We start from the raw sequence: 121,896 nt of genomic DNA on the forward strand, positions 1-121,896 counted from the left end.
GTTCAAAAGAACATCGTGGACTTTTTTCAGTAAGAAGTAGTTGCCAATAAAGTTATTCTTCATCTTCATTAGCAACTTTAACTTCTTCTTGGTTATTACGAATTCTGGATGATACGAATATATTTGCAGGCTCCCTTCGAATTTGTATCGTAGAGATTCTACAGTATTTGGAAAAGCCCTGAATGCTAATTTATTCAATTCTGTTTATGGTAGTTCTGGCGCAGGAAAGTTTTAGATGAATCCTTTCTGTGAAGAGTACATATTGCGCCAGCCAACTTGCACCTGATTTTTGTAGGTACTACAAAATACAGGTTGAGGCATGCCGCAGGGTTTTGTTTGCCCCCTGATCTCTGAAGCCATGTTATCTTGCATCATCCCCTGCAAGTCCAAACAGTGGTATTCTTTTTCCTGTCTTTGTATGAAAAACTCATTTTGCTTGCATTTTGTTAGTGTCAGATCTGGCCAGATTCAGCTCCTAAATTTCATCTGCACCCTCCAAAAATTTTTTACATAGTTTAAAATTATTTTAATTTTTCTCTAATGCTCCAAGGCATCGTATAAAGCAGTGGTTCTTAGAGATGGATGTTTTGGAGACCTCTTGTGGACTAGTGAAAGTTATGAGTCCTCTTTTGGTAGTGAAAAGGGAGGGGGGTCTGAAATTAACACATGCAGTTCAGAAAAATTTATAGACATGATTGGTGTAGGTTCATTATGACACCTTGGCAGTGCAAACAAAGTAAAATGGCTCACAAAGAAGCGCAGACTGAAACTCTGGTTTATTCGTAGAAGAAATATATATAATAAAACACGAGAGGAAAGAGGGTTTCACGAGGAAGAGTCATTCGAAATCAGCTGCTGTCCAGAAATGCAACCATGCAATCTAAAAGCGCTATAGAGTGCGAAATGACTCAAACATTACGACCATCTCCCCGATGGTAACCCTAATAAGATGCGAAGCAGCAGTGATGTGCACAGCGTTGACCCGGTTAAAACGAGCGTCGACGCGGGTGCTGGAAGAATGGTTTGAAGCAAAACCCAGTGTAGCATCTACTCGAGTAAGCGTTTGTTTGAAACGCAAAAACATGGCAGGTGGTAGATTGGGTTTCACGTAAGTTTTATTGCAGATAAATGAGCGGAAAGAGTGTTTCCACTTGACATGCGGTCGAGCGTTGCAGGTGGTGGAGAGGGCGAAGCGAGAGGTGTTGCGAGCGGGCGGAGTAGCCTGCAGCTGTGTGCGTTGTGGTGAGCATGCTACGGGTGAGGGAGAGTGATATCTATATGCAGCTGCAGCCTGAGCTACCGTATAAACTGGACTATAGGTCAAGTGGGAATATAGGTCGACATCCCAAGTTCAGGTTACCGAAAATGAAAAAAAGGAAAACAACCCAAAACTGCCAAACAAAGTTTAATTGCAAATTGGGTGCACCGCACCCCCGATCGTCTGAGCTTCCCTCAACCACTATCACAACTGTTCCTATTCATCAGACGAAGCAACACTGTCTTCTGAAGACGAGAGTTTGTAGCTGGCCGCCTCCCACAGTGCGTTGTCTCCCGTGCCGTACAGCGAGTTGCTGAGGGAAAATTTCTTAAAAGCATTTTCCACCATGGAATCTGGCAAGGAACACCAGACTGAAAGCACCCAGCCACAAACAGTCGCAACCGGAGGCCTCTGTAGGCAGCCTGTCGGTGTCTTTGGGTTGTCGCTGGACATCCTCTTTTGGTACTCCAGCCACACTCGTTCCATGAACGGCTTGTTTAGCACAACCTCGAGCAGTCGGAGGGTGGACGTCATACCACCTGGTATCATGGCGAGGTCAGTTTTTCTATCGCCCAGTGCGCGCTTCACAGCGTCGGTTAATGACCACAAAACGCATCTATCACCAGCATGCTGCAAAGACGGAGCAGTGCACCTGGACGACGGTTCCAGACTACTCTATCCATTCGAGCATCATGGCCTCGTTTATGCATCCCTGTTAACGCGAACGACAACACCGGGTGGGAACACTTTCTTCAACATTGTCTTGCATTTGAAAATGATGAAGAGCGGAAGCTTTCTACCATCTGCCATGCATTTCTGCATGACGGTGAAGCGGGAGTGCTCGTTGCCAGTGGACAACAGCTTCATATCCTTGGCGCCACGCTGCAGGATCATGGTCGATGAAAGCATGTCAAACCACACGGGGGTCTCATCAGCACTGTCAATTTGCCCCATCATGTAGTTGTTTTGATCCTGAAGTCTGTTCACGAAGCCCTGAAAGTTTATAAGCTTGTCCTTGAACTCGTCTGGAAACTTCTGACAGATGGATGTGCGCCACTGGAAAGAAAATTCTTTGCGTCTCATGCATCGACGCACCCAAGAGTTTGGTGCACAAAACTCTTCTCTAGTGAGCCCAGCTTCTCGAGCGAGTTACACAGCTTTCTTGCGAATGGTATCCACGGTCTTTGGCCGCGAGCATGCGTGAACTTCCCACACAAAGTTCCCAAGCCTACCCTCCAGCTGTGGATGAACCGCATTTCGCCCACCAAATTACATTTTCCGAGGATCGCGCATCTGCAGCTTTCCTTTTTGCACCCTTCAATAGCGCAGGCTTTTTTCCGATACATTAAAGTGGCGCTGAGCAGCCGTATTCGGATTTGCTTCTGCAAACTCAACAACCTCTAGTTTAAACGCAGCTGAGTACTGCTTTTTCGTACCGCTACTCATATTTAGTGAACGAAAAAAGATAATAAAAATGAAACCCAATGTCAAGCAGAGGGAAAACTTGGGACAGATCGGAGGCAAATCACGAACGCAAAAAAAAAAAAAAAATCAGACAAGAGACAAGGCGAAACTCTTCAAGGTGGACGATAGGGCGAGTTGGTGATTCATGATCGACGTATGTAACTGCGCGGTAGTAAACACGGACGACAAGAAGATACAAGGACAAGCGCAGACTATCAACTGAAGGTTTATTTTTCACAAACCACATATATATGACTGAAACAGAAACAGAAAACACGAAAATCAACAAAAACTGATGACTTAGCACTTAACAATCGACAAAACGTGAACGTTTGACAAAAGCAGATTCAAGGACCATGTGCGCCACTTGCCAGATACCGTAGCTCTTTATCTAAAAGAGCTAACGACGGTTTGCTGACGCAGTGTTCTGGTTCCCGTGCCATTTTTTCCGCTTCGACGATCATACGGGTATGATCGTCTTTGTGCCTGAACATTACGACCGTGCTTTCGAACTGCGCAAGGCAGCCACACCTACTGATGTGCTGAGCTAAAAAACCCTCATTGCCAGTGCGCACATTGCGTGCGTGCTCGCGCAGGCGCTCATTTAGGCATCTCCCAGTCTGCCCGATGTAACACGCACCACAAGATAGCGGAATTCTATATACTACATTCATGTCACATCTGACAAACTGGGTTTTATGCCTGACAATGCAAGCTTGTTTGGGCCTATTGTTTACACATGTCATTTTGGCTAGCTGAGAGAGCTTGTAAGGTGCCGAAAAAACGACCTTTACGCCCATGCGCTGACCGAGCTTTTTTATCTTGTGAGATAGCTGGTGCTTGTAAGGGATTACCGCGACTTTGTCACGTTTGCTTTTGTCTCTGTCATTAGTGCTCTCTCTGCTTCTGGGCTTTTTCTTCTTTTTTATTGTTTCTGCCACAGAAATGAGAAGCGAATCCGGGTAGCCAGCTTCTTTCAGACGCTCAACTTGATTTTGGAAGCTTGTTTCCATCATATGGAAACATGATCTGTCCAGGGCATTAGTGAAGCAGGTGTTCACTATGCCTCTCTTAACCAATTTGCTATGAGCTGATTTAAAAGGCAAAAGCGGTTTCATAGCGCGAGGCTCATACATCCAGCATGCGTGATTCACGCTGAACAAAAGTCTCATGTCTAGGAAGCGAATCGAGTTGTTCACTGGGAGTTCATGGGTCAGTACGAGTGGACTCAAGCAGTCACTAAAAACTTCAATTACATCAGATGACAACCCCATTACTCTAGCAGATTCACACTTAAAAACCACCAGGTAGTCGTCGACGAACCTGAAAATTCTCACAACTTCCTGGCAACTCAGCCGCTCTTTCAAGTTCCTGTCGAACTTCGCAAGCAACAAATCACTCAGAATCGGTGCAATCGAAGATCCTATTGAAACGCCATTATTTTGATAAACATCACCGTTCCATTCTACAAAGGTAGAGGTCAGATAGGTAGCTAGCAGGTCAAGAAAACTGCTAACACTGACACCAGCTGCATTCTGGAACGTTACGTGGCCCATTATATCAACACATTCTTCTATGCATGAATACAAAGCGTCACGAGGGAGAGAATAATATAAATCTTTGATATCTATGGAAAAAGCACTCAAAGTGTAGTTAGAATACTCTTTGAAGAATTCAGTGACCTCCCTTGAATTCCTGACTAGAAAGGGATCATTAATCTCTAAAAGTTTCAACTTTTTCTGCAAAAACATCCCTAAGGCGTTTTGCCAAGAACCCTTCTCTGTAACAATGACACGAAATGGCACGTCGGCTTTGTGTGTCTTTGCCGAAAAAAACATCTCTAGGGCCAACTTCTCACTTTTTTCTATCTTTTTTGCTATTTCAGACAGGTTAAGCTGCGTGCACAGTTTTTTCGCCTTAGATTTGACTTTAACCAGGTCGATACCACTGCACTTTTGGAAGACGGATGTGACCGCACTTACAGCTTTCTTCAGGTACAAGTCTTTGTTGAGGACCGCGAAGCCTCCCTCCTTGTCCGAAGGCACCACGCACAGTTCGTTGTCTCGTAGATGTGAAATTGTCCTGCTTAAAGGAAGACTACTTGCGCACGGCTTAACTTGCTGCAGCACATCAACTCCTTCAGACACGCACCTGTTACAGTCTTCTTGTGGAGCAAGGCTTGAAACACGTCTCACTATGGCCAGAAGATCCGGTGCGGTGTACTTCTTGTCTACGGCATACTTGGGGCCTAAGCTCAACGTCCGCCGCACGAAGTCTGGAAGAACTACGTCACCACACGTGTGCACAACACCTTTGAAGCGCTGCTTCGCCGCGATTCCAGAGCGTAGCCTCCTGAGTTCACCTGCCCACAGTGTGTCTGTGGTATGCTCGATGCATGCTGTGAACTCTTTCATTCTTCGTCTTTTGATACTGGGACTGACCTCCTGTTGAAGCTGAAGTTGCAGGGCTTCTCTATACAGGCGGGCCTGTCTATTCCACTCTGATCTGAGAATCTTACAAATCCGGAGACCATGGCTGCTGGAGGGGTTGACGCCACCGAATAATCCTTTCACGTCTGAAGGCAGCTGCTTCTGTCGAATGTGGAACGCGAAAGCACGGGCACGGCAGGTAGCCAGTGCGACGAGGGTGATGAGTATAGACGGAAGAAGGGTTAGGGACGAAACACTGCCCGAAGAACTAGAAATGTAACTAATCAAGGTGGACGATTGGGCGAGTTGGTGATTCATGATCGACGTATGTAACTGCGCGGTAGTAAACACGGACGACAAGAAGATACAAGGACAAGCGCAGACTATCAACTGAAGGTTTATTTTTCACAAACCACATATATATGACTGAAACAGAAACAGAAAACACGAAAATCAACAAAAACTGATGACTTAGCACTTAACAATCGACAAAACGTGAACGTTTGACAAAAGCAGATTCAAGGACCATGTGCGCCACTTGCCAGATACCGTAGCTCTTTATCTAAAAGAGCTAACGACGGTTTGCTGACGCAGTGTTCTGGTTCCCGTGCCATTTTTTCCGCTTCGACGATCATACGGGTATGATCGTCTTTGTGCCTGAACATTACGACCGTGCTTTCGAACTGCGCAAGGCAGCCACACCTACTGATGTGCTGAGCTAAAAAACCCTCATTGCCAGTGCGCACATTGCGTGCGTGCTCGCGCAGGCGCTCATTTAGGCATCTCCCAGCAAACCGTCGTTAGCTCTTTTAGATAAAGAGCTACGGTATCTGGCAAGTGGCGCACATGGTCCTTGAATCTGCTTTTGTCAAACGTTCACGTTTTGTCGATTGTTAAGTGCTAAGTCATCAGTTTTTGTTGATTTTCGTGTTTTCTGTTTCTGTTTCAGTCATATATATGTGGTTTGTGAAAAATAAACCTTCAGTTGATAGTCTGCGCTTGTCCTTGTATCTTCTTGTCGTCCGTGTTTACTACCGCGCAGTTACATACGTCGATCATGAATCACCAACTCGCCCAATCGTCCACCTTGATTAGTTACATTTCTAGTTCTTCGGGCAGTGTTTCGTCCCTAACCCTTCTTCCGTCTATACTCATCACCCTCGTCGCACTGGCTACCTGCCGTGCCCGTGCTTTCGCGTTCCACATTCGACAGAAGCAGCTGCCTTCAGACGTGAAAGGATTATTCGGTGGCGTCAACCCCTCCAGCAGCCATGGTCTCCGGATTTGTAAGATTCTCAGATCAGAGTGGAATAGACAGGCCCGCCTGTATAGAGAAGCCCTGCAACTTCAGCTTCAACAGGAGGTCAGTCCCAGTATCAAAAGACGAAGAATGAAAGAGTTCACAGCATGCATCGAGCATACCACAGACACACTGTGGGCAGGTGAACTCAGGAGGCTACGCTCTGGAATCGCGGCGAAGCAGCGCTTCAAAGGTGTTGTGCACACGTGTGGTGACGTAGTTCTTCCAGACTTCGTGCGGCGGACGTTGAGCTTAGGCCCCAAGTATGCCGTAGACAAGAAGTACACCGCACCGGATCTTCTGGCCATAGTGAGACGTGTTTCAAGCCTTGCTCCACAAGAAGACTGTAACAGGTGCGTGTCTGAAGGAGTTGATGTGCTGCAGCAAGTTAAGCCGTGCGCAAGTAGTCTTCCTTTAAGCAGGACAATTTCACATCTACGAGACAACGAACTGTGCGTGGTGCCTTCGGACAAGGAGGGAGGCTTCGCGGTCCTCAACAAAGACTTGTACCTGAAGAAAGCTGTAAGTGCGGTCACATCCGTCTTCCAAAAGTGCAGTGGTATCGACCTGGTTAAAGTCAAATCTAAGGCGAAAAAACTGTGCACGCAGCTTAACCTGTCTGAAATAGCAAAAAAGATAGAAAAAAGTGAGAAGTTGGCCCTAGAGATGTTTTTTTCGGCAAAGACACACAAAGCCGACGTGCCATTTCGTGTCATTGTTACAGAGAAGGGTTCTTGGCAAAACGCCTTAGGGATGTTTTTGCAGAAAAAGTTGAAACTTTTAGAGATTAATGATCCCTTTCTAGTCAGGAATTCAAGGGAGGTCACTGAATTCTTCAAAGAGTATTCTAACTACACTTTGAGTGCTTTTTCCATAGATATCAAAGATTTATATTATTCTCTCCCTCGTGACGCTTTGTATTCATGCATAGAAGAATGTGTTGATATAATGGGCCACGTAACGTTCCAGAATGCAGCTGGTGTCAGTGTTAGCAGTTTTCTTGACCTGCTAGCTACCTATCTGACCTCTACCTTTGTAGAATGGAACGGTGATGTTTATCAAAATAATGGCGTTTCAATAGGATCTTCGATTGCACCGATTCTGAGTGATTTGTTGCTTGCGAAGTTCGACAGGAACTTGAAAGAGCGGCTGAGTTGCCAGGAAGTTGTGAGAATTTTCAGGTTCGTCGACGACTACCTGGTGGTTTTTAAGTGTGAATCTGCTAGAGTAATGGGGTTGTCATCTGATGTAATTGAAGTTTTTAGTGACTGCTTGAGTCCACTCGTACTGACCCATGAACTCCCAGTGAACAACTCGATTCGCTTCCTAGACATGAGACTTTTGTTCAGCGTGAATCACGCATGCTGGATGTATGAGCCTCGCGCTATGAAACCGCTTTTGCCTTTTAAATCAGCTCATAGCAAATTGGTTAAGAGAGGCATAGTGAACACCTGCTTCACTAATGCCCTGGACAGATCATGTTTCCATATGATGGAAACAAGCTTCCAAAATCAAGTTGAGCGTCTGAAAGAAGCTGGCTACCCGGATTCGCTTCTCATTTCTGTGGCAGAAACAATAAAAAAGAAGAAAAAGCCCAGAAGCAGAGAGAGCACTAATGACAGAGACAAAAGCAAACGTGACAAAGTCGCGGTAATCCCTTACAAGCACCAGCTATCTCACAAGATAAAAAAGCTCGGTCAGCGCATGGGCGTAAAGGTCGTTTTTTCGGCACCTTACAAGCTCTCTCAGCTAGCCAAAATGACATGTGTAAACAATAGGCCCAAACAAGCTTGCATTGTCAGGCATAAAACCCAGTTTGTCAGATGTGACATGAATGTAGTATATAGAATTCCGCTATCTTGTGGTGCGTGTTACATCGGGCAGACTGGGAGATGCCTAAATGAGCGCCTGCGCGAGCACGCACGCAATGTGCGCACTGGCAATGAGGGTTTTTTAGCTCAGCACATCAGTAGGTGTGGCTGCCTTGCGCAGTTCGAAAGCACGGTCGTAATGTTCAGGCACAAAGACGATCATACCCGTATGATCGTCGAAGCGGAAAAAATGGCACGGGAACCAGAACACTGCGTCAGCAAACCGTCGTTAGCTCTTTTAGATAAAGAGCTACGGTATCTGGCAAGTGGCGCACATGGTCCTTGAATCTGCTTTTGTCAAACGTTCACGTTTTGTCGATTGTTAAGTGCTAAGTCATCAGTTTTTGTTGATTTTCGTGTTTTCTGTTTCTGTTTCAGTCATATATATGTGGTTTGTGAAAAATAAACCTTCAGTTGATAGTCTGCGCTTGTCCTTGTATCTTCTTGTCGTCCGTGTTTACTACCGCGCAGTTACATACGGCGAAACTCTTATTAGATTTGGATGCAGATATAGCCGTGTCCGGCTTCTCATGCACATTCCAGCCACATGTTGCCAAACAGTAGCGCACTGTCGGCTAGACACCCCTATAAATCAGACGAGGGGCAACTTTAGCTCGTTCTTTTAGTAGAAATATCGACTTATATTCCGGCTTATATGGTACTTGCCACCGTGCCAACACCTGTGACGAGGGGCACGCGTTGCTGCGTCTTCATAAGGATACCCATACATACGGTGTTACACACGATTCGAAGATCTGCTTTGAATCTAAAAAGGGGGCTTCAGCAATGTCTCTAATATTCGTGCCATGATGGGCGTACGAAACAGGTGTGTGTGGAAATTCGGTGCGCAAACACACATTCCGCAATGGGCAGACAAGTGCAAACCTGGTGCGCGTTGTAGTGCTTTCTCAAGCGCTTATTCAGGCAGCATCCAGTCTGCCCCATATATACCCTGCTGCAAGACAATTGTGGCATGCATGAAACATTCATTCGCCGCCGAAAATTGCAGCAGTTGCAAAGTAGACTTGTGATGTCAATCATTTTACTAACTGTCGAGCAAATGTTGTTTATTGCATAACATTGTCTTGCAACAGCGTATTACAGCGAAAGCTGTTAGATCACAACTCGGGTCTCTCGCAGCGCCGCCTCCGCCGGTGTCCATAACCTTTGTCGCAGGAAATAAGAAAACCCTAGTACCAATGACACAGTGGGACTCGAACCCAGGTCTGCTGGGTGCCAGCCCAGTAGTCTACCACTGAGCTACGCCGGTGTTAGTGACTTGTTGGTAAACTTGCCTTAGGCAGGCTTGATGTCGGCAAAGTAACGCGGTAATACGACTTAAAAAGCGTTTTAAAACAGGGAAAGAAATACCAACCGTTGCACAACGCGAGTAGCGTAACGAGTGGGCCGTCCAACGCTCCAACCCATTACAAAAGCTTGTTCTCTTTCTACTATTAACTGTGGCACGCACCCACTTCAGGCATAATTCCTCATCGTCGTCAGCTGCTGCATGAACAATCGGCACAAAATTCCTGGCAAGTGTTTTGCGGATACCACGCTTCTGAGAATGATGAAAAATAGCATAGGGAATGCCGGCCTACCAACCTAAAATTTTTATTATTAATGCTGTAGTGGGTATCAAGCTTGTGTGCTTGCAGCAGTTACCCAATGAGTGTTTAGAAGGCACTCTGAAAGGCTGCTCTTCTAGCTTTGGCTGTAACTGCTGCACCTTCCACACAGGCCTGGTGTTTTTATATTAGGCAGGCTGGATGCCACCTGAGCATGCACTTGCGAAAACAAAAATATTTAGTTTGCTCGATGCTCCGGGAAGAAAGGGAATGTGTGATTCTATTTCATGACATTTTTTTGTTAGCGTTAGCAGATTGTGAATTCCTAGAAGTGTGTGTTGATGTGTTTTGGAAATCTTTGTTGCAGCCGTAAGATGCAGAAGCTTCATCTCAGATATGAGACGCTGCAGAACGAGTCACTTGGGCCAACAATGCAGCATGAGGTTAGTGGCTGTTTCTTCATCCTTGCGTGTGCACGAATGAATCTTCTTAACAGTGTGAGATGTCAAGGGAAACTCTTAAGAAATTTGAAGAGTGCGAAGCTTGGTGAAATGATGCTTTTGTGATGAAGCATTAGCAATTCATTTTAATTAAAGTAAATGTACTTTTAATCATGGAGCAACAGCGCCCCTTGTGTTATGCTTTTCACTCTTGCTCACCAACCGTCTGCTTATCAATGGGGCCATTGATCAGTAGCGAAAAGCATAAAGGGCATCGAAGGCATTGCTCTGCGATAGCACCCCAGGAATTGACCTTGTTAGGAAATCTTGCCTGTTACACATGAGACAAAACTTTTATTTCAATCCTGAAATTAGCCTTTCCCAAATTATTCGAACGTGTGTCTGAGTCCGATAGGACTAACTACAATGGTTCTTCCAATACATCCAGTGTTAAGCACCCCATAGACACAACGCTGCAGCTTTTTGAGCGGCGAGTTGCTGTCACCATTGGTTTTAAATGCGTGTTAGATGGCTAGCTATGTTTGAATTATGAGGTGTTTGCTCATTTCAGGATCAGATGTTTTTGTTAAAATAGAGTTAACTAAAAACATCTCATAGACTGTTGTTGAAATAGCAAAATTGTACATTTATACTTTTTTTGCAATAAAGGCTGCCGATGGGCAATCACGACTCCCAAGAACACACGAGCCAAATACTATAGTGCAGCACGCGGCCTGGAACTGACCATTTGTTCTCAGTCAGCGAGAAATCGTTTTTTTTCTCGACAGATGATGCTACAGGATCAAAAATCATTCGCAGGTCAATTGTCTGACATTGGCTGACTTGAGCATGGCATGCTTGGTTGTTACTGGGACAGCTACAGGAGGCTGCGACTTGTTTACCTTTGTGTGTACGATCACACTGGAAGGTCGTGCATTTGAGGAACAATAAGGTGCTCAAGGTCACGAGGCACGCTTGAAGTGTTTTCTTCCCTTGTGCCATCCCTCCCTGCTTAGCTTCTTACACTTTCGTCGGGACGACAGAAGAGAGAATTAATTTACAGGGTGCGACAAATCCTTGTAACTCCGCTTATTTATACTGGACAGATCCTAAAACATTTGTGGCGGTGAATTCAAGAGGCTATAAGCTCCTCTGGTGAATCCATTCCATGGCTACTTGGAAAACTGTTGCAGGTCCCCTTAAGGTCAAAAGTGTTCAAGTTGTCGGTGCTGTGCTTGCATTTTTCTTACTGCCTGCTCGCTATAGCCTCATTGTACCTAGTCTTTCGTTGTCGCATTTACAACCTCTCGAGTGTTTTGATATGTTGTATATCCTACCACGTCGTCGAATGCAGCACACCACTCATTAATGAGTTGTGCTCTTGCGCAGGTGAACAAGAAGTCAAGGAGCAGCAGCAACTCTGAGGAAAAGGTGCAGGTGGGCGAAGAGGAGGAAGAAGAAAAGGAAAATGAGGAGCCCGAGGAAGCAGCCCCCGAGATGCTCCCTCGGAGATCTCCACCCGCTTGCATAGAGCTCGAAGAGGAGCTACACGCACTTTCCATTGAGCCGAGGCCCAAGCAGGCACCCTCAGTTGACCACAAGGTCAAGAGGCCAGGTGCGTCTCATTTCAGGGGCCGAAAGTCCTCCTGAGAACATATGCAAATGTGCACGTGCACACACACACCACAAAAAAAGGAAAAATAATGGCTACACCACTATAGTTCCGCAATGGTTTCTATACTTGTTAGCAGGTTGAGCCCTTTGTTTTTGAGTTGCACATCTCTATGGAGAGTTGCATAATTGTAGTCTTAGAGATCAAGGTACATAGCCCGTAGTGCATAGGCAAGCTTGAATTGAGGGTGTCGAATATCTTTGTGGGTGGGCAGTTTTCATGTAAATAGTAGAGGTGCGCGAATATGCAAACTTTCGAATATTTTTCTAATACCGTATTTACTCGATTTTACCGCGCCCTCGATTGTAACGCGCACCGGATTTCTACGACGAAAAAAAAAAAGGTAAGACATCAATTGCAACGTGCACCCATTTTTCTCGCCGGCCCGCACGATCACACCACTCGAAGAAACGACTCCTTTCGGGAGCGTCTTCCATTTAACTATGAGGTACGGGCGAAGCTTGTGCCCATCTGAGGTGTAACAGAGCATTGCCGTCACTGTAGTTTTACCATGGACCGATGTCGGCACGCGAACTTGCTTCGCCCCCTTCTTCTCGACGGGTGTGGTGCCAGGCATGTCGAAGTAAAGAGGCGTCTGATCGCCATTCCCGATTTGCCCAAGCACGTAGCCGTTGTTGTGCCGCAAGTTTAGGACGAACCTGTGAAAACTGTGAAGCTGTTCATCGTACTCCTCCGCAAAACTTCTCGCGTATGCCTTTTCACCTTCGGAGGGAAAAGCCTTTCCTCTTCATAAAGCTCGTTAGCCAGCACCTGCTCTCTTTAAACTGGCTCCGCATTAGACCTTTTTCTAAGGCTAATTGCATAGCCCGCACTTGGAGCAGTTCTGTCGTTACAGGCCGCTGTTCCGCTCGCTGCTCAAGCACATACTCGCCGAGCACCTCTTCAATTTGCGGAAACCAACCCTGCTGTGGTCCACTGAAGCCTTTGCGTGAAGCTTTGCTGTCGACAATTTTCCGCTTTTGTTTCCGCCAGTCCTGCAAGCACGTTTCGGGAACTCCGAATGACCGCGATGCGGCCCGATTTCCGTCCGTTCCTGCACACGCAATGACTTTTCTTTTAAAAGCGACATCGAGGTGCACTCGAGTTTTTGGAGTCGGCCCTTCCATGCCGTCGATGCTAATGCACTACAAGGTGACTAACTGCTCAGCACACGTACGAAGTGCCGCACATGAGAAACACATAGGCAGAAATGGCCGACGCGCCATGCCGACGCACGTAGGGGGTGGCCATTTTGGAAATGCCAATGGCAATAGAATGACCGTATTCATTTTTTTTTCGTACTCGATTCTAACGCGCATGCGATTTAGGAACTCGCTTAACCGGAAAAAAGGTGGGCGTTAGATTTGAATGATTATGGTAGTGTTTGCTATTGGATTCAATTCGCACTGTAATTTTACTATTCAAACTACTCGAACTTCTCAGACAAATACAATCAACGTCAGATTGGCGGTGGCCCTTTCAGATTATTTTATATGCTTAAGCCCATCGCACTTTCGCACGCTGGCAAAGCTGCCTTTTAGATTCTGCTTTAATTGCAAATGTATCAACTTAAAATTAAGATATTTGAGATACACTGTGCCATTACAATGGCCTCTTCATATTTTTATATACTTCACCGCATGACATTTTGCTATTGTGGCAAAGCAATTTTCAGAGCTCGGTTATGGCTGTAAGCGGATCAACTCCCGAAAGCGCTGGATTGAATCTGTGTGTTCGAAGTGTGGGCTTTGATTAATGTAGTTTTGGGCCAGAATAACAAAACTTTATTTGCGAAAAAGACTTTGTTGCCACTAAAACGGGCAACGCCGCGTGGTCGGGCCTCTATTCCAAGGCACCGCTGGCTCTCGCCGTCCTTTCAGCCCTCCTGACTAGCCTCCGTTGGTCCTCAAGGACCGGGCTGGACAGCATTGCCTCCCACATCTCTCTGCTGTTGTCCCCTTTCTGTTCTTCGGTGTGTGCCATACATTCCCACGTGATGCGGTAGAGCAGCGGTGTGTTTCCATACCACGTGCATATGTCTCTGTATGCTGTGGGGTGGTATGCATGCAATCTGTGGATGTTGTTGGTGTAACGTCGCAGAATCCATGGCCGGAAGGTTCATGTGTGGAAAATCTGACAGTCGGACGATGACTTTCGGCATCCAAACTTACGTTTTTATACATTAACGTCTATAAGGCATGAGAAACTCTGATTTTGAAGAGAGCATGCCCTTGTTCGCCAAATAATTTGGGCTTCCACGAAAGTTCTAAGAGGAGGATAGGCTGAGGAAATAACATCGTTGCCTTTCACTTGTAAAATGTTGTTGGAAACACTTTGGTTGCACAAAATTGTGTACATAAGTGCAATTCGGCCTCTGCATTGCCTTATTCTTGATAACACAACTATGAAACACCACCCCGCCAGCACTTTAACCTAGAAGCATTTGAAAAATATTCGACAGCTATTCATAAAATATGTTGATTTGCACTCAAATTTAATATTTCAATTTGCCTTGCGCCAAAATTTTTGCTATTTGCTCCACTGCTGTAAATAGGGTCTGTCCCTTAGCTCTACAAGAGGGGGTTCCAGGCTTTCTCGTGTTGTGGCTCAACATACGGATGGGACTTTGTGCTGAGCTACTTCGTGCAGTGAGCGGGGTAGGGCAACTTCAAAGAACTGTGTCCTCGTGGCTGCTTTTCAGGCATACTTTGGTATGCAGTTGTAGCAATTCGTTAGGCCTAATGCTCTTTAAAGCTTCCTGTTGCACGTATAGGAATATGAGCTGGACTTCTTCATTGAGCGTTGCTTCTGTCGGATTTTGCTTTTGTATAAACCTTTTTCACAAGCTGCCCCTGGGGCGCCACCATAGTCCTCTCTAGGCTGCGCTTAGTAGGCGCGACTCCACAAAACTCACACTGCCGAGGCAGCGTTGTCTGGCTTTGCCCAACATAGAAATTTTTTTTTTCGTCTCCTGTGAAAAGATCTGTAGGCATAACAAGAATGGCGTTCAATTTGTGCCGAGAATTCCGCTCATTTGCGCGACACAAGTGGCGCGAACCAGGGATTAATATTTGCTTTGCAAAACGCTCCATACATACATGTTCACGTGCATCTAGTTTAGTAGACTGCACTAATGTGGTTGTGATGACTAAGCACAAACTCTCCAAATGTGCCTGAATAGTTGCTGTCAAACATGTACACCTTGACACACAAGGCAGAATGAACGCTGGAAAATTTGATCTTGTAGCCGTTCTCTAAAATTTCTTTCAGCAGAGCGGCCTCAGGTGCCGGAGTTCTACGACCTCTACTGGCGCATGGAGCAGGCTGCCGCTTCCTCGGATGTCGAGTCCATGTGGTCCAGCCGTGGAGGATCCCCGACCAAGAGCAAGGTCATCTGCCATGCTTTCGATGGGCTAGCGAGAGGGGGGGCCTACCTTTGTGCTGTTTCACATTTGAGGGAAATGGGAAAACTTGTTCATTTTTCACCTTAGCTCATGCCAAGCTATAGGCACTTTTTTTCTCTCGACGAGCTTACTTTGAGCTGTGCGGAGTTATCATTGCAACTCTGCACAGGTAAACTGTCTACAACTCCGCTAAACAAGGCATAGAAACTTCTTGTGACATTTTTACTTACTTGGCCCTCTCAAAGTCCTTGTCTAAAATTGATCCATTATGGCACCATTACTTTGTGGTAAACATATGCTACGTTACTAATAGGCCAAGAAATGTAATTTATGCTATCTACATTATTAGCAACTACTACCATATGTTGAAGATTATAAGTAGTTTTTTTTTTCATAAAATGGCCTTCCAAAGTTCGGGAGTGTACCTATAATCGGAGGTGACCTGAATGCAGAATCATTAAGTTGACTTTTCTGAGGGGTCCCACGAACGGTTGTCGTCTGTTTATGTAGAATGGTTCAAGAAGTGCAGAAGGCACATGCACTAATGCCTCTATTGACCGCCACAAAAGCTAAAGCAAAAAGTTTTGTGAAATCAAAAAATCTGCATGCCTTCACATTCGTGTAAAAATTTGCTGTCTGGGTTTCTGCTGGCTTCCCAAATCTCACCGCAGGGCAAAGCATGGCCCTGCATGTTTAGACACTGGTGTTTTTAGGGAAGTGTCGTTCACCACAATTGTTTGTCTTGTTGGAAAGAAGCCAGGAGAATCTCATCCTTTTTGCTTATAGCAGCATCATCACCAAAATGCCTGTGACATGTTCTGTGTATTACTCGTGGTAGCTTCAGCACAAAGTTTGGCACTTGCAGAATATTTTTCTGTAGGGACCCTTCTCTTCTTCTGTTCAGGCTTTCAGGGCTCTTTCAATCCTAAAAGTCTTACTGAGACTAACACTGCAGTTGCCCACTGTATTCGTTCAAGTTTTTTTTTTTTTGCCTCTAAATTTTAATGCCTACAAAACTGAAGCTGTTCTCTTCTTGTGTGTCGTGTATGAAATTCAAGAATCTAATGTAATTTTTTTTTTTGCTTCAGACGGAACTGCAGATTGCAAAAATAGTAATGATGTTAAAGAAGAAGAAGCCGGACTATTCAGAGTGAGTTTTATTTTCATATTGCTATTTTTCTATGCTAATCTTATTGCTCATAATGTTGGGCACCACTTTGGAGGTCGAGCCCTAGGAGAAGAAAGACAAAAGAAAACTCATGCAATAGGCATGTGATGGCATTTGGCCAATCGCAGCACCGGGTGTCAAAGGAAAGCGCAGGAGAGGATAGGAGCAATTTACAATAGATGTTTTCATTCAGGGGCTTTTTCTTCTAGCCGAGGGGTTCTCGAGCATGTTAATCCCAGGGATCCCCCCTCTCGCCCCCACAGCTTTCATGCATTTTTCATTTGGCTAACGCTACCTTCACATGCAAAAAATTCAAAATCAATGGTATATAAAAAATTTGCTCTGACTTGCAATTGAAGTCTCTTGCCTTGAACCAACAAATCGATGTGAGGCTCAATAACGGTCTGGCCCAGTCACATGTGAACTGCCAGATTCAGCAGATTCCTGTGCTCATTTGTCATGTAGGCTAATGTAGAGAATGCCTGTCAGTGTGCTCCCATTTGGAAAATGCATGAAAACTGCATAGCTTTCAGAGGTACTAATGAACAATTTAAATTCATAGGTGAGCGAGATGGGCAAAATAAAGGGAATGTCCAATATATTTATTCAAAGATCCTATTGCAATGTGCACAATTCACAGGGGTGATCTAACAGTTTCAATTGTGCCATTTTGCTACAATTCCCTATCCCTGCACCTTGCTGCGCACATTCAAGTACAGCTTGCGCCTACTGCGCCTGAGTTTACTGGTTTACCTGTTTACATTGGACCGTTTCTGGCCTAAAAAGATTGGTCGTAACAAACGCAACTAGCGCCTTTCCATAATGCCGCCGATGTCCTCTACTTGCTCCATTCCAGCAATGTGCTTTTTGTCATATTCAGCGTAACTGAAGTATCGGTGCCGCCGTGTCTTTCTGTTCGTGAAAGTTTATCGTGCCATTGGTAGCCTGTCTTGTTTGTTACGGAACCCGCGATATCGCGTAACGTCTTTTTATTATTTTTTCTCCTCGTTCACGAGTTAACTTCGCATACCTTAACTTAGCTACTGTGGCCAATTGGCTGCAGATATCGGCACTGCTTGCTATGAACGGCCTATTCAAGCAAATTGGCCGTAAAACATTTTGTTCGATATTTCGCGAAGAAGTTGATGCCTCTTAATTGCGCTAGTTAACGTTCTTTGGTATGCCTATCGTAAAGTTAAGCCTAAATATCTACGTAGAACGCATCTAGTGCAATGTGGTGCTACTACATGTTTATCGCACATATGCGAGCGCTCGTCGCACGTCTCTATAAAGAAATCAACTGAACAGGATGCCTAGCCAGTGCAAATATAAATTGAGTGGTGAGATCAGTCACTAATAAAGAAGTGCTTTGACACATCTGCAACGACGTTAGAACAATCCGTGTTGTCGCCATATGACAAAAAAAAGTCTGTTCACCACAAGGGTGAAGCAGTGAATGTGATAGCAACAAATTGCAATGTTATAGAAATGAGGTTGGCAGCTCACTCTTTGGGAACCGATATTACGCAACTGTACTTACAAAACTCTGGTTTAAGAGTATGGCCGCTCCAGGAACACTCTTTGACATTATTTTCGCGTTTACGGCTGCAGAGATGGTCAGAGTATGTTCTCACTTGCAATGATAGTTTTCTTTGCTTTCATTCTTTGACATGGGTGCTAAAAACCTAATTAATGGCTGCTCTCTGGATGTCGGCCTTGTCTAAACTTCAGCATCATTTGTTGGCCCTGTCCAAATAACAGCAGCATTTGTCGGCCTTGTCTAAATAGCAGCGCACTAATAAGAACATTCTCCGAATATATATGAATGTTTTGCATCAAATGATCCTAAATTTTGTTTTGTCTGCTCCAGATTTGCTCCAATACACAGTTCCTCCTGCTCCAAATCTGCTCCAAAACACTTTTTTTTGCTTTAAAAATTGCTCGAAATTATAAACTGGCTGGATCACTGCTGAATGCATGATGTTCTAGTATGACGAGCATATGTTGTTGCAAATGACTGCTGCATGTCTACTGCCTTATCTTTGGCACCCATCTTCAAACAGGAGAAGTGGCATTGGGTATATACAAAATATCGGATATTCTTGTGCAATAATTTGACCACTTGGCTCGTTTTCGGAGTCTGGCTCACTACAAGCTGCTAGTGAGCATTATTGCGTAGCTTGCGCGTTCATTTTGTACTTCGAGACGTGCTCATTCACATGTGAGTGTGAGTAATAGCAGTTTTTTAAATCGTCTATCACACCTCGGTCCGCCATCCAAGTTACTTGATGAGCACGTAACCAGGGAATTTATCAGTGGCTCGCAGAACTCTGAAGAGGGACTTGTTAAACCCCTAGGAAACTGCTTTCAGAAACCGTGTAATAGTAGTATACAACTTCATTGTAAAAGGAAAACCAAGTTTGTTGTAATATGTAGACTTCATGTTGAAAGCATTTTTGGACACATTGCTGATGCCGGGTTGAAAGCAGATCTCGACCTTCAAGTCAGCCTAGTGGATGCGCCAGTGATACTGTGGAAGTGCTGCGAAAACGCTCTTGCTACAGTACAAAGAGTACTCGGTGAGAGAGAAAGAAGTGCTGGCAAAAGTTGGCTGTCTACAGTACAAAGAGCACTCGGTAAGAGAGAAAGTAGTGTCTGTAAAGTTGGCTGTCCAAGCCCTACTAAGTTATGTCGTGAAGTTCTCAGCAACACAATTAATAGAGGAGAAAAACTACTTGGCTTTCACTTTTGTGTACTCTTGGGGGGGGGGGGGTGCATTAGCGACAGTGTAAATCTGTATCGTTGACACTGTTGTGTGTCGCGACATTTGTCTACCACTTCTGCTGATAACTATGCAGATGTACTGTATTTACTCGCATGATTTGTGCACCCCTAATATTTTGTCATGTTTACGGGGGAAAAAAATATTTACTCGCACATTTTGCGCTCCCCAACCCGCCCGAGTCAACTCACCGGCACGTGCACGAAGGGGCCTTGGATCTTTGGATTCTTTAGGTAGGCAAGCCGTTGAGGTGAGCGCAGCCAAATAGGCTGCGAGTGCGAAGTCCCTCATTCCGAGGCGTTCCCCCGAACTAGGTTTCCTAGAATGCCGTGCACGAACTCTCAAACCTGTTGACGGGTAGCCAGAACTGCTTGAGCGTTTGCCCCCTTTCTCTCCATCTCTACCACCGTGATAATGCACGCTTGCATCACGACAAGGGCAACTATGGCACCGGAGGCGTGCGAGCGCCAGTTCGGCCTGCTGTGCCAACTGTTCCCCTGGCTCTCTGTGTCCGCTCTGCAACGCGTGTTTGGTTGATTTTGGAAGTTTAGGTTTCGCCATCCATCCTTCGTATTTTTGCTGTTCTCTTGTGATGGGCTACAGTAATAATGTATACAGTAAAATTCAAGCTCGCTGTTGTGAAGTTGGCCAAAGAAAACCACAATCGTGCCACCGCCAAGCACTCCAGCATGAAGTTCTTCGACGTGTGTCGACTGGCGGGATCGGTATGGGAGAAAGCGAAAGAGTGCGCACTTGCTAATGCAGGTTTCGTGGTGCTGAAGAAGGCCTTCTCAATTATGTGCGAACGCTCTGGTTCATCGGTATCGCCGTGTCGTGGGACCTAGTTTCTCCCAGCTTTGTCGAGAAAAAGCTTCCATAAAATAGGAAATTCGAACACGCTGGCCGAAACGGAGGCCAACGCGCTTTGGGATGGCAGTGACAGCGGCCGCGACGATGATTCTCAATCGGACCTCTCGATCAGTGATTCCGACTACACAGCGCGTGACCTAATCTGACTGGCTTTTAGTTTTTCGTAAGAGCTATAATCGTTTTAATGCTTGAATGCAAATGAACTTGCTTCTCCAATGTTCTACAAGATGTGAAATTACCTGCTCCAAAGTACTTCAAGATGGAGCTTTTGGCTGCTTTAAAGTTCTTCTGAAGAAAAATTTTGCTGCTACAGAAATTGCTCCAAATCTAGAGTCCTCCATAGCACCACCGGTCACATAGCGATTCTGTGGTTGTGGCATCCTTTTTCCAAGAACGAAGCTATTAGGGCTAGGTGACTTCCTTACGATCAGGGTCAGCTGTGTGTAAATATAGATAAAGATTACTCCAATTTCTCAAGCAAAGTAAATTCCTAGCCCTGGGGAGGAAATACCAACTCCGCTGTTGTATCAGTCGGTTTTTGTATACTAAAAACTTACTCGGATCTGAATCCAAAGCTAATGCTTCATGTCTGCTCTGCTTCGAAAAATCAGTTTTCCATAAAATTAGTCAGCCCTATGTTGCTTCATGCTATGTCTACTCTGTGGAAGTGGCATGGATCGGAGACTTAAACGTCCCAGTGTTTTTTGAAGGCTTGGTGGGAGGTGTCCTGCTTAGTTTGTCGAGAGTTGTCTGTGCACGCCTAGTCGGTGAAATAAGGGTACCGAAACTAATTATGACCTGTGGGTGCAGGCAAGAGCTACGCAGGCACGTGGACTGCGTGCGCCAGTCCCAGGGCGGATTCTCGCGAATGACCTTCAACCACATCGTGGCACTTGTGCTCGGCCACATGCAAAACAACATGCAGTAAGTACTGACAATAAAGCATTGCAGCATGCTTGGTATTGCCAGGGGGGGCTTGATGGTGCGCAACCCCTCGTTTCATCACAAGGTGTTGTGTAGTGAGGGTGCCGGCAGGATGCATGTAGTACCACTGGAAGTACACAGCTGAGGAGATGGAGGTAGTGCAAATGCTGCACGCCCATATGTAAGCAGGAGCAGCTTTTCCCGCGTGCAAATGCTGCACGCCCATATGTAAGCAGGAGCAGCTTTTCCCCGTTCCCCCGCCGTAACCCCAAGCGGTTCTAATGGAGAAGTAGATGTGTTATAATGTAGGTTCCTTTTTCTTTAATGCGACCAGTTTGATTACTAGTAGTTAATTGCAGTCAGACGCTTTGATGTCATTGAGATAATGTCGAAATGTCCCATTCGTGGCGTGGATAGTGTTGTGCATTTACCTTAGTTTTTGCATACGCAGAGCACTGTTGTTGACAATAACATTTTACTTCTACAACGTTGATCTTTCACTCCGAAGTAAACATTATTTCAGTGCCCCTTTAGGGGACATAAGTGAAATAGGGAATCTGTTGAGCGTTCTCAGAGTACCATTTACCACTCTAATGTAGTTACTTTGCCATCCTAGCTTGGTCAATGCAGGAGAAAATCTAGGTCTGAATCTCGCTTTCAAATTTTGTGCACGATGACACACATTTCCAAGTTTTATTGTACTTAGGCTACATTGGCTCAAAGAAATTCCCCAAACATTGTAAATTAATTCTTTTGCCTCCTAAAGGAACGATGTGTTTATTTTTACTGATTAGAAACTATAAAGAACCCAATATACATCAAAATGTGTTGTCACTAGCCTTGTGAGAATAGCCGGCTTTAGAAGAGTTAGTGGTTTGGGCCTGTTTGTGAAGCCTACTTGATGAAATGAAGCACCTGAATGGGACAACAAAAGGCATTTCGTCCCATGTGTGTCCTTTTGTAGTGCTGTGAGAATTGAGCCTTCTTTTATGAAGTTTTGAAGTGAATTCAAAGCCAATACTAGTGTTGTTAAAAAAGTCTAATCATTTCGAATCGAATTCAAATATATATTGCATATTATAAATGGGCATATTTGTAACTAATCTGCTCAATGTTTAAAGAAAAATTAAAAGAAGGCCTGTGCAAATGCCTTTTTTTTTTTTGGCTTCAATGGAAGTGAATTGATGTAAGAGCAATATCTTCACTTAATGTTGAAGTGGGGCTTCACTGCAGGGTGGATTTCCCATGGATAAGTGTTCTCGTGGCTTCTACGTTGCGCTTCTTTGTTGCGGCAAAACCACCTTTATGGGGGCAATATTAATGAGAACAAAGACACATATTTATATGAAAAAAAATTCTAATACTTGTCTAACGAGGAAAATGAGCCCTTAAATTTCCACTTCTTTCCTTCATCTTTACAGGGGGTTACATGCAAACGAATATTCAAATCCACATACAGCCGAACCCGGGTATATCGAACTCGCCAAGAAATGTTTATTAGTTCGATAAATGGCATAATTCGATATAGGCCCGGTTTAGGTTCTGACACAAAGGCACATAACAAAGTAGAAGAAAAGTACTTTATTAATATGGTGGCTTACTTGCGTGCCCTACTGTGGAACAAAATAGTCCCGGATTTTTTTCTGTGTCAACGACTTCGCTGCCTGCGACAGCACGCACGACTCCACGTTGTCCAACGAGTCGGAGCAGCTGAGGCCGCAACCTTCCACATTCAAGCAGTAGCGCCGGGCCAACTCAAGTGCACTAATCACTTTGGAGGATGTAGGCAATGGGCCGTCGTCGATTTCTATATTGCTGTCGCTTTGGCTCGTGGTCGGTCCGACGTCTGCAATGTAATCCTCATCCTGTAATTGGCCCATGATGGGGAGATCATCGTCCGCACCGACGAACTCGTCGAATGTCGATCTGTCGACAGTGCCCGGGAACTTTGCCAGCTCATTCCAAACTTCGGTGGAAACACCTGCCGTTTTGTTCAGTGCTGTCAGAATTTGGGGTGTCATCACCAGGCATGCGGAAGCCGGCATGCCTAAAGCAGTTCTGGATCATCTTCTTCTTGACATCTGCCCACGATCTACTCAACATAGAAATAGCTCTGAGCAAGTCGATCTTAAGCTCCCTGCCGAAAAGAAGGTTCTGCAGCAGCCTCTCCACCAGGCGCTTCCGATAGCCGGCTTTCATTGCACGTGTAATGCTTTGATTCAGTGGTTGCAGTAGAGACGTAGTGTTCGGGGGCAAAAAACGCAGCTCGATGTTGCTGAAGGTCGTACAGCAGTGGTGCGATGAACAATTGTCCACGAGCAGGCACACCTTGCGATTTTCGCCTTCCAAATCCTCATTCCACGACGATAGCCATCTGCTGAAAAGCTCCCCGGTCATCCACGCTTTTGAGTTTGCTCGGTAGGTAACTGGAAGCGACAGCACATTTCGAAAACACCGCGGTGGCGTGCTTTTCCCAATAACCATAGGTTGAAGCTTTTTCTATCCGTCTAAATTAGCTGCCAACAGCACGGACACACAAGCTTTCTTTGCCTTGCCGCCGCTTGTCTTGTCGCCACGAGACGCAAGTGTCTTGTTTGGCAACATTTGCCAAAATAGAGCGGTTTCATCTGCATTGAAGATATCGTGGGCTCTATATCTTGCTGCGATATCTCGCCAGTTTTCCTCAAGCCATTTTTCTACGCTGTCCAGGTCCGCCGCTCTGCTTTCACCGGTAACAGCTTTGCCAACGATGTCGTGCCGTTCTTTGAACCGCTGAAGCCAGCCTGAACCGCCTTGGAAATCATTCCTGCCAAGCAGAAAAGCAAGGTCCTTGACTTTCTGCTCGATCATAGGGCCGTACACCGGGATGTTTCGCGACCGAACGTCCACAAACCACTTGTAAACAGCCTCTTCAACATCTTCGTACACAGCAGCGCGCACACGTCGCGGGCGCCACGGGCACCTGGCTTTTTGTCTGACTTGGCCCTGATGTCTGCCTTGTTCTTCAGGATAGTAGTACTCAAGGTGCTCCTTGGAATTTTGTACGCGCCGGCAACGTCGGACTTCTTTTCTCTGCGCTCAACCCGATTGATGATTTCGAGTTTCACGGCAAACGGCAAATTTTGCCTCTTTGCGCAAACCACGATGACAGCGCGCCAATACAGTTCACAGAGCACCAACAGGAAACACCACAAACGACGCTGAATCGGCAGCAGCAGGCACACAAGCATAAAAACAGAAAAAATGGCGCTCACTTCTACCGCCTCCGCCCCTCTGAGAAAGCACGACGGCCTCTTATTGGCTGCGAGTAGGCCAGGATCATTTTTTGGAGGGGGGTGTTCGCCCGCGTACAACCGGGTCTAACCAACTTTTTCTAGGGTCGCGCCGGCAGTTTTCTCCGCCACTGCGAGGGAAAGCCAACTTGCGAGGACATTTTTGAGGCACATGGAGTTTGATATATCAGTTGTCGTTGCTATTTTCGTTCGATAAAACAGTAACTTTTGCTATATATTCTCAATGTAAACTTACCGTGTTTAGGAATTGTTCGATATACGGGATAATTTGATATAAACGGGTTCGATATAGTCGGGCTCGACTGTATAACTAATCCGGAAGTAACAAATATTAGTTATAACGAAGTAAAAGAACACTCTTGCAATAGTGTTAGAACATACCTTTATAATGAATATTCGGATATAACGAACTTATTTTCGTGTAGTATACGATTCTGTTATAAAAAGGTTTAAGTGTGTACACTTGGATAGACGCTTTCATGGCTTTGCACCCCATCACTGCAGTGAAACAACTTTTACAGGGGATTACATGCGGGATAATATACAGGTGAGGTCACATATAACTGCCTCACTTAAAATGAACTTTCGCTCAAGTTCAACTATACCCACTTGACCGTAAAAATATGCAATATTTCAATGGCACAAAATCGCACTTACACAACGAACGTCTCTGAGCGTCCCCGATGGGTTACAGCGAACGGAGTCTGCACTCCGGCGACTTCACAGGAAACTACTTTGGACCATCGATAAGCCATCGGCGAGGTGCCCGTAGATTCTCATTGTTAAACGCCGACCCTGCCTCCGCACCTCTTTAGTTGTTTCTCTCCACGAACATTTTTTTGTTAGGCACCCCTCAGTCCTTAGTTGCCCCACTACTATGAGCCTATGAGCACCCCACATCGCCAGACGAGGCTCGTGTTTTCACGTTACTATCAATCTTTTGAAGACCGGTTGGTCAACTAGTCTCCCCTCAGTTTTTGATCACTGGTTTTCGCGTTGGCGCCGTTAGCCTGGAGTGACCAGGCCATTTGCCAACATCGTCGGCCACTGACTGCACCCGATCGTCTACGTCTTGACTGGATTGGTGTCGTATTGTTCCAGTGCAAGCGCGTACGCTACCCCATCTACTCTGATAATTCTCGGTTCATTCCAAGTTTAGGACTTGTTCTCGCTCACTTCGCATTCTGCTCAGCAAGCCCTTTGCATGCGTGTGGAAGTGTAAAAATGGCTTTTACACGGTACGAATCGCGTCGGTAAGGCCGCACAAGCCCATCGGCACCACCAAAAGATTCTTTTACTTCTCCCAAATTTTTGCACTCGCCCAAATTTTTCTGCACGTGAGTTGGACATTTCGCCTACCTTTCGAGGCAGCTACCCAACTTGCCTTTTTCCTGCGTGTTTTGGTTTTCAAGGTCGCCTTCCCGCCGTATTCTCCCCTTTCTCCCCGCTGTCGCAACTCTTCGACCTTCTCTCTCGGGTCTGCTTCTCTCTGCTTATCGCAACTACTTCACCCGTCTCCACTGCTCCGTGACGTCAACCACGCTGGCTCGAATTCAGAAGTTTCGTTTTTTGACTAGAGCAGTTCCACGCATTCTGGCTTGTGTGTTGCGTGTGCGCGTCCTACTCGCTTTTGGTGTGCGTGTGTGGTCAGGATGGCGGATGGGAGGCCTTCCGCGCTATTTCATACCGCTCAACAAAACGTCGAAAGTGTGACCGCTTGGCTTGGGCGTAATGCGCGTGTTAGGTACCGCGATGTGAAGCGCTTGCTCATAGCTGTTAACTATCTGGCAGCCAACTTGCCGTTTCGGGCATGCTGGTATTCAGCCGTGAAGATGGTGAAAGCTTTGGGAGTGTCAGTGGTGGCTACATGTGTGCGAAACTGTTTTCGCGGTGCTGACTTTGTCAACGTCAGGCCCGATGCCAGCCCGAAGCTTCCAAATAGGACCAGTCCGGCGCCGATTTTTAGCGGTGCATTGTCGACTTCGACATGGGAGAGCGGGCGGGACATCTGTTCGACAATTTCATTATGGCCGATGATGCTGACACCGCAGAACCGTGCGTGGATGAGGACATTGTGAATAAAGTGCATTGCAAGAGCGATCTGCAGGACTTGGATGGAAATGGTGACGAAACTTTGGAGCAAGTGCCCACAAGCGTGCTTGTACCAATCGGCTACATTAATAGCCTCAGGCAGCTTGCATACGCCACAGGCTCGGCAAAAAGCAGGATGCTGCTCAAATAAACTCGAGGCCATCCTTATTGCCTCTGCTCTTTGAATCACATGGGTCGCGGACTTTTTGGGGAAAGAAATTGTGTGTTCACTGGCAACTTTTCTTTAAATCTTTGTTTTTATGCATTTACAACTGTAAATGCTGGTGCTAACAGGACCTGACCCAGTAACAAACTATGGTCTAGCGTAGGTGGAACCTTTCTAAAAGTCGTTCATTTTTACCACAGGACACTGGTTTCTTGTGAAAGAATACTTGCATTGTAAAGGGGTAAAAGAACATAAAGGGGGAACCGGACACAGTAAATTTTGTCTAATAGATGCATGCATGTGTGATATAAAAGTTCCAGTGTGGTGGCAGACGTTAAATACTACTGCAAAGTACTTTAGAAGCAATTAAGGGGAGAAGCGGGTCTCTGAGACCGTAAGTTTTTTTTAAAATGCTGTATTTGGATTTTTCCACTATCACTGCATAATCTCACCAATTTCCACGCGTCCTAGACTGGTAATTTAGCCATTAGAGTAGTTTATGCAACGTTAGTGAGTTGAATTTTTGGCGATGGACGCGTGAAAAAACGGGCTTTTTTAGCGCCGTGGTGTTGCTGTTTTACGCTTGCTACAGCAGCTGTCTTGGTCGCATTCGAAAAAGCCGCCCTTTTTCCTTCATATCCCGCCACGCTTGTTTTCGTCCACTCAGTATCCGCGTAAAAACAAAATGAATCCATATAAAAAAAAGCCCCGTCACGTGAGCCTATTGGTGTGGTGAGCACACAGGACTAAATCGCGCCTTCCGAATCGTCGGGCTCTCGAGCTATCTGCTGCGTGTGGCAGCTGACTGCACGCAGCAGACAGCTCGGGGGTGTATGTCACTTTGTACTCGTCGGCTTCCTGAACTCGCGTGAGCTAGCGAGAAATTAGAACAAGCATCTCTGTATAGTCTCTACGTTCGACAGTATACTGGTATGGCGCTGAACGGGCTTGACGAAGCCGCCGGGACAGTGCGGTAGGCCTACGCTCTCGGCTGCGTTTTCCCGAGCTGTCTGCTGCGTGCGTCAGTAGAGCGCACGTGAAGCGGCGAGTCTATCTTGCTCACATGTCTTTGTTCTCGTCGGCTTCCTGAAACCGCGTGAGCTAGCGAGAAATTGGAGCAAGCGTTTCTCAAGTCTGCACATTCAGACACTCCGCCGAACCAGCTTGACGAAGCGTGCCGCAGACACCGGGCGAGTGCGTTAGGCAGGCCTACGCTCTCGGCCACCTTTTGAACCTGGCTTGAACCTTTCATCATGCCGAAGCCGTATCGCAAGTTCGCACCGCTCACAAGTTTGGATAAAAGCGCAAGAAATCTACGGCAAAAAGAGATGATGGCGTAGGTATATTTGATGCGCAGCTAGTACAGGATGGCGCGGCAACGGAACACGATCCGTTGGATGAAAAACCGACATCTCCGCCTGTTTCTCTGGCTGCCTCGGACGACGTCGGCGCTAGGCAGCGCATAAGGAAAGCCACAACCTTTTTGACGAGGGCCGATTGTGGGCAACAGCAGAAAGTGAGTGCTGATAAGATGAGCACCTTATCAGCAACTTCGGCAAGTGAACGCTCGCGACAGAGCGCGAGGACTCAGACCCGTCTGCGGCTACCTGCAGGATCGTTGATTTATCCGCGATAAACAAGCTTCTTGAAAAAACGGCTAAATGCTGGACATGCAGTGGGACCATTTTTATTGAAAAAGGTGAGCATGAATATGGACTTGTGATGAAGCTGATTTCAGAGTGCCGCAATTGTGGACTTGACAGTGAGTGGAGCTCTGGGAGGGTACCCAGTCGTGCTAAATGCGCTGCATTCGAGGTCAATATCCGCGTGTCTCATGCCGTGCAAAGCACAGGGAATAGCCAGGCAGCCCTAAACGACATCTTCTCTGTAATTGGAATTTCTCACAGGGGACTTCACCACAAAAGCTAACAGAGCCATTTGAAAAATAAACTGAATCCTGTGTCAACAAGAGCTGCAGACAAGGTCCTCTCTGATTGCGCCATGTCAGTGAAATCATACTAAGATCTGTGCTTTGGCAACCCAGGTAATGTGGCAATCTGTTATGATGGTGCATGGATAACCAGTGGCCACCTGTCACACATTGGTGTGGGTGTTGTTATAGAGCTGTTTTCTGGCCAAGTTTTAGACTATGTTGTCCTGTCAAATTTTTGAGCCGGCTGCAAGCGCGCAGAAAAATACAGTGAAGATCGGGCCACGTGGGAGTGGAGGCAGCAGTCACTCTCTTTGAGCGCTCAATTTCCCATCACGGCTTGCGGTACACAGTGATGGCGTGTGATGGGGACAGTAGATCATTTCATGCTGTTGAAGACTCCACAGTTTATGGTTTCATACAGGTTCAAAAGTTGCAGCGATGGCGTAGTGGATAGAGCATCCGCCTCGCATGCAAAAGGTCCGTGGTTCAAATCCCGGTGCCGCGCAATTCCCAACTGAAAAAAAAAATCCGCGTGGTGATGGAACTGCATTAAGAAGACTGGGGTGCGGCCTCACCGGTAACCACCGCCGGGAACGCACTCCCTCACCAGAAAAGGTTTGACCACCCTGGTGCAGCATCTGGCCACTACTTCCCACATGCATACGTCAAATGACTCACGGCCCTCGGTCCCCAGCAGCTGTGAAGCAACTGACCACGGCGGCGGTCAGATCTGCAACGCAGCGAAGGGTGCTAAGAATCTCTGGATCCAAACAGGCCGCCATTGGAACCTGAACTTGGCAACGTTTAACGCTAGAACCTTATCTAGTGAGGGAACTCTAGCTGTACTACTCGAGGAGCTAGAGGGTGTTAAATGGGATATAATAGGGCTCAGTGAGGTTAGGAGGACAGATGAGGTTTATACGGTGCTACAGAATGAGCACGTCCTTTGCTATAGGGGCTTGGCTGACAGAAGACAACTGGGAGCGGGGCTCCTAATTCACTGAAATATAGCTGGCAACATAGAGGAATACTATAGCTATAAGGAAAGGGTGGTAGGTATCATAATTAAACTGAATAAAAGATACAAGATGAAGGAGGTACTGGCTTACACGCCTACATCCAGCCATGATGACGCTTCAGTTGAAAGCTTCTATGAAGACGTGGAATTGGCAATGAGTAAGGTAAAAACACAGTATACCATACTGATGGGACACTTTAATGCAAAGTTAGGGAAGAAGCAGGCTGGAGACCAGGCAGTAGGAGACTATGGCATCGGTACTAAAAATACCAGAGAAGAGCTAGTAGTAGAATTCCCAGAACGCAATAATTTACGGATTTTGAATACCTTCTACCGAAAACGAGGAAACTGTAAGTGGACATGGAGGAGCTCTAATGGCGAAAATAAGAACGAAATAGACTTTCTACTGAGTGCACACCTAGGCATCGTGCAGGATGTGGAAGTGGTTGGCAAGGTACGATGCAGTGACCATAGAATGGTACGGTCTCGAATTCGCCTAGACTTGAAGAAGGAACTACAGAAACTGATACGCAAGAATCCAATCAATGAGCTAGCACTAAGAGGGAAAGTACAGGAATTCAGTCTCGCTTCAGAACAGGTACTTTGCTCTTAGTGAGGAAACCAACCATAGCGTAGATACAATGAATGATAATCTGATGAATATCATTATGGAGTGTGCAGTGGAAGTTGGAGGCAGGGTAGTTAGACAAGACACTGGCAAGCTTTGCCAGGAAACGAAGAATCTCATTAAGAAACGTCAAATCATGAAAGTCTCAAGTACAGCAGGTAAAATAGAACTGGCAGAGCTTTCAAAGTTGATTAATAGGTGTAAGGTATGCGATGTGAGAAGGTATAACTAGGAGAGAATTGAACACGCTCTGAAAAACGGAAGAACCGTCAAAGCAGTGAAGAGGAAACTTGGGATAGGCAAAAATCGAATGTATGCACTAAGGAACAAAGAAGGCAAAATAGCTGCCAATATGGATAGAATAGTAAAAATAGCGGAGGAGTTTTGCAGAGATCTGTACACTAGCCGGGATAACCATGACTTTAATACTATAAGAACTAGCAGTAACCCATATGACACCCCATCAGTAATGATAAAAGAAGTCAGATAAGCTTTGGAGAGCATGCAAAGAGGCAAAGCTGCTGGTGATGGTCAGGTAACATCAGATCTGCTGAAAGATGGAGGACAGATTGTGTTAGAAAAGCTAGCTACCCTGTTTACGAGATGTCTCTAGATGGGAAGAGTACCAGAGTATTGGAAGAACGCATTTATATGAGGCGTCTCTCGTAATCCTATGGTGGTTTTGGGACGTTAAACCCCACAAATCAATCAAATCTATCGACAAGGACTTAAAGAATTAGAGGCCGATCAGCTTGCTCTCTGTAGTATACAAGCTGTTTACAAAGGTAATTGCTAACAGAGTATGGAAAACATTAGAATTCAATCAACCAAAGGACCAAGCAGGATTTCGAACAGGCTACTCAACAATCGACCATATTCATACTATCAATCAGGTAATAGAGAAATGCTCAGAATATAGCCAACCACTATACATAGCCTTCATAGATTACGAGAAGGCGTTTCATTCAGTAGAAATCTCAGCCGTCATGCAGACACTGCGGAATCAGGGCGTCGATGAAGTATATATATACATCCTGGAAAATATCTACAGGGGATCAACTGCTACCATAGTGCTTCATAAAGAAAGCAACAGATTACCAATCAAGAAGGGTGTAAGGCAGGGAGACACGATCTCCCCAATGCTATTTACCGCGTGCTTACAGGATGTTTTCGGAAGCCTAGAATGGGAACAGTTAGGGATAAGAGTTAATGGAGAGTACCTTAGTAACCTGCGCTTTGCCGATGACATTGCATTGCTGAGTAACTCAGGGGACGAATTGCAACTCATGATTACGGAGTTAGACAAGGAGAGCAGAAAGGTGGGTCTTAAAATTAATTTGCAGAAAACGAAAGTAATGTACAACAACCTCGGAAAAGAGCAGCGCTTCGAGATAGGTAATAGTGCAATTGAAGTTGTAAAAAACTATGTCTACTTAGGGCAGGTAATAACCGCGGAGCCAAACCACGAGATTGAAGTAACTAAAAGAATAACAATGGGGTGGAGCACATTTGGCAACCACTCTCAAAATATGACAGGTAGATTGCCACTATCCCTCAAGAGGAAGGTATATAACAGCTGTATCTTGCCGGTACTTAGCTACGGAGAGAAACCTGGCAACTTACAAAGAGGGTTCAGCTTAAGTTGAGGACGACACAGTGAGCAAAGAAAAATGGTAGGTCTAACCTTAAGAGACAAGAAGAGAGCAGAGTGGATTAGGGAACAAACAGGGGTTAAGGATATCATAGTTGAAATCAAGAAGAGGAAATGGACATGGACCGGGCATGTAGCGCGTAGACAGGATAACCGCTGGTCATTAAGGGTAACTGACTGGATTCCCAGAGAAGGCAAGCGGGTTAGGGGGAGACAGAAGGTTAGGTGGGCAGATGAGATTAAGATGTTTGTGGGTATAAATTGGCAGCAGCAAGCACAGGACGGGGTTAACTGGCGGAACATGGCAGAGGTCTTTGTCCTGCAGTGGATGTAGTCAGGCTGATGATGATGATGATGACAGGTTCAAAAAGAGGACTGTATAAACCATGTCCAAAAACTAATGGGTACTGCACTACGCAGTCTTTTTCAAAAGCATAAAGGTTATGGTGAAACACCAAGTGGAGGAGGCTACTTGACAAATGATGTCATAGAGAGATTGTCCAGATACTATGGCTGGGCTCTGAAGTACAATGTTGGTGACGTAAATGCAATGCACCGGGCAGCCATGGCCACATATTATCATGCGACATCGACTGATGAAAGGTCCAACCACACCTTGTGCCCAAGTGGCAGTGACTCACGGTGCAAGCAGAATGCTGCTGCTACAAGGGGAGAACCGCTGCCAAGGCACACCTACAACTTTCCACAAAATGTCCATGATGCACTACTTCCAGTCTACGAGTGACGTAATGACAAAGAGCTGCTAAAACGCTGCCAAAGAGGCAAGACACAAAGTGCAAACGAGGCACTCCATTCTGTCATATGGTCTCTAATGCCTAGAGAGAAGCATGCTTCACTCATAGCTGTTGAGACTGCAGTTGCTGAGGCCGTGATGCACCTCAATTCAGGAATGAGAGAAGCCTCCACACGTATCCTCAAAGAACTTCAGCTAGAGCAAAACTCCATGAGCGAGCAATGGGCAGAAGAGAAGGATTCTCGTCGGATCATGAGTGCCGAGCGAAAGCGTTCAGCATCTTCCAGGTTCCTGCAACAAGCCAAGCAGCGGCAACGACAAAAGTGTGACAGACTACTGCCCTGGTGCTTTCTGAGGCCTTTATATGAAAATAGAAGCATTTTTATTTCTGTAGAATTTATTGAAAATACAGAGCTTTGTTTTTGCCATTTTCTCAGTTTGTTTTTTGGCCGCCTTTCATTCTTCTGACAAGCGCTTCTCAGCTTTGGTACACTGTAATTTGATAATTTTTGTCTTGATGAGAAGCTGCATGCTTAGTGAGTGCAAGAATGGGCCATATGCAACTATAGGACACCATAAATTTTAAAAAAAATGAAATACAAAAATTATCATTTCCTAATATTTGAAGGATGAACTTCTGAACCTCATAACTTTTGTTGTAGGAAAGCTAGAGCATGAAACTTGCTTTTTGCACTCTTTGATGATTGTAGAATGCAATGACATTTAATTAATCAAGATCTATCCAGCCAATTAACTGAAAAGGTGATCAAAAGATCTTTCAATTAATGACTAATTAAAACCAAAATGGTAAGAGCTACATAAAAACTGAGTTCATATTTGACATCTGCACATGTAAATACAGCATCTCGTAAGTTTTCATCACCCTAGCTTAAATATTAAGATGCCTGATGGCTAAGTGCCTCTTCCCCCTTAATAAACAACTTACCAATATGCTTTTGCAACGTAGAGGCATAGAAATAACATACTAACTTGGCTTGATCGCTTTGTTTTCAGTTCTGGCTGACAGCAATATTTTTCGTGACCCATGAGATTCATATCAAGATTCAACCATATGTCAAAACAAGTGTATTATATGTTCACTAAAAAGGCTGTTTGAACGAGTGTTACAGAAAGTTTTTAAAAAACTTTCAGATGAGCACAGAAGATTCTGCCCGTGGAGACAGCATCTCCTTGAAAGTACTGCAGCTCCAGCAAGGACACTGCACGTGGTCATGCCTTCTTTTTCTTCTTCTTTTCAACATTGTTTTCAGTCTACTTTCAATTGTTTTTCTGCTTGCTTTAGTTTGTTTATCGTGATTTACAGAAGACTGTATATAAGGGCATGCATGCTTTCTGTACAAAGTTTTTAGATTTTTTTTTTCCAAGAGAGCGAGCACTAGTCCATTGTGTTGGGCTCCACCAGGCTCGAAAATGTGCCGTATGTGAGGTCGGTTGGGGCTGTCTGATCTCTGGGCACATCTAAGAAGAAGTGTGCCAAGTTTGTGCTTTCCTGTGCCAAATGCCATCTTGGCTTCTTGGTTTCTCTACGGTGTCACTTACGAAGCTATCTTGCCGGTGACTGTGATATAAACTGGTCTCCCAACTATTTTTCTTTGCACCATGCGATCCTTTGCCAGGTGCTGTGCACGTGGCAAAGTAGTAATACGTTCAAAATGGTTGCGCTTCACCCGACCTGGCCTTGCCGCAGACGTGCGTGCAGGTTTCGGTCATTATTGCTCAAGAACAAAATAAAAGATTTTTGTAAGATTTTCTTCTGCTCGACATTTTTGAGCACTTTTTTGTATGTTTATGTCTCAAAAATAAGGCATGAATAAAGCTCAGTTTATGAAGGCTTATGGAAGGTAAACAATGCTTTCGGTCTTTGTGAAGAATAGTAGAATGCTTTGTTGGGCATGCTGGTTCGTTGAGGAAAAGATTGGAGCACAAGAACCGATGAGACGGAAGAGAGAAAACTGCTGCACTCGTGTAGTCTCATCTCATCTTGTGTCTCGTCCATTTCTGCGCTTCTCGTACACCATGTGCCTTTTTTGCCTTACAGATAACTAGCTCGAGGTGTGTGAAACGCAACTGTGCCGCGAGTAACGTAATTTCTACATTGGCGTTAGGGGCTCCCCGCAATGCCATGGATGTTATAGATGAACGTTGACTTGCTTTGAAATAGTGCCTTGTGGACTTTCTCCTCTACATTTGTTGCTAGTTTTCAGTGTTCATAATAAAGATTGCGACATGTTGCCTTTACATGGCTGCTCCCAATGTGCACTGCAACTTATTCGTGTTCGCAAAGCTACGTCTGGCTGCTGTCCAGCTAAGCTTTGAGAAAAGCTTCTCTTACGTGAGCGTTGCACATCTCAACATGCGAATGCAAGTAGCTACTCAATATGGAAGTCCCGTATCTAACTAGTGATAGTTTTAAAATGTCCCTTTTGATGTCTTGGAGTCCGAATGGTAATGGGTGCAAGCTCTGCTCCAAGATCTTGCAATCCTATCAAGGTTGAAGCATCATAGGGTCCCGGCTTGTCCATTGTGTGTTGTCCGTTCTCGTGGTGAAGAGTGATGCTGATAACAATGCAAGGTACCTGCTATGCATCATGGTGTCTGTGATTCTGATGAGCTTGTCTGTTGTGCGTCTGTACCCACTATATGCCAAGGCGAACAAGCACGTTCCAGAGCACCCCTTCTTTCTGCTGTAGTTGAAAACAATTGTGAACGCGCTTTTGCCCACGAAAGGCGATGCTAACGAAGATCGCAAGCTAGCGCGTTGGCGACAAACGCGCTAGCTTGCGATCTTCGTCAGCGTTTGAGAAGCAGCGGCGGCCCCGACGAGACAACTAGCGCGTGGTCGCTCATTCACATGCGCTAGTGGGCAACGTCACCGGTGATTTATGGTAAGAACGGTCCCAAGTGCTATGCCCGCTTGTCATGACTCGCTTTGTGGAGATACGTGGATTTTTTTGTAAAGCATTGTTGAAACATGCATTTCAGTGACAAATGCGTGATAGCATAAATCCAGTGTATCTAGGCTTTACATGAAATGTCCGAAAGAATTGTGGGAACTGGCAGGTCCGATCACTTATTCGGCAAGGGCTTACTCTAAAATAGTTTTGGAAGGGCTTCTGAAATTGTGTCCAAAAACTGTTGGGAACAGAACTCTATCGGTAATTGTGAAAAAATTCTACCCTAAATTTTGTTAAGGGGGAGGAGGGAGATGCGGAGGAAGCTTTTGAAGGCTAATGAAGGGCAGTCTTACGGAAATTCCAACTGGCATTTCACTTTATTGCAACATATGCATGTACTGTTGCATGGAAATACTTAGTACAATAGCTGCAGTTTTCATGCACATAAGGACTATCTGGTCTATTTGCTCTTTCTCTTAGCCCAACGCTCCCACTCCTTGCTGCTCTCATTGGAGCCTTGTAGCCTTAAGACTGAATGTTCTGTTCAAATTTGCATCCTACTTGTGTTCCGATTCTGGTCACATCCACTTTTTCTGCTGCAGACATCTCCATTTACAGTTGTTAATTAGAACTAGGTCAGTCTTTCCACTTGATTATTTGCAATATAGGCACAAGGCAGACAATATCAGTTTTTAGTACCATGACTACACTGAAAACTTCACGGCTGCTGTTTGCACGTCTCATAGCAGTTTATTCAAGATTTGAAGTTCCGAGAGTCGATATAGGAAATACTTCAACCACTCCTCAGCTCGAGAGTGCTTTTGCTGATATGGCAAACTCTCCAAGTTGCGTAAGTAAGACTAGAGATTCAGTACTTGAGTATGTATATATGAACACCAACTTTTGAAAGCAAACTTCTCCGTGCAAGTTGCTCATGAGAAAAACTCGACGGCTCTTGACACTTGACTTGTGGTGCCCCTTCTGTTTAATATCTGTATGAGAATACTGAATATTTGTAAAACACTAATAGGTCATGGGATTTTTGTGAAGATCAGAAATAGGTAGTTGTTAATGACATTTTGGGCAATGTTAATAATTTTAAAGCATTTATTTGAAGTTCATAGAATAAAATTCATATTAAATAGCTTTAGAGTAACAAAGAATTGTTCTCGAAGTTGATACTGAACAATGTCCACATCTCTTATCAATAGAAGTATGGCATATTGCACATTGTCGGGCATTCTTTCTGAAAGCACAAATGTCGCACACTGCATCTATAAGCTTTTTCTTTTTTTGTCGGTGAATGTCAGATTGCGGAAAGTGCTTAAAATTTTGTGAATGTTTCCTTCTCTGAGGTATATAAGCTGCACTCTTGTGGTTAATACCGTCATATGTCAGCTGAGACTAGATATTAATTTTTCCTCCAGTCATTATGCTTGATTGTACACAGCTGACATTTTAAATATATGCTCAAACATCGTGCTATTGTAACCAGATGTAACCAAATATCTGTTGTAACGAAATAAATGAAAAATAGTGTTGCAATAGGTATAGTGTTAAAAATAAACCTTGAGAGTGAATTTTTGAATACTATAACACTTATTTTTATGTAAGGTGCAAGTTTGTTATAATGAGGTTTGAGTGTACAAGATTTGTTTGTGAAAATATTCTGCCAATTATAACTTATATGAAAAATGAATTGAATAGTATGACATTTTTTTTACACAGCTTTGAATGTTGGTGCACCACAACTCTTAAGACAGCGGTGCATGAATACGCAAGTAAATGTGCCAGTAGGTTATAATTAATCATTAGGGAAATGCCAGTTGTGGGTAAAGGCATGTTTCGGTCAACGAAAAGATGTGGCACTGGAACTTGAAGCATAAGCATCCGTGCATTTTACTTTAGAGAATACAGTGTCAAGTATGCAAATGTAGGCACACCTCATTCAAAGAAAATGTACCAGTAGAACCTCATGCATACGTGTGTGCCTCTGTTTTTTGAGAATATATTGCTAGCTAATTGAAAAAGATTTTGGCAGTTGGGAGGCCCCTGTTCACATGTGGCACCCGAATATCTTGGATACTGAAATTAAAAACACAAGGTTAACACTCTTTGCTGGAACCTTTTTACCGGGTGCTGCTGACAAGGTATTGCAGCTTCATTTTTGGGCAACCTATTTCACGAGCACAATTTGGAGTCTAAGTTGTTGCTTATCGAAAGCTGCTCTGATTATCGGTGTTGGTCATTTTCTCGGGCAAAATATAAAGTATATGCAATATATGGTGTCTTAATTCTAACTGAGGTTCATACCCTTATGCAGATGCCGACACCTGTAGTACAATTAAACCAGTTGATGCAAGTTACCTGTTTTTCAGTTTTTCCCAGTATTTAGTACGCAGTGCTGCTACAGTGCCCCATAACAAACAATAGAGACTGCTTCATTTGGCGAGTCGAGCTAATTCACAGTCTGTAACCCTGAGGGTTTGACCACTCAACCCTATTAAGTTTCCTATAATGGTGATTTGAACTGCACGACTCCAGCTGGAATGATTAGTTTGCTTATTTTTATGTGCGGACACAATTATCAGACTGTAGGTCTCACCATTGTGGAGAGCTTTTTAAAGTTTTATTGAACAAACATAATGAAGCCATCCAAACAAGCATACTGACACACTGCCGGGATTCCTCGCTCAAGCAGTGTAATATGCCAATTTACTGAGTGCACATCAGGTGGTCTTATATTTGGCAAGGTTCCTTTTGGCGTTGCATAAATCTGTTGCCAGGCTTTTGGATGGTTGTTGCCAGACTGCCTCTAAATTTGGCTGAAAAGTTTTTTCCTGTAGTTGTGGCTTCTCCTTAAGAGTTTAGTGCTATCCGCGGTGCATTTCTTGGCTGAAAATTTTTTTTCTATAGTTGTGGCTTCTCTGGAAGAGTTTGGTGCTATCCGTGGTGCATTTCGCGAGTGCATGAGCGACGCTGGCCGTTTTAATTAACCGAATGAACCGCGCCCAACTGGTAGGTGTTCAGTGCCGCGCCTAGCAGAAGTCGAGCGCGGCGCTGCTGCGCAATTAAGAGGCCCAAATCTGAGCACACGGGCCTACAACATTTCCGCCTCCACCGGAAATGCAGCCGCCGCAGCCGGGATTCGAGCCCGCGACCTGCGAGTCAGCAGCGGAGTACCTTAGCCACTAGACCACCGCGGCAGGGCGGGGAAGTTTTTCTTCACCACAGTAATAACTCAATTATATTGTTACGAGGGAATGAAAATGTTACCAGGAAATGTTTTAATGAAATAAAATCCTTCCTAAATTTCTGCTGCGACCATTATCCTTGAATGTTCTTAAATGGTACCAGGAAATGTTTTAATGAAGTAAAATCCTTCCTAAATTTCTGCTGCGACCATTATACTTGAATGTTCTCTGTGGTGCGGGCTGCCTATGAGACTCTTTCGCGCCTTGTACTGGAGCATTGCAAAGCGGGCTACAATACAATTTACGAAAGCATTTTGTACTTGCTTTGTTATGGATGGGAAAAAGCAATCGTTTTATGGACCAGTCCGAGCATTTGCTGCTTAAAGAAAATTGTTTTCTTTCACCAAAAATTTAATATCGTCATCGCTGCTTTATCGAAGCTGGTGTGAGCCAATGATTGTGACGAATATTTTATGAGCGAAGCTCCTTAAGGCATGGGCTGTGCGTCCCCTGTATGTAGCCACCTCTCGTTCAGTTCTAAGTATTACGCTAGCCACCGCCTGATCTAAAGGGTACAGCCATATCCGTCCGTCCATCCATCCATCCGTCCGTCCGTCCATCCATCCATCCGTCCATTTGTCCGTCCGTCCATCCGTCCGTCCGTCCGTCCGTACATCCGTCCGTTCGTCCGTCCAAAAGATGCAAGATGTTATAAACTAGACGGCGGTACGTGTAGTTGATTATGAAAGATGCGAGGTGTTATAAAATAGGAATGATGCCACATATGGCGCGTGTCATCGTTCGATATAGTGCGGCGACGTACGCTAGGGGGAGCGTTGCAAGAAAATCGAGTGGGCAAAATGTACGGAGGATTCATGGTTTTCCAGGTTTACCTCCGGAGCTTCGCCCACTTATCATCATTCACTTCGTGGATATGGCGGCATTTTTAAATGCTTTATCTCTGCCGTGTACTAGAAGCGCCACAAAAATGTTTGCACTTTAGTCTCTGATAAATCTAATCAGGCTTGCTTACAGTAACTAGGAGCGATGGCAGCAGTTTGCAAAGTGGCGAAGAATAAAGCAGTGAACTCGAGTTCAGTGGGAAGCTCAGCTTCTAAACTTACCCCACAGCTTGACCCACCGTACCAGGGAGAAAGTGAAAGACCGCGGTTGTTTTGTTTTTTTTGCACGATGAAGGACTAATTAAGAACCGGGCAAGTTAGTTTTCATTCAACTTGAATTGTCTTTGGCAGCTCGCAATACAACTCTGACAGAAAAGAACACACGCACAGCGCTGCTTAGTTCTCTCTCTCTCAGCAAGGAAAAGCTTAGAGAGATGTACACGCGCACATACACTCCAAAGAGTTTTCCGGTGTAACCACGCAGTTGCCACAAAAAGGGCTCTTTGCTCCTGCAAAAGACAAAATGTGCGCAAAAGATTGCACACGGAATCGCAAGGAGGGGCACATTCTCCTTGTGGAGTAAAATACGTAGCCTTTCTTTGAGGTAACTGCATGAATGTTCGTGCCGTGTGCAAATAACTCATTACTGCCTACATTTTCGTTTCGCCTCCATTGAAAATGCCACCATCAGAAAGCTTATATATATAGTGTGTGTGTGTGTGTCGCTAGACGCAGCGGGAGACGTGGCCTGACTCATACGCCATGTTTAATCCACCTCTGCTACCATGGCTTCACACGTCACACGATGCCCCCCCCCCCCAAAAGAAGCATAAGTTACAAACAACAAACAAGAAAAAGTAAACAAGGAGAGGTTGAAAAGTCACAAATTTCCAAATGCACAATTATTTCATGGCCCAGTGGTGTTCCGTAAACTCGCAAAACTTCAGAAAACAGTGCAGCAGTCCGGTTAGTGGGGGAGTTCTGGTGGGCGAGACTGGCTGTGGCGTTCTGGAGAAGGTAATCGTGTCCTGAAATACTGCACTGACCATGACACGACTTGAGCAGCTGCGAAGAACGAACAAAGTTGGAAGACCTTGTAGCATTTGAAGGTCAAATGTGGTAGGCGCCGAATTCTCTGTCGTACTATCGGTATTCTGTGTCGTGGCTGAGACAGAATCAGTGCTTCCAGCCTGCGTGTACAAGAACCGAAGTTCAATGAATTATGTCTATGTTGGTGCGTAGTACAAATAATAACGTTCGGTCTCTTCTGTATAGTTCTGTGTGGCGTTGGATTCGTTGATCGTATCGTGGGCGATGTTCAGATATCTGACTCCGTCTTGATCTCTGCCGGAGAAAACTTGTGTGATGTTTGTTTTCGGGAAAATGTCTTGAATCTGATGCGTTCTTTCTCTCGAGGGAGACCTTGAATTTGTCAATGCTTCACTTGAGTCTCTTGTAGACGCCTTTGCTTTAATTCTTGAGTGTTCTTTCTAAGATATTTCCGTTCGCCGTCATGTTTGTTGGTGTAGCCCTTGGAGAGACTGTTTGGGCTTGCGTTTGCTGGCATTGATGGTGTTGCTACGGAAAGAGGTGAGATGGCAGCACTCTTTGACCATGGCACTGATTTTCTGGGCAACTGCATGCATCCAGTAAACAGATGGTAGTATGTGGACTGGTATGCGACATTTCGGGTGATGAAGATTGTGCGCTAGAATTTACTGGATGATCTTTGGAGGCTCTTGTGACGCCCTTTCTAATGGACGCTTCTAGCTCTCGGCAACGGGTGCGATTTGATGCTTCAGAGCCTCCTGTGTTGTTAAGACTTTCAGGTGTCCGTGCACTGGATGGTGACACCGCAGCAGTCGTGGTTTCGTCATATTTCAGTCAGAAATGTTTGTCTTTCTGTGTAACTAACGAGTTAAGCTGTTCTGACGCATGCATCTGCACAGAAGGGCCAGAGCCTGGCTGAGTATCTTCTGAGTTCCTCGCCTCTATATCAACCGTAGTGAGCATGTGAGATGCGCTGTGAGCAACTGAATAGCCAAGCAACAGAAAAGCAGGATATTGTGTATGTACCCGAGACGGAGAGTACAGTGCACAGGTTGGCTCTGTAACGCTAGTGATACGGTGATGTGATGACGTAAAGGTTGGTTTTCGATCGAGCAGTTGCAAAACGCGGTGCGTTGGAGGGTACTCTCTTCCTGCAAACAGATCTGACTGCCTTTGCTTTAATTGGTCTTGTTTCAAAGGCAGATTCATTCTTGGTGTCCCAATGCGTGAGCAGCTCTTATGACTGTGGCGACCGAGTGCAATTGTTTCCAGATGGTTGGCAATGAGAAAGTCTTCATCATAGTCACGAAAAAGGGCGATCATCTCTTCTTTGATCTTTTGCCATGATTCGCCGTTATCGAATATGTGCGTCAAGTAAAACTTTAAAGCCTCACACGGGATGTAGTCAGTGAAGTTGGTGATCATCTCCCATTCTGACCATGATGCAGCGGCACCGTGGAGCTCGAATAGGCTGAACCAGTCCTGTACGGGTCCGTCGTCCGCTGATCCGGTGTACTTGGGGATGTCAAGGTCACCTGATGGTTCCGTCATTTGTCATAGTGCTGGTCGCTGTGTACTGCTAGGAGATGATTCGGTAGTCAATGTATGGTCAGGGCATCTTGTGGGGAACTGCGTCGATGATGGGCGATTGGTAAAGGGGCTGGCAGGTCTTCATCCTGTCGACTCGTGTGATTCTAGATGCGGGAGACATGGCCTGGCTCATACGCTTGGTCGGTTGGCTGGTTGGTCCCAAGAGGAATGGCTCAACCCACCATGGGGGATCGGCCATGAGTCGTGCGGCAGTGGGATACAAAATAAATAAAATACAGTAAAATATAGGAAATATACTAAAGACGAAAATAAGTAATTAATGTGTACTTATGAGATCAGCATGGTAGCCGGTTTGATTCTTTTATGTAGTTATATATGGCTCCATATATGTCCCTGTTGCAATGCCCTAGTTCTGAAGCCCCTGGGGAGAGTAGTACCGTTTCAGACAGCTCAAGCCCGTGTTTTTGGAAAGCTGGTATTAGAATTTTTTTTCTTAAATTTTGATACCTGCGGCATTTTGTGAAAAAGTGCTCTATAGTTTCTCTTTGTGTACAATAGTGACAATGAGGGGACGGAACAAAACCAGGTCTGTATAAATAAAAGTTTAAAGGTAGAATCCTGCATCGCAATTTAGTGAATGTCACTTCGAATTGTCTTGTTGCATACCAAGCGCTGTACCACTAAAACTCAAGGTGCTGAAAATCTGCGCCATTTAGAACAGAAAAATTTGTGTGTTCCTGGCGTATACAGAAATTCCGAAATCGCGTGATTGTATATAAACAGCTGGGTCTTAAAATATTCAGGATGGGGCCCTGAATTAATTCTGCCACCAGAGTTTCCGCCACTTCATTTAGTATTAGTCCAGGGCTCATACCCCATGTTTATTCCGTTCTGACTTCTTCCTCATCCACCTCTACTACTATGGCATCATACATCATATATATACGACGTACGATGTATATCGTCTAAGTATCTTCCGTAGTAGAAAGGTTTCAAGGTGCGTCCCTCAATGAATGGGATTTCAAATGAAGCCATGAAGGTGCTCGCAAAGTTTGGGGCTATTTTTGTGCCCATTGCAGTGCCACTAACCTAAAGGAAGTGCTTGCCATTGAACTCAAAATGGTTATAGTTTAGTACAAGTTCAAGAAGTGTGAACAGTACCTCACCACTTACACCAGTTGATGAGTCAGATTTTACATAAAACTTACTTGGGAAGAGAGGAAACACAACTTAGCGGTTGTCTTAATTTTATTACCAACAGTTTTGACAGGTGGACCAGTCTTCGACAGGGTTTGCAAACAATTGCGACGCTATGCGAACATGCCGCATCAACATGGTGGTGCAAGAAGGAAACGGGAGAGAGCGACAAATTCGTGGTGTTTTACAGTGGTGACATGCTGTGCCAAACAGTTTCTTCTTCGTCTCATTCACTGAAGCAAACCAAACAGAACTAAAGAAGAAAGAAAAGGAAAAAATAGAACAAAAGAAAAAATAGAAAAAAAGAAGAAAAAGGGAAAAAAGAAACGGGGTAGGAGGAGAAAGAGGGGGATAGGGCGGCTTCCGCGATGGTCTTTGAAGGTCACGGAGGGGCACTGTGGGTGAGCTTGGATGGCAGGCAATTACCTGTAGCAAGACGAGGCACTCCGGCAGGGAGAGTGCCTGATTGGGCCCCTTCTGTGGCCAGTTAGAAAAGGGAAAGGGGAAACACGTGTTTCGTTTTCCCTGAAACTATACTGACACATTCCATATGTTGGGGGAGTGGGGGCAGATTGCGGGGCAAAGATGGTGAAAGCACAAAAGGCGGTTTGGAAAACAAAGCGGACATCTCGGGCGGTAAGGTACACATTGTGAATATGACTGCCTGCTTGTCTGCAGCCCTTTTGTACCACTCCCCGAAGCGCTTATGGTTGAAATCGGCTGGTGCTGGTTGGGCTCTCCCACTTAAGGCAAACACGAGTTAAACAGAATGGCAAAGAAAATATAAAGAAAGGCGAACAGTGAAGATGAAACAAATAATAACAAACATAATGAAATATATATATATATGTATGTATATATATATATATATATATATATGTATGTATATATATATATATATATATATATATATATATATATATATATATATATATATATATATATATATATATATATATATATATATATACACACCAATGGGCCAGTTAGTCATCGTGAAGGTATGGGATATGGCACAACAGGAGCGTTGTCAACAAGGACAAATATATTTATTTCCCAACAGTTTTGGGAGGGGTCCTCCCTTCATCAGGGGATGAGTTATACTAACATGAACTTCGAAACCTCGTTGCTGCCGCGTCCCTCTCGCCTTGGAAGATGTTTGCGAGAGTGAGAGAGAACTTAAAAAGAAAAAAGAAAGGAAAAAAAGGGAAAAAAAGAGAAGAAAAAAACGAAATGAATAAAAGAAAGAAAAAAGAAAAAACAGAAAGCAAAAAAAGAGGAAGAACCACTGTCAACACTGAGAACAAAACCACATGTGTTGGCAGTGGTTCTTCCTCTTTCTTTACTTTCTTTTTTTTTCCTTTTATTCTTTTCGTCTTTTTTCTTCTCTCTTTCTTTTTTTTCTTTCTTTTTTTAGTTCTCTCTCACTCTCGCAAACATCTTCCAAGGCGAGAGGGACGCAGCGGCAACGAAGTTAGGAAGTTCATGTTAGTATAACTCATCCCCTGATGAAGGGAGGACCCCTCCCGAAACTGTTGGGAAATAAATATATTTATCCTTGTTGACAACGCTCCCGTTGTGCCATATTATATATATATATATATATATATATATATATATATATATATATATATATATATATATATATATATATATATATATATATATATATATATATATATATATATATATATATTGTTATGGTTGAGATAAAGGATATGCGGATTTATTTACAGGGTGAAGATGAAGTTCGGCAGTGACGGTAAAGATGGAGTAGTGCGACTGTTCTCACAACAAATCCGTGCAGGGCGGGGCCTCGCCGCGATGACGTAGCCACCGTTTCCTTTTTTTTTCTCTCTGTCTCTCTCTCTTTCCGTTTGACGGCGCGGTACGCGGTCGACGCGGTCGCTGGATTCGCTTGCAGGATTTCAAGCTGGACGGTTGTGCCCTCGCGATCTCCTACGCCAGCGTAGCTCCCGCCGACTGGTTCGCCTCCGCGGTCTCCTGAGGCCGTGCAGCTCTTGCATTGTGGCGTCCCGCCCTTGGACTGCTTCGACCGGATCCCCACTTTCCTATCTCCTTCTTTTTTCCATCGCTTGCCTGTCTACTTCTCCGTCTATTTTCCTTCAATTCTTTTTGTCCCTCCTTCTCCCCACCCCTATAAGGCACTGCGCCGTGTCGCCTGAAGGCAGACAGAAATTAGGTGCCTTTTTCCTCTTTCTTCTAACCACTACCACCACCACCGGTTGCTGTGGTGGCGTGCACTCCACGTGAGCGAGAAGCGTGCACTGTCTTGTTAAGTGGCCGGAAAATCGGAACGCAACAATGAGCGAGCCTCCTGACCGACAGAAGGTGATCGAAAAGTACCTCCAAGGATTACGTCATGACGACGGCTACTCTCATGGCTACCTGAAGTCAGACGAAGAGCTAAAGCTTTTTGAGAGGTCCCTGGCTGCCGTCAACGAGAGGTATGCTGTGCGGACATCAAGAGACCTGAGCAAGTCGTCTAAATGTGAGGATGTCTTGATTGCTTCTTAATGTATTGATCTGCGTGTAGATCTTGCATTGAAGCACGCAGTAGTAATTTAAACCAGCTAGGGACACGGCAGGACAGGTTTCTTCTCAGTTGCGGTTATTGGTTTTCGCCTTTTTGAAGTTAGGGTTAGGTATCATTGTTTTCGTTACCAGTTCACAGTTCCCCTGGAACCGATTCATTTCGGTGTGAGTGAAGTATTGTTCGGATTACCGGGACATGACCCGATCTTCAGAGATTCTATAAACGTTATTGGAGCTGTAATTGGCGCCTTGTCTGTGTCTGCGTGTTTCTTTGGTTCCCGTTTCTTAGCGCCCCAAATTATTCAGTTGTATCTGAACTGTATTTTTTCGGCTTTAGTCATGATTAGCACCGCGCTAGCAAGCTAATTGTGACACGGCCGTGCGTGCCATCCGTGGTCCTCCAGGAAGTGTGAATTAGACGTCTAGAGCAAGGCGGGCCTGATGTTGAACGCTGTATATGAGAAGCTGAAGGGTCAGGGTCGAGATTTTTTGCCCAATTATATTAAAATCCCAAGGCCCAACCAAACTGTAACGTGTTGTGCTGCTTGTAAGTTGTAACTTAAAAACCGCATAAGAAGTCTGGGTAATTATTAATAATAATAATGATAATTATATTTATTATTCTGGTTGACGAAAGCCAGAATTTCTTGCCAGAGGCAGTGCACCTTAAAGCTTTTTTGCTGCCATTACACAAAAACTAAAACGAGATTTGATATTGCACTCTGCCATGCATAAAACTAGGTGCCTTCATTAAATCATCTTTATTGTTTATTTTCAGCCAATGTCGTCTTCTCCACGATGCACTGCGGATCTCGAATCTCTCTGGACAATGTGCCGTTTCGAGTTGTCAAGGAAACCGTCAAATTGTGCATATATGGAACGGAGTACTACAAGAAAACTTGGGAGAAAAAAAAAGAACGGGTATGTTACATGGTGATGCACTTCCAAAAGTTTAATCTCATGCACATATCCAGCAGTCTTCCAGTTCTAAGATTATGTGTAGGCAGTGTAAAGAAGATTTACTTTAGGTTACTACAAGTTTACACGAGAAATAAATATTGTTAACTTCATTTACAGAGTTCAAGTACCACTGACTGGCAGAAAGAGGTGTACGAGAAGAAGCGGGTAAACCTCCAAGGCACAAAGAAGAAGGGGTGCGGAGCAACAATGAATTTGAAGTGGATTGAGTTGTACCCAGATTTTCAGGTATGTAATGTGCAATGACAAGTAAAAAATAATTCCAGATTAATTCCTGGGGACCTTTATCATGTCATTTATGATTGTGCAATCCGACACAACACAGTTGGTTGAAGATCATTATGGTTTCAAGCAGCGCAACAAGATGAGGGCAAAATCAAGATGAGACAGAAGACAGCGCTCTATATTTCCACCATTGCCAGTATGTATACACGTGGGAAATAGCAAGATAAACAGAGTGTGAAAGATAAAATGAGCACAACGCATACAGTCTTGGCATCTAAGCCAAGACTGTATGTGTTTTGTGCTTTGAACTCTTATTTTGCTATTTTCCACATGTATACATACTGGCAATAGTGGAAATATACTTCCAGCTATTAGTTCAGCGCTGTCTTGTGTCTCATCTTGACTTTGCCCTCATCTTGTCGCAATGTTTGAAACCATAAAATATGATCTGTGTACTTAACAGTGCCTGCTTTCTAGGTGGATGTGCCCCAGCCATGCGGCAAGACAAGAGAGGGTCGTCTGAAAGCCGACAAGGCCAAGGAGCTGCAGGAGGCACTTGAGGCAGAGCAGCAGACTGTGGCCAAAGAGACGTGGGTATATGTTAGGATTGCCGACTGCAGTTCCCATCAAAATCATGGTTTCGAGGACATGGAAGCTTTCAGCCAAAACATGGACAAGAGCGTTGCTGAGCGAATTCAGATGTTGGCAAGAGAAGGCATTACTTCTGTATCAGATGTGAAAAAGTGCCTTCACTATTATGTGCATGGCGTACTTTTTGCGAACAAGGAGAAGCCTGATAGCAGCTGCAGGGCCTTTTTTCCAACACATCGTGACATCAGCAACCAGATCCAAGCTGTGCTTAAAAAAGACCGCTTCAGCACAGTTGATCAAGAGAATGCTAGAATCCTAATTGAAAAGATCAGGGGTGAGCAACCCGAATCCTCCGTTGTCTATCGGCCGTATGCAGCACGCAGCTTCGTGGGTAGCAGCGACTCAGACAACGTGGAAGAGGGCGTTGCCAGCGAGTGTGAAGACACGTTGCTGTTTTGCTTTCAAACAAAATTCATGAGGAGCATGCTTAAAAAGTACAAAGGCTCAGTAGTTTTCCTGGACGCAACGCACAAGACGAGTGACTACGCCCTACCACTTTTCTTGCTTGTCGGGAAAACACCGTCGGGATACACACCAGCTGGTGTGTTTATCATACAGTTCGAGACGGCCCACTGTATCGCTGAGGCTTTAGAGGTTTTCAAGCAGTGGTGTGACAACTGGTCCCCACAATACTGGATGGCGGATTATAGCAAGGCAGAAATAAGTGCCATCAAGCAAGTGTTTCCAGAGAGTGAAATCTCCATCTGTGACATGCATAGACTACAGGCATGGCAGAGGTGGCTGCGCAGAAAGGAAAACAACATATCCGATCCAGATGAGGCCCTGAGACTCATGAAACACATAGCCAGTGCTTCAAATCAGCATGACTTTGACAAGGCGGTTGAAGTCCTTGTTGACTCTGAGTATTGGAAAAACGAAAGATTCTGCAGTTACTTCGAAGAAGTGTGGTTGTCGGTAAAGGAGCCGTGGGTCATGTCCTACAGGCTGGAGTTTGACGTTGTGTTGACCACAAATGACGGCATTGAGGCCCAAAACCGCGTGTTGTAGGCACAGTACGTGAAAAGTTCCAGCGGGAAACGGTCGTTAATATCCCTGATCATGACTGTCGTCCATGGCTACCTTCCCGACAAAGAAGCGAAATTCCATGAGGCAGCAAGGAGGCAGTCATCAGCGTACAGACAGTACAGTGAAAATGTTCCTGCATACCTGCACAACCGGCCTCATGGTTTCGTTAAGCATATGCTGAGACGGGTCGTTAACGCAGAGGAATACACCCCCACAGACATGGAAGAGCTCCCCGTTGAAGGTGTGTTTACGGTTAATTCTGAAAGAAGTGATGATGATCTGTACACTGTCGACTTCACCAAGCCATTGTGTACCTGCCCTAATTTCAGGAAGCACAAGTACCCATGCAAGCACTTTTGTGTTGTTTTTAAGTACAGCGACCGGTGGGGCTTTTCCTCTTTTCCGCAGAGTTACTCAATTGACCGCAAATTACTCTTGGAAGCTGTCCAGAATCCGAAACAAGTTCAGAGATTCCCCTTGTCAATCAGCCCAGCCCTTCTGAAGTGTCTTCACAGGATCTTGGTACAGCAGCATCAGAGTCAGACATTCCCTTTGTCAATGAGACCAGCTTTTGTGAAGTGCCTTTACAGCCTGGGGTTGCTATGCTTCCTGGGACAGCAGCCCCCTCAGTGTCGGAGCTACACAAAAGTATAACCGAGGAACTGGAAAAATGCAGTTCCCTCCTTTACCGCTGTCATGACGTTCATACACTGGTGGAGGCTAGGGGCTTATTGCAAGCCACCTTCCGTAAGCTGGCTGAATCTGTGCCACAGAGTTCTGGCCTTCACATTCGGGGCTCACCGACAAAAGGATGCTCGTCTCTGAAGCCTCTTTTGAAAAGAAGACGCCTATAGTGTGCTGTCACTCTGCCATTGACTGGAGCTTTGGCTGCTAGGAAAGGATCGGGGGAAACGGTAGAGATGGACCACTCGGTGATTTTTTTTTCATTCTTTTTAAAAAAATTGCAATTGTTGCAAAACTCAATTTATTTTACCATTCATAACTTTGGCCTAAACACAGTGTTCGGACATCTTTGTGAATAATTTTTAGAATGTTTAGAGCTTTTAAGATTAATATGGAATGTTTTATACTAGACTTCATTATAGTCATGCAATTGTGACATTGGCAACGACTGTGTATGTGTATAAATGCAGCCGTAATTTTTTGTGTTGATGCTACCCTCAATTCAGAGAGTGTGTGAAAGTATGTTTTTAGGCTTCTGCTTTCGATCTATGTGTATAAAACTGTTTGTAAAGTTGCATTCTTTCTGTACTTGCTACGAACGTGCTTGCATTTATACTTTGCTTTTGACATTTTAATATAGTACCTGTTGTATGTGAAAGCATGTTAGTACATTTTTTGGGGGGGTCATTTCAAGATGTATTCATAGTGTGCTTGTAATATCCATAGACTGTAAATAAACCAAATGTGAGAGAATGCGTAATGTGTACAAAAAGTTTACTGTGAAAATGTGAATTATGGTTACCTACACAGCAGAGCAATTTAATCAAGACTGCTGCAACAGCTGTGACCGGTTGATGTAGAGGCTGGGCAAACAAACTGGCCTTTTTTTTTTTAAGGCAACTATGGAAACTACGCCCTCAGTGAAACGCTTTAGGTATACATATTGATACTGCAAAGGAAAGTTTGACATCCACCTAAATGTGGATGTCAAACTTTCCTTTGCAGAATCTTACTCCACCTTGGGGGTTTCCCCTAAATCTGGTCCATATTGATACTACTGACTTGGGCGAGCTGCTTAATTATTCAATCTGAAAACTTTTTAAATGGCACCATATGGGAATGGGGATATAAAAAGGGGTTGCATAAGAAACACAAATGCACAAGAAAATATTACCGGAAGGTGATCGTCTCAACTTAGCATTTATCAGCTAGTATTTTTGAACTAAAGTCTTTCACATGTACATTTAGTATCGTGAAACTAGAAATAGTCCACGTAGAGCTGCCTAGTTTTTGCCCGTCATGTATCCAAAACATGCAACCCAACGTATGGTGCATACTACATAGCCTTTCTATGCAAAGGAAAGAAGCCTCATGAACCCTCTTCTTTGTGCCTTGGAGGTTTGTTCACTTTTTCCGTACACTCCTTCGGCCAATCAGTGGTACTTGCATGCTGTAAATGAAATAAAGAATATTTATTTCTGGTGTTTTTGCATGTTAACAGACACACAGGTCGGCTTTGATAGGTGCAAAAAAAAAAAACAAGCCCATGTTTTTATAGTTCACACCAAGGATGTAGCCATGATTTTCTTTCGCTCGCAACTACTGATGGGGGGAAGGCATGGCCTTCAGGTTTTTATGCCCTCAGGTTTTTATGCCTGCGGTACACCACGTGAGGAGGCTCCACGAAAATTGAAGTTAGTCGTTTGTTTTGCCTGATTATGTTGAAATGTCCGGAAAATACGCTGTTGATTCGTGGCACTTAAGAACAAGTTAGTACAAGGTTCGTTTGGGAAGTCGTTTTAGATTCTCTGTTTGGCCCCTTAATTACATCATTCCGGTTCACGTTGCGAACACGTAGTATGACATTGTCAATACTGTCATTGGGATAATTTTGTTTCAATAAAGAATGCTTTAAGCGTTCTGCATGTCTGTCAAATTCCTGCATATCGGTGCATATTCTTCGGTACCGGTAGGCCTAAGAATATGGAATTCCCGTTTTGCAATGCTTTGGATGGCTGCTGTTGAAATAAAGGTACATTTGAAAGTCTGCATGTTGGCTTTTTGTAAAGGTTTCTTGACAAGTGGTCATTTTTTTACCGTGACAGTGACGTCCAAGAAGTTAATGCTAGTTTTGGAAATTTTGTGCGTGAATTTAATTGACGGGTGGAACTTGTTAAAATCCTCTATGAAGCGGAAAATCCTTCCTTCATCGTGGTTCCATATCATAAAAATATCCTCTAAGTATCTTCTGTTGTAGAAGGGTTTCAAGGTGTGTCCCTCAATGAATTGGACTTCAAATGAAGCCATGAAGGTGCTGGCAAAGTTTAGGGCCATTTTTGTGCCCATTGCAGTGCCACTAACCTGAATGAAGTGCTTGCCATAGAACTCAAAATGGTTATAACTTAATACAAGTTCAAGAAGTGTAAACAGTACCTCGCCACTTACACCAGTTGATGAGTCAGAATTTACATATTGTTATGCGGGGAGCGACATTCCAGGGCTGCTTAAAATTACAATGGTGGTGAGTCTGCTGGGCCCCCCCGACCTGAAAACCCTTTTCACCTGACTAACAGGAGGGACCTTTGCAGCCTGTGCTTCCGCCTCCTCCTTTGGGTGGTGCACCGAACAATGGGCCTCGCATCTGGACTTGTGCCAAGAGCACGCTTTCTACATTCCTAGGCCAGCGACCACGCCTTGGTGCATTGTGTTCGGGGCTTGCAAGGAGCTAGCTGAGCCAGCGGTGCCCTATTTCTCTTCCCTGTGCCACCGGGTATGCATGTCCTTGCACTTTTCTAGAAACTGGTTTGGCGCACTAGTCTGCAGAGGGTCGGAGTGGAGGAGGACAATCCTAAAGGAGGGGCATGAACTGACTTGTCTTCCCTCGCAGTGAATCCTGGGAAGTATAAAAACGCGAGCGCAAAGACGCTCGGGGGTGCTTCATCTGTTCCATGCTGTTCTACGCTACTCTCAACATGTAAATATTGTACATAAACGATTTCTTCCCATCTACGCCGGTTCCTCGACTCATCTTCTGCGGCACTCGGGTGGCTCCAGCCGGGACCATGCTACCCAAGGTCGCCACAGTCACGGACGTGGCGTCATATATATATATATATATATATATATATATATATATATATATATATATATATATATATATATATATATATATATATATATATATATATATATATATATATATATATATATATATATATATATATATATAACGCCGGACGAGCGACATAGAGTGAACTCAATGAACGGCGGCGAGGCGCTCGCCATGTGACGTACGCACTTGCTCGTGTTTCACAGTGATGGTGTTGCCATACGTTTTTTTTTTGTTTTAGTGCTCTCTCTCTTTTTTTACAATTGTTTGGTTTGTTACACTGTCAGTAGTCGTAAGCTTGGCCGAAAACAGCTGTGGATGTAAAAAAAAAAAAGCGATTGATATGTGGGGTTTAACGTTCCAAAACCACCATATGATTATGAGAGACGCCGTAGTGGAGGGCTCCGGAAATTTCGGCCACCTGGGGTTATTTAACGTGCACCCAAATCTGAGTACACGAGCCCACAACATTTCCGCCTCCATCGGAAATGCAGCCGCCGCAGCCGCGATTCGAACCCGTGACCTGCGGGTGAGCAGCCGAGTACCTTAGCCACTAGGCCACCGCGACGAAGCGATGTAAAAAAAAGTATTAAATGCAACAGTATGCGGGAAGGGTGTGGGCCATTGCTTTAGAGACGTTGCTCTGCGGCTGTAGCATTTGTTAATTGCCTTTGTTTGACTTCACAGCTATTTAGAGCGTTTTTCCACTTGTCGATCACGCGCAGGTTGCGATTGATCGTATCTGACCATACTCATATAATTATTTTCGATCGCTTGTACGACGTTTCTTGCGCAACGTGGACCGTACCGTTTTTATGACACCTTCGCAAGTACCTGGCACATGCTTAATACACTGTGGCTAATATGCAGATCTGCAGCTGATCACCGCTCTGAAAACCAGCCAGGAGGCAACTACTTGTCAAGAGTTTCAGTTTCACAAAAATGAAACCGAAACTGTCCACGCGCTTGCTGTGACATCTAGAGAGTTATGGCTCACCTGGCGAGGGCGAACCAGTGAAGTGACAGCTTGGCTTAACGGCTGAACCGGCTGACGTTCTGTGGCTGAACGGTAGTGTATAGGTGTTCTGTGGCTGAACTGGCTTAACTCTACAGAAGGCAACAGAAGGTGTGTGAACACTTTAAACTATAGTTCCTTACCATGGCACAGTGACGCCTTTGCTAGTCGCTGACATATTGAAATAAAACGGCGTCGGCAAAGAAGAAGGAGAAGCGCTTCGAGCATCCTTCGGTGCTTACGATCTGGGCTTCAGCCACGAGAACGTTTTCTACGCAGTTTGCAAGTACCTTAATGAAAGTAAAAGAATTAAGCTTTTAATTGCGTGATTATTATTCGTGCAAAAAAATTCCAACGAACACAAGAGCATTGTTTAACCATGTTGATTCTTATTCAAGGTAATGAATATTTGTCTTATCTGAACGAGTGACAAGCAACTATTGCACTACTTTCATTCTGCCTAGGGTGTCTTTTCTTTCTTTTTTCTGGTGGGTGGTTTCGATATTTAAAAAATCTTACTTAATTAAGTCATCAATTCTTGGCCGATCCCCCTGAGTGGGTACGAGCCATGTCTGTGGAATCATCATCATCATCACGCGTATCACGGCTTGCCGCTTTGCGTCGTCTGATTGGCCGGTGGTTGCAAGTGAAGATAGCACGTGGATCGTGAGCGCGAGTCTGAGCCTGCATGAGCCTCGTTCGGCATTCGCATCTGGAACGTCTACGCGGCTGTCTTACGCAATCGTCCAGAAGCTTGCAGTACTGTTCCATCGGAGCCCGACCGAGTTCAGGTGAGCTCTTCCTTATTTTTGTTGGGTAACCGTGGAGTGCGGTTGTTGTTCTTCTCTTTGGCGCTTCGCGCCAACCCGCGTGTTCGGGCTAGTCGGAGTCCACGCCGGCTGCGTACGTCTCCGTCGGCCGTCTCCTTCTTCTGGTTCGTCGGGACCAGCCAGCCCCAACACAGCAATGGCGACGAGGACGTGTAAGAAACCATTTGTCTTTTTCTTGCTTCTAACGGACCTACCTGCTAACCCTAGACGCTCTTTGTTCCCAGCAAGATGGCTACTGCGTGCTGCGTTGCTTCATTCCTTCTTCATTCAGCTACGCCGCCTTTGTCGTCTTCTTCAACAGTGTACTGGCGTCATTTCCTTCTCGTCTGCACCTCTCCATTCTTCTTGCTTGAAATGGCGTCTCCTATTCCACCTCCCCAATTTCTTCATTCGCCCGGAGACCCGCCCCTTCCGTGGGCGGACTGGAAATTGGTGTTTCAGGCTTACGCAGACGCGGCCGGGGAGGACGCCAGCAAGCCCGAGCGTCGCAAGGCCCTGCTGCTCAACGCGTTGGGCCCTGCCGGGTTAAAGCTCTTCTATACTTTGGACGCCACCAACGCGTCGCCGACGCCAGCGTCCGACGATGCCTTCAAGAATGCTGTTGCTCTTTTCGATGAGCATTTTAAAGATGTCTCGTGTGATTATCTCGCACGCGTAAAATTCCAAAAAAGGCGACAATTGCCTGGCGAGCCAGTCGCCGAGTTCATTGCTTCTCTTCGAACGCTCGCCGCGTCGTGCGGCTTCGGCGCGCTCGAGGACGATATGATCCGCCATCAGCTTTTCACCGGGGTAGCCTCGCGAAACGTCCGCTGCCGCATGCTTCGAAATGGCTCCTCGATTTTATTATCCGAAGACCTCTCGATTGCGCGAGAGGACGAGCTTATTCGCTTCCAGTTGGATCAATTCGCTCGTCATTCAGTGCAGCAACTTGCTGTTGCGGGGGGCCTAGGCGGCGGCTCTTTGTTTCACGGGACGCGTCAACATGGCGGCTTTTCATCTTCGTCTCGGCGCAGCGGCCAACATGGACGCCCGCCTGCACAGTCCTTCCGTGGCGGCCAACATGGCGGCCTTTCTGCGTCGCGGGGGCGAGGAAGCCGGCAATATGGCGACCCCATTCCGCCAAATTCTGGTTTTCAGGAACAGCACCGAGCTCCTAACTCGCGTTTGCAATTTTCTTCTCCAAGCGCAACCGCGCATTGCTTTCGTTGCTGATCGGCTCGGCATTTAGCCAATTTTGCGCAGTGTCCCGCGAGAAACCGCACTTGTCTTGCGTGCGGAAAAATCGGACATTTTCAGTCCGTATGCAATTCCCGTCCAGCAAATTTTCCTGAACCAGTTTCTCCGTCCGCTCCTTCGAGCACTGCACAGACCAATACGGTCACTGTTTTAAATGTGAATGGCCTCCACACTACGTCCGAGCCCAGCATCGTAGCTTCAGTGGGCCATGTGCCCTTGTCATTTCTCGTGGACACTGGTGCCTCGGTCTCTTTAATCAGTGCCGCTGACTTTCATAGTCATTTTTCCAACATTCGGCTTTTGCCTTAACACGTCGTTCTACAAACATATTCCAAGGAAACGATTGATAATTTAGGTCATTTTACAGCTCAGGTCTCCTATCGCAGTCGCACTACTTCCATTACTTTTTATGTAACTGCCAATGGCAGCTCCCTTTTGGGACGTGATGCCATCAGGGCTTTGTCCATCAACATCGTCGGTGCGTCTATGACGTGTGCTCAAGTCGACGTCGACAAAGCAGAAGAAGGCGGCCGACGGAGACGTACGCGGCCGGCGGGGACTCCGACAAGCCCGAACTCGCGGGTTGGCGCGAAGCGCCGAAGAGAAGAACAACAACCGCACTCCACGGTTACCCAACACACACTCCTTTTATTTTACAGTCGCCTTGAAATCCTAGATTAAGGTCCCTAGATGAAACAAGTTTCCAAGGTAGCGACATCTTTCCCTTTCCTCTTCGCCTATGTTCCTGAAGCACCCCCTAGAAGGTTTAAAACTTTCATCCAAAAGCGAATGTTTTGGTTCCGTTGCTACGGTGAATAGAAGTAAATGAAACAAAATGGAACGAAATAAGAGGTAGAATAAACAGTTACCTTTATGAACATAAACGGCACAACACAGGAGCAAGCGGGATGTGCGTTACTCAACCAGCAATGTTGTGCAGTTCTATTCTTTACACCACTAGCCATTGCGTCTCGCGTAGTACATTTTAGTTCCACGGCCGCGGTATTTCGTCCAGTTCTAACTAAAGCCCCTATATTTTGAAAGTAGCGACACTCTCCTCCCTCCGGCCGCTTTCCTCCTCGGATTTCGCTCTCGCACCAGCCGGCGCGCTGCACACGGCACGCTTTGCCGCCCACCGCGCTCGAGACGCTGTGGCAGGGTCAATGGGATCGCTTGTTGCTTCGGCGTTTTTACGTATTATTATTAGAACTTTCGCATGCAGATGCCACGATGGCTATGCAAAGGTCAGACGATTGTGATGGACAGGTGTTAACCTCTTAACGAAGAAGTGGCGACGAGAAAAGCGGCGACAAACACAGAACCCTGTTATTGTATTACCAGGTACTTTGCCACTCCGTTTGTGGCGTTTGGTTTTTTCGCTTTAGCTAACATTTTATATATTGTACCATGCTTTATGTTTTATGAAGTTTATGTTTCTGTACCCACTCCCCTCTGTAATGCCCATTCGCTTGTGACGATATTATTTATGAAAACGAATAAATACACGTTGATCAGAGCACTCTACGAAAACTCTTTATTTGTATTTCATATTTAATATAATTAGGACATCATGATGCACCCAGAAAATACTGGACACACATTTTTGGAAGACATGTTCACGAGAATGAAAGGCGCGTACATTACATTTTTTTACATGCATTTCAAGAAGACAATCAGAAAAGAACACGAGCAAGAAAGAACATATATTACTAACAAATTATACAGATTATGCACCAAATAACTTCGCACTCTCAACGAACCTCGGCAACAGCCGCCCGCATGCCAACGCTTTTACTACCGCATTTGCTACTGCAACAATGAAGTCATGCACTGAATGACACTCGCGTGCATTTATCCGCGCAAATAACTTCGGATAATATTGGCTACACTAATTCAAAACGCCAAGATAACGCATATCGATTGTAAATTATCAGTAGAGGTTATTGTCATTCCTGAGATCGCTCACCTTGGTGCAAGTGTGTGCGAATTTCGCATCTTTTGGCGGGAGGTTTTCGTTGCTTCGGAGCCGGCCGGTGCGGAAACAAAGTTGGAACGGCGTTTGGTTTCAACTTCTTTTTTCCATACTTCTGCAGTATCAATGGTTCGAACTGATCTTCAGTAAAATGGAGCTGCAAAACAATAATACGATTATTTGAAACTGTGGTATCCCGAACACTTCTCAGGTATTGGTTTTGACCCATTCCGATTTGCAAAAAAGAAAAAAAAAAGCTGAATGATAGCCTCAATGTCCTCCTGTTGTGATTTAGAAGTTCATATTTGCACATGAGCTCTAACCGGTACCTCACGAATGGGCAACCCAGGTAAATATACAAAATAGAAATTTAAATACTGCAATATTGAAAAATTACGTGTTGCTGGACATGACTAACATATTACAGTAAGCGGCTTTTTGTTTACTATAAAAAAACTTCTTTACAGCATGTCTAAAACAAAATACAGCTGTGCAGCAATTTTTAAAGACACGTGGAAAAAATTCTACCGAAATTAGACCATTAGAGAGGGGAAAATAAATGTATATATTTTTAAGAAAGGTATCTTAAATCCGCATTAAAGTTTCAATCGATGCAGAGGCGCGCATTTTGCTGTACCTCACCTTGCGGTGTCCCGACCCGCTTCTCCGCAAAAAAAAAAAAAAAAAAAGAGAGAAGCCTGGTTTCGCAAAAATTAGAAATAGCTGTGAATGTGAAAGAGCGAATTCACCACATTCTATGAACTCCTCGTGCCGGCGGGGAAATCCCAAAAATTATAGTTTACCTCACACAAAGAAGTCCTTCTGGTAGGCGCAAAGTCTTTTCTTCCGATATTGTGCAGCCACTGCTTCTGGCGCTGGACATCTCTTTTTCCCCACGGAATGTTGAACAGCGAGAATCCTTTTTCGCTTCTGCTGTTACATTGATAGGCGCAGCAGAACGGCATTGCGATGATAAAAACAAGCGCGAAGAAGCACGTGCGCGCTGAAAGTCGCCGTGGCGACAGGGCGGCAAATGGCGACCAGCGGAAAAAAAAAAGAAAAAGGCAAACAAGTTTGGCCCCCGCTCGACGAGGGGCGGAGACGTCATGGTGACGTTCCGCTCCCCGCAGCCAATTAGGGCCCGCGGAAGCCCTGTCGTCTCCCCTCCTGAGAGAGTGTGCGAGGAGGGAAGTGGCGGGTAAGGGAAACGGCGGCAAAGATCCAAGAAAGTCGCTACTTTCCAAAATATAGGGGCTTTAGTTCTAACTAGTCCACTTCTCCGATTGTTTTGTTCGTGCGGTGACACAGTGAACGTGCTTCTTGCTGGATCCTGTAAGTGGCCACAGGGCGTGACGTTGTGACGATTGATTACAACCGGCTTGTGCACACGCAAGAAAAAAAAAAAAACTACGACCAGGCTGGTACGAACACTCGTCCAGCAGCACTGCGATGACGTTTTTTTTTTTTTTAAATGTGCCCATTTGGACAATCGTGATGCCAAGTGATTCTGATGCGGTGCTGGGAACTTCCTGAAAAAGTGAGAGTTCTACTGATGAGGTGTCTCGAAGCAGCGCGTTTCGGCTCAAGCGGGAACTGGTCAAGAGTGAAATGTTTCTGAAGGTGCGTTGATTACAACCTACAGCTGCTCTGTATACGTGCATACCCACATGTATTTGTATCAACTGGCATGCACTAGACACGCATTAGACGCGCGCCTGGCGTTTCAATAAAAACCGACAAGTGAACTCGCTTCGCAGATCCGCGTCGACATACGTTGACGGAGTTGCACGAAAGCATTCGCGTGAAATGGTTCATAGTTGCACTTCATGGTGCGCTTCATCTCGGAAAGCACGAGGTAAGTTGAAGAGAGCGAAACCATTTTCTGTTGTTTACGGCAACGCAGCATTGCTGAAAAACGCAGATGTTGCATTGAACGAGCATGGCGAAACAATCTTGGTCGACTTAGCGCACACCGAAACGCTCCTCCTCTTCAGTTTATGTTCTGGCTACGATTTTGTCTTTGGTCACGGCGAGAATCCGGCTGGAGCCATATGCGCATGCGTACTCGTTTTGAACCTTTTGCATAATAATAAATAACACCACCAGCCATTTGCAAGATCACGTGCAAGTAATGCACCAATTACAGAGGCGGATGGCAGAGAAAAAGAGGAGTAATCAAGAGAGTGAGGAGGACGGCTCGAGAATAATGAGTGACGCTACCTTGGAAACTTGTTTCATCTAGGGACCTTATCCTAGATGCCAGAGCGGCGCCCCCTGGCATCCTCACATGTCATTCCGAAACCGAAAACCAATAACACAACAATCTCATTTACGGCTTACAGTTATTCGCCTAGGGAAGCGGTTCACCCTTCCGAGACGCAATGAGGCGAGACTCGCATAGGCGGCGTATTCAAAAACTAAAGAAAAGTGTCTTGGCTGTACTGCCGGAAACGGGAGTGCCCTGGACGTGGCCCTTTTGTTAAATACTGCTATTTACTCATTAAGAACATCTCATAGCTGTCGCGTAACTTCTTCAGAGGTGCAGTTTAGTGTTTTCACCGTATTATTCCGTAATGCCGTGTTTTTTAATGGCGAATGCAGGACGGAGATGTTCGCCACGAAACGTGATCGAAGAAAAAAACACAAGGCCACGTTTTCCTTTGGATCGTCAAGCGGTGCTTCTGCTAACTTGCCTTCGTAAGTGTAGCCCTTGAAGGACGTTTCGCATTTTCTTTCAACCCCGGCAAGGTTCCTTTTGGCGTTGCATAAGTGGTTGCCACACCGGGGGGGGGGGGGGGGGGGGTCAGTGTTGCCAGACTGCCGCTAAAATTTACTGCAAATTTTTTTTGTAGTTGTGGCTTTTCCGTGAGAATTCGGTGCCATCCGCGGTGCATTTCGCGAACGAACGACGCTGGCCGTTTTAATTAACGGAATGAAGCGCGCCTAGCAGTAGTCGAGCGTGGCGCTGCTGCACAATTAGGAGGCCAATTTAATTAACGGAATGAACCGCGCCTAGCAGAAGTCGAGGCGCGTTCTTTTGCTGTGTGTGCAGCTGTGCGATTAGGATATCGCGTCTCAGTATTAGGGATGACGGGGAAAACTGAATAGAGTCGCAGGAGGTAATGCGCTGCCCCCACCTCCCCCCTTACTTTTTTTTTACTAACCGCGGGGTACTAATTGCACGGCTCATTCCGGTTCATTCCGTTAATTAAAACGAATTCTGTAGTGCGCGGTTCATTCCGTTAATTAAACCGGAAATAAAACGGCCTCTTAATTGCACGACAGCACCACGCTCGACTTCTGCTAGGCTCGGTTCATTCCGTTAATTAAAACGGCCAGCGTCGCTCATGAACTCGCGAAATGCACTGCGAAATGGCACCAAACTCTAACAAAAAGCCACAACTACAAGAAAAGTGTTTTAGCCAAATTTAGCGGCAGTTTGACAACAACCACTTCAAAGTCTGGCAACTGACATACAACGCCACGGAGGAAGGAAACCTTTTCTCTCCTCCGTGTGCAACGCCAAAAGGAACCTTGCCTCAACCCTCCGTGCCTCATCCCACGGAAGAAAGAAAGGTAAGGAGAGGGCATGCCCTTGCCTCAACCCCTTTCGTATTGTGCCGTCGCAACAATACGCTTATTTACACTGCCATATTCGACATGCAATGTTACCGCTTGTCAGTACCGTTTCGTTCCTTTATATCTTTGATAAGTCACCCGATGCAGATAGTAGGCGTAGTTTAGGTTTGTTTCACGCGCCCCCCTCTCGTGGTGACCGCATTTTCGGTGGATGACAAAATGCTTGAGGCCAGTGTGCTTTTAGGTGCACGTCAAAAGAACCCCAGGTGGTCGAAGTCCTGAACCCATCACTACGACGTCGGTCATAATAGTATCGCGTTTCTGGACGTAAAATTCTAACAATTATCAACATTTATTAGGTTAACCGAACTGTGTTGCTATATCGAGTGCCGCAGTGCTTCGGTTGAATTACGCCAGACAAATGCCAGGGGCGGTGTTGGCGAGGGGAATGGGTTCGCGCCTGCCCCCCCCTCCCCAACTTTTCTGGCCTTCTAAGAGCGAGCACGTTCGAAACACGCTCATAAGTTCCGCGCTTCTCTGCACCTCTGAAAGGAATCGCTTGTGTTTCGTTCTACGCCGTCTCTTTAACATGTGCACAAAATGGGGAAAATCATGTATGCACATGTTGTAATTGATTTCTACATGTTGACATTCTCATTATTTTTGGACAAAGAGTAATATTAAGAGCTCTTTGGAACTGTCAATCAAGCGAAAGAAAGTGTAGGTGTTGTTAGTGGTAGTAATGAGATGCATGAAAGAAATTAGTGGACAAAAGAAAAATTTCCTGCTGGCAGGGATAAACCTGCAACTTTTGAATGCTGCGTCTAATGCTCTGCCAATTGAGCTACAGCGGTGGTTGGCCTCTCATACATTTTATTGAGTTTATCTGAATTAAAATGCTGGAGTGTTGGCCCCGCGGCGGTGGTCTAATGGTTAAGTACTCGGCTGCTGACCCGCAGGTCGCGGGATCGAATCCCGGCTGCGGCGGCTGCATTTCCGATGGAGGCGGAAATGTTGTAGGCCCATGTGCTCAGATTTGGGTGCACATTAAAGAACCCCAGGTGGTCGAAATTTCCGGATCCCTCCACTACGGCGTCTCTCATAATCGTGGTGCTTTCGGGACGTTAAACCCCACATACCAATCAACTACGTCTGCGACTACTACAGGCTAGAACATGCTGCACAAGCTTCTGCGGCGTGGTGGGTACATAACGCTCAGAGTATGTGGCAAGTTTTCAAACTACAGGCTTTGCTTTTTGACTTGCTTTCCTACCTTGTTCAGCATGTCTTGCCACTCTGCAATAAGACCCTTGCTTTGCACTGTTTGAAGATTTGCTTTGCTTTTGCTTTGCAGCAACATGGAGGCAAACCTACCAGAACTCTTTGCAATACTTAGGATGAAGTGAGTATAAAAAGCGTAGTATTTTAAGAAAACATGTACATAGCACTAGCACTGATGATGTCGTGAATTAACTGCCGAGAAATTGTACTTCACTAAATTCATTAGCTTGCAGAGATTGCTTTGCAGGCTGCTAGCCTAGTTAGGAGCCTTAAAATAGCACCTAATGTAACATTCTGTGGACATGGTTATCATTGCTGAGGTAGGTTGAGCTGCCTCAGAAATATGGTATATTTTATATATCTGAGGTGATGCTTAGATGTGTTTGTAGATGCCCTTCTGATTTGTCACTTGTGGAGAGTGATTGTGTTTTTTTTTCTCCCTTAGTGTTGTTATGAAAAGTCCTTGTGCCGACATTGCTCACCTCTCCTTCGAATGTAAAATTTTGCATCACTTCCACGTTGCCCGTGCTATCTTCCATCCGCTGCGGTTTTATTATCTGTACATTTTTAAGGCCTTTGCTAACGTGAACGGTGGAGGCTTGAAAACAAGACACGTGCGACATCTTGGTGTTGCTCATAGTTTGACAAGTTTCCCTCGATTAAAGAAAAAACAACTTTTTTTTTTAAAGACTGCTTATGAATTGTTCAAAATTATGCAAGGATTGGTTGATACATAGCAGTATTTTGATTGGCCCACCTTAGTGTTCGACAATAGTATGACAGATTGAGGTAACATTTGCACTGTTTCAGCGCATACCAAAGAAGTTCTCGACAAACTAAGACATAAACTGGCCTAGCACACCAGGTCTTTTGGCCAACTGGGTGTTTTGTGCAAGTGGACGTGTCCTCATGTGCTTTTGTGTTGAATCATATGTATCCTTTTCATGGCATCTTCAAGAGATCTTTTTTTGTTAATGAAAACTTGCCATTGTGCAGACAACAAGCTCTTAGTGACACTGAGGCCAACGGCTGCATGACTGGGTGGTCTGCTCACAAGCACTCACTGTGAGTATCCCGGTACTTTTTTTGCTTCTTTTATGCAGTGAAATTTAGTTTGGCTGCCAGGTCATAACTGCATCACACTACGTCTTTGTGATATGTTTACACATGAATTTTGGTTTCTAGCACATGAGGGAAAGTTGGTACCCTTACAAAATGTTGATGCTTTAAATGTACAAATGTATAAATGTACAAATGTATAAATGTAAATGGAAAAAATCGTGGAAAAAATGAATTACGGCAAAATATGTTGTTGACAATGTGGTGTATGTATTAGTGTCGCGCGGAACGGAATACGTTGGCCAAACAATATACGCCTACAGGAACACTGATAGAATGGGCAGAGCGGCAACTCTAAATTCTTGAGCGCGAATTGTAAGGGGTTTGGTTGCCTGCCTGCCTACAATTGGAGGTAATTTAGACAAGCGATAATTGGCTCACCAGAAATCGTAGAGGTGGCGCACATTGCTTGCTTCGGAGAAACGTGCATCGGCGTGCTTTCCATTGCTTGCACGAAAAAGACGTCATCTTTTCCAGGGGTATGCTCTCGCGATATAGTCTTTTCTTTTGTTTTAATTTTGTAACTTGTAAGTTATCATGCACGGTTGTAGACGTGTGTTGTTAAGAGCTGTGCAATCTTTCGCTACATATGTCTTTTTCTGAATAACAATCGGTAGTGAAGTTGGCGCTTGTGCATGTCAGCACTCTTTTCGTGCATCTGAGTCTTTTCCCACGCTGGGGAAATTTTTGTTGACGAATTACGGGAACATGAATGGGCTGTACTGACCTTATAGTTTGGCTCATGCTTGCCATAAACAGGTCAATGCGTAATCTAAGCAGTGTGCAGGATGTATTAATAGAGAAAAACATCACGAACTTCGCGAAAATGTTAAATTACGACAGTCTAACATTGCTGCCCGTCATGTGCTAAATGCAGTTGTCCTCTGCCAGGCTTTGATACAATAGTTGCTTATAGTTCGAGGGATGATCAGCAGCATCGAAGTGGCGTTTCAAAGGTAGACCAGTGGTTTTATTTGGGTGGTTATCTGCAGAAAGGGCGAGCTTCCGATGTTACCTGCAAGGATGCCTAGTACGCCCTACAGTCATTGGTCATCGCCGGACAGCACCTCAGTTTTGGACAGGTTAGCCACTTGTTAGTTTCTTGCTCGGCTGTTCTCAAACTTGTGCTGCCCTACAGGTAATTGCAACCTCCTTTATGGATGTTCATACCAAACACACGTTAAATAGCCGCAATAGCAGTGTCCTAAGTTGAGTTTACTTGGCAATAAAAATGTTGCCCTTTTTTTTTTTGCAAGCTGTGTGCAAATGAACAGGTGCCATTAGATTTACGTTATTGCTGTGCAGTGCCCTTGTGTTTGGTATGAAGTCTGCTATAGGCACCATTTCGTTCAAGCATACATGTGCGAATGCTGTATTCAAGCCACAAAACCTGTCTAGAGCATATTTGAGGATAATAAAATATCTTGACTATAGGTCAGCCATCAATTTAAAGTTGATAGGTTAAATACTAGACTATTTGTGGAAACAAAACTTATTGTGTTAAGGAAGCATTTTTTTTTCTGCAAGCATTGTGCATTTGCAAAGGGTTTTTGGCGTCGTGATCATCCCCAGGAGTCGTGTTTGGTCATGGGACGGTCATTGTGCATAAAATCAAATAACTGAGATTTTGAAGCACACGTGATCATTACCATTTACTATTGGCCTAGTTAAGCTATTGAACAATTATTGAATTTATGAAAAAATTTCGCTGTAATACTTCTATTTGGCTTTCCTTTACCCTGGTCGCATCAGCCATGCGAATATACCAGCATAGAAAAAACATGTCGTTAGATTACTGTGACTGCAGTAGCACAACTTTCAATTACTTGAGAATAAAAACATTGTTTCTTTGGTAACATGTTTGCGAATTGGCAGGTTGTGTTAGATTTAGGCTGTTTTGTAGATGCCTTGTATTTCATGTTCCTTTTATACACACATACTTTTGCCTAAGTATAACAAGCAATATCTGACAAGTAATGTGTAATTATGACAGCAGCAAAAGAACACTCTTTTCCCCTCTTGCTAACAATTATTACAAATGTGTGTGTTTGAACATTCCTGTGTGTTGGGTAATTAGTTAAGAATTTTCATAAGGTGGGTCCTGGGTTCTTCGAATTGTAGGAAGGATTATGAACTGAACATCCTAGGAGATCGCGAGAATGGAACCACTTCTATTTGGTGAGTACACGCTTATGTCGCAGTTAACTTAATGCAAGTTGAATAGATTGTTGTTGCACCACGCAAGCCTATTCGCTGAGAAAATTGATGTTTTTAGGTGAACCAGTAGGGCTGTTGGCGCTTTCCTTCTTTGCAATAGTAGTGATGCTTTTTTTCTTCTTTGCCTGGTGTGATGCATAGTTTCCTTAATATACACTAGAGGGAACTCTGGCGCTAGTGTCTATGAGGGCTGTAACGCACGGTGCTTCAGCGAGCATGGGTATGATGATTAGTGCAGGGATTTGTCTAATCTTTGTACTTCTGCCTCTGTGTATGCGACTTCGAGCTGTTTTCTTACGGAACAAAAAATCGGAAAATGTTCAGCAGTTGCCCTTCACCACGTTATTTCTTTAGGCTCACCATTTCAAATCGGCTCATGAAATTCAAAAGGGTTCGTTCTTCAGTTCGAAGCACAACCGGTATACTGCAATAAACGAAGCCACAAGTGCGATTTGCCACACGCAGGTCTGAAGGCTAGGCAAATCTGTGTACTACCCATCATTTTCATGTTTGCTGAACGATTGCAGCACCAGAGTTCCCTCTCATTAATTTTAAGAAACTTCATGATGTGATGAGAGAGACGACAGTTTTCTGAGCACTAGGCCACAGTTAATTTCAGTTGAATCAGCATCATTTTTTTCATGCATAAGGGAAAACATATAAACCAAAGCTAAGGTACACATCGATCTGCAGCTCTATGCCGCAACGTTACGATGTTGCTCAACAATTCAACCTAGAAATTTGCGCTAGTTATTTGCAACTGTAACTTGTAATATTGCACAAGGAAGAGACAAGGAAGCATAACGAAAAATGAAAACTGGACATGGGAATCTTTTATTTTTTTTCAAATCTCTGCCTTGCGAGATTGTCGCTTCATGCTCGTTAAGATGTACAAGTTCACTAACTCGTTTCTTAGGGAAGCTCATTTTATAAGTGCAGCTTTTCACCTAATTTATTGTGTCATGATTGGTTTAATTGTGAAGTCACAGTAAATGCCATTTTAAAGTTTTCTCTTTTGCTTGCGATTCATGCACTGAAGCCCTGTTAAACCGATAGTTTCTATTTGTGCACAGCCAAACAAAATAATGGTCAGAGCAGGGATTTTAAAATATATGTGTAGTTGAAAAATATTTGATAGTTTATACTATTGTTGCTTGTCCTCCGTATATTTTCAATAAATATGGCGCATTGATAATCCTTTAGAGGAGTGCAGTCCTTAATGGAAGCCCAGCAGAAATGAAATGAACGAAACTAAACATATTAGCCAAGCGTGGCTATTTCCACGCAGGAGTAAGTCCGGGAGCATAGATTTCATACTCACTGCTACTCTGATCTTTTCAAATTTGGCATAAATCTCTCATTTTTGTCAACTATGTCGTTTTCATATAGCAATTGGCATAGTTACTTGACCAATTTTTGAGAAAGTGAACTTGCATTTGTTCTTTTTTTAATATGCTGCCAAGAGTGTGCTTGCCTATGTGGCAACTCCCCCTCATTGTAGTTTTCTGTAGCTGCCCTCAACTGGTGGTACAAATTTGAGCTAATGCATTGTTTTTAAAAGGAAAGCTAGAACACGAACTCTGCCTATATGAACAGCAGCCTACAAGCTTAATGTGAAATATTTTTTGTACTAAATATCGCCTCAAACACTTGTTGAAAAAGGTATTAAAAATCTTTTCTTGAAATTTCTTCTTTTCTGTTTTTGCAGTGTGGATCAAATACGAGAACCCCTGCCTCTAACTGACGATGATGCCGCTGATATCGTAAGGTGAGCTGGTCAGTCTCATTCATACTCTTTAAATGTGTGCTTCGTTCTAATTTTTATTAAGATTAGCTGTGTGCAATAGTGGTGAAATTACATATAGCACAATTGAAAACTGGTCGAGTTGGTTCAGATTCATCGCTTAAAAATGCATGTAATGACTGTCACAGAAGCTAGTCTCTTGTTAGTCTTTTTGTGAATTTTCGAGCAACTCATTGTGGTGAATGAGTAGCTTTTCTAACTTTCATCTGCATGATCTGCTTCTCTTAGCACCATGGTAAAATTTGCTTGCGCCACTTTTTAAAATGCGTTTGTCATTTTTTTTAGTGACTTGCAAACCACCCATTGCTAGTGCTTGGTATATTTGAAATATTAATAGGTAGTTGTTGAATAGACTGGACACATCGGATACAAATGTGCTGGCAAGATCCAGTACAACCTCGTTACAACGAAATTGGAGGGTTGCCACGATTTTCTTGGATAACCAATATTTTGTTATAGCTGCAGCTGGCATTTACTGCAAATGTTATGCTTTGTAATTGCCCAAAACGAATAGTGGGCGAAATAGCGTCTCGCCCCAAAGTGGTACGCAGCATATCCCTGCAAGGTGGTACGCAACAAAATAACCGCGTTTCACAAATAAAAAAGAAAATTCTTGCACCTATTTATTGCATTTCAAAATACACTGCTGGCATTTTAAACAGACTTCAGAACAGCAGTGCGCGTGCAATGCTCTCTTCTTCAGAAACTGTGCACGCTGCCAGCTTTGTAAGCATTGCTGGAGTATGTGGGGTGGGAGTTTTGCACTGCTGAATTCAGTATAGTCGCGTTGTGCATTTTTTCAAAGGTGCATTGTGCGCTGTCGTTACATCAGCTCAAATTTTTATTTCCTAGCGAAATTTCTTCCTCATATCCCATAACAGGCAAATGTTACCTCGTTGAAACAAGGTATTGAATACATTGGTTTCTGTGTGAACTTTCAAGGGGAATAACATTTCGCTCATTATATCCATTATTTTGCTACAGTCCGTGTTATTATAACGAGGTTTAACTGTAGTTCGGTGTATCGGAATTCATTGATTTTTCTTTCTAAGGCCATGGCAAGGAGGGCGCCGGTTGGAAGGTACTACAATCACTGTGGCAGTTACGCCAAACTGCACCATGAAGTTGAACCTGCTGGAGTGCATAATTTGTGCGAACGTGCTCCAAAGAGCCCTTTTAAGCTATGGATCCCAAACATAGAAATTGTCAGCTTTTAAAACCTTTGCTGTTTGGTTCACTGAAAAGTTGCTGTGGGATGTCCATGTCAATAATGTATGCTTAGCTGCGTCGTGCTTCATTGCTCTTTTACACTGTAATAATCATGTCCTTTCTGCCAAAAATCAAACTGTTGCTTATCAAATCTGTTTTTGTCACAGGTTGATAATAGCCAGCTTGTATGAGGCACTACTACGCTCGCAAGTTTATAAAGGGTATATCTTCAGCAAAAGAAAGTGCAAGGCAGAATCCCCGCATGCTTTGCAAAATGTGTTGTGGACTGCAAGAATTTAAAAATTTGTCTCCTTGTACTCTTGCTCGCAGACCATGGCACTCTGTCGCCTTGGTCTGCCCGCGGCTACACAGACGGACCTCCTCTTTCCTGCGTGGCACCACTCTTCAAGGTGGTTCTTCGCTTCCTTGGGGACACACGTCCTCAGTCATGGACACCTTTTCTCTTCTTCTTTCTTGTCCATATATTTAATACCCTCACCCTGCCCCTACAGACGCTGAGCTGTGCTCCAATTTAGGGCTGCAGAAGTTGCATCTTTTCCTTTCCTCAACCTCTCTCGCTTAATAACACCACGTGCACAAGTGAAGCTGCACTATGTGACAGCTAAGGCATATCTACTGCACAGAAAACTTCGCAGAACTGCCACACATTATTAAATGCATTACGTGAAGTTCAGCAATTGTATGTATTACTAGCCGCCGTCACAAAAGGTTGTCTCACACGTTTCACACACAAATGTTATCGTTTACTCAGCATAAATGGGCTAAATAAAACAAAGAATGCCTTCAAACATCAATGGTAGTGGGCTATGCTTCCAGGCTTACGCAGGTTGACTGCATAAATCTCCGTTTGGAAACACCATCGCATGCCCATGCTCTGTTGCATCGAAAATATGATTGACTCCATATAATTTCTTTTCTTTTGAGGCCCCAAAACAATCCCCCACTGCCGTTTATTATCTATGTCCCCTTCACGCGGATGTCCTCGCATACAACGCGAGCATAGCAGATGCACAGAATATTCATAACATGCTAGCGAAAGCCTAAGTGACCACTTGCGACGCTGGCGACACATTGGTGCAGTGGAATGTTGCACCAGGTAGGCTGCACGTTTCTCGTATAACACCTATGCAAGGAGTGGCGTTGGGATCAGCTTAGTGTGAAAGTGACCAAGACCTTTGCAGCTTTTTGGGTCTGTGGATGGTCTCTGCACTGTCTGATGTAAGGTGCGATTTCTAATTTGCCTGCTTTCCCATTCTTCTGTACCATAATAGCTTTGCATATCAACTATCGTTACTGCTTTGTGCAGCCACCTGCGAGCAGTCTTGCTGGAGAATGGCCCATCCCAGGAGGAGGACCTGCTGAAAGCACTGCAACCTGAGCAAGCTCGCCGGGTTTTGGCTGCGTACAACACTTTGACAGACTTCTTGGACGGGCACCCAGGATTCAAACGCAAGGATGAGGACCTACTTTCGTTCATCTACTATGTAGACCCTGACGACGATGATGAGGGCGATGATGATTGCTACTACACCTCCCCCACGGCCGATCTTTGCAACGGACTCAGCACACTGGCAGTCGGTGCCAAGGTGCAGTTAGAAGTTGCTTGATATCATGCTTCTGAAGTTGTCCGAATTCCAGTCTGATATTTCAAGGGGAGCTTCCTGTGCATGCCACACCTGTACTTACACTGTAGAGTAAACCCTCGTTACAGCGAAGTGGCTTTATTTAAATGATCGCTTTTATCGAAGTGTCAGGCAGTCCTGGCCCCAATATGTGTATTTTAGACCTGATTACTCTGAGCATGTCGATAGCTTGCTCTGCTTGGAGCAAAGTAACAAGTTGCGAATCTGCATTCAGTGCCGCGAGCAAGCCACCGCCGCCGAGCCGAGTGGCCTTCCTTGCGCTGAGCGAGCGATGTTTGTGCTAGCGTCGCCAGGCTAAAGCACACCAGTGCCGACTGATGCAAATGGCGCGAGTTCCAGCGGCGTGGATTCAACCCTCCCTCTCTACACCCTACCTGGGAATGGAGGCGCTCGCCAACATGCTAGCTGAAGAGTGCCTCGATGACTCAAAGGCGGACAAGTGTATCGAGGCACTCTAGCTGGCTGCTTACCACTACGTTGCTGGTAGCGCCTAAGCGGTTGTTTCACGTGACCAGCACGGAGGCTTGGCGTGCTCCCTGGCCACTGGTTTATTTCCATCGGTGTTAGGAAGACGTACATGGGCGTGTTTAGTGCGAGGTCTGTGTGAACCTGTGATGTTGTGCGTGCGCATTGTGCGGGTGTAGTGATCGAGTGAAAATGGCACTGCTGATGCCTGCACGGATGTGTCTTACATTGGAGTGGAAAGTACAACTGATACGGGAGGCGGAAGGAGGAGGTCGGAAGAAGTCTGGAATCTTGAGACAATTCAGAATACCACCATCAATATTATCAACGGTATTAAAGAATAAGAATGTCATGCTGGAGGGCTTCGAGAAGAGTTTCTCAGCCAAACAGAAGCGAAACGTTATTCTATGTATCCTGAAGTAAAAGAGTGCTTCTCGAATGGCTGAAGAACGCTAGAAGTACGAACCTTCCTTTGAATGGGCCTGCGTTGACTACAAAAGCCGAAGCCCTAGCCGTCTAAATGGGCAAGCAAGATTTGAAGTCCAGCAAGGGCTGGCTTGACCATTTAATGAAACGGCACAGAGTGCCTTCAAAGTTTGTTGTTGGGGAAAGTGAAGCCGTGGGCAGCGTCGTGGTAGACAGATGGCGCAAGCATCAGCTGAGCGCCCTACTTTAGCAGTATGAAGATGGAAACATTTACAACTTGAATGAGGCGGCATTCTTTTACAAACTGTTGCCGAAGTTCATGTACATTACATCATGCGGAACCTCATCAGGATGTAAACAAAGCAAAGGACGCATTACAGTGTTGTTCGGTGCTAATGCAACGGGGAGGACAAGCTCCCTTTGCTGATACGGGGGAAGGTGGCAAAGTCCTGGTCGACTAGCCGGCCGAAGTAGTAGACTTGCTTCGAGGCCCTTAGAGGAAGATGAGCCACTAGACCAACAGCCTCACGAAATACCAACAGTAGCACAAACGCAGGAAAGCCTCCGTCTGTTGCAAAATAGAGTGGAGTGGGCTAGCGGCCAACAAATAATTTGCCTGAACAAACTAGAGGAGGCATTTACGGTGCAACCTTGCAGTTGTCGGTTTTCCTTGTTCCTATGTCTTTACACCTTTACAGTGTACTGTAATACTTTAAAGAATATGCTTGAGATTACGTTTAGGTGCACATTAAAGAACCCAGTGTGATCAAAATTTCTAAAGCACTCCAGTACGAATTTTATCGTAATCATATTGTGGTTTTGGAATGTTAACCCTAATAATTGTCATTGCTTCAGATTTCGATCATCAAAAGAAAAAGCTTGTTTACTGAAAATGCATAGTTTCTTGTTGGGTTTGCCAGTCTCTTCGAAATGCATTCAGAAACTCTATACTCAGTTTCATCTGTCCCTAGCGCAGAAGAGCAAATTCAACATAATCCTCGAGTGCACGTTGCTGAGAAGAGAGATGTAGTGCCCATGCGGGGTGCCCATTGTTTGTCCTTATGACCTTTACAAGCAAAATCGCAGGATTTTTACTTTTCTGCGTGTTGTAGCTGTGATTTGTACGGTGATTTTGCCACATTTTCTGTATGAAACTATTTTAGTGGCTTTATAAAATTGAAGAAACAGTTCCCACTTGCTTGTGTTGTTACATGCAAGGGATGAAAAAAGTAACTGTTTTGCCTTGTATGTATCAACTTTCTATTTATAAAGTACAAACAGAACCAATACTGTCTTACTTTTATGTTTAGGCTGTGCAGCCACAGTGCTGCAGCAAACTAAGTCTTGTGTTTTGATCAGTCCGTGTTGGTAGAATAGGATAGGTGGACAAATGAGCGCTGTAATGGCATCACCGAACCGAATGAATCAAGCATTCTTTCTGAAGTTATTTTTCATATTACCCGACACTGTATCTTCTGAAAGTCCCCTCACGTTTTAAAGCACCTGCCGCGCTGGTTTAGTGGTTGCTGTTCTCACTGGCTGACCCGTAGGTGTTTGGGACCAAATACGGCTGCAGCGGCTGCATGTTTATTAGAGAAAATGCTTGAGGCCCGTGTGCTTAAATTTAGATGCATGTAAAGAACCCCAGGTGGTTGAAATTTTCAGAGCCCTACACTATTGGCATCTCTCGTAGTCGTGGCTGGGGAATGTTAAACCCCATCAGTTATCAAGTTTCTGAGTGAAGCTTTATTGACTGACTTGTGTAGCTTATGACAGTGATGTCAGAAAAATCCTGCTCAATTACGCAGCTAGTGTGCACCAAAATTTGATCAAATTAAATTTTCTTTACAAGGATTGGGTTCAAAACCTGGGTCCCCATGACCCAAAAAAAGTGCCTTGACTATTTGGCTACCACCCATGCTTGCTCATTGTGTACTCTAAAGCACAATAATGCATTTCGAACTATACAAAAAATAATTGGGGAGCAGTAATTTGCTATGGTGCTTCATTGAATTTCCCTAAGAGAGCACCTAAACAATGTCTTAAATTTTTTCAAACATTTAGGGTAACCACTCGCGAAGATTATCGTCACGATCTATGCCGCACGTGGCAATGGTGCCCGCCACAGATTCCAGGAAACAGCCCCCCCCCCCCCCACCTCTTCTGTAGGTCTTTCTGACCTCCGTTTGGCATCGAGAAGTTGAATCTGTGATGCGTAGCGCAAGTCATGCTGCGATTGGTCATGCACAAACCTACGTATTCTGGTTAGTCTGCACGCACCTGCCCGCACTCTGAAAGCCCGCCCTCAACCTGGCACCCCGATCATACAATACTCCCATGCAAAGCACCTGAACCTGAAATTAGTCATTGAAATTAGCGCTGCATAAAGGTTGCTCACCGAACTGGGTGTATAAAGGTGCTCAATGAACCTGACAATTTACAGGGTCCTGCAAGCAAAGGTGTGACCCTTGATGTCTGTGTACTAGGGTGGTACCATGATGAAATAGGCAAAGTTTTAGTCTCCAAGACCAGTGTTTGTCGCTTATAGCTGTTACGTTGGCCTATCTGACGTGCTTCCTTGCCATGCTTCCACATTGCCATTGTTTCATGCCATCATTGTAACCCACTGTGCCACTAACAAGAAGACTTTTTAAAGTCCACATGCACTGTTTTTTCTTGCAACAAAATTTTGCTACTGCCGTCTTAAAATTTTGGTCGTTCCGGAAAAATGGTCCTCTCCACTTTGCCCGGTAATTTTTTATTCGCTGAAGGGGCGGCTCTCAATTTTACGGTATTCGTTTACTGGACCTTTAGTTCCATAGTCGTGTCGCTAGTTTCCAGTTGGGAAACTTCAAATTGCTAGCAAACGTTGGCACATATTCTGACATTAGTGCTTGGGGAAACTTCATTATTAATGTGCTTAGTACTTACATTAGAAAGGAAAAAGTATGTATGGTTGCTGGAAACACCTGGCATGACTCGCACAAATGAATGGCAGGCGTGCGCAGTTCAGGAGGTGGTGCTTGTATATTTGTTCTTAAATAGGTGCAACGAACAGTCTGGTATGGTTGTCATTAATAATCTTAATAAATGTCCCATCATTTGAACACTTGTGCAACAGGAGCAGCAGTAAAAGCTTGATCATCTGCTTCACAGAATGCTGCTGGGTACCAGAGTGACTCCCAGGTGGTTAGCGACAGTGGTGCTCAGAGTGTGCGTACCAGCTCGCCCTGCAGCACTTCGTACCTGTCTGCCATTGAAGGAGAGGATGAGGAGGAAAACGATGAGAAGGGAAAGAAACCTGGCTGCAAAGATGACAGTACCCAAACGCCCTTGCCGCCGCATCGCCAGTCACTAGGCACACAGGCGGTACAGCCAACACACAATGCAGAGTCCCAGACTGAAGGATCAGAGCTTGACCAGGTGGGTGGCTTGGGCTGGCAAGAGTATTGCACAGATTGCGGGCTGGAATGGATGCAGGGTCTTTTAGAGAACTGAACATTGAAAGTGATGACTTCTATTAATCCAATATTTTTTTCAAAATTACTTTTGGAAAAGCAGTCTCCACAGAATTATCGTATTTATATGCGTAATCCTCGCACTCGCATAATTCTCGCACCCCATACATCGCCCGAGAAAAATACGATTTTTTTCCCCTCGAGTAATTATCGCACCCCCGAAAACTCCCGCAATAATGTCGTCTGCTCGTTCCAGCCACTGATGTTGATAGCGCGTGCTATCTGGCGCCATCTCTTAAGGATCAAGCCTACTATTGCATGGAGATTCAATCCAAGCCAAGCCGAAGTGGCCAGTGTGCATTGCCAACGTTACCAGGCAGGATCTTGTAACTAGATCCTGCCAGGGAGGATGTAGTAACGTTGCGCGTTGCGGCGTGTTTTGTATGTTGTGTCGGCAATCTTGTCACGTTATGGGGCGATGCTGAAGCCACACGGCTGCTTCAAGTTGCAAGGGATAGATCATGCGCTAAACAACGGCAACAGGGCCGCCGGTAGGCCCTTCGGAGCCTACGAGTGTTGTGTTCGCTACTGGTGACGGCAGCTGAAAGCCACCAAGACGCGTTGGGCCTGCTGCGTGCCTAAAACTTGGATTGATGGTAAACTTTATTTCTTCAGAAGGAAACTGCGGACGATTCTGTTAAATAGCCATCAGCCCAATACTGACGTCCTACGATTACCTTTTGAGGGCTCCTGTTGAGCGCCGACCGCTACGCCCGCAACGCCTACAAGCTTCGCGTGTGGTATTCTAATTCTCGACTATTTGCTTTCACTTTTTGTGTCTCAAATAAATCTTGCCTTGTGTTGAACCTCTGCTTTTATTGTTGAGGTAAGCTCTAATTGGAACTTCTTAAAGGTTGCTGTAAGTTGCTGGCTTGAGAAACCTGATTTGCGGCCACTTCGTTTTCTTTTTCGCTCTCTGCGTTTTTGTCGAAAGTTTTCCGCGCGTAATTCTCGTACCCCCCAACTTTGCATCAGTTTTCTGGCAAAAAAAGTGCGAGGATTATGCGAGTAAATACGGTAGTTTAGACTTCATTGGATGTCGGGAATTACGGGAGTGTAGGTTTGTCGACGTTCCTTGTAAGTTGTGGAACTGTATCTGATGTGCGGTTTTTGTAATTTGGCCTCGATTCGTTCTGCAATAGTTTATGGCTTCGGCAATGCCGGCAGTCGTTTCTGCAAAACATGTCTTAAAGGGGTTTTTAAGCAGGCTGTAAAAGTTCCGTGGAAATAATGTGAGTGAACAGACTTTTAGATTATTAAAAAAAATAGACATTTTGTACGGGTGCTAGAGAACTAGTGTGTACATTTCTAGGATGGGAATGACATCCATTTTTTTCATGGAACCGTGCGAATTAGTGTAGTACGCAATCTGCAGCAGGTTCAGAAATGAGGTTATAGACCCTTGCGCTATTTACAAACACAGGTCCTGGATGCCTCCTGAGTTTTGTAATGTAGTAGCAATTGCAAGAAACAAAAGCTTCAGCAAATAACTGATTTTTACAGCTTTTTTTCCTGTGACTGGCCAAATATTTTAAATTTTATTCCTAGCTACACACATTATGAATTAGTCATTGACTTTAAGTGCCTTCTTTTTTCCTGAAAGGAGAAAGTTTTTCTTATCCAGTACAACGTGAAAATGCAACCTTTCTGCTTCAGTTCGCAGAATGATAATTGAAGTGACTGGAAGTCGCTTGAGAAGCAGCAACATGTGCTGCTGCCATTGCAGCCTTGAAACTGAGCAAAAAGATGATTAAACATTTTGCTTGCCCTTGAGTCTCTTGTTATGGCAACGTTCTTGTCGTGGTTAGAGCTGCATTTTCTTGATTTTCAGATTACTGAGCTGGAGCTACAGCTGAGAAAACGAGACACCAAAATTTTTGAACTCCAGGAGAGGCTGGCATGTATCCAGGAAGAGCACGTGTAAGTTTTTGGGGTCTTGGCCAGGCCTGAAACAAGGCGCAGCAGTTCAATTATGAGGTTCAGGTAGTGGGAGGCTCCGGAAATATCAACCATCTGGGATTCTTTAACATGCATCTAAAGCTTAGTACCAGGGCGTCTAGTATTTGGCCTTCATTGAAATGCAACCGCTATTGTTGCCATTGGCGAGTGGGTACAAATGCATAGTGAAAATAAAAAGCACGAAAATGATGAGGACGAAACAGAATAGCGCTCTCTCCCGCTTTTGCTATTTCCTTGTTGTTTTTGTTTTTTACTACAACCTCCATTGTCTGAATCAAACCCACGGCCGAGCTCAGTAATCGCTGTAACACCGCAGTTGGACTTCACAATGGAAGCATAATTCCAGTTTGTTTAGGCTGAACGTGTTGTTGAATCTCAAATGATACGATTACTGTTGATGCGAATTTCGTGATATGAATTTTAAGGTTGCTTTGGATGTAGGCCCGTGTGCTCAGATTTGGGTGCACGTTAAAGAACCCCAGGTGGTCGAAATTTCCGGAGCCCTCCACTACGGCATCTCTCATAATCAAATAGTGGTTTCGGGACGTTAAACCCCACAAATCAATCAAGGTTGCTTTGGATGGACTATATTATATCAGGGGTGGATCCAGCCACCCATTTTAGCGGGGGCGGTCGCTTGAATTAACACAGGAAAGGGGGAGGGGGGCGTGGTTATTACTTTTTGTTTCTACTAGCACAAAAACCCTGTAATGGCATAAATACTGTTAATATGTGTTCACAGTGTTGTCCCACTCATTTGTTTTAACTGGTGATAGCAGGTGGATGGCAAGCACTGAAGAGATGGGGAGGGGGTGTTGACAGGCTATGGGGGGGGGGGGGGGGGGCGATCGCCCCTACAGCCCCCTTTGGATCTGCCACTGCATTATATAAAACACAGTTTTGAGACCAGTTATCGGGCCACGCAATACCAGATTGCCTTTTTGTGTCACATCGTTGGCTACACCGGCTGCTCTAGCTCCCAAACCAAGTGACGTAAACAACCAGCCACAAATTAAACATCGCGGCAAAGGCGTCGGCAGTGGATCGCGTCAGGGCTATTGCGAACTACCTGTGCTGCACGTCAAAGCTTATGGCCTTGACAAAGACACATTCATTGAGAGCCTTGTTTTGATTGCGATCGCTGAGAACACCGAAAAAGAAGGTGCAGCAGTAGCGAATCTGCATGCCCCAACGTGTCTCACTTTTGCACTGCCAACTGAATCCATCACCGCCACTGCGTCCGCTTGTTTCGTTTCTGCTGCCGTATCTTTCGAAACCACGTTTATAAAGGTGTAAACAGTTCCTTTCAAAGCTTTCCATGCATAACTAGAACTCTGTACGAACTTTAATGCTCAGAAACTGGTCCAAATGGAATGAATTCTCAAGCAGCAATGGTGGCATGTACGAGGGGCAGAACAAATTTGAGCATTTTCGACTTGCGCTGATATGATTTTCCGGCTGCTGTGGCGTTTTCGCTTGAATTATCCAGTGCGAAATCTCCAGGACTGATTTTTTTTTGGTCGACTTTGCGGCAAGGTTAATAGTCTTAAGCGGCAAAGCGAGTGAATTTATAGTGAGCTTGGCCGCTTTCGCTCTCTTTGATGTCAAGTGTGAACACGCTGCGCCAGCAGCATGAGTGAGGGAACCGCAGCACATTATTGAGAGACAGGGAAGGCGAGGAAGTTCACAAGAACATTCGTGGGCTTTATTTCAGTAAGAAGTAGTTGCCAATAAAGTTATTGTTCATCTTCATTATCAACTTTAACTTCTTCTTGGTTCATACGAATTCTGGATGATACGAATATTTTGCAGGCTCCCTTCGAATTTGTATCATAGAGATTCTACAGTATTTGGAAAAGCCCTAAATGCTAATTTATTCAGTTCTGTTTATGGTAGTTCTGGTGCAGGAAAGTTTTTAGACAAATCCTTTCTGTGAAGAGTACATATTGCACCAGCCAACTTGCACCTGATTTTTCTAGGTACTACAGGTTGAGGCATGCCGCAGGTGTTTGTTTGCCCCGTCATCTCTGAAGCCATATTATCTTGCATCATCCCCTGCAAGTCCAAACAGTGGTGTTCTTTTTCCCGTCTTTCTATGAAAAACTCATTTTGCTTGCATTTTGTTACGTTCGTGTCAGATATGGCCAGATTCAGCTCTTAAATTTCATCTGCACCCTCCAGAAAATTTTTTTTACATAGTCTAAAATTATGTTTTAATTTGCCTATAATGCTCCAAGGCATCGTATAAAGCAGTGGTTCTTAGAGATGGATGTTTTGGAGACCTCTTGTGGACTAGTGAAAGTTATGAGTCCTCTGCTGGTAGTGAAAAGGGAGGGGGGGGGGGGGTCTGAAATTAACACATGCAGTTCAGAAAAATTGATAGACATTATCGGTGTAGGTTCATTATGACAACTTGGCAGTGCAAACAAAGTAAAATGGTTCACAAACAAGCGCAGACTGAAACTCTGGTTTATTTGTAGAAGAAATATATATATAATAAAACACGAGAGGAAAGAGGGTTACATGAGGAAGAGTCATTTGAAATCAGCTGCTGTCCAGAAATGCAAGCATGCAATCTAAAAGCGCTATAGAGTGCGAAATGACTCAAAAATCAGTGTTTTATAAAAAAAAAATTACGATCGTCTCCCCAAAAGTAACCCTAATAAGATGCGAAGCAGCAGCACAGCGTTGACCCGGTTAAAACGAGCATCGACGCGGGTGCTGGAAGAATGGTTTGAAGCAAAACCCAGTGTAGTGTCTACTCGAGTAAGCGTTTGTTTGAAATGCAAAGACATGGCAGGTGGTAGGTTGGGTTTCATGCAAGTTTCATTGCAGATAAATGAGCGGAAAGAGTGTTTCCACTTGACATGCGTTCGAGCGTTGCAGGTGGTGGAGAGGGCGAAGCGAGAGGTGTTGCGAGCGGGTGGAGTAGCCTGCAGCTGTGCGCGTTTTGGTGAGCATGCTACGGGTGAGGGAGAGTGATGTCTATATGCAGCGGCAACCTGAGCTACCGTATAAACTGGACTATAGGTCGAGTGGGAATATAGGTCGACACCCCAAGTTCAGGTTACCCAAAATGAAAAAAAGGAAAACAACCCAAAATGGCCAAACGAGGTTTATTTGCGAATTGGGCGCACCGCACCCCCGATCATCGGAGCTCCCCTCAACCACTATCACAACTGTTCCTATTCATCAGACGAAGCACCACTGTCTTCTGAAGACGAGAGTTTGTAGCTGGCCGCCTCCTACAGTGTGTTGTCTTCCGTGCCGTACAGCGAGTTGCTGACGGAAAATTTCTTAAACGCATTTTCCACCATGGAATCTGGCAAGGAACACCAGACGGAAAGCACCCAGCCACAAACAGTTTCAAGCGGAGGCCTCTGTAGGTAGCCTGTCGGTGTCTTTAGGTTGTCGCTGGACATCCAGTTTTGGTACTCCAGCCACACTCGTTCCTTGAACGGCTCGTTTAGCACAACCTCGAGCAGTTGGAGGGTGTAAGTCATACCACTTGGTATCATGGCGAGGTCAGTTTTTCTATCGCCCAGTGCGCGCTTCACAGTGTCTGTTAATGACCACAAAACGCATCTATCACCAGCATGCTGCAAAGACGGAGCAGTGCACCTGGCCGACGATTCCAGACTACTCTATCCATTCGAGCATCATGGCCTCGTCCATGTATCCCCGTTAACGCAAACGACAACACAGGGAGGGAACACGTTCTTCAACATTGTCTTGCGTTTGAAAATGATGAAGAGCGGAAGCTTTCTACCATCTGCCATGCATTTTTGCATGACGGTGAAGCGCGAGTGCTCGTTGCCAGTGGACAACAGCTTCATATCCTTGGCGCCACACTGCAGGATCATGGTTGACGAAAGCATGTCAAACCACACGGGGGTCTCATAAGCACTGTCAATCTGCCCCATCACGTAGTTTATAAGCTTGTCCTTGAACTCGTCTGGAAACTTCTGACAGATGGATGTGCGCCACCGGAAAGAAAATTCTTTGTGTCTCATGCATCGGCGCACCCGAGAGTTTGGTGCACGAAATTCTTCTCTAGTGAGCCCAGCTTCTCGAGCGAGTTACACAGCTTTCTTGCGAATGGTATCCACGGTCTTTTTTGGCAGCGAGCTCGCGTGAACTTCCCACACAAAGTTCCCTAGCCTATCCTCCAGCTGTGGATGAACCGCACTTCGCCCAGCAAATTACATTTTCCGAGGATCGCACATCTGCAGCTTTCCTTTCTGCACCCTCTAATAGCGCAGGCTTTTTTCTGATACACCAAAGTGGCGCTGAGCAGCCATATTCTGATTTGCTTCTGCAAACTCGAGAACCTCTAATTTAAAACGCAGCTGAGTACTGTCTTTTCGTATCGCTACTCATATTTAGTGAATGAAAAAAAAGATACTATAAATGAAACCCAATGTCAAGCTGAGGAAAACTTAGGACAGATCAGAGGCAAATCACGAACGCAAAAAAAAAAACAGACAAGAGAGAAGGAAAAAACAACTTATTAGATTTGGATGCGGATATAGCAGTTTCCAGCTTCTCATGCACATGCAAGCCACATGTTGCGAGACAGTATCGCACTGTCAATTAGACACCCCTATAAATCAGACGAAGAGCAACGTTAGCTCGTTCTTTTATTGAAAATATCGACTTATATTCCGGTTTATACGGTACTTGGCACCGTGCCAACACCTGTGACGAGGGGCACGTGTTGCTGCGCGTACATAAGGATGCGCATACATACGGTGTTACACACGAGTCGAAGAGCTGCTTCGAATCTAAAAATGGGTTTCAGCAATGTCTCTAATATTCGTGCCATGATGGGCATACGAAACAGGTGTGTGTGGAAATTCTGGTGCGCAAACACACATTCCGCAATGGGCAGACGAATGCAAACCTGGTGCGCGTTGTAGTGCTTCCTCAAGCGCTTATTCAGGCAGCATGCAGTCTGCCCGATATATACCCTGCTGCAAGACAATGACATGCATGAAACATTCATTCGCCGCCGAAAATTGCAGCAGTTGCAAAGTAGAGTTGTGATATCAATCATTTTACTAACTGTCGAGCAAATGTTGTTTATTGCATACCATTGCCTTGCAACAGCGTATTACAGCGAAAGCTGTAAGATCACAACTCGGGTTTCTCGCTGCGCCGCCTCCGCCGGTGTCCATAACCTTTGTCGCAGGAAATAAGAAAACCCTAGTACCAATGACCCAGTGGGATTTGAACCCGGGTCTGCTGGGTGCCAGCCCAGTAGTTTACCACTGAGCTACACCGGTGTTAGTGACTTGTTGGTAAACTTGCCTTAGGCAGGCTTGATGTCGGCAAAGCAACGCGGTAATACGACTTAAAAAGCGTTTTAAAACAGAGAAAGAACTACCAGTCGTTGCACAACACGAGTAGCGTAACGAGTGGGCCGTCCAATGCTCCAACCCATTACAAAAGCTTGTTCTTGTTATTATTAACTGTGGTGCACACCTACTTCAGGCATAATTCCTCATCATCGTCAGCTGCTGCATGAACAATTGGCACAAAATTCCTGGCAAATGTTTAGCGGATACCACGCTTTTGAGAATGACAAAAAATAGCATAGGGAATGCCGGCCTACTAACCTAAAATTTTTATTATTAATGCTGTCACCCAATGAGTGTGTGAAAGGCGCTCTGAAAGGCTGCTCTTCTAGCCTTCGCTGTGACTGTGCTGCACCTTCCGCACAGGCCTAATGTTTTTATATTAGGCAGGCTGGATGCCACCTGAGCATGCACTTGCGAAAACAAAAACATTTAGTTCGCTTGATGCTGCGGGAAGAAAGGGAATGTGTGATTCTATTTCGTGACATTTTTTTGTTAGCGTTAGCAGATTGTGAATTCCTAGAAGTAGGTGTTGATGTGTTTTGGAACTCTTTGTTGCAGCCGTAAGATGCAGAAGCTTCGTCTCAGATATGAGACGCTGCAGAACGAGTCACTTGGGCCAACAATGCAGCATGAGGTTAGTGGCTGTTTCTTCATCCTTGCGTGTGTACCAATGAATCTTCTTAACAGTGTGAGATGTCAAGGGAAACTCTTAAAAAATTTGAAGAGTGCGGAGCTTGGTGAAATGATGCTTTTGTGATGAAGCATTAGCAATTCATTTTAATTAAAGTAAATGTACTTTTAATCATGGAGCAACAGTGCCTCTTGTGTTATGCTTTTCACTCTTGCTCACCAACTGTCTGCTTATCAATGGGGCCATTGATCAGGAGCGAAAAGCATAAAAGGAATCGAAGGCATTGCTCTGCGATAGCACCCCAGGTCAGTTTGACCTTGGTAGGAAATCTTGCCTGTTACACATGAGACAAAACTTTTATTTCAATCCTGAAATTAGCCTTTCCCAAATTATTCGAACGTGTGTCTGAGTCCGATAGGACTGACTACAATGGTTCTTCCAATACATCTAGGGCTAAGCACCCCATAGACACAACGCTGCAGCTTTTTGATCGGCGGGTTGCTGTCACCATTGGTTTTAAATGCGTGTTAGATGGCTAGCTATGTTTGAATTATGAGGTGTTTGCTCATTTCAGGATCAGATGTGTTTGTTGAAATAGAGTTAACTAAAAACATCTCATGGACTGTTGTTGAAATAGCAAAATTGTTCATCTATACTTTTTTTGCAATAAAGGCTGCCGATGGGCAATCACGACTCCCAAGAACACACGAGCCAAATACTATAGTGCAGCATGCGGCCTGGAACTGACCATTTGTTCTCAGTCAGCGAGAAATCGCTTTTTCTCTCCACAGATGATGCTACAGGCTCAAAAATCATTCGCAGGTCAATTGTCTGACATTGGCTGACTTGAGCATGGCATGCTTGGTTGTTACTGGGACAGCTACAGGAGGCTGCGACTTGTTTACCTGTGTGTGTACGATCACACTGGAAGGTCATGCATTTGAGGAACAATAAGGTGCTCAAGGTCACGAGGCGCGCTTGAAGTGTTTTCTTCCCCCGTGCTATCCCTCCCTGCTTAGCTTCCTACACTTTCGTCGGGACGACAGAAGAGAGAATTAATTTGCCGGGTGCGACAAATCCTTGTAACTCCGCTTACACTGGACAGATCCTAAAATATTTGTGGCGGTGAATTCGTGAGGCTATAAGCTCCTCTGGTGAATCCATTCCATGGCTACTTGGAAAACTGTTGCAGGTCCCCTTAAGGTTAAGAGTGTTCAAGTTGTCAGTGCTGTGCTTGCATTTTTCTTGCTGCCTGCTCGCTATAGCCTCATTGTACCTAGTCTTTCGTTATCGCATTTGGAACCTCTCGAGTGTTTTGATATGTTGTATTTCCTACCACGTCGTCAAATGCAGCACATCAGTCATTGATGGTTGTGCTCTTGTGCAGGTGAACCAGAAGTCAAGGAGCAGCAGCAGCTCTAAGGAAAAGGTGCAGGTGGGTGAAGAGGAGGAAGAGGAAAAAGGAAATGAGGAGCCCGAGGAAGCAGCCCCCGAGATTGGCCAGGCCGAAGACGAAAGAGAGCAAGACCGGCCACACCAACAGCCAGCCCCTATGCTCCCTCGGAGATCTCCACCCGCTTGCATAGAGCTCGAAGAGGAGCTACACGCACTTTCCATTGAGCCGAGGCCCAAGCAGGCACCCTCAGTTGACCACAAGGTCAAGAGGCCAGGTGCGTCTCATTTCAGGGGCCGAAAGTCCTCCTGAGAACATATGCAAATGTGCACATGCACTCACACACCACAAAAAAAAGGAAAAATAATGGCTACACCACTACAGTTAGGCAATCGTTTCTATACTTGTTTGCAGGTTGAGCCCTTTGTTTTTGAGTTGCACATCTCTATGGCGAGTTGCATAATTGTAGTTTTAGAGATCAAGGTACATAGCCCATAGTGCATAGGCAAGCTTGAATTGAGGGTGTCGGATATCTTTGTGGGTGGCCAGTTTTTATGTAGATAATAGGAGTGCGTGAATATGCAAACTTTCGAATATTTTTCTAATAGTGTTTGCTATTTGATTCAATTCACACTGTAATTACTCAAACTTCTCAGACAAATACAATCAACGTCAGATTGGCAGTGGCCCTTTCAGATTATTTTATATGCTTAAGACCATTTCACTTTCGCACGGTGGCAAAGCTGCCTTTTAGATTTTGCTTTAATTGCAAATGTACAGTCAAACCTCAATATATCGAACACGGATATATCGAATTATTGCCTATATCGAACGGTTCCTATATCATGCGGGTAATCGCATGCATTATTGATTTTTTATTTCGAACAAAGTTTGACATATAATGGATATATCGAACTCGGCCACCCCAAACCGCCTGCGCTCCATTGACAGGCGGCGAGCTTTCCCGCAGCTCTCGAAAGTAGCGGTAGAGCGGCGGGCGTCTACGAATGCTGCACACATCGATGGCACCGAGAGCGCCACTTTAACGTAACGGCGTACGCGTGCCGCAGCCTTGCGGTAGAGGTTCTTAAATGAAGAAAGAGAAGAGAAAAGCGCGGAGCTGTTATAGTCTTTCAATACGAAGGCACCGACACAGCTTCGCGCGGGGAAAAAGGGAGTGGGAGGTAAAGATTGAGGAGGAAAGTATAGGAGGGAAAGGACGCAGACGACTGTCTTGGACACGGCCAACACCACCTAGACTATTGACAAGGCCCCTCCAGGGAGAGCGTGACGTGATGCTACGTTGCCCACCTGCACCCCGGCCGTCGTCACCACTCGTTCTCGTTATATCTGCTGTGGGCACTTATTGAAAGCCGGTGTTTCTATTTTTGTTCTTTTTTTTGTTCCTGCACGGTCTGCATTTGTTTACGCCTGCATTTACACTTTAGTGATCAATCTGTAATAGTCAGAAATGCATTTGTAGAAGTGGTTTTATTAGGACGAAAGGCTAAAATCATCCTACCTCATTTCTTGTTCAAGGTTTTGATTTTTCTGTCAGCTGCCTTTTTTTGTGCGGTGCTTTGGATGGTGTCATTTCGAAGTCTACAAAAGTTGTTCAGAGCGACATTTGTTGCAACACGCACTACATGCCGCACGATAGTCTCAGAGGTATGGCCATTTTCACTAGTCTCTTGCTCAACATCTCCTAGCAGTGATGTGGTAATGGAGCTTACAATGCCTCGTTGGTTGTTCGACGCGAGGAACGCCTTTGCATTTTCTCCCTTGGTGAGCTTTTCGACAACAAGCGTTGTCACCAGCACCATGTGCACAGTACATGGCTGCGGAAACTTTAAGCTTCCTCTTGACAAGTTGTCAATCATTGTGTTACCTTCCACTTCTATGTGCCTGCTCTCCAGGACGAGCACGCTGCTGCAAAATGCGCATGACAGCTTCTTCAGAGCTGAATGAGCACAATATCCAGCGATATAAGCAACGACCTCCATGTCATGCTTTGGGTTGGAAATTTCATCATTTGAGATGTGAACAGAGTAGTTATGTTGCGATACTTCTGTGTCACTTTCGCTGCTGATGTCTGGCTGTGGAAGCATCAGCAGCTTTTGCAGACGAATTTTCTTTTCAGACTCCAGAAGCTGCCTCACGGAAACATGATATTGTGCACCAGCAAGCTGACGGTAGCGACCGAAGCGATCTTCAAGAGTGTCAGTTTGAAATTTTCCCAGCAAGACATACTTGAACTTCTGTCCTTCTAAACAGTACCGTGACAGCTCAACAAGGGAGTAGCAAGTGAGTCTCAACGCAGAATGTGTTTCCCTTGTCAAGCAGCCACGGCTCATGTTGACGCTGCTCCAAGCATCCAGCCAGTCTACCATGCCACTAAGGAAAACCAGCTGTTGATCCACCGTAGAATTCACTGGATTTTGAAGGGTGTCGTTCAGTCGGCGACCTTTCGAAGGGGTCTTCACGTTGACGATTTTCCACCACGTCGATATGATGTTTATGAAGAGAGCTGTTGAACTGGCACATGTGGTTTCAAGGGCATCGCCACGCGTCTCAAGTGCATTTGATACAAACGGATTAATGACATTTAACACCAACTTTACATTTTGTCTCTCCATAGGTGTTGGATTGATTGCCTTGGAATTTAGCTTGTAGCCAAGCTTGAGAAACGATGTCTGCTCCAGTGCATACAGCTGCCGTACGGCTTCAAATGATGCTGCTTTCATTCTGGGCGGCCCGTCGGGCAATATTCCTGACAGGCTCACTTCAGGAAAGTAAAAGCATATTCCTTCGTTTTCTTGATTCATCCAGTTGTTCCTGATGCATTTCAGTATGTGCACAGGGTCTACGACATATAACAGAGGCCGATTGTTGTCGGCTGGATGAGGATATACAATGCTTACTTCCTGTTTCTCTGAGAAAAACGAGATCATTTTCCGGTCGAGGGAATTGTTGTCGGTAATTACAGCACTGACCCTGAGGCCCATAGATTCCACTTCTAAATTTACTTTCTTGCAGAACTCGTGTAGAATTTCGGCAGTCATTTTAGCAACAGGAAGAATGTGAAGCACAGCTTTGTTTGATGACAAGAGCGACTGAAGCATGAAAACATGAGCAGTTGTGGCTGCCTCTTGAGAATTGGCTGCAGATCCAACTATGCTGCCCCCTTTATAATCGAAGTATGGCTTGATATGAATTTCATCAACCATTAGCGTCACCGTCTTTTCGTGCGGCTGCATGCACTTCACTCTTTCTCGAATGTAGGAGAGGAAGTTCGGTTCGTTTTGCTCCTTCAGGGGATCGCCTCCATACTTGGAACAAACGCGGCACAGGGTTGAAGGATGGGGTAAAGTCAACGTCGACGCTGATCTGGCAAAGTTATAGGCGTGCGGAGATATGGAGTGCAGGATGCTAGAAAACACTAATGTTTCAGCACTGTAGCGACGAATGCGGGCAGCGAGTGCGAGAGCTATTTGCTCATTTAGCAAACGAAACAAAGCACTGTATTCTTCGGTCGTGTCACTGTCTTGCGACAGTTCATTCAATAAGGAGCCGATATGCTGCAACACTGACGCTGTTTTCGACGGACTTGCAATTTCAGGCGTCTCAGTCATGTGGTTTTCCAGCTGCTGGAGCAGTGAGGACAACGTCCGGATGTAGCGCACTGCGTCTGGAACTGCGCCTCCGCAAGGTAATGAAACCAGCTTGATCATACCTGCTGAGACTGCAAGTGAGAGAGATCAGCAAGCACAGTGACAGAAAACCTCACGTGCGGTGAACGATTATTTTCAATGCGGAGAAACATCACACAACGATCGTTGGCCTTGATGGTCCAGAAATCATTACTGCATACAGCAGAAAGCTTGCCTCTTAAGTGTTCGAAAGAGGACTCAGCATTTCTCTCCTCTTCGCTTTTTTTTGCGCATATAGAGTCCTTAATCGCTTTGCTCAAGGCCTCGTCTTCCATTCGAGCTCGTTTCGAGACAAGAGATTCTCGACGATTGCGATTCGTGCTCAGGTAGGACAGACAGTTCGGAAACACCGATGGTATAGCATCTGACACTAGGCGCACCCTCTCGCTGTCGACTGTCAATGTCCGTCCCGACGCTGCGTCGAAATGTGACAGCTTTGTGATGAAGTCAGCCTCGAGGAAGTGGAGTTCACAGATCTGCGCCAAGCATAACAGTGACTTCATTACTTTCATACGAAACGGGCTAATGGAAACTTTGACACGAGCCTCAGTATTTCTGTTCTATTTTACCGCACTGCCCTACCTGAAGCGCGACAAAACTACCATCACCACTCATGATAGTCGCTCCGTTCAACAGTAACAGAGCCAGAACGCCAGTTATGCGATAGAGCCGGTAAGACAACAAACTTCAGCAGTTTCTCACCTTGGAGTGTATGCTTGGTGTGAAATCCTTTCGCGGAATGGCTTTTATCCAAGACTTCTTCCGAGCTTCATCCTTGGGGAATGCGAAAACACGCACTTCGGGACCACTGTCATAATTGCCGCGACATTCAGGAACACAACAACGTCCCATGTCGCACTGATCGATGTGTAATCACATACTCACAAATACAACACCAATAAAATAGGACACGTGGGAACAGACGAAGACTCAGAGCAGTGCGGTGCAGCACCAAGACTAACGCAGTCTAACCAGCGAAGCAGGTAGCGATGAAAGGCAAACCTGTCGTGGCTTGTCCGCCGTTCGGGGTAAAAAAGTGCGCGGGGTGACCAACACCACCACCTGAGCGAAGCGTCCTCGGCCACTGGACAGTCGGTGGTATGCCCGGTATGCCCGGTGTTGCGAAGCGCGCCTCCGACGACGTTACGAAGGGCGCCTCGAAATCTCACCGCTGCAACCACTGTTTCGAAAGACGGCGACACCAACACTGTCCCGAAGGCGCCACTGCTTCGAATTCCACCGGGAAGGTCACCAGCCGTTTGGTAGCGTAGGTTTTTCAGCTCGCGACTGCTTCTGCGCAGAGCTGATAGACGAGCGGACGAGACGACGGTGAGTTAAACAAGGTTTATGTACAGCATATATACAGAGGCGTTACAAATTCGGCACTGGGGCTGACAGAGACGCGAAGAGCCGAGCTCTTTTCTCTAACACATAGGTCTGCTCTCAAATGGGTCTGCTAACACATAGCTCAACTCTCTATCACATAGCTCTCTTCTGTGACACACAGCTCAACTCTCTATCACATAGCTCTCTTCTCTGACACACAGCTCAACTCTCTATCACATAGCTCTCTTCTCTGACACACATGTCTGCGCTCCAACGGGTCTGCTCTCCAACAGGGCTGCTGCTAACACATAGCTCAACTGCGACACACATGTCTGCTCTCACATAGGACTGCTGCTCGCGACGCGCCGCAGGGCTTCTTTTATATGCGCCGGGTGGATTCTTTGAATAACAAAATGTCCAACCAGAAGCGCCGCTGGTCATGAGGTCAGACTCCTCCAATGGGGTCGCCGCTGGGCCGCGTCATTCTTTCTCACCGAATCTGGAGAGGCTGCGCTGCAGGTGGCTGCACCCAAGGACGAGTGACGTCGCCGCGCATTGCGTCAGACCCGCCAGACAGGAAGGCGCCGGTTGTTTACTCGACGGGCTCGCGGGCTGAGGTGACTCACTGCACGTGCGCGCCAGAAAGGCACCGTCGCGTGATGACGCCGTTGAGTTGTTGATCGCGTCAGGCGGGCTCGCGTGCTGGCCTTGACACAGATTTCCTTTTTCCGAGGCATGGACGTTCGCTGCGAACTTGCAGGCATAACACCGGGGAGGGGTTGCGGCTGCCACTCAGGATCCGGCGAAGGACGACTCTTGCGACGCGTCTCACGAACAAGTAGAAGATGCGTTTAATTTACATATTTGCAAGAGAAGTACATTGCAACGAGAGCGTACAGACGCGCCTTTCCATCACAAGGGCCCAGAGCGCACTCGAGACGAGCGGGCCAGCGAAGTCCAGAAAGAGAGGACAGCGCAATCCCAACACGCTCCTTTTATAGCCGTCCGTGCACGCGCTAGACGCCGACTGTGTGTCCCAGCGACGCTGATGTGCATTTCCTGCGGCGCACACAGACGCCTCCCGCGTTCCTGCAGGACGCGGACAGCGTTTGACCGTTACGCCAATGAGCGTTCCTTGCAAGCCACCTCCTTACTGTGCCGGTCATAACATCGGACAACTAGCGTGACGTATGCCGTCTGGAAAGAGGGGTATGAACGGGCCTTGTGAATAGTCTAGGTGGTGTTGACACGGCCCACGCTGCCGCCGGGAAAGGGAAAGCAGTCAGGCGAGCCGGCATAGGCGTGCCACCCGGACTCCTGCCGCAGCCTTGCAGTCGTTGCAGTGTCTATGGTGTCAACGGCACACTGCGCACTTGTTGCAAGCTCCTCCCCCGTAGCATCGGCAGGCATCGGTCGTTGTGCTCGCAGTGTTCGTGAGTTCGGAGTTAGGCCTGTGCGCCACAGGCCTAACTCCGAACGGCGGAGCTCACGGATGCGGAGTTTGTCGCCGAAGCTACTGCTGAGCAGCCAAATGAAGACTCTGCCGAGGTGGATCCCGCAAGCGCTGATGGTGCCCCGCTCCCGACATCAGCTGAGGTCGTAGCTGCCTCGGCCCTTGTGCGCCGCCACTGAGGCGCGATTGAAGGCACCGGCCTATCACTTATGGATCGCCTGGACTATATTGAGGACGCAGTCGTCAAACACGCCATGGCCAACAAAAAGCAGGCTACTCTTTTTCAATATTTTAAACCAACACAATAAATACTATGTTTGAATCTTCAAGTGAGTATTTACTGCACCACGCTCGAACGGTTTGTTGGTTGTTTTCAGCAAGCTGTTGACGCATTTTTTTCGTGATTTTTTTATATCGAATTCTGGATATATCGAACTATTTCGCGATCGCCGCGCCGTTCGATATATCGAGGTTTGACTGTATTAACTTAAAAAAAAAAAAATGCTGGTTCCGACATTTGAGATACACTGTGCCATTACTATGGCCTCTTCATATTTTTATATACTTCGCCGCATTACACTTTGGTACTGTGGCAAAGCAGTTTTCAGGGCTCAATTATGACTGTAAGCAAATCAACTCCCGAAAGCGCTGGATTGAACCTGTGTGTTCGAAGTGTTGGCTTTGATTAATGTAGTTTTTGGCCAGAATAACAAATCTTTATTTGCGAAAAAGACTTCGTTGCCACTAAAACGGGGCAACGCCGCGTGGTTGGGCCTCTATTCCAAGGCACTGCTGGCTCTCGCCATCCTTTCAGCCCTCCTGACCAGCCTCCGCTGGTCCTCAAGGGCCCGGCTGCACAGCATGGCCTCCCACATCTCTCTGCTGTTGTCCCCTTTCTGTTCTTCGGTGTGTGCCGTACATTCCCACGTGATGCGGTAGAGCACCGGTGTGCTTCCATACCACGGGCATATGTCTCTGTATGCTGTGGGGTGGTATGCATGCAATCTGTGGATGTTGTTGGTGTAACGTCGCAGAATCCTTGGCCGGAAGGTTCTTGTGTGGAAAATCTGAAAAAAGTCGGAGGATGACTTTCGGGATCCAAACTTCTTATGTTTTTATACATTAATGTCTATAAGGCATGAGAAACTCCGATTTTGAAGGGAGCATGCCCTTGTTCGCCAAATAATTTGGGCTTCCACGAAAGTTCTAACAGGAGGATAGGCTGAGGAAATAACATCATTGCCTTTCACTTGTAAAATGTTGTTGGAAACACTTTGGTTGCACAAAATTGTGTACATAAGTACAATTCGGCCTCTGCATTGACTTATTCTTGATAACACAACTATGAAACACCACCCCGCCAGCGCTTTAACCTAGAAGCATTTAAAAAATATTCGACAGCTGTTCATAAAATATGTTGATTTGCACTCAAATTTAATATTTCAATTTGCCTTGTGCCGACATTTTTGCTATTCGCTCAACTGCTGTAAATAGGGTCTGTCCCTTAGTTCTACAAGAAGGGGTTCCAGGCTTTCTCGTGTTGTGGCTCAATATAGGGCTGGGACTTTGCGCTGAGCTGCTTCGTGCAGTGAGCGGGGTAGGCCAACTTCAAAGAACTGTGTCCTCGTGGCTGCTTTTCAGGCATACTTTGGTATGCAGTTGTAGCGACTCGTTAGGCCTAATGCTCTTTAAAGCTTCCTGTTGCACGTATAGGAATATGAGCTGGACTTCTTCATTGAGCGTTGCTTCTGCCGGATTTTGCTTTTGTATAAACCTTTTTCACAAGCTGCCCCCGGGGCGCCACCATAGTCCTCTCTAGGCTGCGCTTAGTAGGCGTGACTCCACAAAATTCACACTGCCGAGGCAGCGTTGTCTGGCTTTGCCCAACATAGCAATATTTTTTTTTTTTTTTCGTCTCCTGTGAAAAGATCTGTAGGCATAACAAGAATGGCGTTCAATTTGTGCCGAGAATTCCACTCATTTGCGCGACAAAAGTGGCACGAACCAGGGATTAATATTTGCTTTGCAAAACGCTCCATACATACATGTTCACGTGCATCTAGTTTAGTAGACTGCACTAATGTGGTTGTGATGACTAAGCACAAACTCTCCAAATGTGCCTGAATAGTTGCTGTCAAACATGTACACCTTGACATACTAGGCAGAATGAACGCTGGAAAATTTGATTTTGTAGCCGTTCGCTGAAATTTCTTTCAGCAGAGCGGCCTCGGGTGCCGGAGTTCTACGACCTCTACTGGCGCATGGAGCAGGCTGCCGCTTCCTCGGATGTCGAGTCCATGTGGTCCAGCCGTGGAGGATCTCCGACCAAGAGCAAGGTCATCTGCCATGCTTTTGATGGGCTAGCGAGAGGGGGGGCCTACCTTTGTGCTGTTTCACATCTGCGGGAAATCGGAAAACTTGTTCATTTTTCACTTTGGCTCATGCCAAGCTATAGGCACTTTTTTTCTCTCGACGAGCTTACTTTGAACTGTCGGAGTTATCATTGCAACTCTGCACGGGTAAACTGTCTACAACTTTGCTAAACAAGGCATGAAAACTTCTTGACATTTTTACTTTCTTGGCCTTCACAAAGTCCTTGTCTAAAATTGATCCATTATGGCACCACTACTTAAGGTTAAACATATGCTATGTTACTAATAGGCCAAGAAATGTAGTAATTTATGCTATCTACATTATTAGCAACTACTACTATATGTTGAAGATTATAAGTCGATTTTTTTTTCATAAAATGGCCTTCCAAAGTTCGGGAGTGTACCTATAATCGAAGGTGACCTAAATGCAGAATCATGAAGTTGACTTTTCTGAGTGTTCCCACAAACGGTCGTCGTCTGTTTATGTAGAATGGTTCAAGAAGTGCAGAAGGCACATGCCTTAATGCCTCTATTGACCACCATAAAAGATAAAGCAAAAAGTTTTGTGAAATCGAAAAATCTGCATGCCTTCACATTCGTGTGAAAATTTGCTGTCTGGGTTTCTGCTGGCTTCCCAAATCTCACCGCAGGGCAAAGCATGGCCCTGCATGTTTAGACACTGGTGTTTTTAGGGAAGTGTCGTTCACCACAATTGTTTGTCTTGTTGGAAAGAAGCCAGGAGAATCTCATCCTTTTTGCTTATAGCAGCATCGTCACCAAAATGCCTGTGACATGTTCTGTGTATTACACGTGGTAGCTTCAGCACAAAGTTTGGCACTTGCAGAATATTTTTCTCTAGGGACCCTTTTCTTTTTCTGTTCAGGCTTTCAGTGCTCTTTCAATCCTAAAAGTCTTACTGAGACTAACACTGCAGTTGCCCACTGTATTCATTCAAGTTTTTTTTTTTTTTGCCTCTAAATTTTAATGCCTACAAAACTGAAGCTGTTCTCTTCTTGTGTGTTGTGTATGAATTTCAAGAATCCAATGTAATTTTTTTTTGCTTCAGACGGAACTGCAGATTGCAAAAATAGTAATGATGTTAAAGAAGAAGAAGCCGGACTATTCAGAGTGAGTTTTATTTTCATATTGCTATTTTTCTATGCTAATCTTATTGCTCATAATGTTGGGCACCACTTTGGAGGTTGAGCCCTAGGAGAAGAAAGACAAAAGAAAACTCATGCAATAGGCATGTGATGGCATTTGGCCAATCGCAGCACCGGGTGTCAAAGGAAAGCGCAGGAGAGGATAGGAGCAATTTACAATAGATGTTTTCATTCAGGGGCTTTTTCTTCTAGCCGAGGGGTTCTCGAGCATGTTGATCCCAGGGATCCCCCCTCTCGCCCCCACAGCTTTCATGCATTTTTCATTTGGCTAACGCTACCTTCACATGTGAAGAATTCAATATCAATGGTATATGAAAAATTTGTTCTGACTTGCAATTGAAGTCTCTTGCCTTGAACCAACAAATCAATGTGAGGCTCAATAATGGTCAGGCCCAGTCACATGTCAACTGCCAGATTAAGCAGATTTCTGTGCTCATTTGTCATGTAGGTTAATGTAGAGAATGCCTGTCGGTGTGCTCCCATTTGGAAAATGCATGAAAACTGCATAGCTTTCAGAGGCACTAATGAACAATTTAAATTCATAGGTGAACGAGATAGGCAAAATAAAGGGAATGTATAATATATTTTTTCAAAGACCCTATTGCAATGTGCACAATTCACAGGGGTGATCCAACAGTTTCAATTGTGCCATTTTGCTACAATTCCCCATCCCTGCACCTTGCTGCGCACATTGAAGTACAGCTTGCGCCTACTGCGGCTGAGTTTACTGGTTTACCTGTTTACATTAGACCGTTTCTGACCTAAAAATATTGGTCGTAACGCAACTAGCGCCTTTCCATAATGCCGCCGATGTCCTCTACTTGGTCCATTCCAGCAATGTGCTTTTTGTCATATTCAGCGTAACTGAATTATCGGTGCCACCGTGTCTTTCTGTTCGTGAAAGTTTATCGTGCCATTGGTAGCCTGTCTTGTTTGTTACGGAACCCGCGATATCGCGTAACGTCTTTTTATTATTTTTCCTCCTTGTTCACGAGTTAACTTCGCATACCTTAACTTAGTTACTGTGCTGACCCGCAGGTCGCGGGTTCGATTCCCGGCTGCGGCGGCTGCATTTCCGATGGAGGCGGAAATGTTGTAGGCCCGTGTACTCAGATTTGGGTGCACGTTAAAGAACCCCAGGTGGTCAAAATTTCCGGAGCCCTCCACTACGGCGTCTCTCATAATCAAATGGTGGTTTTGGGACGTTAAACCCCACAGATCAATCAATCAAACTTAGCTACTGTGGCCAATTGGCTGCAGATATCGGCACTGCTTGCTATGAACGGCCTATTCAAGCAAATTGGCCGTAAAACATTTTGTTCGATATTTCGCGAAGAAGTTGATGCCTCTTAATTGCGCTAGTTAACGTTCTTTTAACATTAACTGCGCTAGGTAATGTTTATCGCACATATGCGAGCGCTCGTCGCACGTCTCTATAAAGAAATCAACTGAACAGGATGCCTAGCCAGTGCAAATATAAATTGAGTGGTGAGATCAGTCACTAATAAAGAAGTGCTTTGACACATCTGCAACGACGTTAGAACAATCCGTGTTGTCGCCATATGACAAAAAAAAAGTCTGTTCACCACAAGGGTGAAGCAGTGAATGTGATAGCAACAAATTGCAATGTTATAGAAATGAGGTTGGCAGCTCACTCTTTGGGAACCGATATTACGCAACTGTACTTACAAAACTCTGGTTTAAGAGTATGGCCGCTCCAGGAACACTCTTTGACATTATTTTCGCGTTTACGACTGCTGAGATGGTCAGAGTATGTTCTCACTTGCAATGATAGTTTTCTTTGCTTTCATTCTTTGACTTGGGTGCTAAAAACCTAATTAATGGCTGCTCTCTGGATGTCGGCCTTGTCTAAACTTCAGCATCATTTGTTGGCCCTGTCCAAATAACAGCAGCATTTGTCGGCCTTGTCTAAATAGCAGCGCACTAATAAGAACATTCTCCGAATATATATGAATGTTTTGCATCAAATGATCCTAAATTTTGTTTTGTCTGCTCCAGATTTGCTCCAATACACAGTTCCTCCTGCTCCAAATCTGCTCCAAAACACTTTTTTTTGCTTTAAAAATTGCTCGAAATTATAAACTGGCTGGATCACTGCTGAATGCATGATGTTCTAGTATGACGAGCATATGTTGTTGCAAATGACTGCTGCATGTCTACTGCCTTATCTTTGGCACCCATCTTCAAACAGTAGAAGTGCGCATTGGGTATATACAAAATATCGGATATTCTTGTGCAAGAACTTGACCACTTGGCTCGTTTTCGGAGTCTGGCTCACTACAAGCTGCTAGTGAGCATTATTGCGTAGCTTGCGCGTTCATTTTGTACTTCGAGACGTGCTCATTCACATGTGAGTGTGAGTAATAGCAGTTTTTTAGATCATCTATCACACCTCGGTTTGCCATCCAAGTTACTTGATGAGCACGTAACCAGGGAATTTATCAGTGGCTCGCAGAACTCTGAAGAGGGACTTGTTAAACCCCTAGGAAACCGCTTTCAGAAACCATGTAATAGTAGTATACAACTTCATTGTAAAAGGAAAACCAAGTTTGTTATAATATGTAGACTTCATGTTGAAAGCATTTTTGGACACATTGCTGATGCCGGGTTGAAAGCAGATCTCGACCTTCAAGTCAGCCTAGTGGATGCGCCAGTGATACTGTGGAAGTGCTGCGAAAACGCTCTTGCTACAGTACAAAGAGTACTCGGTGAGAGAGAAAGAAGTGTCGGCAAAAGTTGGCTGTCTACAGTACAAAGAGCACTCGGTAAGAGAGAAAGGAGTGTCTGTAAAGTTGGCTGTCCAAGCCCCACTAAGTTATGTCGTGAAGTTCTCAGCAACACAATTAATAGAGGAGAAAAACTACTTGGCTTTCACTTTTGTGTACTCTTGGGGGGGGGGGGGGGAGCATTAGGGACAATGTAAATCTGTATTGTTGACACTGTTGCGTGTCGCGACATTTGTCTACCACTTCTCCTGATAACTATGCAGATGTACTGTATTTACTCGCATGATTTGTGCACCCCTAATATTTTGTCATGTTTACGGGGGAAAAAATATTTACTCACACATTTTGTGCTCCCCAACCCGCCCAAGTCAGCTCGCCGGCGCGTGCACGAAGGAACCTTGGATCTTTGGATTCTTTAGGTAGGCAAGCTGTTGAGGTGAGCGCAGCCAAATAGGCTGCGAGTGCGAAGTCCATCATTCCGAGGTGTTCCCCCGAACTAGGGTTCCTAGAATACCGTGCACGAACTCTCAAATCTGTTGACGGGTAGCCAGAACTGCTTGAGCGTTTGCCCCCTTTCTCTCCATCTCTACCACCGTGATAATGCACGCTTGCATCACGACAAGGGCAACTATGGCACCGGAGGCGTGCGAGCGCCAGTTCGGCCTGCTGTGCCAACTGTTCCCCTGGCTCTCTGTGTCCGCTCTGCAACGCGTGCTTGGTTGATTTTGGAAGTTTAGGTTTCGCCATCCATCCTTCGCATTTTTGCTGTTCTCTTGTGATGGGCTACAGTAATAATGTATACAGTAAAATTCAAGCTCGCTGTTGTGAAGTTGGCCAAAGAAAACCGCAATCGTGCCACCGCCAAGCACTCCAGCATGAAGTTCTTCAACGTGTGTCGACCGGCGGGATCGGTATGGGAGAAAGCGAAAGAGTGCGCACTTGCTAATGCAGGTTTCCTGGTGTTGAAGAAGGCCTTCTCAATTATGTGCGAACGCTCTGGTTCATCGGTATCGCCGTGTCATGGGACCTAGTTTCTCCCAGCTTTGTCGAGAAAAAGCTTCCATAAAATAGGAAATTTGAACGCTCTGGCCAAAACGGAGGCCAACGCGCTTTGGGATGGCAGTGACAGCGGCCGCGACGATGATTCTCAATCGGACCTCTCGATCAGTGATTCCGACTAGACAGCGCGTGACCTAATCTGACTGGCTTTTAGTTTTTCGTAAGAGCTATAATCGTTTTAATGCTTGAATGCAAATGAACTTGCTTCTCCGATGTTCTACAGGATGTGAAATTACCTGCTCCAAAGTACTTCAAGATGGAACTTTTGGCTGCTTTAAAGTTCTCCTGAAGAACAATTTTCTGCTACAGAAATTGCTCCAAATCTAGAGTCCTCCATAGCACCACCGGTCACATAGCGATTCTGTGGTTGTGGCATCCTTTTTCCAAGAACGAAGCTATTAGGGCTAGGTGACTTCCTTACGATCAGGGTCAGCTGTGTGTAAATATAGATAAAGATTACTCTAATTTCTCAAGCAAAGTAAATTCCTAGCCCTGGGGAGGAAATACCAACTCCGCTGTTGTATCAGTCGGTTTTTGTATACTAAAAACTTACTCGGATCTGAATCCAAAGCTAATGCTTCATGTCTGCTCTGCTTCGAAAAATCGGTTTTCCATAAAATTAGTCAGCCCTATGTTGCTTCATGCTATGTCTACTCTGTGGAAGTGGGATGGATCGGAGACTTAAACGTCCCAGGTTTTTTGAAGGCTTGGTGGGAGGTGTCCTGTTTAGTTTGTCGAGAGTTGTCTGTGCACGCCTAGTCTGTGAAATAAGGGTACCGAAACTAATTATGACCTGTGGGTGCAGGCAAGAGCTACGCAGGCACGTGGACTGCGTGCGCCAGTCCCAGGGCGGATTCTCGCGAATGACCTTCAACCACATTGTGGCACTTGTGCTCGGCCACATGCAAAACAACATGCAGTAAGTACTGACAATAAAGCATTGCAGCATGCTTGGTATTGCCAGGGGGGGCTTGATGGTGCGCAACCCCTCGTTTCATCACAAGGTGTTGTGTAGTGAGGGTGCCGGCAGGATGCATGTAGTACCACTGGAAGTACACAGCTGAGGAGATGGAGGTAGTGCAAATGCTGCACGCCCATATGTAAGCAGGAGCAGCTTTTCCCCGTTCCCCCGCCGTAACCCCAAGCGGTTCTAATGGAGAAGTAGATGTGTTATAATGTAGGTTCCTTTTTCTTTAATGCGACCAGTTTGATTACTAGTAGTTAATTGCAGTCAGACGCTTTGATGTCATTGAGATAATGTCGAAATGTCCCATTCGTGGCGTGGATAGTGTTGTGCATTTACCTTAGTTTTTGCATACGCAGAGCACTGTTGTTGACAATAACATTTTACTTCTACAACGTTGATCTTTCACTCCGAAGTAAACATTATTTCAGTGCCCCTTTAGGGACCTAAGTGAAATAGGGAACCTGTTGAGCGTTCTCAGAGTACCATTTACCACTCTAATGTAGTTACTTTGCCATCCTAGCTTGGTCAATGCAGGAGAAAATCTAGGTCTGAATCTCGCTTTCAAATTTTGTGCACGATGACACACATTTCCAAGTTTTATTGTACTTAGGCTACATTGGCTCAAAGAAATTCCCCAAACATTGTAAATTAATTCTTTTGCCTCCTAAAGGAACGATGTGTTTATTTTTACTGATTAGAAACTATAAAGAACCCAATATACGACATCAAAATGTGTTGTCACGAGCCTTGTGAGAATAGCCGGCTTTAGAAGAGTTAGAGGTTTGGGCCAGTTTGTGAAGCCTACTTGATGAAATGAAGCACCTGAATGGGACAACAAAAGGCATTTCGTCCCATGTGTGTCCTTTTGTAGTGCTGTGAGAATTGAGCCTTCTTTTATGAAGTTTTGAAGTGAATTCAAAGCAAATACTAGTGTTGTTAAAAAAGTCTAATCGTTTTGAATCGAATTCAAATATATATTGCATATTATAAATGGGCATATTTGTAACTAATCTGCTCAATGTTTAAAGAAAAATTAAAAGAAGGCCTGTGCAAATGCCTTTTTTTTTTTTTGGCTTCAATGGAAGTGAATTGATGTAAGAGCAATATCTTCACTTAATGTTGAAGTGGGGCTTCACTGAAGGGTGGATTTCCCATGGATAAGTGTTCTCGTGGCTTCTACGTTGCGCTTCTTTGTTGCGGCAAAACCACCTTTATGGGGGCAATATTAATGAGAACAAAGACACATATTTATATGAAAAAAAATTCTAATACTTGTCTAACGAGGAAAATGAGCCCTTAAATTTCCCTTTCTTTCCTTCATCTTTACAGGGGGTTTCATGCAAACGAATATTCAAATCCACATACAGCCGAACCCGGGTATATCGAACTCGCCAAGAAATGTTTATTAGTTCGATATATGGCATAATTCGATATAGGCCCGGTTTAGGTTCTGACACAAAGGCACATAACAAACTAGAAGAAAAGTACTTTATTAATATGGTGGCTTACTTGCGTGCCCTACTGTGGAACAAAATAGTCATGGATTTTTTTCTGTGTCAACGACTTCGCTGCCTGCGACAGCACGCACGCCTCCACGTTGTCCAACGAGTCGGAGCAGCTGAGGCCGCAACCTTCCACATTCAAGCAATAGCGCCGGGCCAACTCAAGTGCACTAATCACTTTGGAGGATGTAGGCAATGGGCCGTCGTCGATTTCTATATTGCTGTCGCTTTGGCTCGTGGTCGGTCCGATGTCTGCAATGTAATCCTCATCCTGTAATTGGCCCATGATGGGGAGATCATCGTCCGCACCGACGAACTCGTCGAATGTCGATCCGTCGACAGCGCCCGGGAACTCTGCCAGCTCATTCCAAACTTCGGTGGAAACACCTGCCGTTTTGTTCAGTGCTGTCAGAATTTGGGGTGTCATCACCAGGCATGCGGAAGCCGGCATGCCTAAAGCAGTTCTGGATCATCTCCTTCTTGACATCTGCCCACGATCTACTCAACATAGAAATAGCTCTGAGCAAGTCGATCTTAAGCTCTCTGCCGACAAGAAGGTTCTGCAGCAGCTTCTCCACCAGGCGCTTCCGATAGCCGGCTTTCATTGCACGTGTAATGCTTTGATTCAGTGGTTACAGTAGAGACGTAGTGTTCGGGGGCGAAAAACGCAGCTCGATGTTGCTGAAAGTCGTACAGCAGTGGTGCGATGAATAATTGTCCACGAGCAGGCACACCTTGTGATTTTCGCCTACCAAATCGTCATTCCACGAAGATAGACATCTGCTGAAAAGCTCCCCGGTCATCCACGCTTTTGAGTTTGCTCGGTAGGTAACTGGAAGCGACAGAGCATTTCGAAAACACCGCGGTGGCGTGCTTTTCCCAATAACCATAGGTTGAAGCTTTTTCGATCCGTCTAAATTAGCTGCCAACAGCACGGACACACAAGCTTTGTTTGCCTTGCCGCCGCTTGTCTTGTCGCCACGAGACGCAAGTGTCTTGTTTGGAAACATTTGCCAAAATAGGGCGGTTTCATCTGCATTGAAGATATCGTGGGCTCTATATCTTGCTGCGATATCTCGCCAGTTTTCCTCAAGCCATTTTTCTACACTGTCCAGGTCCGCCGCTCTGCTTTCACCTGTAACAGCTTTGCCAACGATGTCGTGCCGTTCTTTGAACCGCTGAAGCCAGCCTGAACCGCCTTGGAAATTATTCCTGCCAAGCAGAAAAGCAAGGTCCTTGGCTTTCTGCTCTATCATAGGGCCGTACACCGGGATGTTTCGCTACCGAACGTCCACAAACCACTTGTGAACAGAGTCTTCAACATCTTCGTACACAGCAGCGTGCACACGTCGTGGGCACCACGGGCACCTGGCTTTTTGTCCGACTTGGCCCTGATGTCTGCCTTGTTCCTCAGGATAGTACTCATGGTGCTCCTTGTAATTTTGTACGCGGCAGCAACGTCGGACTTCTTTTCACTGCGCTCAACCCGATTGATGATTTCGAGTTTCACGGCGAACGGCAAATTTTACCTCTTTGCGCAAGCCACGATGACACCGCGCCAATACAGTTCACAGAGCACCAACAGGCAACACCACAGACCACGCTGAATCGGCAGCAGCAGGCACACAAGCATAAAGAAAGAAAAAATGGCGCTTACTTCTACCGCCTCCGCTCCTCGGAGAAAGCACGACGGCCTCTGATTGGCTGTAAGCGCTGTGAGCGGGCCAGGATCATTTCTTGGAGGGAGTTGTTCGCCCGCGCACAACCAGGATCATTTCTTGGAGGGGGGTGTTCGCCCGCGCACAACTGGGTCTACTAACCAACTTTTTCTAGGGTGGCACCGGCAGTTTTCCCTGCCACCGCGAGGGAAAGCCAACTTGCTGGGGCACTTTTGGGGCACATGGAGTTTGATATATCAGTTGTCGTTGCTATTTTCGTTGATAGATAAAACAGTAACTTTTGCTATATGTTTTTATTGTAAACTTACCGTGTTTAGGAATTGTTCGATATACGGGATAATTTGATATAAACGGGTTCGATATAGTCGGGCTCGACTGTGTAACGAATCCGGAAGTAACAAAATATTAGTTAAAACGAAGTAAAAAAACACTCTTGCAACAGTGTTAGAACATACCTTTATAACGAATATTTGGATATAACGAACTTATTTTCGTGTAGTATACGATTTTGCTATAAAGAGGTTTAAGTGTGTACACTTGGATAGACGCTTTCATGGCTTTGCACCCCATCACTGCAGTGAAACAACTTTTACAGGGGATTACATGCGGTATAATATACAGGTGAGGTCACATATAACTGCTTCACTTAAAGTGAACTTTCGCTCGAATTCAGCTATACCCACTTGACCGTGGAAACATACAATATTTCAATGGCACAAAATCGCACTTACACAACGAACGTCTCTGAGCGTCCCCGATGTGTTACAGCGAACGGAGTCTGCACTCCGGTGACTTCCCCGGAAACTACTTTGGGCCATCGATAAGCCATCGGCGAGGTGCCCATAGATTCTTATTGTTAAATGCCGACACTGCCTCCGCACCTCTTTAGTTGTTTCTCTCCACGAACGTTTTTTTGTTAGGCACCCCTCAGTCCTTGGTTGCCCGGCTACTATGAACACCCCACATTGCCAGACGAGGCTCGTGTTTTCACGTTGCTATCAATCTTTCGAAGACCGGTTGGCCAACTATTCTCCCCTCAGTTTTTGATCACTGGTTTTTGCGTTGGCGTCGTTAGCCTGGAGTGACCAGGCCATTTGCCAACATCGTTGGCCACTGACTGCACCCGATCGTCTGCATCTTGTCTGGATTGGCGTCGTATTGTTCCAGTGCAAGCGCGTACGCTACCCCATCTACTCTGATAATTCTCGGTTCATTCCATGTTTAAGACTTGTTCTTGCTCACTTCGCATTCTGCTGAGCAAGCCCTTTGCACGCGTGTGGAAGTGTAAAAATGGCTTTTACAAAATACGAATCGCGTCGGTAAGGCCGCACAAGCCTGTCGGCACCACCAAAAGATTCTTTGACTTCTCCTAAATTTTTGCACTCTCCCCAAGTTTTCTACACGTGAGTTGGACATTTCGCCTACCTTTCGAGGCAGCTACCCAACCTGCCTTTTTCCTGCGTGTTTTGGTTTTCAAGGTCGCCTTCCCGCCGTATTTTCCCCTTTCTCCTTCCTGTCGCAACTCGTTGACTTTCTCTCTCAGGTCTGCTTCTCTCTGCTTATCGCCACTACTTCACCTGTCTCCACTGCTCCGTGACGTCAACCACGCTGGCTCGAATTCAGAAGTTTCGTTTTTTGACTAGAGCAGTTCCACGCATTCTGGCTTGTGTGTTGCGTGTGCGCGTCCTACTCGCTTTTGGTGTGCGTGTGTGGTCAGGATGGCGGACGGGAGGCCTTCCGCGCTATTTCGTACCGCTCAACAAAACGTCGAAAGTGTGACCGCTTGGCTTGGGCGTAATGCGCGTGTTAGGTACCGCGTTGTGAAGCACTTGCTCATAGCTGTTAACCATCTGGCAGCCAACTTGCCGTTTCGGGCATGCTGGTATTTAGACGTGAAGATGGTGAAAGCTTTGGGAGCGTCAGTGGTGGCTACATGTGTGCGAACACGCTTGTTTTTGTCCACTCAGTATCCGCGTAAAAAGATGAATCTGCGTAAATAAAAGCCCTGTCACGTGAGCCTATTGGTGTGGTGAGCACACGTGACTGAATCGCGCCTTCCGAATCACCGGGCCTCCCGAGCTATCTGCTGCGTGTGGCAGCGGAGTGCACGCAGCAGACAGCTCGGTAGTGTATGTCACTTTGTTTTCATCGGCTTCCTGAACTCGCGTGAGCTAGCGAGAAATGAGAAGCATCTCTGTATAGTCTCTATGTTCGGCAGTATACTGGTACGGCGCATGAACGGGCTCGACGAAGCCGCCGGGACAGTGCGGTAGGCCTACGCTCTCGGCTGCGTTTTCCCGAGCTGTCTGCTGCGTGCGGCAGTAGAGCACACGTGAAGCGGCGAGTGTATCTCGCTCACATGTCTTTGTTCTCGTCAGCTTCCTGAAACCGCGCGAGCTAGCGAGAAATTGGAGCAAGCGTTTCTCAAGTCTGCACATTCAGACACTCCACCGAACCAGCCTGACGAAGCGCGCCGTAGCCACCGGGCGAGTGCGTTAGGCAGGCCTACGCTCTCGGCCACCTTTTGAACCTGGCTTGAACCTTTCATCATGCCGTAGCCGTATCGCAAGTTCGCACCGCTCACAAGTTTGGAAAAAAGCGCAAGAAATCTAGGGCAAAAAGAGATGATGGCGTGGGTATATTTGATGCGCAGCTAGTACAGGACGGCGCGGCGACATAACACGATCCGTTGGATGAAACACCGACATTTCCGCCTGTTTCTCCGGCTGCCTCAGACGACGTCGGCGCTAGGCAGCGCATAAGGAAAACAAGCGAACGCTCGCGACAGAGCGCAAGGACTCGGACCCGTCTGCGGCTACCTGCAGGATCGTCAATTTATCCGCGATAAACATTCTTGAAAAAACGGCTAAATGCTGGACATGCAGTGGGACCATTTCTATTGAAAAAGGTGAGCACGAATATGGACTTGTGATGAAGCTAATTTCAGAGTGCCGCAACTCTGGACTTGACAGTGAGTGGAGCTCTGGGAGGGTACCCAGTCAGGCTAAATGCGCTGCATTCGAGGTCAATATCCGTGCGACTCGTGCCGTGCAAAGCACAGGGAATAGCCAGGCAGCCCTAAACGACATCTTCTCTGTAATTGGAATTTCTCACAGGGGACTTCACCACAAAAGCTAAAGAGCCATTTGAAAAATAAACTGAATCCTGTGTCAACAAGAGCTGCAGACAAGGTCCTCTCTGATTGTGCCATATCAGTGAAAACGTTATACTAAGATCTGTGCTTTGACAACCCAAGTAATGTGCCCATCTGTTATGATGGTACATGGATAACATGGATGGTACATGGATAACCAGAGGCCACCTGTCGCACATTGGTGTGGGTGTTGTTATAGAGCTGTTTTCTGGCTATGTTTTAGACTATGTTGTCCTGTCAAATTTTTGTGCCGGCCGCAAGCGCGCAGAAAAATACGGTGAAGATCGGGCCACATGGGAGTGGAGGCAGCAGTCACTCTCTTTGAGCGCTCAATTTCCCGTCACAGCTTGCGGTACACAGTGATGGCGTGTGATGGGGACAGTAGATCATTTCATGCTGTTGAAGACTTCACAGTTTATGGTTTCATACAGGTTCAAAAGTTGCAGTGATGGCGTAGCGGTTAGAGCATTCGCCTCGCATGCAAAAGGTCTGTGGTTCAAATCCCGGTGCCGCACAAATCCCAACAGGAAAAAAAAAAATCGGTGTGGTGATAGAACTGCATTAAGAAGACTGGGGTGCGGCCTCACCGGTAACCACCGCCGGAAATGCAGTCCCTCACCAGAAAAGGATTGGCCCCCCCTTGTGCAGTATCTGGCCACTACCTCCCACATGCATACGTCAAATAGCTCACGGCCCTCAGTCCCCAGCAGCTGTGAAGCAGCTGTGAAGCTGTGAAGCACGGCGGAGGGCAGATATGCAACGCAGCAGAGGGTGCTAAGAATCTCTGGATCCGGACAGGCCATTATTGGAACCTGAACCTGGCAACGTTTAACGCTAGAACCTCATCTAGTGAGGGAAGTCTAGCTATACTATTCGAGGAGCTAGAGGGTGTTAAATGGGATATAATAGGGCTCAGTGAGGTTAGGAGGACAGATGAGGCCTATACGGTGCTACAGAATGGGCACGTCCTTTGCTATAGGGGCTTAGCTGACAGAAGAGAACTGGGAGTGGGGCTCCTAATTCACAGAAGCATAGCTGGCAACACAGGGGAATACTATAGATATAATGAAAGGGTGGTAGGTATCGTAATTAAACTGAATAAAAGATACAAGATGAAGGTGGTACATGCTTACGCGCCTACATCCAGCCATGATGACGCTTCAGTTGAAAGCTTCTATGAAGACGTGGAATTGGTAATGAGTGAGGTAAAAACACAGTATACTATACTGATGGGACACTTTAATGCAAAGGTAGGGAAGAAGCAGGCTGGAGACCAGGCAGTAGGATACTATGGCATCGGTACTAAAAATACCAGAGGAGAGCTAGTAGTAGAATTTGCAGAATGCAATAATTTACGTATTTTGAATACCTTCTATCGAAAACGAGGAAACCGTAAATGGACATGGAGGAGCTCTAATGGCGAAAATAACGAATCGACTTTATAATGAGTGCACACCTAGGCATCGTGCAGGATATAGAAGTGGTTGGCAAGGTACGATGCAGTGACCATAGAATGTGTTGTGTTCCAAGCACCCCTGTGTCACGAGCGAGCCTCCGAACTCGCGAAGGACCGGATGCTGAAACTGCTTCCAGATGTTGACTCCTCCCCTTCCCCCGCTCGGCGCAAACGAGCCACCGTTCGTTTCCCCCGGCAGTTCGGCCGCCGCCTCCATCCGAATAAGAATAAACTTGTTTTTAACCGTTCGAGGCTGTCTGAGCTTTTTGGACTACCACGACCAACGCGTACGTCTATGGGCCGGCGACAACACTGGACATAACAGTGGCAACGAGGAAGTGGATTTGGACCAACGCTACGCAACGATATTGACAAGCTACAAGCTATGGCTATGCACGGGCTCCCAAATCGGCTACCCGAATTCAACGGCTCATCATGGTCATCGTGGTTTGGACGCCTGCAATTTTACTTCGAGGCTTACAACATCACTGATGCAGCAATGAAGAGGGCCAACCTGCTAACGCTGTGTGGGGAGCAGACATACGACACAGTCTGTGCCCTGATTCAGCCACGCACTCCAGCAGCCGTTGACTACGAGGACATCGTAGCAGCGCTACAAGAGCACTTGAAGGTCTACTGTCGAGCCCGCTTCCAACGGCGAGACCAACTGGAAGGCGAAAAAGTGGCCGAATATGTAGCGGCTCTCAAAAAGCTCGCTGCCGACTGCAATTTCGGGACGTTGACCCGATCCTCCCTCCTGCGACAGCTGCAGCTACTGCGCAGGAGGGAGGATCGACTGCCACACCTGCTAACACCACTATGCTCCACTTGGACGTTATGTTGCGTGACCATTTTGTGTGCGGGCTGCGTGACGCAGGCTTACAACAACGCCAGTTCGCGGAGACGGGTCTCACCTTCTCCAAAGCCTACGACATCGCCCAACGAGCGGAGAGCGCCGGTCACCAGCAGAGGGATATTCGACGGAACGTCGAGCCGGTGCATCACACCAGTCAGCAGTCAGGTTATTCCACGTCTAAGGCGAAATCAAGCAGAAAGACACAGCGCTGTTGGCGATGCGACGACATGCACGATCCCCAGGTATGTCGATACAAGACAGCGACCTGCAATTTTTGCCAAAAACTGGGACACATTGAAAGGGCATGCATCTCGAAGCGCAAACAGCTCGGACCGAAGACTTCAGTGCAACGGAACAACAATGTCGACGCACAGGAGGGCCAGACGCAAGATACAAGCCGAACAGCACTAACGTCATCGGCACTATATGACTTAAACGCCGTTGTGAACCTCGGAACGAGACCGAAGATTACAACTGAAATTATGGTACACCAGCGCCCTATCAGGCTTGAGGTGGATTCCGGAGCAGCATGTACGCTCATCAGCGAGGACACTTTTCGCGCTACTTGGCGTGAGAACGCGCCAGCTCTCCAGCAAGACGACACGCAGCTGAGAACGTGGTCCGGACATTCCCTTCCACTGCTGGGCTGTGCCAACGTAGACGTGTACTACAACGGGCAGACCCATCAGCTCCCCTTGCTAGTCGTCCACGGTTCTGGATCAAGCCTTTTAGGATGAAATTGGTTCACCCCCCTTGGAGTGGTCATTGGCGGAGTTCACCACACACTCAGTTATCCGTCAGTGGAGCAGCTTCAAGATAAGTACAAAGCGGTTTTCTCCGAAGAAATACCAGGGAACAACGGACCTCCAGTCACACTGGAGCTGCGGGAGGATGCGACGCCGAAATTTTTGAAAGCTAGGTCGGTGCCTTTCGCCCTACGAACGTCAGTCGAGAATGAGCTTGACCGACTGCAGGAACAAGGGATCATCTAACCGACGCAACATTCGAAATGGGCTACACCACTCGTTGTCGTCCGAAAGAAGAACGGTACCCTACGCCTCTGCGGAGACTACCGGAGCACTGTCAACCTGGCGACAAAAGCATCTTCCCACCCACTGCCGACACCGGAAGAGGTTTTTAGCACGCTTCGTGGTGGAAAAATCTTCAGCACCTTGGACTTGACACAAGCCTACCAGCAGCTGAAGGTGAGCGAATCAACGTCTGAACTGCTCACGATAAACACTATTAAGGGTCTTTACAAAGTTAAAAGGCTACCATTCGGAATATCTGCAGCGCCAGCAATCTTCCAGAAATTTATGGAGTCTACACTTAGCGGGATCCCAGGTGTTTGCGTCTACTTGGACGATGTTATTGTCGGTGGCGCCTCCAATGAAGAGCACAGAGAACGCTTGGAGCTCATTTTGGAAAGGCTAGCAAATGCTAATTTGCACATCAGTAAAAAAAAATGTGTTTTTGCGGTGCCTGAAGTGAAGTTTCTTGGACATCAAATTGACGCGCACGGTATCCATCCCACTGAAGACAAAGTGCGTGCAATCACCGAAGCACGAGCGCCTACTAACAAGCAAGAACTGTAGTCGTTTTTGGGGCTATTGACGTTCTACGACCGGTTCTTAGAACATCGAGCTACAGTGGCCAACGATCTATATCAGCTCCTGCAGAAAGAAGTCCCATGGACTTGGTCGCCACGCCACCAGGAGTCATTCGTTGCCCTTGGCAACTACTTCGCAAGTCTACTGTTCTGCGACACTACGACGAAAGGAGACCCCTACTGCTAGCCTGTGACGCATCACCATACGGAGTGGGAGCAGTCCTCTCCCAAGTTGACGACCAGGGACGGGAAGCCCCAATCGCTTTTGCTTCGCGCACCCTATCGCAGGCAGAGAGGAATTATTCCCAGCTAGATAAAGAGGGACTTGCCATCGTCTACGCAGCAGATCACTTTCGGCAGTACATTACTGGCAGGAAAGTGACTTTCATAACAGATCACCGGCCCTTATTGGGTATTATGGGTTCCCAGAAGCCAATGCCACAGACATTGTCGCCGCGAATGACACGATGGTGCATCAAGATGTCGGCGTACGATTACGAACTCGTACATCGCACTGGGAAGAAACACCAGAACACCGACGCATTAAGCTGCCTGCCGCTAGACACCACAATAGATGAACCACCCCCGCCGGGTGATATACTCATGTTCGAGGCGCTGCCGAACCCTCCGCTAACAGCTGACACGATAGCAGCATCAACGCAGGAGTGCACTGTCTTGAAGGAAGTCTACGCAGTTATACAAGAAGGCAACGTGCAGAAGCTAAAGGGTGAACACTTCAACGCTTACCGCAAGCGAGCTGCGGAGTTGAGCACTCATCGCGGTTGCGTCACCTTGGGATGAAGAGTTGTAATTCCAGTGGCACTTCGCGAACAGGCCATGTCGCTTGTCCACGCAGGTCATCGAGGCATTGTTGCCATGAAAAAGTGCGCCAGAAGTTATATGTGGTGGCCTGGTATCGACCATGATATAGAATTAACAGTTCACGATTGCCAGCCTTGCCAAGGCAACCACAGAAGCCCGCCAAGAGCCCCTATTCCTGAATGGGAAAGACCAGACACGCCTTGGCACACCCTGCACATTGATTTTGCTGGACCTATCGAAGGGTGTTCGTTCCTGGTGGTTGTAGACGCATACACCAAGTGGCTGGAGGTAAAACAAATGGCTACAACGACATCGGCAGCAGTTATCGACACTCTGCGGTCATTGTTTGCAAAGTTTGGCCTACCGCGCAAGGTGGTCTCGGACAACGGCACTCCGTTTGTGTCCACGGAGATTCTCAAGTTTTACAGCGACAACGGCGTCTCGTCTGTTACATCAGCTCCTTACCACCCGGCTACGAACGGACAAGCCGGGCGCTACGTGGCTGAGCTAAAGCGCGCCCTTACTAGAGACCGGACTGAGACAATGCAACGCCGCATCGCGCGCTTTCTCTTCAGACAGCACAACACTGTTCAAAGCACTACTGATCAAACGCCAGCGAAATTGATGTTCGGACGAGACATGAGAACCCAGCTGACAGCAATTGTCCCGGAGCCCTCAGCGAAAGCACCGTCGGAGGAAGAAAAGCTCCCGCATAGCAGGAGAATTGAAAGTGGACAGCGCATATACGCCCGCCAGTTCCACAGAAAGCCCGGCTGGGTTGAAGCGACGGCACTCAAACGCATAGGTTTGCGGTCATGGCTCGTCGACATTGGTGGAAAGGCCACACGCCGCCACCTTAATCAGCTACGCCGTTCAGGTAATTTGCCAAGGGAACCTCCCATTCAAGCAGCCACCTCGACGGAAGCTTCGTTCCACTTAGCCTGGCATCTCGCACCAGATGAATCGGCGCCGCCGCCCGCCGGCCCTGAACACAAGAGAAACGACACCCAGCGAGCGGAGGCTTCTCTTCCTAGTGCGTCCAGAGCGTCCACGCGCTCACGGCGGCCCCCAGATCGCTTCCAAGCGACAAGCTAGGGATGGAGGAGATGTTGTGTTCCAAGCACCCCTGTGTCACGAGCGAGCCTCCGAACCCGCGAAGGACCGGATGCTGAAACTGCTTCCAGATGTTGACTCCTCCCCTTCCCCCGCTCGGCGCAAACGAGCCACCGTTCGTTTCCCCCGGCAGTTCGGCCGCCGCCTCCATCCGAATAGGAATAAAGTTGTTTTTAACCGTTCGAGGCTGTCTGAGCTTTTTGGACTACCGCGACCAACGCGTACGTCTATGGGCCGACGACAACACCGGACATAACAGAATGGTACGGTCTCGACTTCGCCTAGACTTGAAGAAAGAACAACAGAAACTGATACGCAAGAAGCCAGTCAATGAGCTCGCACTGAGAAAGTACAGGAATTCAGTCTCGCTTCAGAACAGGTACTAGGCTCTTAGTGAGGAAACCAACCATAGCGTAGATACAATGAATGATAATCTGACGAGTATCATTATGGAGTGTGCAGTGGAAGTTGGAGGCAGGGTAGTTAGACAAGACACTGGCAAGCTTTCCCAGGAAACGAAGAATCTGGTTAAGAAGCATCAAATCATGAAAGTCTCAAGTACAGCAGGTAAAATAGAACTGGCAGATCTTTCAAAGTTGATTAATAGGTGTAAGGTATGCGATGTGAGAAGGTATAACATGGAGAGAATTGAACACGCTCTGAAAAACAGAAGGATTGTCAAAGCAGTCAAGAGGAAACTTGGGATAGGCAAAAATTGGATGTATGCATTAAGGAACAACGAAGGCAAAATAACTACCATAATAGATAGGATAGTTAAAATAGCGGAGAAGTTTTACAGAGATCTGTACAGTAGCCGGGATAACTATGACTTTAATACTATAAGAACTAGCAGTAACCCAGATGACACCCGATCAGTAATGATAGAAGAAGTCAGGAAAGCTTTGGAGAGCATGCAAAGAGGCAAAACTGCTGGTGAGGATAAGGTAACATCAGATCTGCTGAAAGATGGAGGACAGATTGTGTTAGAAAAGTTAGCTACCCTGTTTACGAGATGTCTCTTGACGGGAAGAGTACCAGAGTCTTGGAAGAACGCTAATATCATCTTAATACATAAGAAAGGAGATGACAAGTACTTATAGAATTACAGGCCGATCAGCTTGCTCTCTGTAGTATACAAGCTGTTTACAAAGGTAATTGCTAACAGAGTAAGGAAAACATTAGAATTCAATCAACCAAAGGAACAAGCAGGATTTCGAACAGGCTACTCAACAATCGACCATATTCATACTATCAATCAGGTAATAGAGAAATGCTCAGAATATAACCAACCACTATACATAGCCTTCATAGATTACGAGAAGGCGTTTGATACAGTAGAAATATCAGCCATCATGCAGACACTGCGGAATCAGGGCGTCGATGAAGTATATATAAACATCCTGCAAAAAATCTGCAGGGGATCAACTGCTACCATAGTGCTTCATAAAGAAAGCAACAGAATACCAATCAAGAATGGTGTAAGGCAAGGTGGACACCATCTCCCCAATGCTATTTACCGCGTGCTTACAGGAGGTTTTCAGAAGCATAGAATGGGAACAGTTAGGGATAAGAGTTAATGGAGAGTACCTTGGTAACTGCGCTTTGCCGATGACATTGCATTGCTGAGTAACTCAGGGGACGAATTGCAACTCATGATTACGGAGTTAGACAAGGAGAGCAGAAAGGTGGGTCTTAAAATTAATCTGCAGAAAACGAAAGTAATGTACAACAACCTCGGAAAAGAGCAGCACTTCGAGATAGGTAAAAGTGCACTTCAAATTGTAAAAGAGTGTCTACTTAGGGCAGGTAATAACCGTGGAGCCAAACCACGAGATTGAAGTAACTAAAAGAATAACAACGGGGTGGAGCACATTTGGCAACCACTCTCAAATTATGACAGGTAGATTGCCACGATCCCTCAAGAGGAAGGTATATAACAGCTGTATCTTGCCGGTACTTAGCTACGGAGAGAAACCTGGAGACTTGCAAAGAGGGTTCAGCTTAAGTTGAGGACAACGCAGCGAGCAATGGAAAGAAAAATGGTAGGTGTAACCTTAAAAGACAAAAAGAGAGCAGAGTGGATTAGGGAACAAACGGGGGTTAAGGATATCATAGCTTAAATCAAGAAGAGGAAATGGACAGAGTCCGGGCATGTAGCGCGTAGACAGGATAACCGCTAGTCATTAAGGGTAACTGACTGGATTCCCAGAGAAGGCAAGTGGGTTAGGGGGAGACAGAAGGTTAGGTGGGCAGATGAGATTAAGATGTTTGTGGGTATAAATTGGCAGCAGCAAGCACAGGACGGGGTTAACTGGCGGAACATGGGAGAGGTCTTTGTCTTGCAGTGGATGTAGTCAGGCTGCTGCTGCTGATGATGATACGTTCAAAAAGAGGACTGTATAAACCATGTCCAAGAACTAATGGGTACTGCACTACGCAGTCTTGTTCAAAAGCATAAGGGTTCTGGTAAAAAAGTGGAAGAGGCTGCTTGACAAATGTTGTCATAGAGAGATTGTCGAGATACTATGGCTGGGCTCTGAAGTACAATGTTGGTGACTTAGATGCAATGCACCGGGCAGCCATGGCCACATATTATCACGTGACATCGACTGATGAAAAGTCCAACCACACCTTGTGCCCAAGTGGCAGTGACTCATGGTGCAAGCAGAATGCTGCTGCTGCAAGGGGAAAACCGCTGCCAAGGCACACCTACAACTTTCCACAAAATGTCCGTGATGCACTACTTCCAGTCTACGAGCGACTTAATAACAAGGAGCTGCTAAAACGCTGCCAAAGAGGCAAGACACAAAGTGCAAACGAGGCACTCCATTCTGTCATATGGTCTCTAATGCCCAGAAAGAAGCATGCTTCACTCATAGCTGTTGAGACAGCAGTTGCTGAGGCTGTGATGCGCTTCAATTCAGGATTGAGAGAAGCCTCCACACGTATCCTCAAAGAACTTCAGCTAGAGCAAAACTCCATGAGCGAGCAATGGGCAGAAGAGAAGGATTCTCGTCGGATCATGAGTGCCGAGCGAAAGCGTTCAGCATCTTCCAGGTTCCTGCTACAAGCAAAGCAGCGGCAACGACAAAAGTGTGACAGACTACTGCCCTGGTGCTTTCTGAGGCATTTATATGCAAAGAGATGCATTTTTGTGTTGTAGAATTTATTGAAAATACAGAGCTTTGTTTTTTGCCATTTTCTATGTTTCAGTTTTTTGGCCTCCTTTCATTCTTCTGACAAGCGCTTCTCAGCTTTGGTATACTGCAATTTGATAATTTTTGTCTTGATGAGAAGCTGGATGCTTAGTGAGTGCAAGAAAGTGCCATATATAGGACACCATAAATTTTTAGAAAAAATGAAATACAAAAATTATCGTTCCTTGATAATGGAAGGATGAACTTCTAAACCTCATAACTTTTGTTGTAGGAAAGCTAGAGCACGAAACTTGCTTTTTGTACTCTTTGCTGATTGTAGAAAGCAGTGACATTTAATTAAGCAAGATCTGTCCAGCCAATTAACTGAAAAGGTGATCAAAATATCTTTCAATTAATGACTAATTAAAAACAAAATGGTAAGAGGTAAATAAAAACTGAGTTTATATTTGACATCTGCACATGTAAATACAGCATCTCGGAAGTTTTCATCACCCTAGCTTAAATAGTAAGATGCCTGATGGCTAAGTGCCTCTTCCCCCTTAATAAACAACTTACCAATATGCTTTTGCAACGTAGAGGCATAGAAATAACATACTAACTTGGCTTGATCACTTTGTTTTCAGTTCTGGCTGATAGCAATATTTTTCGTGACCCATGAGATTCATATCAAGATTCAACCATATGTGAAAACAAGTGTATTATATGTTCACTAAAAAGGCTGTTTGAACGAGTGTTACAGAAAGTTTTTAAAAAACTTTCAGATGAGCACAGAAGATTCTGCCCGTGGAGACAGCATCTCCTTGAAAGTACTGCAGCTCCAGCAAGGACACTGCACGTGGTCATGCCTTCTTTTTCTTCTTCTTTTCAACATTGTTTTCAGTCTACTTTCAATCGTTTTTCTGCTTGCTTTAGTTTGTTCGTCTGGATTTACAAAAGACTGTATATAAGGGCATGCATGCTTTCTGTACAAAGTTTATAGATTTCTTTTTTCCAAGAGAGCGAGCCACTCCATTGTGTTGAGCTCCACCGGGCTCGAAAATGTGCCGTGTGTGAGGTCGGCTGTCTGATCTCTGGGAACGTCTAACCCCCGAATGCAGAGATGTTACTTGACTCGTACTTGACTCGTTCTTGACTCAAGACACTCTTGCCACTCGCCATAAATCGTTCTCGAACTTGCGGATGACTTGAAGGCGACTTGGCTCGGTCGAAGTCAGGACAAGTTTCAAGTCAGCTGTGGGGCTAGCTTGAAAGCGACTTTACGCGTTATTCCAACATGGCCACCTCGCGAATGGACGTCGCGTGAAAGGTGGCCGCTTTTGAGTTTGCTTGCCTCGCCATAAGCGTAGCATTTTTTGAGGCGCACTGCCTGCCGAAGATTCTTGGAACCGCTTTAGGTGACCGAGGAAATCCGATGGAGTTGTACGACGAGCAACAATCCCACGCTAGGTACAGATTCATGAAGAACGCCGTGGGGCAGCTGCTCGTTATGTTGCCGCTCCCTGAAAGTGGGGACAACCGAAGACAGCCCGTGCATCCAGTGTTACAGCTACTGATGGCTCTCAGGTTTTACAGCGCTGGCACATTCCAACCAGTCACTGGAAATTTCGTCCGCATTCCGTAGTCGACAGTGTGCCGTGCAGTCGGAAAAGTTACGCCACTCATCGCAAAGCACCTGTAACGCGATGCTGGTGCGCTTTCCGCAGCCGGCGGACTGTTATGAAGTGGCTGAGTTCCCTTGCGTTACAGGTTGTGTCGACTACACACACATGCGTATTAATAGCCCCGGTGTCGACAACGCCGAAGTGTTCCGTAACCGCAAAGGCTATTTCTGTTTTTCTATAACGCGACGACATTTTCCGTCTCTTTCGGTAAAAAAAAAAATTGACTCTGTGCTGTGTCCATGTGCCTCGTTTATCCTTTCGTCCCGTCTAAGGTGCTGTTTCTCGCTCAGAAAGGCATCGCTTGTAGCACAACGCTACGTAAAATTACACACACATAAAAAAAAGAGGTGCCCCTATCACAGGTTTTTTTATCCGCGTCACCATGATGCAGCGATACATTGCTGCACCCCGCTGAGGGCAATGTCCTGACCCCCGCTTTTTCTCTCGTTTACCAAGCTCAACAAAAGGATACGAATCACATTTGTTCCCAGAACTTGTTTTTTTTTTTTCATGATAACTGCGACCTAGCCCATTACAGGCATGCACACAGGCGAACAGAAAGGCAAATACCGTGGAAATCGCGTCACCTCGTGAGCCAGGTCAGCACAAATACATGCCATGGTGTTTGATTGAGAAAAAAAAAAGACGAAAGAACCCAACGTGATGCTTGTTTCGCCTCCAAACAAGCAACCGTGGAGAAACGCACCGCATTTGGGTGGCCACTGAAACCAGCGGGCAACGAACGCTTTACAGAAGCAACACTGCGCATCGCTGTGGTGGCAGGCACCACGTGTCGCTCGTTAGCCGTAAAATGGCAAGAATATGCTTGTGGCCCTTCGTTTTTATAGTTATTTTAAAGCATATGGTCTTTTTTTGGTCTAATGCATGCCTTACGCGAACAACTTCATTATTACCCTCAGCAGGCGAGCAGCGTGTTTCTGCTTTGAAGCTCGTTCTTGACTTGACCAAGCAAGACAGCCTGAACATCCATGAAACGCGAAGGCTGGCTTGAACGTTTTGAAGTCCGCTGCTTGCTTCGCGCCGACTTGCTCAAGTTAAGTTGAAGTCGCGAGCCAAGTAACATCTCTGCATTCGGGGTAAGAAGAAGTGTGCCAAGTTTGTGCTTTCCTGTGCCAAGTGCCATCTTGGCTTCTTGGTTTCTCTACGGTGTCACTTACGAAGCTGTCTTGCCGGTGAATGTGATATAAACTGGTCTCTCAACTATTTTTTTTTATTGCACCATGCGATCCTTTGCCATGTGCTGTGCACGTGGCAAAGTAGTAATATGTTCAAAATGGTTGCGCTTCAGCCGGCCTGGCCTTGCCGCAGACGTGCATGCAGATTTTGGTCCTTATTGCTCAAGAACAAAATTAAACATTTTTGTAAGATTTTCTTCTGCTCAACTTTTCTTGACCACTTTTTTGTGTGTTTGTCTCAAAAATAAGGCAAGAATAAAGCTCAGTTTATGAAGGCTTATGGAAGGTAAACAATGCTTTCGGTCTTCGTGAAGAATAATAGAATGCTTTGTTGGGCGTGCTGGTTCGTTGCGGAAAAGATTGGAGCACAAGAACCGATGAGACGCAAGAGAGAAAACTGCTGCGCTCGTGTAGTCTCATCTCGTCTTCTGTCTCGTCCATTTCTGCGCTTCTCGTAAAGCATGTGCCTTTTTTTGCCTTACAGATAACTAGCTCAAGGTGTGCGAAATGCAACTGTGCTGCGAGTAACGTAATTTCTACATTTGCATTAGGGGCTCCCCGCAATGCCAACGACGTTATAGATGAACGTTGACTTGCTTTGAAAAAGTGCCTGGTGGACTTTCTCCTCTACATTTGTTGCTAGTTTTCAGTGTTCAAAATAAGGATGGCGATATGTTGCCTTTACATGGCTGCTCCCAATGTGTACTGCAACTTATTCGTGTTGGCAAAGCTACGTCTGGCTGCTGTCCAGCTAAGCTTTGAGAAAAGCTTCTCTGAAGTGAGCGTTGCACATCTCAACATGCGAATGCAAGTAGCTACTCAATATGGAAGTCCCATATCTAACTAGTGATAGTTTTAAAACGTCCCTTAATGTGTTGGAGTCTGAATGGTAATGGGTGCAAGCTCTGCTCCAAGATCTTGCAATCCTATCAAGGGTGAAGCATCATAGGGTCCCGGCTTGTCCATTGTGTGTTGTCTGTACTCATGGTGAAGAGTGATGCTGATAACAATTCAAGGTACCTGCAATGCATCATGGTGTCTGTGATGCTGATGAGCTTGTCTGTTATGAGTCTGTACCCACTATATGCCAAAACGAACAAGCACGTTCCAGACCACACATTCTTTCTGCCATAGATGAAAACAAACGTGAACGCGCTTTTGCCCACGAAAGGCGACGCTGACGAAGATCGTAAGCTAGCGCGTTGGCGAGAAACGCGCTAGCTTGCGATCTTCGTCAGCGTTCGAGAAGCAGCGGCGACCCCGACCACACAACTAGCGCGTGGCCGCTCATTCACATGCGCGAGTGGGCAACGTCGCCGGTGATTTATGGTAAGAACGGTCCCAAGTGCTATGCCCGCTTGTCATAACTCGCTTTGTGGAGATACGTGGATTTTTTTGTAAAGCATTGTTGAAACATGCATTTCAGTCACAAATACATTATAGCATAAATCCAGTGTAACTAGGCTTTACATAAAATATCCAAAAAAATTGTGGGAACTGGCAGGTCCGATCACTTATTGGGCAAGGGCTTACTCTGAAATAGTTTTGGAAGGGCTCCTGAAATTGTGTCCAAAAACTGTTAGGAACAAAACTCTATCAGTAATTGTGAAAAAATTCTACCCTAAATTTTGTTAAGGGGGAGGGGGGGATGTGGAGGAAGTTATTGAAAACTAATGAAGGGCAGTCTTGCGGAAATTATAACTGGCATTTCACTTTATTGCAACATATGCTTGTACTGTTGCATGCAAATACTTAGTACAATAGCTGCAGTTTTCATGCACATAAGGACTATCTGGTCTATTTGCTCTTTTCCTTAGCCCAACGCTCCCACTCCTTGCTGCTCTCATTGGGGCCTCGTAGCCTTAAGACTGAATGTTCTGTTCAAATTTGACACCTCAATTTACAGTTTTTAATTAGAACTAGGTCAGTCTTTCCATTTGATTATTTGCAATATAGGTACAAGGCAGACAATATCAGTTTTTAGTACCTTGACTACGCTGAAAACTTCACGGCTGCTGTTTGCACGTCTCATAGCAGTTTATTCAAGATTTGAAGTTCCGAGAGTTGATATAGGAAATACTTCAACCACTCCTCAGCTCGAGAGTGCTTTTGCTGATATGGCAAACTCTCGCAAGTTGCGTAAGTGAGACGAGAGATTCAATACTTGAGTATGTATATATGAACACCAACTTTTGAAAGCAAACTTCTCTGTGCAAGTTGCTCATGAGAAATACTATGCGGCTCTTGACACTTCACTTGTGGTGCCCCTTCTGTTTAATATCTGTACGAGAATACTGAATATTGTTTGTAAAACACTAATAGGTCGTGGGATTTTTGGAAAGATCAGAAATAGGTAGTTGTTAATGATATTTTGGGCAGTGTTAATTTTAAAGCATTTGTTTGAAGTTCATAGAATGAAATTCATATTGAATAGCTTTAGTGTAACAAAGAATTGTTCTCGAAGTTGATACTGAACAGTGTCCACATCTCTTGTCAATAGAAGTATGGCATATTGCACATTGTCGGGCATTCTTTCCGAAAGCACAAATGTAGCACACTGCATCTATATGCTTTTTATTTTTTTGTCGGTGAATGTCGGACTCTGCGGAAAGTGCACAAAATTTTGTGAATGTTTCCTTCCCTGAGTTATACAAGCTGCACTCTTGTGGTTAATACCGTCATATGCTAGCTAAGACTAGATATTAATTTTTCCTGCAGTCATTATGCTTGATTGTAGGCAGATCACATTTTAAATATATGCTCAAACTTTGTTTCAAAGAAACCAAATATAACCAAATATCGGTTGTAACGAGATATATGAAAAATAGTGTTGTAATAGATATAGTGTTAAAAATAAACCTTTAGAGTGAATTTTTGAATATTATAACGAACTTATTTTTATGTAAGATACAAGTTTGTTATAATGAGGTTTGAGTGTACAAGGTTTGTAAAAATACTCTGCCAATTATAACTTTTATAAAAATGAATTGAATAGTATGACATCTTTTTACACAGCTTTGAATGTTCGTGCACCATAGCTCTTAAAGACAGCAGTGCATGAATACGCGAGTAGATGTGCCAGTAGGTTATAATAAACCATTAGGGAAATGCCAATTGTAGGTAAAGGCATGTTTCGGTCAACGAAAAGATGTGGCACTGGAATTTGAAGCATAAGCATCCGTGCATTTTACTTTAAAGAATACAGTGTCAAGTATGCAAATGTAGGCACACCTCGATCAAGGAAAATGTACCAGTAGAACCTCATGCATACATGTGTCACAGGTCCCGTTAATTAGGGAGGCGATCGCCGGGCTAATTCCAAGGGCCGAAGTATTGGCCCCCCGAACCGCACCACGAAAGCGTTGTCAATTCAGAAGTGGTCCTTTTTGGCGCGCCAGCGGACGCTGGCTGTGGCCCAAAGAACAAGTCAGAGCCGAGAGTTGATAAACAAACAAAATTATATTCTCAATAATGGCAGATCGAAAACAATACACAAGAATGCACACTCCACAATAGTTGCATACAATATGTCACCAATCAAACTACAATATGTCACCAATCAAACAACGTACTACACAGTACAATCAGCCACACTCGAAACAACAGACACAGACAACAATACGCACTACAATGCAGTCGCATGCATTGAACAACCAAGACACTTAAAGACTAAAGAGATAGAAAACCTATTCAGTCCAAAGTTCTTGGAACAAAAGTCTGAATGATACTCTTCCGAGAATCACTCACTCAAAGTCCAGCGTTGTTGTCGTTCCGCTGCCCCCGAAGTTTCTCTTCCAGGAAACCTCGCGTCTTCAATTGGCCACTCTCCAAGCTTCAACTTCTTGGCTGGAAACACGTAGGCTTCACACACGCAGCTGTTGCCACCCTTCCCTCGATAGCGGTAAACACACACTCTTGCCTGTAGCTCGTCGAGTCGTCACCCCTCAGGTGGAAATCATCTTCTTCTCCTGCTTTGTCTCTACGGACAAAACCTTCGCCGACTACACGGCGGAATCCCTTCGCGCTCTGGCGCTAACTTCCGTCTTCTCCTGATCTCTCATCTCGGCTGCTCGATTAAATACCTTCCGCGCGCGATTCCAGAAAATTCTCGTCATTTCGTCGGCGCGATACGCAGCGAAGGCTGGGGAGAGGGCGAGACGGTTCGAAGGCCGTCCGGGACAGATGACGCAACCCGGCATCACCACTGCCCTTTCCATCTAGAAAATTCCAGTGTTTGCTCGGCCGCCGATGCGAGGAGGTTCGTCGGCGAACCCACGCTTCCGAGGGGAGATGGGCGCGCGCCCAGGGAGTCTTTGAGTGCTTGTTTTCTTTTTTTTTTACGGTGTGTCTAAAGGTACGTCGGACGTACCCGAATACCAAAAGCTAAAGGTACGTCCGACGTACCCGAAACCGTGAGTCTAAAGATACGTCGGACGTACCCGATTACTAAAAGCTAAAGGTACGTCCGACGTACCCGAAACCGTGAGTCTAAA

The 121,896-nt window shown here is 45.6% G+C and overlaps 2 protein-coding genes across 13 annotated transcripts in view; both read left to right on the forward strand.

The window, feature by feature from the left end:
* The window catches only part of LOC142814231 (uncharacterized), a 36,783-nt gene extending 1,825 nt beyond the window's left edge, over positions 1 to 34,958 (forward strand). Inside the window, exons 2-7 of one of the 3 annotated variants that reach the window (XM_075892569.1) lie at positions 10,258 to 10,333; positions 11,720 to 11,945; positions 15,273 to 15,391; positions 16,495 to 16,556; positions 21,037 to 21,150; positions 33,837 to 34,958. In XM_075892569.1, coding sequence (XP_075748684.1) covers positions 10,258 to 10,333; positions 11,720 to 11,945; positions 15,273 to 15,391; positions 16,495 to 16,556; positions 21,037 to 21,150; positions 33,837 to 33,840 — 601 coding nt within the window. In that variant the 3' untranslated portion in view covers positions 33,841 to 34,958. The remainder of the gene's footprint in view (positions 1 to 10,257; positions 10,334 to 11,719; positions 11,946 to 15,272; positions 15,392 to 16,494; positions 16,557 to 21,036; positions 21,151 to 33,836) is intronic. The other 2 variants (XM_075892570.1, XM_075892571.1) reach the window with 2 other exon arrangements.
* Positions 34,959 to 54,105: 19,147 nt separating this feature from the next.
* LOC142814232 (uncharacterized) lies at positions 54,106 to 117,683 on the forward strand. 10 transcript variants are annotated; one of them, XM_075892573.1, is made up of 16 exons: positions 54,115 to 54,528; positions 60,377 to 60,472; positions 62,709 to 62,756; positions 63,632 to 63,700; positions 64,747 to 64,836; positions 65,876 to 65,932; positions 67,680 to 67,739; positions 70,312 to 70,591; positions 74,696 to 74,962; positions 76,889 to 76,977; positions 82,935 to 83,010; positions 84,395 to 84,677; positions 93,107 to 93,225; positions 94,328 to 94,389; positions 99,036 to 99,149; positions 115,308 to 117,683. In XM_075892573.1, the coding sequence occupies exons 2-16, from the start codon at positions 60,384 to 60,386 to the stop codon at positions 115,309 to 115,311; spliced, it is 1,707 nt and encodes a 568-aa protein (XP_075748688.1). In that variant the 5' UTR covers positions 54,115 to 54,528; positions 60,377 to 60,383; the 3' UTR covers positions 115,312 to 117,683. The 10 variants fall into 10 exon arrangements, with proteins under 10 accessions (XP_075748690.1, XP_075748696.1, XP_075748691.1 ...); XM_075892574.1 differs by having other exon boundaries at positions 54,125 to 54,528; positions 93,110 to 93,225; XM_075892579.1 differs by lacking the exons at positions 54,115 to 54,528; positions 60,377 to 60,472 and adding exons at positions 61,244 to 61,351; positions 62,314 to 62,554.
* Positions 117,684 to 121,896: the final 4,213 nt, after the last annotated feature.

This window comes from Rhipicephalus microplus, chromosome 4 (assembly GCF_043290135.1).
Source record: "Rhipicephalus microplus isolate Deutch F79 chromosome 4, USDA_Rmic, whole genome shotgun sequence".
NCBI classification, from domain to species: domain Eukaryota; kingdom Metazoa; phylum Arthropoda; class Arachnida; order Ixodida; family Ixodidae; genus Rhipicephalus; species Rhipicephalus microplus.

Excerpts from the sequence above, each read along its gene's own strand:
- LOC142814232 (XM_075892573.1), top strand. The coding sequence starts at position 60,384 with ATGTTCGCCACGAAACGTGATCGAAGAAAAAAACACAAGGCCACGTTT. Across the intron at positions 62,757-63,631 it reads TTTGCAATACTTAGGATGAA|ACAACAAGCTCTTAGTGACA; the intron begins GTGAGTATAAAA and ends GCCATTGTGCAG. Across the intron at positions 74,963-76,888 it reads AAGGATCAGAGCTTGACCAG|ATTACTGAGCTGGAGCTACA; the intron begins GTGGGTGGCTTG and ends CTTGATTTTCAG.